The sequence below is a fragment of the Eublepharis macularius genome, chromosome 7 (assembly GCF_028583425.1).
Source record: "Eublepharis macularius isolate TG4126 chromosome 7, MPM_Emac_v1.0, whole genome shotgun sequence".
Lineage (NCBI taxonomy): Eukaryota > Metazoa > Chordata > Lepidosauria > Squamata > Eublepharidae > Eublepharis > Eublepharis macularius.
This window is the reverse complement of record NC_072796.1, coordinates 72743568-72887746: the sequence shown is the minus strand read 5'-3', so window position 1 is coordinate 72887746 and position 144179 is coordinate 72743568. Positions and strand designations below refer to the sequence as shown.

General features: G+C 43.5%; 4 protein-coding genes across 6 annotated transcripts in view; 2 read left to right on the top strand and 2 right to left on the bottom strand.

Moving 5' to 3' along the window:
• CLUL1 (clusterin like 1) overlaps positions 1-1461 on the top strand; it is a 22419-nt gene extending 20958 nt beyond the window's left edge. Inside the window, exons 7-8 of the mRNA XM_054985771.1 lie at positions 368-547; positions 1391-1461. Coding sequence (XP_054841746.1) covers positions 368-547 — 180 coding nt within the window. The 3' untranslated portion in view covers positions 1391-1461. The remainder of the gene's footprint in view (positions 1-367; positions 548-1390) is intronic.
• A 3009-nt stretch (positions 1462-4470) lies between these two features.
• Positions 4471-14977, top strand: TYMS (thymidylate synthetase). The gene is made up of 7 exons (XM_054985978.1): positions 4471-4695; positions 6013-6086; positions 7241-7415; positions 8571-8672; positions 9117-9292; positions 12423-12494; positions 13243-14977. Exons 1-7 carry the CDS (start codon positions 4497-4499, stop codon positions 13378-13380), a joined length of 936 nt encoding a protein of 311 aa, XP_054841953.1. The 5' UTR covers positions 4471-4496; the 3' UTR covers positions 13381-14977.
• A 1531-nt stretch (positions 14978-16508) lies between these two features.
• On the bottom strand, positions 16509-38495 carry ENOSF1 (enolase superfamily member 1). Of its 3 annotated transcripts, none has more exons than XM_054985976.1 (16): positions 38283-38494; positions 37742-37850; positions 31683-31762; positions 30482-30568; positions 29774-29800; positions 26296-26368; positions 25769-25807; positions 25130-25212; positions 24737-24771; positions 23257-23344; positions 22286-22420; positions 21527-21568; positions 20349-20478; positions 19966-20065; positions 18307-18388; positions 16509-17256 (listed from the first exon to the last, which is right to left on the bottom strand). In XM_054985976.1, exons 1-16 carry the CDS (start codon positions 38364-38366, stop codon positions 17146-17148), a joined length of 1305 nt encoding a protein of 434 aa, XP_054841951.1. In that variant the 5' UTR covers positions 38367-38494; the 3' UTR covers positions 16509-17145. The 3 variants fall into 3 exon arrangements, with proteins under 3 accessions (XP_054841951.1, XP_054841950.1, XP_054841952.1); XM_054985975.1 differs by having other exon boundaries at positions 31683-31798; positions 38283-38493; XM_054985977.1 differs by having other exon boundaries at positions 17101-17252; positions 31683-31798; positions 38283-38495.
• Positions 38496-67802: 29307 nt separating this feature from the next.
• On the bottom strand, positions 67803-137185 carry YES1 (YES proto-oncogene 1, Src family tyrosine kinase). The gene is made up of 12 exons (XM_054984674.1): positions 136701-137185; positions 96088-96363; positions 88328-88427; positions 87425-87523; positions 85716-85819; positions 85474-85623; positions 84896-85051; positions 84217-84396; positions 82857-82933; positions 82370-82523; positions 72117-72248; positions 67803-69897 (listed from the first exon to the last, which is right to left on the bottom strand). Exons 2-12 carry the CDS (start codon positions 96353-96355, stop codon positions 69689-69691), a joined length of 1629 nt encoding a protein of 542 aa, XP_054840649.1. The 5' UTR covers positions 96356-96363; positions 136701-137185; the 3' UTR covers positions 67803-69688.
• Positions 137186-144179: the final 6994 nt, after the last annotated feature.

Genomic DNA, 144179 nt, shown 5'->3' with positions numbered 1-144179 from the left:
TGATTAAGAATAGCATACTGCATACGGAGGGATTTTTTTAGTTCTGCTGGGAAAGACCAGCTGTTTCTCAATCCATAAATCTCTTCACTCATTTCAGTCTACAATCTTGTAAAGATACTTACTACCAGCATTGTTTACAGCTGACAAGGAATTTTGGAGCTCACATAGTAGACTGATTTGATGTAGTATCTTTTAATTATAGCTTTCTGCTGAAGTTAACTTAAGTAATAAAGTACAGTAACAAAACATCTGAGTTACCTGAAAACAGCGAATGTCATAGTGTTGTCTATTATTCCCCTTTTTTTACAACTGAGCATCAGTTATTCAAAATAATATCAAGATATCATATCAAGCTGTTCTCTTTCAGGTGGCTTCTGATGCCAAGGCAGGTGAAGCTTCTGGTCTGAATGAAACTGTAGTAGATGTTAATATTTTGACTTCACCTACTTTCACAATTAAAGTTCCACAAGAATTAGACACAAGGAGCACTGAATTCATTGAATATGTAGCTGAGAAAGCTTTACAGCTTTACAAGAAGAATTTCTAGGTATGGCAAGCTGGTTGTCTTTACATTAAAAATGTAACTCATGTTTTAATTTGTTCAACGTCCTAAACAAAGGCAGGTTAGTGTGTAAAAAAAAATCTAACAAGAGACAAGTCCTACTTTTAGGGAAATCAATGGAAATTTTACAGTGGGAATTTTGAGACAGAACAAGTATATGTTACAGTTTATTGGTACTTACAGCATTTCATCATGTATTTCATTACATACCTGCACTTGATGGCTGGACTCTAAACTGGAGAACTGAATCTGATTCCCCACGCCTTCAAATGAAGCCAGCTGAGTGACCTTGGGTCAGTCACAGCTCTTCCAGAGCTCTCTCAGCCCCACTCACCTCACAGGGTGATAGTTGTGGGGTAATAACAACATACTTTGTAAACCGCTCTGAATGGGCATTAAGTTGTCCTGAAGGGCAATATATAAATTGAATGTTATTATTATTCATTTATTTTTACTACTGGACAAATAGCTATGGAGGAGGGGGAAGGAGGGGAGTGTTTGAGTTTGATAAAAGACTAATCCCTGCTTTCCTGAGCCATTCGTATGTCTTTTAGCATTTCATCTGATTTCATCCTAAATATATTATAAAATTATTTACATAAGTAAAAAGAGAGAAGATCATATCAAGCCTGATATTGTAAAGGGGGGAAGGTTTTGTCCGTTCTTTATCCCGTCCAACATGTTTCACTAATGTAGTGCCATTCTATTGAGGGGAGGGAGGATTACATCAAAGTGGCACCCTGGAATTATGGATTGTTATCTTATATTTAGAATTAGTTTTAAAATGTTTGTGTAACTTTATTCATGTTGACTTTTTTTTCTTACTAGGCAGAAAGATCTGAAAATCTACTTTTAAATCTGGCATATTCTCTTTTAATGAAGTACACCAAAGTTCAATCTACAGAAGACATGGAAATGTTTAATAAAATATTGTTTTCATGTTAATAGAGTAACTCACTGATATTTATTTATATTAAAAGAAAACAAACAAGTTTAAAGAGCTAGTGCTAGACACTACACTTTCTTAGCATTGTTACTGTATGTCCAAAGGTGAGGAAAAATACATGCACAATTAAATTCAGATTTATTCTGCAGTATATAGTGATGTTTGGCACCAGTAGACTTATTTTCAATTGGGGACCTAAGCAGGGCTGTCAACTGTCTGGACAAAAAAATGTCCTGCCCCACTGTGTATGTGTGTGAAGTGCCATCGAGTCATAGCCAACTTATGGTGACCTCATAAGGTTTTCAAGGCAAGAAACAGAGATGATTTGCCATTGCCTGCCATGCCAACTCTGGACTTCTTTGGTGGTCTCCCATACAAGGGCCAACTCTGCTTAACTTTCAAGATCTGATAAGATTGGGCTAGCATGGGCCATCTACCCAGGCTTAGTGGGGTATATACCTCTATGCTATAAAAAGCTTCACCAGCCCATTTCCATACATTAAAGCTCTATTAAAGGGACAGAACATTTTTCTCCAGACCTTCTGGTAATCTTTATCCTAGATATAAGGCCTTTTAAAGCTGAATATGCAGCCCCAGTCAAAATGATTCAGGGATATTTTGACATATAACTCTAGTCAAGACATGTGCTTTCCTTTGTCTCTCTCACCACCATCATGGCATGCATCCAATCCATGCCACACTTCCACATTACAACATCAGTCATCGTGACCTTTGCATGATAATCATGATGAAGACAAAAATGAGCAGGTGCCACTGCCAAGTTTGAGTACCTATGCAAAGCTATTATTGGCCAAGTTTAAAAGTATATGTTACTGAACCTTTTATTTTATATTCGTTCTTTATACTTTTCAATAATTAAAGTTTTTAACTCTGTTGCAAAGTTTATTGTTTGTAATACTACATTAAACATGCGTTGGGGGGGACCTCTTTGACCTATCTTTATGTTTCCTTGGCAATTTCCTGAGCAATTACCCAGTGGAAATAAATACTATAAAAAAATGGACGAAAACATGACTTTGTAATAGGCTGGTTGTCACACATGAGCTTGACATGATGGGTGGGACAAAATTTTCACAGCTTCATTCAGCCATGTGCTTTACCCACCTGATTCATACACTGCAAGGGGAAGGTCAGCCACTACTTTACAACTGTTCCCTGTCTCACTTGAAGCACAAAAATAGTCACATTTCAGTGTTCTTCAGTTTAAACATGCATTCCCAAAGTAACATTGTTAATTTCAGAACATTCTCCTGATTGCCTCCCAAAACACAAAAGTGAAGTAGAGCCTTGGTCTTCTGCTCATGGGTGGAGCCTTTCAGATAGGCAGTGGAACTCCACCCAGTGGGTTACAAGCCCCTATAGAGTTGCCATTTCTGCTGCTCTCTTGAGGATCCCGCTACTATAGCATACAGATACAGAGCAGGGATACTGCACCCCCTGCCTCTCTTTCCATGCATTTTGACAGAAACAGAAGAATAGCAGGGTGAAGTGACTCAGCAGTGGCAAGGACTCCTTTTCAGCACAAACAGGTTTAAAAAAAACCCCTCCCACCTATAAAAGCTCTTCCTGCCCAACACAGCCACGACCCCTTACCAATTGGTTGTTTACCCTTGCACACAGTTGCAAAAATTCTCATTCACCTTCTTCCTCTTCTCTTGTGCCACCCTCACCACCAGTCAGTGCCCCAATGCTTCATTGGAAGGTACATAGGTAGGGTGATCAATTCAATATTGGGAAATTCATGGAGATTTGAGGAGGGTACTTGGGATCTGAAAAAGGGAAAGGACTCAGTGGGGCATAATACTGTAGAGATCATCAGAACTGTAATCTCCATTCCAGCTTCATACATCACCTGGCTGGGTCTCTGCACAAGACAGGCCACTCAAGAAACATCTAGTTTTTAAACCCTGAGCTTGCTACCCACTTCTTTAGCCCAGAAGGGGGGGGGACGGGACTGCAGACACTACAGACCAACTCCAAAAGGGGTTAAATTGCCACTTCCTGTTGCCCCCATTCGGACCCTAGATACTGGACCTACCTGCCTGTGATTTTGCCTCTCTGGCTCTTCATCTAACTCCCAAGAAAACCAATAATAACATTCTATTTACTTGCCTCTTTTCTCTTGGGATTGAGTTCTAATACTCTACTATTCACATGCACTTACAGAGTGCCACATGGATGCGGGTATAACATTGGCTCCCCCATCATGTAAATCTGATGACATTTGACTGTGGCATCAACTAATTGGCTTCCACATTTAATTGGGTCTCATTCTACTCTCTGGGGATTAACAGTAGGTTCCATGTCTGAAATGGTTGAAAACAAAATTAGAGAATGACTACTATATGGTAGTGTACATTAAAAGAGTAAAACTATTGTCGTTTACACACTAGGGAGCAGTAATTATGTTGAATTCATGACTTATAGCATCATGTAGACAAGAAGCCTGGGCTTTCAGGATTCTCTATTCCTGGGGCAAGTGGCTACAAACTGCCCTCATAATTAATGAACCTTCTGTGTAAGCAAGTTTAAGATGGGGGGTGTATGGCTTCTACTCCTTATCAACACTTATTAGGAAAACGTTCATACACGAAATACACTATCCTTAATAAAGTATTGCAGCGAGTTGTTTCCATGGGGTTTGGGTAGTATGCTCTACCCCTCCCCTCCCGGAGTCACATTTAGAGACAACTAAAGGAGCCCGCATTTACCATGTACAGCGAGAAAGCAGAGGCCGCCCGCGTCTAATTAGCTAAATATCAAGCTGGGGGAGCTTCTAGGGCGGGCCTTAACAACAGCCATGATAAGGCAGGACGTGGAAGGGGCAGGCGAGCCGGCCAGTAACAACAACGTTCCGGAAACGGAGCTCACTCCTCGGCTTCTCTGATTGGCTGTACCGAAAAATCGCGCCAAATCGAAAGTTGGCGGGTGAGAAGCCGTTTCTTGTTCGCTCTCCGCAGCTTCAACATGCCCGCCTGCTCAGAAGCCCGGCAATGCCCAGCGCTTCCTCAGGAGCAGCCTCTCGGAGCTGCCTCGCCTCCTCACGAGGAACTTCAGTACCTGAGGCAGGTCGAACATATCCTGCAATTCGGACACAGAAAGGAGGACCGGACCGGGACCGGCACCATCTCCGTCTTCGGGATGCAGACGCGGTATAATCTCCGAGGTGAGACTCTCTTCTCGGTACTCCGCTCCCACCCCGTCGGCTGCAGGGGTTCGTTTTGCAGGGCTGGAGGTCGTGCGAGGTCAGACGCTTCAACCCGCCCTTAAACTTAGGACGAGGGGTAGGGTAGACGCTGAGCCGCGGTGACCGGGAGGCGCTCTGTGCTTGGCCCGGGCAGGAAGCAAAAACTGAGGTGACTTCTTTCGTTCAGGAAAGCAAGCCTATACTCTGCGTTTGGCAGTTTATGAACTCATTGTAAGGGGGGGATTGAATATGCATTTATTTGATGTTCAGATTTCATTTTTAAACTTGATTATTGAGGCTTACTATACTGGCAATTTAAGAACTGATTTTTCAGTCCCACCCCACCCCCATCACTGATCTTAACCATCTTGGTTCTGGGGGCGTAAAGGGATCTTGATCACTACATTTATGGCTGTATATTTGCAGTCTCCTAGCTGCTGATGTTGGAGAGGAGTGTGGTATGAGGAAACGATATCAACCCTGCCCTTTTTTATTTAAGTCATTTATGGTTCTCCTTTTTCACTGAGACTCAAGATGGATTACACAGTGTGAGATTAGTACGTAAAACAAGTTATTTAAACCTTGTTATTAGACATCGGAGAGTTTCCAAAAACTAGGAGCCAATTGAAATCTAGTTCTGCTGTTCCAAGCCTAAAAGAAGCTCTGTCACCTTCTCAGAGTGGGATATTTTTTTGATATTTTCACTAACTTTGTGCTTCCATCGTCAGTCACTGTAAGTCAGTGGTGGTAGAAGAAGAAGCTGAATTTTTTTCTCATTGTAAGGTGATGTTTTAATAATAAAATTCTGCAGAGGGTTTTCCTTTTAAATTAAGTAGTAAGTAAGTAAATTTATGGTATTTAGCCATAGGCTACAAGTCACAAATAGCAGAGAGTATAAACAGAAACATGAATGATTAAACTTAATATAGCAAAGTCCGAACAATATAGATTCAAACTGATAAAACGGATGAACAGTTTTCAGTTAACAATTTCAGATAAAGTAATAAAAAGTGAAATGGGTACAAATATTAATTGGGTCCCTTAAGAACTACAGTAGCCTGTATTTTTTTTTTTTGCAGCCAGGGCAAATAAGGCCATTTTATGGGAAATATTGCCATCAGAATTGGCTAGTAAGGCAACAATCTTCTCAGTGTAAGTTAAGTAGTATTATTCATGAATATTGCCTTGAAAATTACAGATTAAATGGTTAGATTCCACAAACTAATTTCATACTGAGGAATGAGAGATTTTCATATAGCTTATGTTTTCCAGTCATCTTTAATATCTTGTTTTCAGATAACTTTCCCTTGTTAACAACAAAAAGAGTGTTCTGGAAGGGAGTACTTGAAGAACTACTTTGGTTTATTAAGGTATGATACATGGTGGATAATATTCTAGTACTTTAGACTATTACTGTTTATTACTTTGTGGCTCAGACTTGTGTACAGGTGGTGGGGGCAAAGGAAAATATATGAGGACATTTTCTTTTTATAGCACTGAATTGCTATTCCTTTGGGAGGATCAATTGTAATTGGAAGGAAAAATGTTTCCTGTATCCCCACCTACCTCACTTTAAGTTGTGAAGGGATAAGAAGTCCTAATACTTCAAAGAATCATGGAAGAAAAGGTGGACATTTCCATCTTCCCCTTTTAGACTGCAGGCTGAGAGGAAGCAAGTTGCTGGCTTCCCAAAAACCTAATGACCTGTTGTGTTTGTACTTCCCAAGAGTAATTTTATAATGTTGAAGGGAACCGTTACAATGTTTGTTTTAAAGGGGAACTATGGGTGGAACACCTGTTGCATGTAATCCAGTGATGTTTCTAATAGACTTTTTTCTTCTATGCCATGGAATTCCTCTGATGGATCTGGAAGTTCAAGTGGGGAAGACCAGCATGGGGCAGAGAGTCTTTTCCATCTCCCTGCCTCCTGCTGTTTTCCAGTTGCCTCCCTGAAGTGACAGTAAATATTGTTCAATTAATGCATAGTTTAAACACCAAAAAGTATAATTGAGACAAAAAGAAACCTGCTTTTGAATAAAAATGTTTGTGGCAGTATATTTTAATTTGGGACAGCAGGTTTGGAATCTGCATCTGCCATATTAAAACATCTGCACAATAATACACTTGTTTTAACTATTGACTTAAATTGTCAGCAGACACTCAGATTACAAATTGTGCGCATTTGTATGACTGGTTGGCAGGATATAGTGCTTGTAACAACCATAGTAAAAGATATTCTGACGAAGTGTAAGGTGCTGTTTGTATTGATCCTTTATTTTAGTATTGGGAAATGCTTTATTTTTGAGGCTTTAGATACAATATTTCATCTCTAGTATGTACTAGTGAGTTCCTTACAATAGAGTATTTCACTATTGTGCATGAAGTAGGGCCAGAAGTTCAACTTCTGAATAATAAGGAATTAAAGAATATATTAGACAGTTTAAAAAAAGTTGCTATTAGCATCAAATTCCTTTGTGATTATCATGCTGGAAACTTGTCATTCCTTCTTCCTTATCCTACACAGGGTTCTACAAATGCGAAGGAACTTTCTGCTAAAGGTGTCAAGATCTGGGATGCCAATGGTTCTCGTGAATTCTTAGACAAGCAGGGATTCTTTTCTAGAGAGGAAGGTGACTTGGGTCCAATTTATGGTTTCCAGTGGAGACATTTTGGAGCTGAATACAAAGATATGAAAACAGGTGAGGAAGATAAAGACTTCTTTTAGTGAGGTAGCTTCAGTTCTGAGGGTAGAGTTCATTTCTTAATCATCATTTGCAATCGTGTAAAGGAGTATAATGGAATGTGGATGGAGAAGTAAGGAGATTTAGAACAGTAAGGGAGTAGGGAGAGAGAGGAATTGCAGGAGGTTGCTACATCAGCAAAACAGCAAGATGTGTTCTGACACAAGCATAGTATAACCAATTTCTGGGTGAGAAAAGTGATCTGGAGAAGACATTGGACAATATGGGAGTGCTCCTTTCACGCTGTCCCCATAGCAATCTCAGCGTTGTTCTATGTTGCTTTTCTCCTAGCTTTTTCATCTGTCCAGTTGTTTTCTGTTCCAACACTGAAGTTAGGAACAGGAATCTTTTCTCAAGCCAGATCTTATGAACTATCTTTTTCTGCATTCATAGAACATGTTAGGCAATAGTTCTCTGCAAATAATCCTTTCCCCCACATCTCCTTACTTTCCTCTAGCTGATTCTGAACCTTTTCCCATATACACTATTTTAACATCCACCTGCTTTTTATAACACCTTGTTCCCTCACCACACCTTATCTGTCTATCAGTACATACCCTGTACCATTTAATGTTTCCTATCTATACGCTACAGTTACCCCCCCATCCAACAAACAGCATCTAAACACATGTATATGTTTACATAGAAAGGATCACATACAAATGCTTTAAATTCAAAAATAACACTTTAAATAAAGTTTGCTGCCACCGCTTTTCCAAACCAAATGTGAATCTTCCTTTCCCCACTATATATATCCCTGCAGTATCCTGGTATCTGGTTTCCATCTGTTTACCTAAATGTCTTGGAGATTTTTTAGTCAAATATAAATCACATATATGTCAACATTTCCCCTGAAGTTTAGCTATTTTTACCTGTTTATTTTTTTAAAGATTTAATAGGTTATTTTTGTCACCCAACTTGGGCCTTACTGTGTTGGGGGAATGGTGGAGTATATAATTTTTTTTAAAAAAAACTGTATACCTCCAGCACTTGTGTTCCCATTACCAATACAGTTACATGAGTTTCTTTCTAAAAGTGTTCACCGATCTTGGTTTGTCCGTTTTTTAGCTCTTAATAAATATGCTATTGTTTGTATTTCTGTATTTTTTCCAGATTACACAGGACAAGGAGTTGATCAGTTGCAGCAGGTAATTGATACAATCAGGAACAATCCAGACAACAGAAGAATTATCATGTGTGCATGGAATCCCAAAGGTATTAGCCTGACATTAATAATATAAAGGTTTCTGCTAATAGTTTTTCTTAAACACTAAAATAACTACAGTGTGTCGTAATCTGGCTCCATGTTGGTTCCTGTATGCCTTGTAGTCTGTAACAGATGTATACATAGCCTCTTTTAGAGCTTATTAGTAATCTCTGCGTTGATTCTGCAGACAGTCTTTACAAATTGCCACCACAAGTTCAAGCAAATGAGAAACTTTTTACAATATAGTTTAAGAACACTTGTTTTTTTTATTTACTGGAGTATTAATAGTCACATAATGTCTACAGTGAGAGGTTGTAATTATTAGGTTAGAAAACAATGGAAGATTGACAAGATTACAGTGTGGGTGAAATTTTTCCATTTGGTATATTTTTGAACTATTTCTTTATATTACGCGAACTTTTATAATGTTTCCTTCTGTTTCTGCTTGCTAGATGTCTCTACAATGGCCTTGCCTCCATGTCATGCTCTCTGCCAGTTTTATGTTTTAAATGGTGAGCTCTCCTGTCAGTTGTATCAACGTTCTGGAGACATGGGATTGGGAGTGCCTTTCAATATTGCCAGTTATTCACTCCTCACATTGATGATTGCTCACATCACAGGCTTGAAGGTACAAGACTTTATTTTTAATACAAATTATGAAATAGTCTACTAGCTATATGGGAGAACTGGAAAGTATATAAACCCAGAGTTCTGCTACCCTGCTCCTGATATGGCACGGCCCAGCAGGAGATCCTTCAGTTCAGAACAAATTATACTTATTTCTTCTTTGATGACTCTGGTCAGCTCTTTTCACCACTAACAACTATTCAAGAGAGAGTATTATATGGCTTATTTTAATGCAAGCATTTTCTAAATCTCAGTGGTCAGATACAATAAAATCAGTGGCTTGGATCTTGTTGAAGATTTTCATCAGTGTAGTGCAATTTCTTTGCCTCCCCAGAGAGGCTGAAGCCCCGTGTGTCCTGAAATGCTGCTCCTGCACAATTGGGGACCCAGTCTGCAATGAGAGCATAGAAACTAGTAAAAATCCTCCTCCCGTTAGTGGGAAACCTGCGCAATATCCAGCCAATTATGCTTTTCTCAAGTTATGTTAATTGGTGAAAGATGCAATTGGATATAAGGCTTGTTTTGTATATGTAACAAAAATCCTGAACCCAGGTTGTTGATGCTGAGGTAGCTGTTGCTTCAGAATCTATTTGTGTACATTAACCAAACGTGAAAGACTAGAGAAATGTTCATATAGTAAAGATGCATCCCAAATTATTGTAGGTATCATGGTAAAGCTTACAGAAACCTGATAAAGTTTTCTGTGTCGTACTACTATGACGTGTTTATGAAGCATATCATGTAGAAACTTTTCAGGCTCCTAGTACTTTCCCCAGACAGATGCTCGTGCGCATGCTGTCCTGTATTTTAAGGGCAATATCACAGCACTTCCCAGTTTCCTTGGATGTAGTTCTTTTCCAGCTTTGGGTAAAATGTGTTGCAATCTGTATATTTTGTAACAGCTTAAGGGAACAAATAGGCCTACATAAATCACTATAGGAACATAAGTTTGGAACAACTGTTTAATTCCCACCTTAGGAGGGGGGGAGGCATCTTCAACTCACCCTTTCACTGAGCACCCACAGATGTTAGGGAAATGTTACAAAGAATAGGGGGGAGAGCAATCTTAGTTGATATGAACCTGGTTGTTCCTGGCCCATCTCCCCTCACTACAGTCCTTCTTTAACTGTTTAGAATTCCCTTTTCCCTGCTTGGCCTCCACCATTGTGGGGCTAGGCTATCCTTTGCCTCCTTACCTCCTTCTCTTGTTCCTCTCTTTTCTAGGGAATCTTGCCTCCACTCTTGCCCTAGCTACATTTCCTGTTATCTGACCCTTATATTGGCCTTGATTTCAGCTCCATCCTTTGATTCTTCCTGTGCTGCTTTTTCTCTTCCTTCCAATCAGCTCCAGCATTTTCTTCCAACATGCCTCCCTCTCTCCATCCCAGGAGCAGGGGATGGCTTGTCTTTCTGCCCACAAGTTGGGCAGTGTTAGCTATACTTCTGATTCATCTTGGTGAGCTGATCATTGGATCTGCAGCTGGGATGATTGTAGATGATGTCTTGCCTCTTCAGGGGCACTGGGGAGCTGTGTGTGTTTCCTGGCCTCAAAGGATGGGATCCCTGCTAACACCATTCACTACACATGTATAAGTTACTGCACCAACATCCTTTAGAAAGTGGTCAGCTGTGGATTATCATGGTCTAAAGGAGCTGCAGTTTGTCATCAGTTTTCTGAGCAGTCCCACATTGGGACTGCGCATGTACAGGCCTGCTGACCAGAACAGATTCTCTAGCTCTTGAAGTCCACAAGGGGACTTTATGGAGTCTCCTGCTGGTTCTCTCTCTCAATTAACACCCTTTGGACTCATGCTTTCCTGCCCCTTCTTGTTACCTCAGAAGGTGGCATTTCTGGTTGCTGTAACGTCAGCCAGATGATGGGGGGAATTCACGACACTTCTGGCTGATTCCCCATTTACTCAATTCTTCCAGATGAAGTCTGGCACATCAACCTCAAATTCCACCCAGAGGTGGTATCAAAATTTTGCCTACAACAAAAAGGGTCATGCTGTCCCCCCCCCCCCATGCTGTTTCTGTAGCAGAACGTACCTTACACAGGTTGAATATGAAGGATTTTTGTATTAATTAAAAGAACCAAAGGGTTCACAAACCCAAACACCCTCTTGTGCATTATTCTGGACATTGTAAGGGTCTCTCAAATCCTTCCAAACCTTATTTGGATGGATAGTTACAGTTATTAAACTCTGCTCCAGTGAGGCAAAGATCACTTGAACCATGGTGATCAGAATATACTTGACTATGATACAAGCCTCGTTGGCAGCTTTCTCACGAAGGGTCCCTCTTTGGCACATCTGTCAGGCTGCCACGTGGTCTGCAGCTGATAACTTAGAGTAAACCACTATGCTGTTGACACAAATAGCAGATAGTGTTAGTGGGAACAGCTGTCCTGCATTCCTTGGTCGGCTGTTCCACTCACCCTCTTCCATTGGTGAGCAGCTTGCTAAACTCCCAATGTGGGGATTGCACAGAAGACTGACAATGATCTCTTGTCTGCTATGACAATAAATACACAATGCAATCATAAAACAGTGTTGCACTTACTTGTAACTGTTATTTGTCTAGTGTCTTCTGTGCAGGCACACATTGGGACTGCGCATGCGCAGGCCTACCAACTGGAAAAGATTTGCGAGCTCTCCAAGTCCACAAGGGGGTACTCCGCCCATACAGCACATGCTCAGCAGTTTCCTGCTGAAATGCAGGGAAGGGGCGGAACGCCGCTATTCCCTTCAGTTCTCCTGAGCTGCTGAATGTATAATACAGTAAAAACAAACACACTCACAGCAGGGCAGGAGCGTGGGAATATGTGCCTGCACCAAAGACACTAGACAAACAACAGTTACAGGTAAGTGCAACACTGTTTTATGATTGCATTGTGTATTTCTTGTCATAGCAGACCAGAGATCTCACTCATTTATTGCAATGTACTTATTACTTGTGTTTAGAATTTGTAATGTAGTTTAACTACTGGATGGATCCTTCTTTGGGCAAGACCCGTGTGTAGGGGAGAGGGAATTAGCAACACTTAAGTAAACTTGAGCTTACTAAAATCCAGTGGCAAATTCTTGCTTTTTCCCCACTTATGATATTAATGCTGTAATCCTTTTCTACAGCCTGGAGAGTTTGTACATACATTAGGCGACGCTCATATATACCTAAACCATATTGAACCTTTGAAAATTCAGGTAAGCATTTAGTCTGTTTGTTTGTATATCAATACCGCTGTAGGTGATTCCCTTTTATCTATAACTGTTAATATTTGCAAGTAAATTGCTGTCTGATTTAATTTAGTCTAAGGCTTTAATCGCACAGAATGTTTTTGTAGAATGCATCAGTGGACCAGTGGCCAATTCTTGTTACATAAAACTTAGTATTTAAAATTGTGTTAGTACCATCCATTCAGACGATCTCTCCAATAAGTAGGATTAAGAGACAGGTTTGAAGGAAACTTTGTTCTTCCTGCTGTACAATGTTGTGAAATGGTCAGGGTGTTGCAAAATAACATGGGAGGTTTCTATTAACTTTCTTGGAGTACTGTGGACCCTGCCTGACTTGGGAATTTGGGCACGTTAAATGCCTTATTGGCAAATAGGAAATTGTGAAGGTTTGTTTTTTCACTTTGATGCTATGGATGTTTCTAACAGCTACTGTCTACACAACAGATACCATTTGGTCAATAATTCTACCTTTATCACCATCTATTTCCAAAAGAACTTTGAATCAGGATGTAATACTTGTGGGCAGATAAACATGTAGTAAAACAATTATTGCAGGAGAGCATTTGATGGAATTATCTGTGCAAAGGACACTTGTCTTATGAACACATGCTTCTTAGCTAATTAGTTACAGCAAGTACTATAATCTATAATTATGATTTTACAGTTGCTTAATTATGATATGGAATGATCTTACTTCGTTTATCTTAAATTTCAGCTTCAGAGGGAACCAAGACCCTTCCCTAAGCTCAGAATTCTTCGCGAAGTTGAAAACATCAATGATTTCAAAGCGGAGGACTTCAAAATAGAAGGTTATGATCCTCACCCTGCTATTAAAATGGAAATGGCTGTTTAATGGACTTGCTTCAAGGAGTATTTATGTATCTTCTTTTCAATAGTATTTTTAAATGTTGTAAGTATTCAAAATATGGGCCATCATTTGTGATACATTACCTTGGCCTTCATTCACAAGGATTTTGATGATACAGTGTATATATTTTATTGTACATGTGATGCAGTCCCTGTGTGTGCAGGCTTTTCACCTCTTTGCTGCAAGGTAATTTTAGGCTGTATAGTTAAGTAATTTTCAAGGCTGACTGGCACCAGCTAATAAAATGCACAAATGTGTACAATAGTACTATGATTTCTCTGGACACAGTGATATATTTAGCACACGTTTGCAATCTTAAAAGGCTTCAAAATAACCTTAAAACAAGGAAAGGATGGAGGAAACTGAAGGTTCAACTATAAATTCAAAATCTGTGTATAATATATTTAGCCATTTTTCTATATTTAGCCACTTTTATATGAAAGCCAATCTCAATACTGTCTTGGTTTCCTTTGTGAGAAAGGTGGCCAATAAAATTTTACTATAAAATAAAAATCACTTTTTAAAATAGGATGTACTTTAAGAATGGTACAGAAGGCATAATTAGTGCTATGCAAGATTTATTTTGTTGGCTTTTAATTATTTAGCAACTGATAGTGCATTCTTTCTAAATCACTGTAAGTAAGGAAAATTCTACCGTGTAACTTAGAACCCTGTTGTGGCAAAAGAACCTATTAATATTTTTGAAGCTAATGTTGTTAGGAATTTCAAACAGATGACTTAGGTGCTTTTGCCACAGCAGGGGTAGAAGAAGTTAGACATGGTAGAATTTTGCTTCTGAAAGCATTGGGGCTTTCCCAGTGATTGGGCTTGTTCTAACCTGGGGAAGAACATCCTTCTTCCAGTTAGTGGGATGTTACCTCAACCCATGTAAACCTGTAAACGTATGTGTTTAGACTGACATGGGGAATTAACTTGCTTCAGTAACCTAATGAGGTGATGTGAGTTGCATGATTCAGTAGGAAATGGACAACAGAAGCAGATTTAAAGAGAAATATGGAGTTTGAGGATTTGGTATTAGGGAGCAGGGGAGAACTTATCCAAACCAAATACCAAATTAAACCAAACATAACATTTCCTAATACTCAATCAAGGCACTAGTAGATAGCACATTTGGATTAGGAGTTACTTCTAAGCTAAAGGTGTAAGCGTGGGGGAAACGGGGAACAAGACAGGAGAGAAGTGAGTGTCTAGTTGTAACTAGCAAACAGAAGGAAAATGCCAGCTGTGTGGAAAACAGAATATTGGAAAGTAATGGGAGAAAGATGGGTAGCAAAAAGCAGTCAGGAAAAAGGAGGGAATACCCACTATATTGGGAGCCTGTTGAATTCCACATGAGGCCCAGAGCAGAAGATAAAAAACTCCAAATATGAGTATGATATAAAAGTATGGAAAAGTCATCCAGGGGTGATTAGTTTACCTGAGAGGTGGACAGCTCAGGCCTTTTTGACAAAGGCTGTATAATGGCTTGATTGATTTACCTGAGTGGCAATCCTGATTAAAAAAGGCTAGAAGATGGCTGATGTCCTGACCTCGCTTATAATCAGGTTTTCAGGGAACTCTGTTTTGTAAGGCAGATTCCTGAATGGTCCTAGAAAGTTACTGACCAACAGACTATACCCTGTAAATATAACCTGAATCTTGATGACCCCCAGGAAGCCAAATAATAGAACTATTGTTAAGGGAGCGTCCAGGCTTCCAGGGGAGCCTGGCTATGTTCCTGTCAGTGAGTCAGTATTTCTGTTCCTGCAGCCTGCTTACACTTTCTCAATCATGGATTTTCTCATGCAGTCGCTGGAGAGATCACGGAGGTGACCAGAAACATGGCTCCTGCCTCAAGGCTATTTCCAGGATTACAACTGAGCACACTCTGGTTCGGTCAGGGGCGAGTACATTCAGGCTAATGAGGATTGCTTAGATCCTTGGCCTCTGAGAGTCATAATTAGCCCAAAGGGCTAATTTCTTAATACAATTTAAGATAACCCAATTCGCAGGGAAATAATCAGAGAGGGATGTATTACTGCTGTGAGGGAGAAGTGGCTTTTACTCCTGTTAGAGACAGCAGAGAGATACGGGTAAGAGCAGGCGATTACTCACCAAAGCTGGTTACCCCTCCGCTGGAATATACTAAAAACATTAAGAATCAATCAGGCATGCTTGCACAACCAAGTATAAATGGTACAAGTAATTATGATTAAAAATACATACTATAGAAAGTCACACACAAAATCTAAGCAAAAAGTCTGGTTGAGAATGCAAGTAAAACTGGCCAGAGTCATACAGCACTTAACATCCAGATTACATTAATGGTCAGTGATTGCATACCATATATAAGATAATAAAGGGAGAGGTTCTTAGTCTTCCAGTTGGTGGGGTTTGATTATATTAGTCCTGTATTGCACTACTTATCTTCCCAGTTTCTTCTTGAAAAAAGGCTTTTTCAAAAATTGTCACAGCCGCAAGATTATTGATGTTGCTGGCAGTGTCATTGATGCAAAGATCCACATGTTCTGTGCCTGCCTCTCAGGACTGAAGCTTGCTCAGTGCTCCACATGCAGTACATAAATTCAGGCTAGGAGTAGGGGTGTACAAGTAAAGGGGAGGGGCTGGCAACAGGAAGTTCTCAGGAAGTTTTGGAAAGTCAGGTGACTGCTGCATTTTTAAAACTACAAGAGATTTATCTAATCCCTTGGCATTATGAACTGAGATTGAGTACATAGAGATGTACAGTCTTTCCCCCTTTTTGAACTTTTAACTATATGACATGTTTACATTGTGCCAGTTTATCACCATAAACAGAAGCATATTGTCTCTTATCAGTGTACTAGGTGAACCCTGTCTCTTGCAAATAGGACAGCAAATGACAGGTGACAAATTTTTGTTTTTTTAAATCTCTTTTCAGGGTTTGATGTAAATCTCATTTGCGTCTGTTTTCTCCTAGTTACCTGAAATCCATGTTTCCTTATTGTAGCTAGACTTTTCAAACTACCCAGTGTCCACAGCTTCTATGCACTTCTGATTTTTAAGAATCCTGATGACCTCTTTTTGCAAGTGTAAACATCCTAGATAATGCTCTCAAATACATGACAATGAAGTACACAGCATTTGTATAGTTTATTTGAAACTTTCAAATGCATCAACCAGGCACAATAAAAAGAGATCCTTCATTATATAGTCCTGTATTTTTTGCAATAGCTTCAAGAAAGGTAAATCACAAACTTTTTTAAGCTTAAGTATTAAAAGATTTTTTTATTCTTGAGCCCCGTGGCAAGCTGTAGTACTGCAGCCCAAGCTCTGCTCATAACCTGAGTTCGATCCTGGCAGAAGCCAGGTTCAGATAGCCAGCTCAAGGTTGACTTAGCCTTCTATCCTTCTGGGGTAAGTAAAATGAGTACCCTGTTTCCTGGGGGTAAAGTGTAGATGACTGGAGAAGGCAATGGCAAACCACCTCGTAAAAAGTCTGCCAAGAAAACGTCATGATGCGACATCCCACCAGGGGTCAGTAATGACTCGGTGCTTGCACAGGGGACTACCTTTACCTTTTTACCTATTCTTGAACTAATCAAAAATTGTACCATTAGGAAGGCAATTTATTTTGGTTTCAGAAAGATTTCCCCAGCTTACGTAAAACGTATCTTTTGAATCTGAAATCCTCACATAGTTCAGCAAAAACAACGATTTGCGGTTGCAAAACAGCTCAGGGGCATTTGATCTTCTGCTTAAAAATTAAGTCTATTTCAGCTGTATGTTACGTTCAGACAGGAGCTTCTGCCATACTTCTCCTTGTGGAAACTGATACTTCCTTACTGAATCGTCTTTCATTTCAGTGGAATATCCAGCTGCCTTATATGAATGGAAAAACAATTTGAATTTAAACATATTATCACAGCTAGAACAAGAAATTTGTGCTTTCCCAGAAGAGTATTTTGTTCTGCAGTAGATCTTGGAGACTGCTCCTTCAAGAATTGTATGTGGTGAAACAGCAAAGGCAGCCAAAAAGTTTAATCAGCTGAATAGAAAATATTTCCACTAAATTTAATTTCCCCATTTACAAACCTTTGCATTCTATGTCATTTTGTTTTCAGAAAGCCAATTTCCTGAGCCTACAGAGACCAGATGAACCTCAAAATCCAAATTAGCAAACTAGCAATGATTAGAAGTCACACAAGCCTCCCCACAATGTATTGAAGCCAAGAGCAATGGCCCAGGAGGGTGATACTTCAAATGGAAAAAGTCACTTTAGTCCATATATTTTTTTTAACTCTTCCTCTTGAAACTCAGGTAGATAATTACCATATTACATTAATTCCAAAGAACAGAACACAAAGACCTCCACAACATAACCATGCAGTCCAATCCTAGTGCATACAATTACAGCCATGAGTACCTTAAATACCATATCTTCTGTCACTGTTCTGACCTAGGGCTTTAGGCAGATTTAAGCCAACTTAATTTAAGGTGAAAGAGATGCAAATGGACTTCCATTAATTTGCAGCAGTTTTTGCTAAATATAAGTACTGTGCCAACATTGCATTTTGGTTCATATTACTTAGCCTGGATGTATTGATTGATGCTAACGACAAAACAATTTAACACTACAGTAATTTTGAAAGAGAACCGCCACTTCAACTGTTTTGTCTATAAATACAACATGGCTAAACACTGTGGTTTTGGAAAATACCAGAAAACAGTGCTTAAAAGCAAAATCTAATCCAAAAACCTATAGAAACTTCTGAAGGACTGGAAGAAAATGGCGTGGAGTACCAATTTTAAAACAGACCCAAGAGAAAGACTTGTACATGCTGTGTGTTAAGTATCTGGCTCTCCTTTTTGCTCCTTCCTTACTAGGTGTTCATAGGGAAATCTTATGTTACAAGCCCATGCCAGCAATACCTGGGGTGGTATATAGGATGCATTCACGATTACAACAGGATTCTTGAAATGTTCATGTAGATGGTCCATGTATTCACACATCCTATAGGTGAAGACAAATAGTATGTTCACGGTTTGTATAGTTTCCCACCTTCATCACTGAATGCCTGCTATAAGCATCCAGAGTTTACAGCAGATGAAAACTTTTCCTCACCCTTTCTTCAACAACCTTGGTGCTGCATATGTAATTCTTCCCTTCACTACTTTATACTCACAACAAACTGGTGTGGTTGGTTTGACTAGGGTGAGAGAATTAAGAGGTGTGCACCAAAAAAACCTCACTGGTAAATCTGTTTTTTTACTAAATCTGAGGAAAAAATTCAGAATCCCCCAAATTCTGAATTGAGTCTCTAATTCGATTTGGGTATTTCTGAAAAACCCAGCCATTGTTTTCTATGGGACAATCACTCTGGGAAGCACAAGGGGAATGCCTTGTGCTTGTGTGCAGCTTAGTGTTCTGTGGTGTTTCCCCCACTGGCTGAACCCAGCGTCTGGCTACTGTGAATGGCACTGGTTCTGTTGGGCTAAATTGCAACAGTTTGGTTTGGGTGGAATGGATATGATTCTTTGATGTGATGTTGGTCTCTTTCCTTCACTTTGGTTCTGCAGGTTCCTGTGCTTCAGTTTGATTCTCTTGGGCTTTCTCTGGGATGAGATCAGCTTGCATCTGGGAGTGTGCCTTGACCATGGCAGTCTTGCCCCAGTGTGTTTCTGCGATGGGAGTCAGCTTTGACTTTTTTCCCCATAGGAACCAATGGAGTAACTGGGGGCACCTTTTCAGGGGCTCGTAGAATGGGCCCTCTGGGTCCAATCTTCTAAAAACTTGGGGGTCTTTAGAGGACAGTCAGGAGTAGGTCCCCTGACGATTTGGTGGAGTTTGCAGGGAAAATGTCACCCCCCAAATACTCCCCATAGGGAATAATGGAGAATGGATGAGGGCACCTTCTTTGGGTCCAGTCTTCATGAAACTTGGTGGGTTTAGAGAATAGTCAATAGTAGATTCCCACCAAATTTGGTGAAGTTTGGTTGAAAAATTACCCCTCTAGCCCACTACATAGTTCCAAGAGTGATTTTGCCATAGAAAACAATGGCCAAATTTTACTATTTTTTTTGAAAATCTGGCAATATTTCAAGATACCTGATTTTTTATTTGAAATACCCAGATTCCACCAAATCAGCCTAAATGTGGTATTTTAATATGAATTCCAAACTGAACTGCACACTCCTAGAGAAAATGACTAGCGCAAGGTAACTGACTGAGCGGAGATATGAATTGGAATCTTCCTCGTTTCAGTACAACATTAATAACTAAATAACACTGTTTCAGTTATGGCAGGGAACAGCAGAGCTTTATCCTGAATGCATTTAGTTACAGAAAAATTTGGTTTTCCTCAACAAAACCTTGGCTGATTCTGCACACATTGGATAGTGCACTTCCAATCCTCTTTAGAGATCATTTTTCGAGTGTGAAACAAAAAATCCACTTCCAAACGATAGCTAAAGTGCATTGAAAGTGCATTATCCAACGTGTGCAGAATCAGCCCTAGACTTGGATTCTAAATATCAAAACTTTTGATTGGGACTGTATTGCAATGTAGGAGAAATTGAGAAATTACAAACCTATTCTTAAGGCTACCAGATATTGAAATGTAGTCAAATATTATCAAGTGTTGCACCAACTCACAAAGTCCAACTCCTCCAGCATGAGGACAAACAGGGACTGAAATAAATAAATAAAACATGATACCAAGATCATAGTCACTGATGAAAAAAAAGACCAAACTATTAGGAATGTACAATTATATACTTGCATATATTCATGCATCACATTCCTGTCTTTTAAAAAAGAAGTTTGCTGAAAAAAACTTCAGCTCTCCAACTACAATGTACATTGGCCATAACAGGTCATATAAAATAAAGCAACTTATAAAAATCATGAACTAACATGACTGTCCTAGAAAAGAGAGGTTTTTAGTGGTACTGCAGTTTTTTCAGAGCCTTACTTTGAAACTTCTTGGCCATCAAAAACACAGACAGGTTTTCATTGACACTACCCAGCCTGCAGCTATCCACTTGGACAAAGCTTAGGGCCTGAGCCTGAAGGAGCTGCTTAAATATCACTCTGTTATGGCACTGCAGAAAAAGAAAACAAGCACTCAGTTTTCAAGATTTGCCAATTCTCATGTTCAATATAACATCAAAGATCAGAATGTATCATCATAGCATCATATCATAAGGAGATATGATGTACCTTGTGGATACGTGTAGCAAACTAGGGGAACATGATACAAAAGTGATATATATATTTACTTTGTGCATGCTGCAGAGAATATGAAGGCCTGAGATATGCTCCTATTGTATTTTGTACAGTGGGGTGGGGTGGGGTGGGGGTCAGAAGCAGGAAATATCACTTGAATAGACCATATGGACATTATACAAATCCTTCCAACTTTTTATGCAGCATACACACCATTAAAGAATCCTGTCAATGTCTCCTCTATACTATCACGTATGCAAGTACATGATTGCATGAGAGCAATCTGTATATATGGGGAGAAGGCACTTGAATTACAGTAGATGTACATTTTCCAGCAATGACCACAGAGGCAACTACTGGCTTCCCTGTGTATAGCCCAGTTCACACTAGCCTTTTTCCACATGGCTGTATTCAGAGTCACTGAAAAACATTCTGAAAAATCATCAATTCCAATTTAGCCATTGCATGGCAGCCATACATTTGTGTCTGTTTAGCAGCATATCTTCTTATGAGATGTAAAGATTATACCAATTGACTTTATAACTGAGAGATAGCAGGCAGAAGAGCAGAAGATCACTACCAATGAGCACTCTGCATGAAGAATTTTACCATGCCATGGGAAGGCATGCCTGGAACTACATGGCTGGATTCTTTTCTGGACTAACATGGCAGCACTAATATTAAAAATAAATGAATTTGAATTCACGTTTTCCTTTGATTTCGTGGAATCATGAAAGTAACAATGTCCTCTAATGGTCAGCACTCAACAAAACTTTGCTATATTGTCCAATTAAATGTGTGTGTGCAGAAGAGCTGAGATGAGCAGGTATGAAATGATTACTAATACCACATTCCCATGAACAGTCACTGTATTCTTCCAAAATATCATGCTATAATAAAGAATGGGTAAGTAAATCCACTTACTTGTTCTCCTGTTGCAACACCAATTCCTAATGGTGCCAAAGCCTACAATGAAAGAAAGTTCATGAAAGGGCACAATTTTCTGAGTTTTCCCCAGTGCAGTTATTCACTGTGGAAAGCCAAAACATTATGTTTCCATGACTATTATAAAATTAGCAGAAAACTGAAGGGAAACTATTTAAGGGTTAGGGTGGTGTGTTTTTTTTGTGCTTAATCAATTAAGTGTGAAGAGTTACATAAATGGGTGTGTGCTGCCATCAAGAACACACTTAAATCACAACTCAGAGCAGTTATTTATGCACATAGAAGTCCCACTGAAATCACTGGAGCTTAAGGACACCTAACTCCATGCTAGACTTTGGCTACAATATACATGTGGGCCCACTGGCGTGCTAATAAGTTTTGATCACAAATCCTTGGCTAGTACAATATTTCTAATATAATTTGAAGTTTAATCCAAACACGCTAAAAAGTGGATGAGTCACATACATTTTGGGATCATTGCTGGTTGGCTTGCACATGCCAATATTAGTCTTTCAGCTTTTATTAAAGGCTTCAAAAATATGTTACTCATTTAAATTTAATGGAATTCATACTGCGTATGTGACAGGATCCTGTGGCAAGCATGTTTTAATGACTTCTGACAACTTATTCAGCCTGAGTTTTGAGCTCTCTAAGGATTGCTCCCTCATCTATAAATCATCCTAGTTCTCTGGTACAGCAACTCTGCCATCATACTGAGACAAAAACAAGACCTCTAACCTTAGAAATGGTTGCGTGCCCAAGGATATCATCAGGGGAAGTTGGTTCCTCAATCCATAGTGGCTTGAATTCAGCTAGTTTAGCAACCCACTCTATGGCTTCTTCCACTTCCCATCGCTGGTTAGCATCCAGCATCTGAGAACAGTTACAGATTGAATTCATTCTGTAATGCTATTGAGTGCATTGCTATAACAACCATAATGTTGATTTGAGAAAGATGGAAAGCATCAAGAATATGAGCCAAGCTCTTCTTATGAGGCAATCTAGCATCTTTCCGCTGAGTTGCGAAACAATCTGACCTTGTAATATCTGCTAGCCAACATTTGCTAAAATCCAATAAAATAAGGAAAAGCAATGCAATCAACTATGAGAATGAACCATTTTAGTAAACCAAAGCTCTAATTAGTTGTGACATATAAAGGACTCTTGTTAACTTGTTATAAAAGCTGAAAAAATAATGGCTATCATATCACATATTTGTTATGTTCTTCCACAACATTTTAACCAGGAACCGCAAGTCTTACACTACCAATAAGAAAAGAGTTAAAGGTTCCATTTTGCTCTAACTGTTCGTTAATCCAAATGTTCACTTCTTGAAGTCAGGATGCTGAGTTTCCTTTAAGATATTATATATGCATTCCTAGAGTATGTTAAAAAGTGACTATCATACATAAGCAAATGGTATTTCCATGCAAGCCCCTGATAATTGTTAGTAATGCATTTACACTGCATCATAAGTACAGTAATCCTGGATTAACCAGCCATCAGAAGAACAAAGAAAAGCCCTTTGAATGAAAACAGAGGTTCATGAAATGGTCAGCAGACTTGATATGGCCACCAGGCTGCCCCAAGCCAGGCATGCATATTCTAAAGCAAAGCTAAATACAGGTCTCAACTCAGTAACTAATTAACACACAACATATATTTATATCAAAATGGAACCTTGGATTAATTTATGTATATGTATATACCAGTATATTTTCAGGCCCAATCATTTCTCTAACAAGTTTGCATCTCCGAATGTCATCCTGGAGATTTGCTCCAACTTTCACTTTGAACCTAGAGACACATTTGCAATGAAATGTACAAATTATTCAAAAATGTATAAAATGTTGACAACAATGGTTTACTCTCTATGATCAACTTCATGGGACTGGAGAGCATTACACATGATCATGTTTTTGTTTGATCATTAAGTCCTAACACTATCCCATTTTAAAAAGCATTTTAAAAAATACTGACGGGTGTGCTTTCCTAGGATTTGGAACGTGTTCACCTAAAACAAACTTGGACTCGGTTCAGATTGAGCATAGAGCTTTTTTCAAGATGAAGCCCATTCTGGACTACAGGATTTGAAAAATATTTCAAGTGAATATACCGGTATAGAAGTCCCATTGACTTCAGTGTGATTTCAGCTAAACCAAGATTCTCCCACCAGAAATTGATCAAGTTCTCAAATAACCTTAAAGAGTCTATTTAACAAGTGTTCAAAGTGTTAAGTGAATACAGTGTAATAAATACAACTATAAACAGTAATAATTCATACAATACATGACAATCCAATAGAGTACAAATGAACTCATCACCATTCAATGCTTCACATCACCATTTAAACTACAAATACAATTCTTAAAGGTACAGTCCGTGTGGGTTCTTATATCTATGCTTATTGTTCTTTTTTGCAGGCTCAAGGATGATGATCCACCCGAGGCTCCCAATGGATAGAGGTAAGTGGTAGTCTTTTAGCGATTTATCAGCTCTGTGTAATGAACTGCTTTTATATTTCAGATCACAGCTCTGCCTGTGGGACGCCGCTGGCTGTGGCACCACCCAACAGATCACTAGTCCCCCGTTTCATGCTTTATGCTTTCTCAAGGGTTGATATCAATGAACATGGCTTGTTGCATTTATTGCTCATTGGATGTACCCAATTTCAATGAGTGATGGATAAGGCTTTGACAGAAGCCTTATCCGGAGCTGTGATCTGAAATAACCCAAACCCTCCCCTCCAGGATAAGTGTGCACATGCACCTGAATGTATGTTCACACAGTAGCATTGGTACAACAGGCCAGTAGCACTAGTCCTGAGTGTACCCCCCCCCAGCACTTTTCCTTGCAAACCCAGCCTTTCCTGTCATACATTTCTTGCATATCTGCAGAAAAGCTGCTGTAGCACAGTGATTAAGTGGTTTGTCTGTGAATCAGCACTTTACTGGTTTGAATCCCACTACTACCATGAGCTCAGTAGGTGGCCTTGGGTAAGCCACTCCTCTCAGCCCCAGCTCCCCAGCTGTATTGTGGGGATAATAATAACACTAACTTGTTCACCGCTCTGGGTGAGGCACTAATCTGTCTAGAAGAGCGGTATATAAGCACAGTTGTTATTGTTATTGTTGTTATCATCATCATCATCTAAGAAGTGAAGCATTCAGTACAAGAACTGTTTTATACCTGGTCCAACCATCCTTCAGCGCTTCAGTACACAGCTGCGAAGAAAGTTACATCAGTTATATAGATATATACTAAGTGAAAACAGCCATTTGATCAAAACTTTCAGCTGTATTTGTTAAGCTGTTAAAAGGTATTTTATTTTATGTAGCACCAGTGCTGTAGGAAGAAATCTAATTCTGAGGCTTGGTCCCAGGCCCTATCCCTTACACAACTACCATGGTTATGTTTAAACTAGTTTACAGAATACTAACCAATATGCATACCAAATCAGGCAGTATCTGACAATGTCAGTTTAAAATTGAACTTGCTAGCAACTGAACCAGTTATATTTGCTAAGTGTTTCCACACTGAAATCAAAGGAGAGGTCTAAATGAGATGATGGAAGAGCCCAACCTGTTTAAGTTGCTGATCCGTATAGCCAAGCCAGGCACATGACGTGGTATAAGCTGGGTAGCCATGCTTTAGCATTTGCTCTTCTACAAAGATACAAAGTGTCACCAGAGGTCAGATGCAGTTTCCTTACAACTTTGGGAAAACACATCTGGATTCCCTGCAATAACGGCATTAAAACAAAAGCCAGGAAAGACCCTCAGGACAAATTACAACCTTGGAATTCCACAGGGTGATTTACCATTTCTTTCCCAGGATAGTGTACTGGTTAGAATCCGGATTACAAACATGGAGACCATGGTTCAAGTCTCCACCCACTCTGCCACTTGGTAACTTTGGGCTACTTACTCCCACTTAGCATGACCTACTTCACAAGATTGCTGAGAAGATGGCAGAAGAGACCTTTTACAGCATCCTAAGCTCCTTAGAAAATGGACAGGATAAAAATCAATCCAATTAATCAATAAAATAGCCAGATGGTTCATATGATTTCCAAAAGCCTTCAAGTATAGAATGTGTCCCACAATGCACCAAACGTCATAAGAGAAAATCAGCCACCAGTTTCTATACCCAGATTCTGAAGAGCTTCCTAGGGTGCAACTAAGAATTTAACACTCGGCACAGAAGTACTTTGTTGCTTACCTCTTTCTTTTTTCCCCACCAGACCATTTTGAAGTATTGCTAGTGGTAGGGAAAGAGAAATGATAACCTTAAACCAAAATATGACTTTAACCTATTGTTATTTTTATAAAGTAAAATTGTAGTACACAGCATATTCTAAGTGAATGGGACTGCAATAACCATACACATAACTGGAGAACAGATATTCTGGAGTTGTTGGAATGCTGAAGTTAAGAGCATGAACTATGAACTATGTATCCCTTTTCAAACTTCAGTTTAGTCATGAATTCACTGTACATCAGCAAGATATTCTCCTTCAAACTTTCAACCCCGTTCATCCTCTCTCCATTGTTATTTGCAATATGGAAATAGTAACAGTGTACTTTACAAAGTAGTTGTACAAAAATTACTAAAATATATCTAAAAATACATAAAGGAAATGTACCTTACAAAAATGGTCAACTACCACACTTCCAGACTTGCTTATTTGCAAAGCCCAAGAAGTCAGGCTGAAGGAAGCTAATGCAGGTTTCGTTTCTGTAACTTACTATAAGCTTCTTCTTCTGTCAGTGCATCAGTAATATATCTGAAATCTATGCACGATAATAATTGTTTAGGATCCTGGAAAAGGAAAAAATGAGCTAGCTGTTGCGTAACTTGACTTTACCAATTCCACAAATGACTTATTCACAACTCTTTCACCCAAATCCAGTGGTCCAATGCCTCTTTTACTATTGGTTTTTATGGTTTTATCCAAGTGGTTATTGGTCTTAATTTTTTAAATTTTGTATTATCATTTCATATAAGCACAGCACTTTTCCAGATGATCAGAGACCTGTTGGGATCTGGTCTGCAGGAGAAACTAGACTGCCTGGTGACCTGCTGGATCCACTTTGCAGATAAAATCTCTTGCATCTGTTCTGGCCTGGACTATATATTAGCAGCAATAAGGTGCTGACTTGTCTAGTTGTTTTTACTCAGTGGGACGATGTGGACAGGATCCATGGAGGTTTGAGGCCTAGCACCTGCTTGTAATACGCTTTCCCTTCCTGGCTTATTAAATCTGCCCAGGGTGGGGGGCTAGTTGACAGTGTATGAGAGGAAGTTAATGTCTTCATGAGGGAGGAGATGACTGCCCCAGCCTTGAAACAGGCTGCGGTGCACCCACTTCTAAAGAAGCCTACCCTGGACCCGAAGAGATCTTATTAACTATTGACCCATCTCAAATGTTCTATTCTTGAACAAGGTGATTGAAAGGGTGGTCGCTGGGCAACTTCAGGCTTTCCTAGATGAGGCAAACTGTTTAGATCCTTTCCAATCTTGTTTTAGGTTTGATTATGGGACTGAAATAGCCTTGGTCACCCTGGTGGATGACCTGCACTGGGATATGGACAGAGGGAGTGTGACTCTGTTGATTCTCCTGGACCTCTCAGCAGCTTTCAATAACATCAGTCATGGTGTCCTTCTGGACCACCTTTCCAGGATGGAATTGGGAGGCACTGTTCTGTGGTGGTTCTTGTCCTATCTAGAGGATAGGTTTCAGAAAGTGGTGCTGGAGGATTGTTGCTCAGTCCCTTGGCCTTTGGCCTGTGAGGTCTGGAAGCCTCCATCTTCCCCACATGCTTTTTAACATCTACATAAAACTACTGAGTTAGGTCATTTGGAGATTTGGACTGGAATGTTGTCACCAATATGCAGCTGACACTCAGCTCTATCTTGTACTTCCATCTAACCCCAGGGTGGTTGTAGAAACCATGAACCAGTGCCTGGAGACAGTTCTGACGTGGATGTAGGCTAATAAATCAAAGGTTAATCCCAACAAGATGGAAGTGCTACTGGTGAGCAAGTCTAACCCGGGATTTAAGGTATTACCCATTATCAATGGGACTGCGCTCCCCTTGAAGAAACAGGTGCATAGTTTGGGAGGTGCTCTTGGAACCCATCTTACTGCTAGATAAGCAGGTGGCAGCTATGGCTAGGGATGCCTTTTACCAGATTTGACTGGTTACTCAGCCACAGCCTTTCCTTGGAAGGAAAGATCTTGCTACTGTGGTACATTGACCTGGTTACATCTCGATTACATTGCTGCAATGCCTTCTACATAGTGCTGCCCTTGAGAACTGTTCAGAAAGCTCAACTGGTGCAGAATGCTGTAGTCAGGATAACTCAAGTGGGAACCTATCACTCCCGACATGGCTCATCTACATTGACTTCCAATCTGTTTCTGGGCACAATTCAAGGATGTTGACCATTAAAGCTCATATCAACATACTTGACAGACTGCCTACTCCCTTATGAACCTACCTTACTACTGCAGTCATTTTCAGAGGACCTGCTTTGGGCACTCCCACATTGCTAGACTAGGCAGGTGGTAACACAGGAGAGGGCCTTCTCAGTTGTGGCACCCAAACTCTGGAACTCTCTCCCCAGGGAGATTCATCTGTCCCCTTCTATAACCATCTTCTGCCAACAGTGAAAACTTTGTTTCACTTGGCATTCCCTCAGTGGTTCCTCCTCCCTCTCCAATGTCTTTAACTATTTTCATCTTTCGTATTTCTGGTTTTATATTGTTTTAATGATGCATTTATGGTTTTAATGGCTTTTAAGATTTTAATTTGTATGTTTTAAATCTGTTAGATGCCTTGGTGGCCCTGTGAGGGCAGAAAGACGAGGTGAAAATCCTGGAATGTTTAGTTTTCCATTATAATTTTCTCTAGATCTTCATTTTTAATATCATATTGCAATATGTTATTACAGAAAGGCAGGGTATAAATCTTCTAAATAAGTTGGTAAAATCTAGGAGATGAGATGTATCTGCAAAATCAGATTTCCATGTGTCAGTTCCTTGGTGAATTGGGAATGATATATGCAGCCAGGTAGACATGTAACCACAATACAGTTCTTCATCCAGATCCCATAGAACACAATGGCTGTGTCTTATGATGATGATGGGAGATGGGAATGCACACCCATCAAGGCCATTAGCCACATGTATCTTCATTACTGGGCATGGCTGGAGAAGGAGGCTGGACTATGTCTCACTCCGCAAATGATGATATATTATCGTAATGGAAATCAAATGGCTAGTTTGAAAATATTATTATTTGTGATACCGTTTCATAAATATTAAAATGTACAGGTGCTCTGTGGCATTTCCGTGCTAGTGGACTGGCAAAATGGAATTGTAATCATATGCCTAAACTCAGAGTGTCAACAAAGGATTGGTTGATTGCAACCTGGTTTCTGTGGGTCCTCCTGAGGCCCTTCCACATTGAAAAATGAATGCAGTGTATAGAAGCAGGTATATGATACAACTATAAACAGAATAATAGTTTTATGATACAAATAGCTTGCTCTACAAGCAAAATGTTTAGATAAATCAAAGAAACTAAATCAAAGAACTAAATCAAAAAATACAATCAATCTCAAAATGTCCATGTTATATATAGCAACCATCATGTATCCCCATCTGTATTTTTGAGGGACAAAACATCTGCCCCAAATTTAATGGCTTACTTACTTTTTTCTGCACATTTCATTATTAGTACAGTCCTATGCAGAATTACACCAGTCTTGTCCATTGAAATTAATGATCTGAGGCTGGAATACCTCTGGATAGGATAGTACTTAAATGTTTAAAGATCACAAATTACATACTAATTTAAGAACAGAAGCAGTTGCAATCAATCCTGACCTTTTTAATCTTGAAGTTCATGACATCTCTTTATTACTGCACTTTAAAGAAATGAATTTTTAATATCAGTAGGAAGATCAACTTGTATCTAAATCTGCAGACATGGCAGTACGTAGCTCAAGGTAGAAGCATTTCCTTATGACAATTCAGGAAGTGAAGACCACAAGAATTATACAGACCACTGCAATCTACAAAGCCCTTAAAGGTCTTCTATTTTTTGAAACACTACACAAACTATGTAATGCTGAATCATGGTTCCATACCTACTAAGACTGTTACTTTTAATGTAGCACACTAGAAATATAAATCAATAATAGAGTTTTTTTCCTTACCATGTCAACCAGCAATTTCCAAAGAGGCTTTAAAAAAGAAACAATTTACACTTATGTTATATTCCAGGATACCTAAACATGTACAACAGTAACTATGGTCATCAAACAAGTTACAGGTAGGTACTTATTTTCTCTCCTTTCTTTTAAGCTCGTGATAGGCCTCATCTACACCTGTAAGCTAGGAATTAGTTTGAAAGAGCCGGAAGGTTGCCTTTTACATACAAAACTAGTATTTGACAACCAGAGGACTCATGTTATTTCCTCAGACAGGAATAGGTTCAGTGAAAAGGACCAGGATGTTTTGGGCCAGGTTGGGGATTTCTTGCCTTCCTCTGCCAGGCTGGGCATCTTGGAAGAAGGCTTACTTATGCATCTCCTAGAAACTGGATCTCAGAATGCATGTATGACTGCCATTACTTGATTTCTAGTATTTCCAGGGATGCTCACAGCAACCCATGCTCACTCTCTGCATGCATTTGGCAGGGGTAGAATAATGCCAATTACTTGGAAATAAGTATATTTGTTTCATCGGGACAAAATGGATATAGGGAGGAAAGCACCAGGTATTGCATGAGATCTTGCACAAGTAGAACTGTGCTGAGTCGTTTGTTTCCACTTGTGCATCGCTGAATTCAAGCAACAGAAGAGTTGGGCAGCACAACAGAACATTGCAAATGGTGACATTTTTGCCTTGTTCAAAGCCATTACCTTCCCTTCTTGTTTAGCCCATAAATCCCAGACAGCATTCAGAATGGCAGCTGTAGCTAAATGCACAGCTCCTTTCTCTGGACCAATCTGTTGATGAAACAAACATGTAGGTAGCTATAAAAGAGAGGGACAGTTTCATTTGCGTGATCAGGCACTCATCACCCCTCATGTCTGCTTAATTTTCTCAAGTTTAGATTACTGTAATGACGCACCTGATGAAGAGAACTGTGATTCTTGAAAGCTTATGCTACAGTAAAGTTGGTTAGTCTTAAAGGTGCTACTGGACTCTTTTCAATTTTGCTACTACAGACTAAAACAGCTAACTCCTCTGGATCTGTAATGCCACTATGTGGGACTGCCCTTGAAGACAACCAGAGCACGTCAAGTTCAAAATGCAAATTGCTTGACTTTTACCTAGAATGAGCCTCATCCATCAAATGATGTCATTTTAAAACAGCTTCATTTGCTTCAAGGCTCAATTCAAGGTGCAGTTTCTTACTATTAAAGCTCTTCATGACTTGGGATCCACAGTTGGTCCCTGTGCACCAACTAAGTTCATCCAATTAAAATATGCCTTCCTTGAGACTGGCACAATTGGCCACTACCAGTTCATATGCTTTGTTTTTTTTATATTGCTGTGGAATGAGCTCCCTCTGGGCACCTCAAAAATCCTGTCACTGCTGGTCTTCAGAAGGACTACTGAGACCTTTAGTGTCAGAAGATTTTTTTGAAGATTCATTGACATATTTTTGTCTATATTAGCTGTTTTTGAATGTTGATGGTTTGATGAATTTTATGCGAGATGTTTTTCATGTAGAGACACTGTCAGCTGCCATGGGCTTTTAGCAGGTAAGGTAGGATACAAATGTTTTCAAGTAAATACATGAAAATATCTTGTGCCTACTGAGGTATTCATCTAGGAATATTCTTGGATTCTGTGGAATCTGCATTTACTGAATAAGAAAGAGTCAAATAGGAGGCCGAAAGAAGAGTAACACTTTCTTTCTGCAGGACTACAAGAAGTCAGAGAACATTAACATCTTTGGTTGCTGCAATGCACCCTGTGGCTTGTTGAACTTCTTGCTGTAGTCAGGGATATTTTGCAATGAGAGGACCATTAACCTAAGAAAATTAATTATACAGTGAAACCTTTTGCATTCATCCATTGCACTCTTTTCTACAATGCTGTCCAATATCTTACCCATCGGAGTTGCCCATCACTGGTTAGTTGCCTGTAGAATCCTCGAAAATTGCTGATGATTTCATCCAAGTCTTTATCAACTACATGGATGGAAAGTGCGTTGACTGCACAGACAACTGCAAAACATACCAGTGTGCTTCGTGAACTTGTTACTGCATTCTATGCATTCACCAGACTCTGTGTGGATGCTTTTGTACAAGTTCACAAAATCTACCTCTCTTATCAACTGAACATACAAGTTAGGACAATGGTTTAGCTTTTAAATAATAGGCAAAGTAGAGAGCAAGTATGATGTAATGGTTAGGGTGTTTGACTGAGAATGGAAAACCCAGGTTCAAACCCTCCTTCTAACATGAAGATCACTCTCTGGGTGACCTTGGATTAGCCATATTCTCTCCGCCTAGCCTTCTTCACAGGCTGGGTGTTAGGAGAGGAGAATGATATATGGCATCCTGAGCTCCTTGAGGGAGAGAACTAACATGTAATAAAGTAGATGATCAAATAAATATCACAGAGATATTTATTTGTCCTGCTTTTTTGCTCTGTTTCAAGCTCACTGCTTTAGATGGGTGTTAAAGAGTTTCTGCTTAATTTATTTCTAACATTTGTAAACCTGCCTTTCAAAAAGGGAACTGGGACCCAATTTAAGTTTGTTGAAACAAGGAAGTCTTCCTTTTCTCATCTGAAATATCTGACTTTCATGAAGCTGCCTTGTCCTGAGTTAGATGACTGGTCTATCTTGGTCTATTGTCTGGACTGACTACCAGCAGCAGTCCAGGGTCTCAGGCATAGGTCTCTCACATCACCTAATTCTATCCCATACAACAAGTAGAGTAACTATTTTTTTTACAAAAATGTATAAAGCTTCATTTCAAAACTGTAAATAATAAAAAACAATAAAACAATATGCAACAAATCACTCGTTAAACAATATAATTCTACAGTGGCAGTTAAAAAAATAAAAGACTAAACAAACAGAGCTTAAAAGAGGTATCCCAAATAAAAAGCTTTCAGCTCTTTTATGAAAAGGGCAAAGGAGAAAGGGTGTTCCACAGCTCAGAGGGGCACCACCAAAAAGGTCCTGTTATGCATTTAATTAATCAAATGGACTCAAGAAGTACAGAACAATTTCCATGCATCTTCAGTAGGGTTGGACTTTCTATTATTAGGTTCCACAAATCAATTACTTATTTTTGGCAAGAAAACAACAAAACTCTAATGTAATTTAATCTCCTTTACAATAGAACTGGGATAAAGAAAAGAAATAGGTATATTTAGAAGTTCATCTTCGTTCTTCTGTGCCTCCACACATGGGGACTGCGCAGGCGCAGGCCAGCCGCCGGAGAATTTTCTAGAGCTTCCATGGCTCCGAAGGGGCCGTTTGTCGCGCGCCTCAGCGACCGTTTTCCCGCCCAAACGGTCACGTGATCCTCCAGCGACCAACGGCCCCTTCCCTCAGTTCTCTTCTTGCCGCCGCTTGGAGAGAACGTGAGCTTCGTTGCTCTGTGCTTTGTGCTTTTTTCTGACTTCTGATTGATCTTTGTAAGGTGCTCCCCTTTGGCCTGTCCACTGCCCCACGAGTGTTCACGAAATGTGTGGCCCCTGTGGTTTCCTTCCTGCGGGAAGAGGGCTGTACCATCTTTCCGTACCTCGATGACTGGCTCATCGTGGCTGAATCGGAGTCTAGGCTGGTGCAGGACATTGGCTTGGTACTTAGCACTTGCCAACGCCTGGGGCTCCTGGTGAACTTGGAGAAATCCAAGCTGGTGCCCAGCTGCAAGGTGTCCTACATTGGCGCACTGTTAGACTCTGTGGAGGGTAAGGCCCTGCTCCCTTTGGAGAGGGCTCGGACCCTAAGGGGTCTAGTGTCCATGTTTAAAAGGAACCGGTTCCAGTCTGTGCGCGCTATCCAGTGCTTACTAGGGCATATGGCAGCAGCCACCTCTGTGGTGCCTTTCGCTAGGCTGCGTATGCGCCCTCTCCAGAACTGGTTTGTGCGGAGGTACGATGCTCTGCTGCACCCTCCGTCCCTCAAATTCTCTATCCCGAGGGTCATCCTCTCCTCCTTGGACTGGTGGCTGTCGGATGACAACTTGTTTAAGGGGACCCCTTTTGGGTATCAACACCATGACATCACGGTTACCACTGATGCCTCTCTGTTGGGATGGGGGGCTTACTGTGGTGATGTGTCTGTGCAAGATGTCTGGTCTGACAGGGAAAAGACCCTCCATATCAATGTGCTTGAACTAAGGGCCATTCGTTTCGCACTTGTGTCTCTTACAGCACTGCTGAGAAATCGTCAGGTGTTGGTGCAGACGGACAACACGACTGCCATGTACTACGTGAATCAGCAGGGGGGCACAGTGTCCATGGCCCTGTGCCGGGAAGCCACACTCACTTGGCAGTGGGCTATCAAGAACGGCGTGTCGCTCCGTGCTATACACGTGGCTGGGTCAGACAATGCCCGGGCAGATGCCCTCAGCAGGGTCCCTTTACTGGACCACGAGTGGGAGCTGAACGTAGAGTGCGTTGGGCCGATCTTCCGGATGTGGGGTCATCCAGTGATAGACGTGTTCGCCACTGCGGCAACCACCAAGGCCCACACGTTCTGTTCCAGGGCAGGGAGCGACCCCCTCTCTATTGGGGATGCCTTCCAGTTTACGTGGACGCAGGGCTTGCACTACATGTTTCCTCCATTCCCCTTGATTCCCAGGGTCCTGTGCAAGATAGAGGAGGACGGGACAGACTGCATCCTAGTGGCCCCCTTCTGGCCACGGCAGGTTTGGTTCCCGAAGCTCCTGCGGCTGTCCCAACGGACATATGTCAGTCTGCCCCCTCGGCAAGACCTTCTCCTAAACGGGAGCCTAGTCCACCACGATCCCAGGAAGCTGCACCTAACGGCTTGGCGGATCGTTCCTCCCCTGTAGGCTTTACTGACGAGGTACAGAGGGTCCTCCTGAATGCTCGTCGGCCATCCACTAGGCGCGCTTATGCGGCCAAGTGGCGCAGGTTTGAGCTCTGGGCACTTGCCAGAGGAGTGGTGCCCGAGAGCAGTCCCTTGGGGGTTGTGTTCGAGTATTTGTGCCACTTGCGTGGCCTGGGCTTGAAGGTGTCCTCCCTCAAGGTACACTTGGCAGCGATATCAGCTGCTCACACCCGAATTGAGGGTGCTACGGTGTTTTCTCACTCGCAATCCCGCCAGTTCCTTAAGGGCATGTACAATCTTTACCCACCTGTGTCTGCGCCAGTGCCTCGGTGGTCACTGTCCTTGGTGCTCTCACATCTCATGTTGCCTCCATTTGAACCTATGGCTACATGCCCCTTGGATATGCTATCCTACAAGGTAGCATTCTTGGTGGCCGTCACGTCGGCCAGAAGGGTCAGTGAGCTGTCTGCACTGCGGTCTGACCCTCCCTTTCTTGTGTTTCATCCCAACAAAGTGGTCCTGCGTCCCTGCCTTGAGTTCCTGCCCAAGGTGGTGTCCGCCTTCCACCTCTCGCAGGATATCTCACTGCCTGCATTCTTTCCTCAACCCTCCTCTAAGGGGGAAAAGGCCCTCCATACCCTAGACTTGAAGAGGGCCCTAGCCTATTACCTGGATAGGACGAAGGGATTCCGCGCCAGTCCTCACCTGTTTGTATGTTTTGGGGCCAAGGACAAGGGTAACAGGGCTTCCTCACAGACCCTGTCTAGGTGGATTGTGACGGCCATTAGCAAGGCCTATTCCCTGGCAGGGGTGGCTTGCCCGCTTCATGTCAGAGCCCACTCCACGCGGTCCCAAGCATCCTCTTCGGCACTCCTCAGGGGGGTGCCCCTGGTTAACATTTGTAAAGCAGCCACATGGTCCTCTGCAGACACCTTTGTCAGGCACTACGCCGTTGATGTCAATGCGGAGCAGGATGTATCTGTGGCCAAGGCTGTCTTACACTCCCTTTTTTCCTGAGGGAGTTTGGAATGACTTTCTTGGCGTACCTGCTGGGTACCCTTGAGTGAAAGTGTGTATATATGTACCTGGGGGTGTGTATATATGTAAATATTGAATATTTATGTGTCCTTACACAGTTTTTTACATAGATGTATATACGCATATCTATTTATTTTTGATCTTGTTTGTTCAATAAAATTGTGTTGGACTTCACCCCCGCCTTCCTTATTGTGTGAAGCTTGGTACACTCCCATGTGTGGAGGCACAGAAGAACGAAGATGAAAACAGGGTTAACATACCTGTAACTTATGTTCATCGAGTTCTTCTGTGCTGACACACAACCCTCCCTCCTACCCCGCTGTGAACTCCAATGCACAATACTGTGATGGCTGTAACGGATATTGGTGTTTTTAAGGTGTTACGGCTGAAGTGTGTTGGTCAAGCGGCGGCAAGGGAGAACTGAGGGAAGGGGCCGTTGGTCGCTGGAGGATCACGTGACCGTTTGGGCGGGAAAACGGTCGCTGAGGCGCGCGACAAACGGCCCCTTCGGAGCCATGGAAGCTCTAGAAAATTCTCCGGCGGCTGGCCTGCGCCTGCGCAGTCCCCATGTGTGTCAGCACAGAAGAACTCGATGAACATAAGTTACAGGTATGTTAACCCTGTTTTATTTGGGATGGTAAGAACCAATCTCTCCATGTCAAGTGAGAAGAGAAAAAGTTTGTCAAAAGAGAGTTTCAAGGTGCATCATTCAATTGGGGTTATCACTGTTGTTTGAGCAATATTACTGCTTGTAATGATAAACGGAGATATAGCAGCAGTATGGAACAGATGGTGGGTTGAATGCAACCAGCTTTTTCATTCTATCACACCAAATTTCTTTCTATACTACAGTCAGTGTACTACATGTTTTTTGTCCATGAAGATCCCTAGCATTACCTTTATGAGGGTTAAAGGGAATCCCCTTCTCTCTTTTTAACAGCAGAATAGCTGGCTGGATCTACCCTATATATGTTGTTATCAAAAGGAGCATCAGATTTTGAAAGCTTGCTATACTGAGCAGAAAATGCAACAGATGAGGCATCCATCAGATGGGGGGGAGGCATCCAAAACAGCACCAAGAAAAAGAGTAAAATGTTTATTATGCTTGTGAAAGTACCTGCAGCTGAATTCCTATTTGCATAATTTCATACCATCATTTTATACCCATATTGTTAGCAAACAAAATGAATCCTTATTCTGTTTGACAAAAATGCCAGCAGAAAATGTACAATTCCCAATTATTCCTTGAAATGTAAAACAGATTGCTGAATGAGCATAGCTCAATGTCATGCAAATCTACAATGAAATTAAATAAATTAAGCCCAGAGAAGAAGGGCTGATTTAAAAATTGCAGCCACCAGGTGGAGACAGCTAAGAAGCCATTTGCCTAGTAGTGGCACTCAGGAAACCAGCCACAAAAACAAACAAGTCAAACAAAAGTTACTCACATGCACAGCATTTTGCATTAGTGTTACACATTTTGGTGACTGCTAGCATCAGCATGTTTTTGGATGACGTACAAGAGAAAAGGCTTTTAAACACATATTACACACCTAATACGGCACCATTAATTATGGGTAAAACACTTTCCTAGCAGCCTGCCTGTACAGCAGGAGCTGAAATGTGCATCAATCCTGAGAATCTCTATGTAAGACAATGGAAAGTGACAGCAGCATATTAAGGGATCGATCAGCACATGAAGTGTTCTTATTCCTATTCAGATTATTGGTCGTATCTCTACTGACAGGCTCCCCGGTCTTCCAGGCCCTGCTCCCTGTAGCTGGAGGAGGAGTCTGAATCTGCATGCAAGGTTTCACTCTCACTGAGACACAGCTCCTCCCCTTCCGGCTGACGTTGTGTGGTCATACCGAAACTCAGCCCAGGACAGTAAAGATTAACATGCTTTCCCTTCTCCATGGTTTTGCAGAAATGCAGTTCCAATAGGTAACCTATTAGAACAAAGATCAAGAATGTGCCTTGATTTCCAGCCTGCTCTTATGGCAGCTCACCTTTGAGAGACCATTTCCAAACATCAGACTGATGTTCTCATGGTGATTCACATCTACTTTAAATTAGGGGCAGCAGAACTACTTACCCACTTCAGTGCCTTTACCCAACGTAAATGTTAATCCACAACCTTTGAGTCCATCAGGAGCATCGGTTTCTATGACAACATAGGCTGCTGAATAATCGGGGTCAGGATGCTAAACGAGAGCAGAAACACCCCCAAATAGTAGAAGTTAACACACAGAGGTCCAAATCTAACACAAACTAACACGGGATCATCCACATATCCACAGTTCAGTGGGTGAGATGGGTGGGTGTCTTTCTCTGTTTTGTCAAAATAACAGAGTGCAAAGCATGTAACATGTGAATTCACATGGTTCCCCAACCCAGTTTAGTGTTAGAGATGCTTCTCCACCGGCCTGTTTATCTTGGGGAGCGGGCAGGCTGTCTGAGAGGATCAGGTAACTTTTCAGCCGACCTCGATCCGCTTGGCCAACTCTAGCTTTTATCTCGGTGCAGAAAGGCCTGTTGCAGCCTGTCTCTGTCCCGCCGCACCGCAGACCAACTGCGAGGTCTCGTGGGCGTCGCTCACAAAGCGGCGGCCGAAGCAGCTTGACGGCATTGCTTACCATAGCGTCTGAGCCATGGCGGGCCAGAGAGGTGGGGAACCGGACGTCGCTGACTGTCAGCCCCGTGATCCGACCCCTACTCATGGCTACGGAGAAGCTCCAACGCACACTCCGCGAAGAAGCCGCAGCCGCAGCCCCTTCCTCCGGCCCCCACGAGCTGGGCTTGAAGCTGATTGGGGCGCGGGGCGCTCGTGGGCGTGTTTGGAGGAGAAAGGAAGCGGAGCGAGCAGATGCCGAAGGAGGAACCGGAGGAGGGGCGGTCGCTGCGGACCGAGAAAGGGCTCCGGTTTGGCAGCCAGCCTCATTGTAGCAAATAAGGCTTTCGTCAGCGTAAATGTGTTTAGGATTGCTGAGCAGTCTTCTGTACGACTGGAATTCACTTTCCAAGTCAGTTTGTATTTCACGAAGCTTTACGGGCCCCAACCCAGCTTACATTTCGTTTTCTTCATAATTTCGCTCACGTATATATAAGCATGTAGATTAAGTTTATGAAGACCAACTAACTACACGCGTCTGACGAAGTGAGCTCTAGTCCACGAGAGTTTGTGCTAGAATAAAAATATACATCTATTTACAATTACCGCAAGATTCCTGTTTATTTTTGCGGCAAAATTGGTACCAAAATTGGCGTACAGTTTCTGAAAGAGGTCTAGGAGCAGAGCTCATCTTGAGTGCGAATTGATATCCTATGGCTGAGGACCTGTTTAAATCCTTTCATTTCAGATCTAAAATAGACATTTCTTCCATGATGTGTGAGATTGTATGGATGAGCTGGGATTGTGAATGCAAATGATTTTTGGGTCCCGCCTCTGGTCTAGTTTCTCAGCAGCAAGATGAAGGAAAGGAACTCTTCACATGTATTTGAAGAGCTGTATTTTCTGCCTAGCAAACAATTTCATATCTGCATCACAAAATAGGCCTTGAATACCATTAAGGTGCTGCCTGAAGGAATAAGCTGCTTAAAAGTTTCCTTTTAGAGCTACAATCTAGTTAAAACCTCATGCTGGACCTCAAGCAGCATTTTTAAAAAAAAACAAACACTGGTACACTACTTAGAAAACTGTACAGAAAAACACAGGCAGGAAACATCAGCTTGGGTATTATCCCTTCTGTTATACAGTGGGGAACTCTTCAAAAGCAGGGATCCCTTGAACCTGTCTGCACTGTTGAAATTATTTTCTTTAGCCTGTGGGGCATCTTTAGAACTCTGGCACAGGGTGGTGGGCACAATCACAAAATGAGTGCAGCAAGAGGCAGAACCATACATATTTAACCTATTCAAGAAGCAATATCATTTTTTTATTTATTAAAGAACTGAAAGAGTTCACATCTATGACAGTGTGATCCCACCTTGTTTCACTTGCCTTTATGAAAACAACAATGCGCCAACTTGAAAGACATTCTATTTGGGACAATAATTAAGCATATGCAACAACCATCATGTAACAATTCAGGCCTGTTATATTCAAGCAACTAGGTTTCAGTCTTTCTGACTTCTGTCTAGCCAGTCCCTTGAAAATGCATCAACTTGCAGATGTGCTCTGTATTGGGATGTTCTTTACAGGAGTTTCTGGTATCCCTAAAATATTACTATAGCATATTCATAGAAAGGAGAGCGTCTTCTGAGGTGAGAGTGCTTCTCCCTGCAGCTTCAGGCCCTCCAGTCCCTCAGGGAAAATGTTGTCTTTATTCCTTACTTGGAATACCCCCAACTCTTTAACTCACTCTAGTGGACTAAGGCTTGCACATACACCCAGAAGAAGCTCAAGCCTTTTAGGATATGGTGGGTAACTTAAAAAATACACTGAGAAAGAAGTGTGTGAGTGATAATAAAACCAACACTAGTGACAGCTGCTGCTGAAGCACAGCCAATCAGATCTAATGGCCAGAAGCTGTACTGGGCACAAGCCCCACCTGGCCCCACCCAGTTCCTGTAAACACCATGCAATCCTAAACAAAGTTGCTCCAGTCTAAGCCCATTGCTTTAAATGGGCTTAGACTGGGGTAACTCTGCTTAGGATAGCACTGTTAGTGGGCACCAACCACTGGGAAAAGAGTCACTGTGTGCCATAACACCCATGGGCATCACACTGGAGCTCCCTGCCATATCAGGTCCCACTTCAAACATTGGCAGGTAAGTAATGAAGTGCCTATAGTAAATTTACTTCAGCTAAAATTCTTTATCTGAGAGAGAAATTGTCTAGAGACTATATAGTTGCCTCTAGAACTGTGGCTTTAATCCTATGCAAATGTAAGCAATAAAGGTTGCCCCGGAGTAAGTAAGAAAATAGGACTTACTTCTGAGTAAACCTGTTTAGGATCGCTTCCTAAATTACATAATCGAGATTTTAATCTTATATGAGCAATAGAAAGGAAGTCCCACAGAAGCAGGACTTACTTTGGTGTGAATATGGATAAAATAGGGCAAGAGAGAGTGTGAAATAGGATGTATTAATCTCTGGCTCTGCCACAACATATATGCATTAGGGTTTTTAAAAACAAAAATCCCACTACTCACTTCCAAAATCAAGTATGGAACATCCAGTCACTGTTATAATTTGACTTATATATTGTCTTGTATCTTGTAATCTTTTGGGTGGGATGGTGGCATATAAATATTTTGAATAAATATTTCACAGCCACTATTTACACTTAAAAATAAAACACACTTTATTATACCCTGGTTCATTGGCATTCTTTTAGACATAAGATAGACACCTTGGGATAACAACAACAAAAAATACAAAAAAGTTTATTCAAAAATTCCTAAATGTATATGAAAAATATTATTGCTTAACTGGACATTTATAATGCAAGTACACCTTGTTGATTTCCTTAAATGGTCCCAGGGAGGACCATCAAGGACCCCAGGGAGGCCCGCCTGGCCTCGACCACAGCCAGGGCCTTTTTGGTCCTGGCTTTGGCCTGGTGGTACTTTCTGTCTTCTGAAACCAGGATCTGGCAGGATTTATTGTCCTTTCACCGGGCCTGTAAGATGGAGATGTTCTGCCAGGCATGTGGTTGAGACTGGGCTAGGCCTCTGCTGGCCATGCTGGGGGAGGGGGTGGATGAATGTTTTAAATCCCTCCCACCAGAAGTTTTCATCACCACTGTATTTACTACCACTCTGCTATACCCAGAAAGTATAGTAGTACTGCCTACGGGGTTTTATCTGAGTGAAGATATGTAAAAGCTATATTGTGGTGGCTGCCCTCTTGATACTCTTTTGAATTATTTATTATGTAAAGATTGTACATATTTTTAGGGTTTTTTATGTTTATTGAATCATGTAACATTGCTATGATTATGTTTTAAATGATGTAATCTGCCCTGAGCCTGTTCGTGGGGAGGGTGGACTAGAAATATAATAAAATAAATAAAATAAAATAAATAAAAGCTATTGTAAGTAAGGGAGGAGGCAATTCCTGTATGCTCATTCCCATAATAAATTCAAATAGTTATTTTTCCATACTCTAGGCTACACCCCAAATTACCATTTACACTGCCCTGCTTGCTTTCCTCTGAAGTCTTCTGTCTGGTCAAACTCTTTCTTGGTTTTCTATGTACTGAACACACAACTTATTCTGAAGCTAGCGAATTCTCTCTAATCAGGATTTTTCTCTGAAGACACTGGGGTACTAATGCATTGCTTCTAAAAGAATTGCTTCGTCAGCTAACCTTCTTCATGTTCTTTTCCTTCCAGCATCTGTCTTCATCTCAATCACACTGCCAGATCACAGATTTCTTTTAATTAATCAGCACTTAATACTGCCTACAAACACCCACTCGCTTACTAACTGTAAACATGTAGTGTCTGATCGTTTATTCTATCTATCCAACCCCCTTCAGCAAATTATTAACTAGGAGGCCATCAGTTCATTGCTTCTTAGCTACAAACCAATGAGAGTGGCTGGTTGTCACAACTAACTAATAATTTGTAACCTGTTTGTACTTCCAGACCAAATATAAATATGAAGTGGCCTCCTGTAAATCCCCATAGAGAGCCATTACATAGGATAGAATGATTATGAAGCCACTCCTCTATTTTGCAGTGGAAAAGAGCAATAATCCAGTAGCACCTATAAAAGTAATAAAATTAGTGGTAGGGTATGAGCTTTCGTGAGCTGCAGCTCACTTCTTCAGATTCCATTTTGCAGGAAGACTACAGGCTGCATCTTTGTAGCACTGAAAATCAATCATAGAAGTAAAGTGGGGTTGCTAGCTCCCTGCTGTTGGTGGAAATCCCCCGACTACCCCACCCCCACTGCTTACGTAGCCAATGGTGGAAGCTGTGGGGATGCTGGCCAGAACATGCTGCGAAATGGCATGCTTGTGCTTTGCAGGGCTTCTGATAACATCATTTCTGGTTTAAACCAGAAGTAACAGGATCTCACTAGGACCAATTCTTCAGGAATCAGCCACTGAGATCCTGTTGCTTCTGGTTTAAACTGGAAGTGATGTCATTGGATGCCCTGTGAAGCATGTGCACCCGCAATGAAAACTGGCAACACACACACACACCTGTTTCAGGGTAGGAGGACCTGGCAAACCTGAAGTAAAGTCAAACCAGTTTTAACTCATAACTAGAGGTGGGCACGAACAGCAATACAAACTAAAAAAACACATGAACAGCACAATCGGCTGTTCATGAACAAGCTGTTCGTGAGGCACCATTGTAAACAAACAAGTGGTTGTCGTCGCAAGCCTTGTTCATTGCATTCGTCCACTGTTCGTGAAGCCAGACAGTCAGGCACCTTCAATCAATTCCCTTGGCAACGGAGGCAGGGACTACCTAAACGCTGTCTGCACTCCTTCTGTTGCGCTGGAAACCCCAAACAAAGCCCAACTTAGCCTGATAGGCAGGTATTCCTTCCAAGTGTGGAGCTCCAAATTGGTTACATGGGGAGCAGAGACCGGGGGGGGGGAGGGGGGGTTCTGTGGCCATGGGAACTCCAATCTCATCCCTGCAAACCCTGTTAGGCAGTTCTGACTGCAAACCACAGAACTCCTGTGTTGCTCTATGGGACCTCTGGTTATAAAAGGAAGCGTGCTCCAAGCTCTAGCTTTCCGTTTCAGCAGGCAGCGGAGTGGGAGAGAGCTGTTGCTAGCATTTTGGGAGAGGGACAGGGAGAGTGCATTGGAGTTGGGATTTTTTTGTGTGTGTGGTGGGATAGGGATCTATCTCCTCTGGTTCCAGGGCTGCTGCCTGGATCTGTGGCCAATCTCAGTGGGCATCTCAGCTGAGGGCTCACACTGATTATTATCAGTGCCTGATCTGGTCAGGTTTCTGGGAATGCTGGGCTAGGGCTCTACCTCCTCCCTCTAGTTCCAGGGTTGCTGCCAGGCCCTGGGGCCAAGCTCAGTGGGCACCTTGGCTGAGGGCTCACACTGATTACTATCAGTGCCTGATCTGGTCAGGTTTCTGGGAGTGCTGGGCTAGGGCTTTACCCCCTCCCTCTGGTTCCAGGGCTGCTGCCAGGCCCTGGGGCCAAGCTCAGTGGGCACTTCAGCTGAGGGCTCACAGTGTTCTCTCCTCATTCCTCCTTAATTCTCCTTTGTTGGCACAATGAGGCTTCAGGTGGGGGCCAAGGGTGGTCATGGGGGGAAGTGCAAAGATTGTCCCAGTTGCCAAGTGGGAAGCTGTACTGGGCAGGGCTTGGGGGCAGCAGAAACTCCTGCTCCCCAAGATTCAGCTGTGGGGGCTGTGGAGGGGGCCAAAGAGGACTTGCCGCTGGGAGAAGAGGATCTCTTTAAATTTTTTGAGGAGGGGGGGCGAGCGATCCATGGAGGAATGGTTGGGGTTCAATGAAACATCCATTCTGTCCCCATCCCAAACTCTCAGTGCTGTCCCTGCCAGCAGTCCACTCCTCACTCCATCTTCCGGTGCCAGCTCTGCAGTGTGGCCTGTCCTCCTTCTCCTGGAACAGGTAGTAGGCCATGTTTCAACCTCTCCATGTGGAGGGACTTTCGGACCCTTCTGAATGACCCCTGTGCTGTGCCGTGTCTGCAGTGGCCTGGTGCGCAGGGGCAATGACCTGAAGCACCTGTCATCGATGATCCTGAGCAGGCACCTGAAGACACACCACCTGAGCCTGTGGTCTCCATCCTCACCCAGCAAAACATCCGGCGGGGGGAGAAAGAGGGCTACCAGCTCTTCTGAGCAGGGATCAGTAGAAGGGTCACCAGAATCCACCCCAAGCAAGAAGCCTTGCCCCGACGAGGCTGCTGCTGTCGGGAGTGGAACAGTCAGGCAGGATGCCCTTGCAGAGGTTGTTCCCTCGGGGTCAGTGACAGTACCGCTGAAAAGGGTGAGGTCGAGGGCTCAGGAGGCGGGCATTCGCGTCGTGGCAGAGACGATTGCCCTACAAGGATTCCCCCTATCCATCATGGAGGGTGTGGGCTTCTGCAGGTTGCTTCAGCATTTCGCCCCATGGTTCTCCATGCTGTCACGGCACACTGTTGGCCATTGAGTCCTGCCTGCCCTTTACCAGTCTGTGCGAGACATGGTGCTCAGGGAGCTGTTGGCAGCCAAAGGCCATACTGTATACTTCACGGCAGCCCTCTGGAGCTGCTGCCATCATGGCTACCTTGGCCTCACCACCCACAGGTGGCAACGAGAGGACCTCTGCTGCCCCAGGCCAAGAACTGGCCCCCGAAAACAGGTGCCATGCTTGACACCAGGCTACAGGGTAGTTCTTCTCCAGGCCTGGGGGATGGACAATGTTCATACTGGGAAGAACATTGCCACCATGATACAGGTGGCTCTGAGTGGACGGCCAGGGGGGAACGGATTGTCCGTGGCTTCATGGTGACAGATGCGGAAAGCAACATGTTGGCAGCCCTGAAAGAGGCATCCCTCCCGGGCCTGGTGTGCATGGCGCACAAGCTGCACCTGGTGATGAGGGATGTTCTTGGGCTGGGGAGCAAGCCGAGGGACAGCTGGGGCCACGGAACTTCATGGATGTGCAACCTGCTGGACAGCTGCCAGCGCATCGCTTCCTACTTCTCCCGAAGCATCAACTCTTCCCACGAACTGCTCCAGAGGCAGGGGGAGAGGGGACCCCGAGAACCACCTCTATCAGAACCTGCTCACCCACTGGAACTCCACCTACAATATGATAAGTCATCTGGTGGAGCAGAAGGGCCTATTGCAGGACATCCTGTCATCGCCGGACATTCTGAGAAAGAGAGAGGAGCTCAGCCTCAGCTCCATGGAATGGAGAGTCCTTGGAAAGATGTCCCGATTGTTGAAACCCTTTAAGGAGGCCACTGAGCTCTTGTGCTCATATGAGGCCAGCCTGGGTCAGGTCATCCCCCTGATCCACGGGCTCAACCAGTTCCTGGCCAAGGAGCTCGAGCATGAGCGAGAGCTGCTCCCCAGAATCAGGGACTTTGTGAGGAGGATGAAGGCATGCGTGGCCAAGCGCTTGCATCCTCTGTGCCACGAGGTGCCATAACAAATGGTCTCCCTCTGTGACCCCCATATCAAGGGCAACATTGCCATGGCGGGGGGGGGGAGATGCAGCGCTGGAAAAAGGACCTCCGCAGAGCAGTGCTCCATTTCCAGTCAGAGAAGGCAGGACGGAGGCAACCAAGCAGGAGCAAGGGGCAGGCGGTGGAGGAGGAGGAGGAGGAGGGGGAAAGAGAGCCACGCCAGGAGAAACCCACTGAAACGGGACCACTCGATCTCTGGTCCTCGTTGGTGGGCTGTGTGGTTGGCTGCAGCACAGTGGGTGCTTCTCTCACAGTGGAGGACTCGGTGGGGGCCATGGTATGAGTGTACCTTGCAGAACCCACCGAGCCCTGCCATTCCAACCCATTGGAGTATTGGGCAAGTAAATCAGCCGCATGGCCGGACCTGTCCATCGTGGCAATCAACATCCTGTCCTGCCCTCCCACCAGCATGCAGAGTGAGTGGGTGTTCTCCCACCTGGGAGACTTCCTCAGTCCCCGCTGCGCTCATCTTCACCCGGACCTGGTGGACATGTTGACCTTCATTAAGGTCAACCTCAACCTGCTTGGATATCCCTCCGTGGACCTGGACCTAGCTGGGCTCTGAGCCACCCCGGTCTACTGTGGTTCTAGGCCAAACCCCTCTGCAGAGGGCTCAAGATCTCTGGCCCGCTGCCTGGCTCCAGGGCCAAAGTTACTTACTGATATCACCTGTCCTGCAGCTTCTCAGGTCATGTTTTTGTGAGTGGTGGTGTTGTGCTCTAGTCCCCCTCAGTTCTCGGGCCAGCTTCCAATGTCTGGAGCCAAGCTCAGTGGGTATCTCATATGAGGGCTCACACCAGTTTTTATTAGTGCCTGTCCTGCAAGATCTGGTCAGATGTCTCTGAGTGGTGTGGTACTGCTCTAGCCTCCCTCAGTTTTCGGAGCCACTTCCAAGGTCCGGTGCCAAGCTCTGTGGGTTTCTCAGCTCATGGCTCACCAATGAAGGGGTCTTCCTGGTCCTACTCCTCAAGGTGGCCCCTTCCTGGTCCTTCTTTCAACCTAACCCTCTCTGGAACCGCTCAGACGCCTCCCAATGACCTCTCCTGTCCATCCCATCCTTTCTGTGAAGGCAGGAAGGTGGGTGATGTCTGCTGCTGCCACTGTCCATCCCGTCCTTTCCGCAAAGGCAGGAAGGTGGGTCTTGTCGGCTGCCGCTGCTGCCCCACGACTTAGTGGGTTTCTCAGCTCATGGCTCTCCAATGAAGGGGTCTTCCCGGTCCTGCTCCGCAATGCGGATGGTAATCCTTTGTCCTCGTCTCCCTGACAAGTTCCCTGATGGTCCCTCTTTCAACCTCTCCCTCTCTGGATGTAACCACTCTGACCATTCCCAACCTCTCCTCTCCTGCTCATCCCGCCCTTTCCGTGAAGGTAGGAAGGTGGGTCATGTCTGCAGTCACCGCTTTTGGGCATAATAGACAGCTCAGGAGCTGTTGCACATATGGTTATACAGCACAGTGCCCCCTATCCATGGCACCTGCTGTCCCCTCTGAGCAGGGGGGAATGGGTCCCGCGACTCCCGTTCTTTCTGCAAAGGCAGGAAAGGTGGGTGATGCTAGCGGCAGCCTACACTACTTATTAGTAGTGCCTGTACTGCCTGCTCAGGTAAGGTCTCTGTGAGTAGTGTGGATTCTGTGGATAGGCTCTAGCCCCCCATAGTTCTCGGGGCTGCTGGTCCCTCTTTCAACCTCTCCCTGTCCAGAACCACTCCAACCCTTCCCAACGACCTCTCCTATCCTGTCCATCCCGTCCTTTCCGTGAAGGCAGGAAGGTGGGTCATGTCTGCAGCCGCTGCTTTTGGGCACGAGGGATACAGCTGCTGTTGCATATATGGTTGTACAGCACAGTGCCCCCTATCAATCAATCAATCAGATTTATTTACAGTTAATAACCAGTACAGACTTGTAAAAAACGTGAGTATCATACACAAAATACACCACCTTGTAAAAATAATTATATAAATATATAATTATATAAAAACTTGGCAATATAAATACAAACGTGTGGGCTTTCAGGGTTAGAAATAAAAGCAGATGTGACTCCTTTGCACATTCCCTGTGGATTCTACACGCTGCAGCTAAAAATCTGGCACGAGCCAATGTGATCTGGGGATTGGCACCTAACAGGAGCTTATTAGTTAGCTCTGTGTCAGGGAGGCTCGAAAGCTTGTTCAAAGCAGGTTGGATATATTTTTGTCAGTATACGTACATCCCAGCACTGAGGCTGCAGGCAAGCAAAGCAGAGTCACACACACCAGTAAAAGCAAGTGCAAAACTATTTACATTTATTTACAGAACATACAGTCCACAATCATCCAATAATTTGTTCAATCAAACAAAGTGCTGCGCCGGCCAGTCTGTTTTAAAGCAGAGTGAAACTATACAGAGCATATACATTTATATACATATCAGCACTGACGATTATCCAATCAGCAGTCATGCTGAGTCATCTAACCCCTCCTGTATTGCATTATCCAGGCAGAGGAGGAACCAGACCTAACTAGTTCAGTCAGGCACATGCTGCTATAGGAAGCCTCAGAGATCATGCTGTATTGCATCATCCACTAAGTGCCTGTTGTCTTATAGCAATGTAATGCTGACAGTTCTATACATATTTCGTGGTAGAACTTACAAGCAAGCATAATGTGCTCAATTGTTTCTACTTTCCCTGCCTTGCATGGACAAACTCGCTCAGCCATTGGGACCTTCTTATAATGGCCTTCAAGTACTGCAGATGGGAATGTATTACATCGGGCTAATGAGAAAGCCCTACGGTGGGACGGGATCTCCAGGCTTGATAGATAGGAGGCTGGAGAAACCACATATCTTGTTTGCGGGGGGGGGGCTAGGAAATTGGAGACCCTCGCAAGATCCCTCTGTCTTTCGACATCCAGTATACGCTGTCTGACCACAGCCCTTGCCTGGTCCAGGGCCATCATCTGTAGGGATTCAAATGAGAAGCCCAGCATTGTTAATTTCTGATGGGTGGTCCCGAGCCAGGCGGAACAGTACCTATCTTTAAGGATTAGGGAAGTAATATCCGATGGACAATGGCTGACCTTAAGCCAAATTTTGATTGAAGCCAGAATTACCCTGGCCTCTATTCTCAGCAGTCCGGTTTCCAAACGTAAAGTTGCGTTTGGGACGCTACATGGAAATCCAAATATAGCTCTTAAGAACTTAGATTGAGTTTTCTCCAAAGGAGCTAGACTTGAGGGTACCGGGCCTAGTAATGTCCCATATATGAGTTCTGGCACTGTCTTCGAGAGATACAATTTAAGAGCCACTGGAATGTACTGCCCTGCTTTGGTATGGAAGAACCTAATGATTCCTTGAGCAGGCTTGCGACTAGAATTTGCAGCATATTCACAATGGGCCTTTTTTGCTCCAGTAGATTGAATCATAACCCCAAAATACTTGTAAGTTGACACTTGTTGTAACTTATAGCCTTTTATGCTCCACTCCCTTGTCTTGGGTTTGGGGCCAAAAGCCATTACTTTTGTTTTTTGGTAGTTGATCTCTAGGTGGTTTAGATCACAATAAGTACCAAACTGCTTTAGTGCCCTTCTCAAACCTACTGGTGTCCTAGAAAGCAGAACCATGTCGTCTGCAAAAAGTAAAGCCACTATGTGGCGATCCGCCAAGGAAGGAGGATGAGTGTCAACTAAGCGAAGGTTGTTAACCAAATCATTGATATAAATAGCAAAAAGGGTAGGAGCCAGGACACAGCCTTGCTTTACTCCTTTTGTTGTTGGGATAGAGTTAGTCAGGAGTCCTTGTTTGTTACATCTTACCCTGACAGCAGTGTTGGTATATAAGGCCTGTATAAGGAGTAGGAGTCTTATGTCAATTGTAGTGGCACTTAGCTTCTTCCAGAGAATATCTCTGGAAATGGAGTCAAAGGCAGATTTTAAATCAATAAAGGCTGCATATAACGATACTGTATTATTGGTCGCATATTTGTCCACCAAGTGGGACAATATCAAATTGTGTCCAATGGTAGATCGCCCCTCCCTAAAACCAGCCTGCTCATCAGTTAATAGATTTCCCTGCACAAGCCAACTTTGTAATTTCTCCAAGAGATAGCTTGCATATAATTTACTCAAGATACTCAGGAGGCTTATTGGTTTGTAGTTGGCTGGATCATCTCTTTGACCTGCTTTAAATATAGGTATAATAATGGCTTCTCCCCAGATCTCCAGGATAGCCCTAGTTGAATTGATGTAAGTGAATAATGAGGCCAGAAGGGGAGCCCACCAATCTACATTGTCCCGTAGTAGCTCTAGAGGTATCATATCGGGACCTGGGGCTTTGCCTTTCTTGAGCTTGTTAATCAAGCTCTCAACCTCCTTGGCTGTCACTGGAGGCCAAGGGGGTAAACCCATTATGTCCCCTTGGATCGGGGAAAATGATGAAGAGTTAGTATCAGTATACAATTTTTGAAAGAATACCTCCCAGGTCTCATGAGAAATGAAAGAGTCAATAGGAGAGAAGTCCTTGTACGAGTGGTTTTTAACCAGATTCCAAAACTGGTTCGAGATATTTTCGCTTGTTGACTGTATTATCCTAGTCCGTAGCGCTTTCATTTCTTCACTTTTTTTCGTTGCCACGAGTTTCTTATATACCTTCTTTTGATGCAAAAGGCATTGTTGTGCAGACAGAGTATCGGAACTCGAAGAGTTCTTGTAGACTTGATAGGCAGTATTAAGGTCGCTTTTTGCTTTCCGACAATCTTTATCGAACCAACGCATGGAGAAGTTCTTATGCATCTTTCTTTGGGCAGAAGCATCCTTTATTAATAGTGGCTTGAAGAGCTGAAGAAGATGGTCAAAGGGAGTCCGGAGATCCCGATCATGAGAGGTATTCATAATTTCAACTCTCCGTTCCCTTGCCTCCCTGTCCACAAGAATCCCCTTTACTTTTTGTGCTAGGTGGTTAGACCACCTAGCACAGCAGCCCATCTGAGATGTTACTAAAAAGTGTGGGCCAAATTTAGGGGTAGGATAGGATTGAGGGGCCAAGGGAGCCAAGTCGAATAAGAGTGGAAGATGGTCACTTGCTAATTCTGGCACAACCTGTAGACTTACAGCCTTGGAAAGTAGTCCAGGGCTAACTAGAAAATAATCAATGGTGCTACATCTAGAACCTGCCATAAAGGTGATGCTGTTGCATATATGGTTGTACAGCACAGTGCCCCCTATCCATGGGCACCTGTTGTCCCCTCTGAGGGGGGGAGAATGGGTCCTGGCTGCGATTCTCGTCCTTTCCATGAAGGCAGGAAGGTGGGTCATGTCAGCGACAGCCTCCACTTCGACACAGGAGGGGCGGACAAGTCTCTCCAGCAGCAGTCTGTGCATTCCTTCAAGGTGGATCCCTCACCTGGGGTGCTTAGTTTGGGCTGACTGTCCTCCTGGCTCCACCGTGTTTGGCTGGAGGGACCCACAATGGCATCAGCCCTCACTGCAATGTCGTCTTCTGTAGGGTGCTGAATAGGCTGCCCTGTCCATGACGGCAGGCCAGTGGGTGATGCTGGGGGTAGCCCACAGCTCTCCATGTGGGCACCTACCTGTCTGCCCACAATCCCTTTTCCTATGGGAACCGATGCCTCCCCCATGACAGGGGGGAAGGCATCCTCCAATGCCTCAATGGCCAGCATGTGAGCCTCCACTTCTACATGTTAGGGGCAGGTCCCACCTCCCACCCTTGGTTCTTTCTAATGACAGGATAACCCAATATCCCTGTACACGGTATTTGTCTCTCCTGTCAATCCAATACAGGTATTCAATGTATCCATGCATCCCTCTATCCTATACACCTATCCCATACAGCTATGCACCTGTCTATTGAGAAACCTATCTAACTAACTGTCCAATGCTCCATGTCCAGCCAGTGTGTTGTCTCTCCTGTCAATCCAATACAGGTATTCAATGTATCCATGCATCCCTCTATCCTATACACCTATCCCATACAGCTATGCACCTGTCTATTGAGAAACCTATCTAACTAACTGTCCAATGCTCCATGTCCAGCCAGTGTGTTTGGGCGGCAACAGCCTCTGCACCACGCGAGGTGTGGACAACAGCATTGGCTCCGATACCATGATGTCCCCATCTGGTGGACGTATGTTGGTGTCTCTGATGCACCAGGGTGTGTGTTTGTGTGTGCAAGGCCTCCGTGTACACCACTGTGTCTTGCTGGAGGGTTTTCTTTGCAGACTGTTGCTGGGTCATTTGGTTATGCGGCGGCCACTGACATGACCCACCTTACTTCCACCCAGAAAGTAGCCTCTCTGAGGCCTGGCAGGTGGGCACATGGGGGTGCTGCCGGTGAGTGGCCACACCCCCACCCCTTAGAGTTGAGGTGGCCTGCCACCACCTCCCTGAGCCTGCCAGGCCCAGCAGCCGCCAACCTAACCCACCTTCCAGCCGGGTGGAAAGTAGCTTCTCTGAGGCCTGGCGGGCAGGCACATGGGTGCTGCTGGCGAGCAGCCAACCCCCCTGCCCCCTAGAGGGGAGGCAGCCTGCCACCACCTCCTCGAGCCCGCCAGGCCCAGCGGCCACCGATGTGACCCACCTTACTTCCATCCATCTGGAAAGTAGCCTCTGGGAGGCCTGGCGGTTGGGCACATACCCCACCCCCTAGAGGGGAGGCGGCTGGCCTTCGAGTCCAACACTTGTACACGGGGCCAAAGTCAACTGGCGGCTCCAATTGTATCGAATGGGAGTTTCCTGGGGGCATCAGATTTGGGAATGTATAACTCCAAGATCCATGTTGCAATCTTGACCAAACTTGGGTGATGGCTGGAGGAGAGCTTGCTGAACACTCCCTGTGAATATGGGCTCTCTAAGTCCCAAGGGGGGCGTTCTGGCCCCCACGAACAATGAATACCGAACATGTTCATTAATGGGTCATGTTCATTACTGTTCATTTGTTCATGTTCGTCGATGGCAGTGAACAACGAACAGCGTGTTTGTTTTCCCCCCGTTTGTCTACTCATAACTTGATTGAATCATATTATTAAACATCACCCTTCCATTCAGAACCAGTAAGTATTTATTTTATTTATTTACTTTATTTATAGCCTGATATTGTCACTGAGATTCAAGGCAGATTATATAGCAGAATACAATGCAATCAAATAGCTTGGAACAACTAATAAGCAGTGCAATAATAATTGGATTATAAAAATTAGAAATAATGCAAAATTTCAGGTATGATATGTCAAGCAATACAGAAAAAAGAATCACAAAAATAAAAATCAGTGCAATGACAGCAAGATAATATACACAATATATACCATACACTGTAGTGGAGACTACAGTTCTGTTCTAATTATAAAGGCATTTCCTGAACCATTCCATTATACTATAGCCCTAACTACCTTTATAAAAATGTCCTCCTGTACAATTTTGTTTTATACAGTTTGTGGAACAATAGAATTGTTGGACCCAGACCTCTTCAGGCAGGCCGTTCCACATGGTGGGGGCCACAACAGAGAATGCACATGTATGGACAGCTGTTTATGTTACCCATTTACAGGGAGGCACCTTCAGAAAGCTTTGCTCAGAATACCATAGTTGTCATGGAGGAACATCGCATGACAGATGGTCCTATAGATATGAGGATTCAAGGGTTTCCAGGTGCCTGCTAGCACTCCAGCAGCCAGTGTGAAAAAAAAATCTCAATTGGTGTTGGCATGACATCACTTCTGGGAAACATGGAAGTAATGTCATACCTCTTTAGGAAAAAACATAAGAGTTGCTGATTCCTAAAGTAGTGATGTCACTTCTGGGTTTCCCCAGAAATGATGCCACACCATTACTGATGGCCACCTTCCATGTTCCTGTGCCATCTGATTTCCCACTGGTTGCTAGGCAACTATAGCTTTGTATGTGATGATAACCAGTACCTTGAACTGAACCCAGTAACTGATCAGTAGCCAATGGAGAGACTGTGGAATACTCCACCTAGCTCCCAATAGTAACTGAGCTTGTGGCATTCTAAACCAACTGGAGTTTCTGAGTTGACTTCAAGAGCAGACCCACATGGAATGTATTACTATAGTCTAGACTTGAGGTCACATTGGCCAAATCAAGGTAGCTATTATATTATTTATTATTCTTTATATTATATAAATATGTACACATTTTATTTATACTTAGTAAACTTTATTCAGTTTTTTAAGTTGCTACTTCATGAATGTTGTGGGTTTAATCTCCAGTAGCAATTTTGCTGTGCTTACATTGGGAACAGAAGGGAAGTGAACCCCTGCCCTTTATGTTGTGATCTGGCAAAGATCCATAAATATATTTCGACACCTTTAAAAGTCCAAATAAATGTATTTCATATATGTATTTAAGAATATCCACTAGCAGATTTCCCAAGGTATTAATGGAGGTGAGATGAAGAGAGACAGAAAAAAAATAGCCAAGTGGACTTTCACCACAGAATTTATTAGGAGTGTGAAGAAAGAACTTGGCTCGGACATATTTCTTATCTTGTGCTGATTCTGGCCCCAGAACTATTCCTCCATCTACTATTACAGTAATTACTGTTGAAGATTGTTTATTTAGAAATTTGCATATTGCAATTCTCTCCATTAGTTCAAGTCAGTTTCATTTATTGTAACTATATTTCCTCCTTTCCCCTGGCATCCCAGGATTCACATTAAAAACAAAACTAAAAACAACATGCCCCAGCTGTAAGAGTGTTCCTCCTCTGCTCAGGCTCAACCTGCCCCCCAAATTCTCCGGAATAGCTGTTTTACAGCCTTGCTTGAAATCAGAAGGGTATGAGCTCCCCTGACCCGAGAGGCTGTTCCAGAGGCATGGGGCAACCCCTGGAAAAGCCTGAGCCTGGATGGTGGCAGCACATACTGTAGACAACAGGAGTTCTGTTACTAGACCTTGCTGGAAAGAATGGAGATGTCACATAGGAACATGCAAGAAGAGGTATTCCTAGGGATGCCAAGCAGCACCCCAGCCCCTGCTGCTGCTTGGTAGACTATCTGGGGGTAAATAAGAAGGAAACTGCCATAACATTGTGTGATATAATTTCCTGGTTGAACCAAGAAGTGACATCACACACTCTGATGCCCCATTTTACCCACCCCCAGTCTGTCACCTAGGGTTGCCAACACTGGGTTGGGAAACTGGAAATCTGGGTGTGGAGTCTGGGGATGATGTGGTTTGAGGAGGGGGTATAGAATTTGGCCTCCAAAGCAGCCATTTTTTCTGGAGAACTGAGACCTGCAATCTGGAGATCAGTTGTAATTCTGGTAGATCTCCAGGCCCCACCTGGTGAATGGCAACCTTAATACTGCCAGATACCAACCACTGGCTGGCAACCTTTGGTGGTACTTGAAGTATGCAACATCAATAACAAATACAATAATAAAAATTAATATAGTTTTAAAAATTAAAAACAGGGACAGTTAAACAGCTGATTTCATAGGAATGCAGACTGAAACAGCAAAAACAATGTAAGAACTCAAGGGAATGGCCTTCTGCCAATTAAGTGCCAAAACAGAGAAACTGCATCACTTATGGCCACCCACCTTCATCCAGAGGGACACAAAGCAGTGTCTCTGATGGATCAGGCGTGCTCATACAAACACAGGCAGCCTGTCTTAATTCCTCTGTAGCTTAACCCATGGATATTTAGAACTAATGTCTAAGGGCCAAGCTACACATGACGAATGACACTTGAACAGCAAGTGTATTTCTCCCTGTTCACTTGCCCTCCACTCAATCCACTTGCCATTCAAATGTCATTCGTCATGTGTAGCTTGGCCCTAAGGGGAGAGGCTCAGGTGTCCTGGAACACATTGTATTTCTGGCATAATGTGATTTTTTCTGACTGGAAATCTCCCACTCTTCTATGTGCGGAGTTACTGGCAAGGGAAATGCAGTTTTGCTTTCTTGGTACACTTTGATGTAGTGTTGAGCATTGAACAGAGTTGAGCATTGAACAGAGTTGCCATGGCATACAGTTTAGCTTTTAATTACATGAAGTAAAATAAGAGGATTCAATCCAGAAAGTATAACAACTTTTGAGTAAAATTTTTGAACTGGCCACTGTAGTTGAACCTCATAACAACTCTTTGATTAGCAAGTAGTAACATTTATCTTCATGTCCTGAAAAGCCAGCTGCATATAAAGTTGCTCTTGAAGTCATATAACCAGGCAAGGCCAGTTTTTGTTTCTGGCCAGTTAAAACTTCTTCTCTTGGATAACAGCCTGGTATCCCAAACATATTAGAGCATGAGAAAATATAAAATACTCTACTTCAACAGAAATTACTATTATCCTGAAAGGCCGGGAGCTTACTATAGGTCTAGACTTGTGTGGCTTTAGGAGCAGTTATAATGCATTCTTTGGATTTTAATCAACAGTCTCTTGTCACTGGACTAGCAAAGGTCTTCTTTGCTATCACTACTCTCTGATTTTACCAGCGGCACTGCTCTGGCTTTTCTCCAGCTCTAGTAGCCTCTTTCTGGATTTTGGCATGCTATTTTGACAGGCAAATCATGTCTACATGCCATTGTCTCGTCTGATTGGGCTGTACAGAAGTGCTGGGGCAATTTCAAGGCCTGCATGAGGTCATAACAAGGATTTCAAATAGAGGGCATCATGATACTTTAAATTTTTTTTCTGTAAGTGAAACTTCAGGTGATTTCAGCTGCAGGCCACTCATGTGGATCTGTTCTTGAAGCTGACTCCATCAACGATGGATGTTTACGGACACATTCTTGATACCTAACTTGCTGGATATTGAACTATTACCTCCTAGTGAATATCTAATGATGTTCGGATCCTTCTTCAATGCTATAACAAACTGTATCCCTGACTATACAGGGATACAGGAACAGTTAAACAACTGATTTCATAGGATGTCCTAAAAATAGAAGCAGAGGTGTAGTGTTGTGTAGAGGTATAGTGCAGAGGTACACTATACCTTGACACTAAATTCAATGAATCTATTCACTATACAGGTGTGAAAAGGATGACATTTTGGCAGGGGTGGGTACTAGTGAGTGAACTGCCCATGCCTTGAAGCACTTTGCTTTGAGTCAGCTAGGATTTTTAAAGCCTTTTATGTGGTGGCCAGTACTTGCTAAAAGTCATGCTGTGGTGTTCCCCCAACCTTTCCAGTTCTGCCAACCCGAGACTGCTTCTGTCTCAATAATTTCAAGATTACCATCATCCTTAAATGATCCTGAAAAAAGAAATCCAATTACATTATTATGACTCTGAGCACTACAGTGAGAAATGGTTTAAGGAGTGTACACTGTAAATTGGCAAAATATTCTGAACTGTTTTATTTAGTGTGTTTCTGAGGTTAACAATTCAGACACTTGGACTTAAGAAGGTTCTAGAAGTTTATTTATGAAGAAATCTTAAGTTTTTCATTCATTCCTTTGAACTTCCACTGCTGGAGAAAAGATGATTATGACATTATGTTCTGCTTTGATTACTGATAGGCTAAGATGGAGGGAGGAGTGAATGTTAGCTGAGGTCTGTTAAGCAAAAGTAATTTTTAAAATGACAATAAGGCTGCTAAACTAACAAATTGCTAAAACAACAGTAAAATGGGATTAATTTCACTATCAGATCACACAAGACAAAATAACTTCAGAAGTACCTTAGATGTTCTGGATAGACAAACAGATCAATAAGAAGACATAATTGGCATGCCAGAATGACCGATAAGAGCTGACGAGTAGAAGATGAATTAAGGTGTCAAAGGACCCCTTCACAAAATGACTAATGAGAGCAACTAATGAGAGCAACATACATAAACTGTTCATAAATTATAATAATACAGATGCATTATTCTTTGATAATAGAAATGGAAACTCTTTGTAAATACTATCCTATGATAATTACTTAGTCCTTTGGTGGTTTCTTTTGGATATTTTCATTTTTCAAACAGGCCTGTAGATAATTTCATATGCTGAAGGTGGCAAATGGATAACAGTTTGCTTAAAAAGGAGGACATCGTTCATGCCAAGGCAGTATTTTCTTTGCCAGGGTCAAGTCCTGTAATCTGTAGTAATTTTTTAAAGGATGGTATCTCTTTAAGAAGCCAGAAGGTAAGCAAATGATGATGCTCCTAGGGGTATACCTTGACTTTCATATCCTTTTTTCTGTGTATCAGGAAGGAGCTCAGCTACACCCCATTCTTTGAACTATGCAACTATACCTGTAAAATTAAGGGATAAGTATGGAGATATTCAGTATGACTTTCTTTACTTTGCTCTGTTCTGGTTTTGCTCATGTTACCGCCTAGGCCGAGTGGAGGGAGCAGGGGAACCCGCAACAGACCGAGACCACACGAAGATTTGGGTAAAACATGGCCACAACTTTATTAACAGCAGAACACAAGGAGTATTGGCGCTGCATGTGGGTCAGATCCGCCAAAAGCATCGGCTGCCCCGCCTGACAGCCGATGAGCCTCAACCCCCCCCAGACCCAGGCTGGGGGAGGGACCCCAAGGAGTGACATTTAAGGGGAGATCACCTGGGTGTACACCCCTGGGTGATTCCCCTGCCACCTGGGAGTGAGGATGCCGTGGCAGCCCCCGAGCTGGGCATGCATCCCCATGCCTCACCCCCAAGATTCCTTAAGGGAATCTCCTTAAGGGGGAGCCTGGGGCGGAGGCCCCCGGCTCCCCCCAAAAAGGGATCTGACCCAATGCCCACCGCCCAAAGTTGTGACGAAAGCAAAACATGAAGCAAAGGGAGTGGTGGGTGGGAGACCGCAGACCGAGGAGAAGTGAGGTGGGCGGGGACGGCAGCTGGGTAAATACCCCACTGCCGGACCAGAGAGAAAACCGCGGACCCAAGGTCCGCGGCCAATCCCCGCCCCCCCAGGGCTGGCCTGGGCCGCTGTGATTGGTCGGCCCCAGATTTGAATCCGATTGGGCGCCGGCCCGCCCGGGCGTCCCGGGCGAGCCGACGCCCAGCCGTTGCCTGCTCCCCGTCTCCCTCCCGGCCCGCCGGCGGCAACCGGGCGCCAGGTAAGTCTGGTCGCCCCTGTTTACCGCCTAGGCCGAGTGGAGGGAGCAGGGGAACCCGCAACAGACCGAGACCACACGAAGATTTGGGTAAAACATGGCCACAACTTTATTAACAGCAGAACACAAGGAGTATTGGCGCTGCATGTGGGTCAGATCCGCCAAAAGCATCGGCTGCCCCGCCTGACAGCCGATGAGCCTCAACCCCCCCCAGACCCAGGCTGGGGGAGGGACCCCAAGGAGTGACATTTAAGGGGAGATCACCTGGGTGTACACCCCTGGGTGATTCCCCTGCCACCTGGGAGTGAGGATGCCGTGGCAGCCCCCGAGCTGGGCATGCATCCCCATGCCTCACCCCCAAGATTCCTTAAGGGAATCTCCTTAAGGGGGAGCCTGGGGCGGAGGCCCCCGGCTCCCCCCAAAAAGGGATCTGACCCAATGCCCACCGCCACCAGAGCCGCCTGTGGCTCCCGCCAACACTCCTACTGCTGGCACCAGTCCAACAAGCCATCCCGGAGATCCTGGAGCCAAATGTCCTGCCCCCAACTGGCCAGATGGACGCCATCGGGGGCGAAAAGGGGGGCGATGCTGTGAGAAATGTCCCAGTGCGCGATGAAACGACCGCCGACTTCCTCAACATGGCGACGCATAGCCCGAGCGACCCTCTGCCTGATGCCATCAACTTTCTTGGGGCACCATGCCCCGCGCCAGACCCGCCTCTGGAGTAAGTCCGACCAGATCAGGGCCGTCCGAGGGAAAAGTCCTTGCAGGCGACCCAGGTCAGCGCACATGGCACGTTGAAGATCCGGCCCCTCGCGTTTGCCCAAGTCGTTCTCCCCCAGTTGAATGATGAACGCATCGGGGGGGCCGAGCCGGCGGGCCTGGCGAACCAGCATCGGGAGGAGGGAGTCCCACAGCATGCCCCGTACTCCCATCCAGTGGATCTGCAGGCGATCTTCCAAGCCCAGGTGGCATCCCCAGCCCGATGACGCCGCATACTTCCCGGCCCAATGGACAATGCTGTGCCCGCAGATCCAAACTGACCTTCTTGGCCCTGTGGAAAGACCAAATGAACAACCACCACGTCAGTGCCCAGTCGCCCACTGCGGGCGGATGTAAGAGTGAAAGGCCCGGGACCGCCAGCGCCCCACAGCCATGATGGCCCTGTCCGACAGCCCGAGGTTGGCTGCCTCTGTGGCGGCTCCAATGCGGAAGGAATGGGTGCCGAACTCGGAGGGGGGGAGCCCCGCCGACCCCAGGCAGGCCCGCAGGAGGGACGCGAACTGATAGCGGGTGAGGGGAGAGAGATCCCCGTGGATGAGGAAAGGGCCCTGCCGGGAAGGACGAACGCGCAAGTAGGCTCCCACCGCCCGCACTGGGCACAGCGGCCCTCGCCGGGAGGCCCGTAGGCAAATGGCGGCCCCTTTTCCGCGTTGATCTGTTTTGGAACGGCGGATAGTAATGAGCACCTGTCGGGGGGACCAGGCCACGTCTGTGAAAGACAGTGCCCTGCCGTTCGTGTCCGCCCGAGAACCCGCCACCAGCTCGCTCACTCTGAGGGCCCCGAAGAAGGCCAAGGAGAAAGCGGTGCGGAATAGCTGCACCTCGAAGGAGGACCAGCAAAGGTCAGGCAGCACCCTTAAGATGCGGCGCAGGATGGATAGGGAAATGGGCCGCCTCCTGTCTGGAAGGGGAGGGGCCAGCCTAGCCCAGCCCTCTATGGCCCTGCGAGGGATGAAACCGCAGCATGGGTCAGGGAAACCTAGCGCTTTGCAGAAGAAGGACACAGCCGCCAAGTCATGCCGCATGGAGCGGGGGGCCCGCCCCAGGGCCCGCAGATGAGCCAGGTACCGCAGCACCTCCTCCTGAGAGGGGGGCCGAAACGCCCCGGCCCCCGCCCCCCACGTGAAGCCCCGAAAACGCTCAACCGCTGCCGCGTAGGACTTGAGCGTGGTAGGGGCCACAGAACCGAGTACTCCCTGCATCACGATGTCTCTCCAGCCCGCCACAGCTCCTCCGGAAATGGGTCGGGGGTGCGTTGAGCCTCTGGAGCCAGCGCAAAGAACCTCTCCATCTGGAATCGAGACAATGCGTCTGCCAGGCCGTTGTCCACACCTGCTACGTGCCGGGCCGAGAAGGTAACGTTAGCTGCCAGACAAACCAGGACGAAACGGCGAACCAGCCGCATGACCCGCTCAGAGCGAGAGGACTGCTTATTGATGACCCGGACGGTGGCCTGGTTGTCGCACCAGAACACCACCCGCCTGTCCCGTAGGACCTCTCCCCAGATGGAGACCGCCACCAGGATGGGAAAAAACTCGAGGAATGTGAGATCCCGCAAGACCCCTGACCCCTCCCATGAGGATGGCCAGCGCTGGGCGCACCAGCGGCCCCTGAAGTATACCCCGAAACCCAGGCTGCCAGCAGCATCAGAGTGGACCTGGAGCGCGGTCCCCAGGTCGAGGGGATCCTGCCAAAGGGAAACCCCATTGAACGTGGACAAGAAACGCAGCCAGACCTCCAAGTCTGCCTTGATCCCCTTGGTGAGGCGAATGTGGTGGTGGGGGGCGACCACCCCCCGGCAAGCCCCGGAGAGCCGCGCACAGAAGGCCCGCCCCGGGGACACTACCCTGCAAGCAAAATTGAGGTGACCAATAATAGACTGAAGCTCCCTAAGGGTGCATTTCTCCCGGGCCAGCGTCCCCGCGATCAGATCCTGAAGGCGCCTGAGCTTGTCCGAAGGAAGCCGTGACAGCCCCGCCGCCGAGTCCAGCTCAATGCCCAAGTAGGTGAGGCGGGACGCCGGGCCTTCCGTCTTTTCCGGGGCGAGGGGGACCCCCAACTCTGCCGCCATCGCCTGAAAGGTACACAGCCGCTCGGCACATTCCGCGCTGTTAGGCGGAGCCACGATCATAAAGTCATCGAGATAATGCGTGATAAAGGGGGCCCCCATGCGCTCCTTGGCAGCCCATTCCAGGAATGTGCTGAAGGTCTCGAAGGCTGAGCAGGCTACGGAACATCCCATCGGCATGGCCTTGTCCACGTACCACATGCCCTGGAATTTAAACCCTAACAGGCACTGGTCGTCAGGGTGGACCGGTAGCAAGCGGAACGCTGACTGGACGTCGCATTTTGCCATAAGGGCACCCCGCCCGCAGGCCCTGACTAACCTGACCGCATGGTCGAAAGATGCATACCTGACTGAGCAGAGCTCTGGCGGGATGGCCTCGTTTACCGAGGAGCCCCGCGGGTAGGAGAGGTGGTGTATGAGGCGGTACTCACCCGGGGTTTTCTTGGGCACCACCCCCAGAGGGGAAACCCTGAGGTTAGGCAGGGGGGGGCTGGGAAAAGGACCTGCCACCCGGCCCGCCGCGACCTCTTTGGAAATTTTTTGCAGCCACCACGTGGGGCAGCTCCCTGGCCGATTTTAGATTGCCCGCAGAGGTAGCCACCCGGGGGCCCAAGGAGGGGATGCGGAACCCACGCGAAAAGCCCTCCCTCAGGAAATTGGCGGCCTGTCTATCGGGGTATCGCGCCAACAGGGGAATCAAGGCCCACAGCCTGATAGGTGTGCGGGCAAGGCCGAGGAGCTCGCAAGAGGGGCTAGTTCCCACCGCCGGCAGGTTGGGAGGCTGCGGAGCCGGACCCTCCCTCCCTGCGAGCGTTGCTCCCGGAGGGCCGGCCACCTCGAAAGGGCTGGGCCACAGCGGACCCACGGGGGCAGGCGGGGCGGGCGTGGGCGCCCCCACAGGCATCGCAGTTGTGCTCGAAACGGCACCTAGGCCGCTGGCATCTCCCTTGGTTGTATTCCCAGCATAGGCCCCTCCCCCTGTCCCTGCGAGGGGGCCAACGGCCGGGACGGGAGCCCTCCCCTTTGCCTTTCATGTGGGGGCCCACCAACCAGAGCCATAGCTTCTGGTTGATGAGGTCCCACCGCGTGCGGGGGTTATGGGAGGCGCGCTTCCTAAAGGCCTCGTCATAATCCAAGGCCGCCGAGTCCCCCGCCAAAGCCCGGGCCCGAAGCACGTTCCCCAAGTGATTGGTGAGGTGCCACCCCCTGTCAGGGTAGGCGGCCTGGACCACCCCTAAATAAACTGTGAAGCCCTCCAGCCAGTTGGAAAAGGTGCGCTCGGCGGCCTCCTTTTTTGCCCCTTTTTTCTCCCGCTTGGACGAGGGGGCAGACCTTCCGTCCTCTGCCTCCGGCCTTAGCAGGGTAAGGACGTCTAAATAAAAGCCGTCCAATATGCGCTCCCGGACCTTGCGGGGGAGGTGAATGCCGGGGGGGTCCTCGTTATCCGTGAAGGATGAGGTGGGTGGGGAGGAGTCATTGGCACCCCAGACCTCCCGGGGGTCCCCCTCCCCGTGACAGCCCCTGGCCCGCCGGCGCTGGGCCCAGTCGGGGAGACCAGGGACGCCAGAAGCCACTTCCCAATAGCTCCCGTCCTGTTCCCCCTCGTCCGAGGATGAAGACTCACCTGTCGTCCAGTCGCTGTCTGAGTCCTCCTGACGCCGCCGATGGCCTCCCTTCCCATGTGCCGTCCGCCTTCTCTTAGCCGACCGCTTCCGCCGTCTGCTGGTTGACCTCTCGGGGCTGGATGAAGGGGAGCGCGAGTCATACCCCCTGGGTCGTGCCGCACCTCTCTTTGACTTGTTGCTCCCCTTCCGCTGGGGGACCTCGACAGGCTGTGTGGCTGCAGCCACTGCCACGGGCCCGGAGTTCCCCAAGTTCTCCACCCTGGCTGTCAGGGCCTCCAACGCCAGGCTGATGCTTTGCAGAGCGGAGGGGTTGGGATCCCACTCAGGGCCCCTTTGCGGAGCATTGCCACCGTTCCTCCCCTTGCCCAATCTGCCGGGCCTGGCAGCCGAGGGGGCTGGCCCGCTGGTTGCCCTGTCCCCTTGCTTGGACCCTGGCTTACGACTAGGCTGCCCCATGCGCTGCCCCTTTGCTGTCCTGGGGGCTCGGGGCTGTGCGGGAGTATTGCCAACGGCCTTGCCCCGAGTGGGCTTTGCCTGGCTGGCCCTGCTGCTCTGGGGGGCTGCAGCTGGGGGCCGCCCCCCTCTAGTGCCCTTGCCGCCCCCCCGTGATCCCTTACTCCCCCCAGCTCTCCTCCCTGATGGGGCCATGCCTGCTGGAGGCGCGGCCAATACCCTGTGCCCGAGCGGGGGAAGGGAAGATAGGGGAAAGACCAAGGGACGCAATAAAATGTCCCCCCCCCCGGCAAAGGGATGAGAGGGGAGCGGAGGAGAATGCCAGCTGGTCCCTGCCGGGCTGCTGCCGCTTCACCAAGGCACGGGGGTAGAGGCTCAGCTAGACCTCTCCCCACGTGCTCGAGTCCTCCGTCTGGTCGCCGCTTCTGCCGCTCGCTGCTCCTTTGCCCCGACGAAGCACGGGGGCCGAGGCTCAGCTCAACCTCGCCCACGCGTCCTCTCTCCGCCGCTCTTCCTCCTCCGACGATGACTTCTCCGCCGCCCGGTCGCCGCCTCGCTCTCGCGTGTTCTCCCCGGCCGCTCCTCTTCCTCCGACGAGGCCTTCTCCGCCGCCTGGTTGCCGCCGCCTGTCGTCTCCTCTTCAGCTCGCTGCTGTTGCTCCGCCCGCAGACCGAGGAGAAGTGAGGTGGGCGGGGACGGCAGCTGGGTAAATACCCCACTGCCGGACCAGAGAGAAAACCGCGGACCCAAGGTCCGCGGCCAATCCCCGCCCCCCCAGGGCTGGCCTGGGCCGCCGTGATTGGTCGGCCCCGGATTTGAATCCGATTGGGCGCCGGCCCGCCCGGGCGTCCCGGGCGAGCCGACGCCCAGCCGTTGCCTGCTCCCCGTCTCCCTCCCGGCCCGCCGGCGGCAACCGGGCGCCAGGTAAGTCTGGTCGCCCCTGTTTTCCTCCAGTTGCCTGCATGCATCTTTCCTAGGATATGGTTACAGGACTAATATCCCAAGGTTTTCATAAATTTGTATCAAATTTATATACATTTATATCAAAAGCCAAACTCCTGTATACTGTCTATATTTTTGCTAATGACTAGTAACGAATTCAACCCAAACTTAAATATTTAGCTTTATAGCAAATCTTTAAGAGGAGAATTTTTCATACATATGGTGTTCACTCCATTGATTCTTTTCTCTGATGGAGCAATTTAGTGCAAGGAAGTCAATGAGACAGATCCTATAAAATGTGAATGCAAGGATGCTCAACATGGATCACCCCCACCTATGCTTTCCCAAGCAGCCCCTCAAGATCTCTAGAACAATGATGTTAGAGGTTGTGGGAGCTGTGCGGATGAAATGCCATACATGCCAGAGGGCTGCAGTGAGGGGACTATGCAAAAGTGCTGTTTCCTTTTCTGTCCGCCGTGCTTCCACTGGCACAAGTTCTAGTGGCAGCGTCTCCTCAGTGCAACCCAACCAAGGCTGCATGGCTTTTGTACCACACCAGTTCCACTTCATCTAGCATCTACTTTTTAACGATTGGAGGTCTTGTAGGGAATGAGAAGAATAAAATGGACCCACCACCAATCTCGCGGCAAATACCAGACAACGTCAAGTGATCTTAAGTATTAACAATGAACAAAAAGCATATTTTGTTTTACTATTTTTGTTTCACTGTGCTAACAAAATGTGTTATTTCTGAATCATGTCATCTGAACTGAACAATTTGGCAGCAAGGCTTGTGAGCATAATTTCAGCTGACAAAGTTACAAGCTAACAATGATTGTATTCGGTCTTACTGCTTTATAAGGATAACAAAAATACTTTGATCATTTCTGAATATTTTAAGGTAATAGCTGACACCAGTGTTCGTGAACTAAATGAAACAAACCGTACAACTTTTGCTTCACATTTCTAAGAAGCAGGCCACCTTAAAAGTGATTTCTTGGCTACTCTTGGAATTCTGCCACCAGATTATTGGAAAACAAAATTCAAATAGATACTATTATACCTTGGAATGTAAGAACATAGGGTTCAGTTTAAATTCTTACAAAACTTAACTTTTTTGGTAAACAGTAGCCATATACACAATAATTATATTTTTGAGAAGTTTAATTATGCAAAAGTAATAAAACATTAAAAATACTTAAGCTTGTGAACACAGGGTGATAGGAAAACTGAACAAAAAAGTGAAAGGTTACCACACAACACAGATTTGACAAAACTGATGGGCAAGGCTTGTGGTACAGTTTTGATCGGAAATATTACATAATTGTTTTGATTAAAATATCAAAAATGATAAACAAACATTGATTATGGTAAAGGATGTGCTCAAAATGTAGTTGAAAATATTTTAAAATGTTTAGAAAACAGTATTCTAGCAGATCTACAGTCTTAATATACAATGGCACTTATACATTGGAGATGCTGGGGCTAGCTGTACAATATTGACTGAAGAACTGAATTGTGGTAGAAGACATTAGACAAATTCACCAAGCAAACCATATTAGAGGGAGAATAGGACATGGAAGTAGAGGCTGACAGATAGTGCCATTGGGTATAAACTGAAATGAATGGAAGTTACAAAATAAAATGGTGTCATCCACTCTTTTTCCATTGGGCTTGGACAGAAATTTCTTCTTAACTATGCCTATAATTCCCAAACTGGAGAGGTGATCCATAGAAATACCCACGGCACATACAATTAACTGCTATGGAGATAATTCCAGAGGAGTTAGCCGTGTTAGTCTGTAGTAGCAAAATCAAAAAGAGTCCAGTAGCACCTTTAAGACTAACCAATTTTATTGTAGCATAAGCTTTCGAGAATCATAGTTCTCTTCGTCAGATGCATGGAGGGCAAAAAGAAACTGGTCAGATATAGAGGAGGAGAGGGGAGGGCGGAGTAGATGCAAAAAGCTTCTACTGATATGGTTATCTCATTATCAGAGGTAACTGATTTCCTCAACAGAAGCAAACTGATCTCCATATCAGAAGGAGCTGTTTGCATCTCCATATCAGAAGGAGCTGTTTGCATCTACTCCACCCTCCCCTCTCCTCCTCTATATCTGACCAGTTTCTTTTTGCCCTCCATGCATCTGACGAAGAGAACTGTGATTCTCGAAAGCTTATGCTACAATAAAATTGGTTAGTCTTAAAGGTGCTACTGGACTCTTTTTGATTTTGCTATGGAGAGCAACATTCTCCCAATCTAGTGAGACGGTTGACATATGTGGAGAGAAGGAGCAGGGGGAACCCTAAGATTTATATGCAGCAAGTTGTGTGGACACTGTTATATTCATAGATCCGCTGACTTTCCTCTCTGTTGGGGATTATAAATACTGTCCAGGCAGACCTCTCATTGATCTGTTTGGTGGGATAGGAACATCACATTATTTTTGGATATGTAAATGTGGGTGTAATAGTGTTTTACTGAAGTCTAGATAACCTCACATATCCCATGAATCAGGAAGTAAATAAGGGTTGTTGCCAATGTACACATTGAAATGTAGTAAAGTAGCTATTAATGTTATTTATTAATATGGGGTAGGGGGGAGGTATTTTAGAATTGGCCTTGTTGCAACTTAGTGGCTCATAGTTAGTGACAGGGATGACTAAATTTTCGTTGAAGAAATTCCTACAACTCCAGAAAAAAGTTTTGCATCCCCAAGCTGTACCCCGAACCCTACTCAAATCTACTGAAAACAACCTCAAACCAGAATATCAATATAACTGAAAACTCAACCCTCCAGTTCTGAGACATTACCATTGTGAATCTAAAAACAAAGCAGCTTGGAAGCCAATGAGGTTTTCTGTTTTTAAAACAAGGTTTTGTTATTAGGGTTAAATTTATTTTTAATTCAGTTCTGAAAAACAAATTTAAGACCATGATTTATACAAATAATTATACTTGAAAATGTACTGCTATTTATAGAAAAGTGTGTTTGTGCTGATGCTGAATTGATATTTGCCAGGGAAATCTTGAGATTAAACATTACAAAGACAAAAACAATGACTATGGATATTAATCATGCCGACCTTTTTAAAGGAACTTGTTTAGTTCTGTTTCTTTACTATACAAATGTCATTACAATAAATTGTTCAATTTATTAATTAAAATCCAATCAATATCAAATAATTATCTGGTGATTTTGTTTCAACTGTACTATTACATTACAATCACATAATACATTTTCTACATAAAGCCCTTTCAAAATTTCATAGGGATTTATAAGGAAAAATGGAATAAAATTGCATAATTTTACTTAAAAATATTCCGGGTATAGAAGTCAAAGCACCTGAACACTTATGTTTGTAGTACCAGAGCATGATCTGCATGATTTTTCTGATGTTGATGATTATTTTCATGGAAAGCTTTGCAATGCAAAACAAACAATATTTACAGTAAAATCTTAAGCAGAATTACTCCAGTCTTAAGCCCATTGATTTCAATGGGCTTAGACTGGAGTAACTCTACTTAGGATTTCACTGTTAAGAGTATAACTGGTAAATTATAATAATGCCAATAGAATTTTATTGCTTGTTATATCAAAGGTCATGGAACATACTTCTATATGCCCCAATATACCTGGAGACTGCATGTGGAAGGAAGTTTGCAATCACTAACTGAACGAGGAACCAAGAGCACAATTAGATCCACCAGCAAGGGATGTCCTTGTACGGCCCTTTTAAAAATAAAGCTAAAATACCCATCAACTGCTATTCAACAAGGGAGATGGAGTTTGCCCTTTGCTACCCAGCAATGTATAGGCAGGATTTCAAGATTTTTTTTTTAAGGGCCGTATGCATGTACAGGCCCTGCTGCTCCATTTTTCCGCTTTTTGGGTTGGAGCTTAAATGTAGTGTTTGAAAGCGGGACAGTTTACCCATCAAATAGTTTGCTACCATTTACTCAATTTACTGAATCACTCAGTGTTTCAAACTTTCTGCCCCATAAATACTTTGTTGTGGATATATATAGATAAGATAGATGAGCATCTCTGTAAGAAAAGCAGAAGTGCAATCATATGAATCCCTGAACTAATGACATTTTACCTTGGAAACACCTGTAATTATCAACCACATCCAACTTTCAACTATCACCTCCTCTTCCTTTTTTTAACACCACCCAACACAAAACTATAATATGATTCACCGGAAATTTCTCTTTGAAAAGAATACATCTTAAAAGATTACAGAGACTCACACTTTCTCTCTAATTGCATTTTGTGGTTTCAAGTCTGAACATTACACTCCATTAACATAACCATAGTTTTAGTTACTTCATCATTCTTAATTAAGCTATGCAGGAAAAAATAACGCCCATATGCTACTTTCCAGTTATATTAACATAAAGTATTAACACAGTGCATTATGCTCTTCAGTTTCACTACTGAGGTCTAGTATTTAATCAAGTTTACCATAAACTGCTTTTTTATTTTTAAAAAATCCCATTTCTGCTACCTTAATTAAATTAATGTAAAATAAACCCCATATCAGGATGTAATTTTTTTAAAATTCAATTTTATTTTGATCACAGGACATTTCTATAAAACCAGAATTGACTTGTTTGGTCCCATAACTTTGTTTTCCATTGATCACTTCCATTTAAAGGTTTCTGTAATTGCTGATTTTTTTAGCAATATGGATGAAATGTCAGAAGAGGAAAAACAGAAGATTAGCAGCTCTGCTCTTATAATCTGTCATAGTAATGCTAATTATACCACACAGTTTTTTCAGTATGCTTTCTTTGGACCCTGAAACAGTAAGTGAGAAAAATATCACATCATTTGGTATATTTAGGCATTAACACTGTAAAAAGTGGTTTTGTGCACCTGTATTATGGAATTCCAGTTTGTTAGCAACTGAGCATGCAAATGGCAGCTATTTGCTTTTTCTTTGAGTCCTTCAAATTAGCAAGAAATTTTCTGAAAACATTTTACATTTGGTAGATTTGTGCATTGTATGTAGGCAATGGGTTTATAAATTGTCTCCAGGCTGATACTGTGGTTCTGTAGCAGTAAAATAGTCTTCTAAGAAAGACTGAATATATTCAAATGTTGGTCTTTCATCAGGATCTTTCTTCCAACACAGTTTCATTAACTCATGAAGAGATTCTGGGCACCCTTGAGGACAAGGCATTCTGTAGCCACGTTCCACTTGTTCCAAAACTTCTCGGTTCACCATACCTACAATTTTTTAAAAAGAAAGAAATCCAATAACTTGGAAAACCTTTAAAGAAGTTAAGTGCTATTCTAAGAGTAAACAAGAGTAAACAAGAGTAAACAGTGCTGAACAATCTGCACTGGCTGTGCATCTGTTTCTGGGCATAGTTCAAAGTGCTTGTTTCTAGCTTTACGGCTCTAAATGGCTTGGGACCAGAGTACTTGAAGGTCTGCCTTCACCTCTATTGTCCAACTTTCCCAGTGAAGACGCTCTCCTAAAGCCCTGTTCTCTGTGCCCCCCCTTCAGAGGTGCGGCATATGGCTTTTTCAGTGGTGGCACCTTTAGAATGCCCCCCATGAGGCTTGCTTGGCACCTCCCTTGTTTTCCTGTAGACACCAGGCTAAAACATTCCTTTTTACCCAGGTTTTAAATTAAAGGGTTTTATTTCTTAAATGTTTTATGATCTGTATCTGTTCAAGGATCATTTTATCCACATCATTTTAGGATGATCAATGTGTATTTTATGCCGTTATGTCCTGGCTTGTTTGAATGGCTTTGGCTTGTTTGAATGATTTTGTATTATTTAGTTGTAAGTCACCTTGAGCAAGGGTCTGGAGAGGCAGAATATGCATTTTCTAAATCAATCAATAAATTGATGTCTGTTAACTTAATCCTTGAAAAATAGATCAGAAATCAGAGTCTATATGCATGTGCTTTTGAAACCACAATTATCATGGCTGGAGCCCAAACAAGCTTGCAAGCTTCATTGCATGCAAGCAGAGATACTGATCTTCTTTTCTGGTGGCAGCAATTCAAATGGTTTACAATTGGTCCACCACCTTTTGAAGTGGGCTCATCATTAGAGATATTATTAGAAAAGGAATGGAGCTGGAAAACCCCCATGTACATGCACCCCTCTGGATTCCAGCTAATATTAGCGCCAGATTGAATGAGTTTGTAAAACCAACCCATGCTTAAAAACCACCACTATTGTGGCATGAATCCCCTTTTGAGAATCCCCAGCTCCCCACAAGTGCTTTCCATGCAGAATGTAGCAGGTTTAATCCCTGGCATCTCCAGTTAAAAGGATTTCAGATAAGAGGGCTAGAAGAAGAGTCTTCTGGCTGTCATGACCCCCTCTGACCCACACAATGACTCAGACTCAGAATCCCCATAAGAAGAGCCTGAGGAGCCACGGTCAGTAACTGTGGTGGACCAGAGGAAGCAGGAAGGGACCGGCACTACAGGAGCACCTGCAGACGTCTCAATGGTGCCAGAGAACACCCTGTCAGAGCCTGTGAAGGAAACCTCGCCATCAGCCCAAGACTGTCACCAGGACCTCTGCAAGCCAGGACCTGAACTTGGGCTTGTAGTCCCCCAGGACCCTCTCCCAGTCTGCAGAAACTTTGGCAGTAGAAGGACTGGGCTGAGGTAGCACAGAGGAGGCAAAGTGCTAGACTGGTTGCATACAACCCCATGGTAGAGTTAGAGCAGTGCACTGAGGGTGGTTCCTTGCACGATCCCGGCCAGTGCATAAAACAGCTTCAGGGACTCCAGCACTCAGCAGCAGTGCCACTGGCCAATTCCCTCCCAACCTCCTTAAACCAAGACTTGGGAAGACAGCATGTGCTGGATCAACCAGTTTGCAAGGAGTGTGAGATCCAGTTCCAGTGTGAGACCTTGAGTGTGAGATCCAGTTCCAGACCTTGCCTGCTCGATCTGCCTGCTGTGTCCCAGACCCTGTTCAGTGGACATCTGCAAGGTAAGTCATGGCTCATGCTGAGACCTGTAGACCCAGTAGCCTGAGGCCAGAACACTGGCAAAGAACCTGGACAGCTACTGAAAGATTATTTTTCAGAGTTTTCTGGGGTTGAGGTTCAAAGGAATTTTCAGTGGAATCAGCAAAATAGAAGAATGTTCTTTTTGCTCTTTTTTCCTCACAAATGGCTTGCCTAGGACTGTTCCGCACATATTCCGTGGTTGATGCGGAAGTACTCTTTGGCATTTTTAGTTCAGTGATGAACTCTTTTTCACATGTAAAAATCAAGGCCCAATAAAGTCTAGATTTGAAAACATCTATTTAAAAAGGGCTACCTTGCAACTGCAGGAATTTAGTATTGACTTTTTTCCCAAGTTCAGCAACATAATGCCATGTGTACATAGCATGAACACGGGTGTTACTATATTAAGATAACCAATTATAGCAGCACATTAAAGAAGATATGTTACTTTATGTTTTTACCTGGGTATGGCACACGACCCTTTGTTACGAGCTCTGTTAATAAAATTCCAAATGACCAAACATCAGATTTAATTGTAAACCGACCATACAATGCAGCCTCAGGTGCTGTCCATTTAATTGGGAATTTGGCTCCTAAAAAAAAAGGCGGAAGAAAAACCTTTTAAAATGTTATATATTTACCTTTTAACATGGTGCTGTAAGAAAACTTGTGACTCTCATATTGGAAAGGAGGCTTTCAAGATCTCCTCCCCATCTGTTATAATGTCTTGTTTATATTAATGTAAGAAGAAACTGTTGTTTTTGATAATGGACTGAGTTAGGACAACAACAACAACAACAACAACAACAACATAACATTATATTTATATACCACCCTTCAGGATGACTTAACACCTACTCAGAGCGGTTTACAAAGTATGTTATTAATATCCCTACAACAAACACCCTGTGAGGTGGGTGGGGCTGAAAGAGCTCCTAGAAGCTGTGACTGATCCAAGGTCACCCAGCTGGCTTCAAGTGGAGGAGTGGGGAATCAAACCCGGCTCTCCAGATTAGAGTCCCATGCTCTTAACCACTACACCAAACTGGCTTATGTGTTTTGTTAAAGATATGTACACAATAGTTTCATATCTGATACCTAAATCTAAACAATAAATGTTAACATAGTTTGCTGTAACCAACTGTGAATTTTCTGAGCATATTTTGTAAAATTTATCTATGTTGTTAATGTGTTTCCAGGTCAACAAAAATATCTTTTCCCATTAGTAACCAAATAAATGTTTGTTAGTTTTAAAATTATATATACAGGGCTGGATCCAATGCTTCCAAGGATGGAGCCACTATATTAACTCCCTTTTCCCCAGCAGTCCTGAGAAACTCCTACTGAGGAATCTCTTTAAGAATATGCCATATGGTACATAGGCTATAGCAAGAGACATGACTGAGGAATTGTACTCTCTCACCCATGCACAGGTAGAGTGTGAGTTCACAGAACTTGGTTTGACTGCAAAGGAGGGAGGGTAATTCCTACTGATCCCCCTTCATACTGCAGCCTCCTGTGCCACATGAACGGTCTCCTGACTCTTAGTACCAGCTTTCTGGATGATGTGCAAGAAAGGAGAGTAGATAAAAACAACTCCTGTGAATTTGCTCTATTCACAAAACCTTTATCATCTATTTAGTGTGGCTGGCCCAAGGTCACCCAGCAAGCTTCACAGCAGAGTGGGAATTCGAACCTGGGTCTCCCCAATCCTAGTTCATCATTTTGACCAGTAGCCTTGGGTACAGCCTGATATTTTTGTCTGTGTGTTCTGCACACTGGGGCTCTTTCATGATCCCCAACAACATTTCCCCCCCCCTCCTTTTCTGATGAACATCTAGCCTGAGCAAGAGTACTTGTGAACTTGGAAGATGGTTCATTGGGGACTTCCGGTTTGGGATCCATGAAGGTCTAACGCAGCTCTAAGAGCTGAGCTGTCCGTGCCACTGTTTGGAAGGCTGGAGGGGCGCAAATTGCCCGCAGCCACCTGTTCTCAGGCGGAGAACAGGCGAGAACGCTCGAGAACCTGAGGGTGCATTGATCTCGGGTGAGGGGGGGGTTCTACACAACGAACTCCCACCCACCCTTGAGGTCCCACCCGAAGAAAGGTTGCCAAGATCTCTGCAGTGGCTCTGGAGTCAATTCTGGCATAAGACCTACATGCCCAAGCTTCAGTAAAACAGCAAAGGGGCTGGATTCGATCAGATAACAGAAGCAGCGATTACAACCCAAGAAAAACGCTAGAGGTAGAGATCGCTATCTCTCAGTACAGGACAGATTTTAAAAAGAAATAAGAGGCTAAAGTGGATTTAAGAACTGCAACAGACTAGTTATATAAGGGGGAAGATTCCGGCAAGAAAAAAATTGAAAAAGTAACTTTGCAAGGAGAAGTTAGCGCGGAAACTGGATTATTGTTTACATACCTGTGGCGGGGAAGAGATAGTGGACTGTGTGAAAGCTTAAAACTCGTGAGAACTGCTGTGTTACGAAGAGGAACAGGAAGTACGTCAGAACTATAAAGAGACGGGAGAGAAGGGCCCTTCTCTTGAGCGCCGGAAGTAGGGCGACGCCATTTTGAAAGAGGGCAACTGGCGACTTCAATGAAAACGGAAGTAGGCCATCTTTAAAGAAGGTAAGGGCAAGCGCTTCAGCACAAAACCATAGAGAAAAAACGCCCGACATTTTGGACAGTTTAAAATAGCGTCTGACAAAAACAAACTGTAATTGGACTTTTAAAGACAAAAGAAAGTATTAAAATAACGTCACGGAGTTAAGGAAAAGGGCAGACTCGTGGGAGCTAAGCAGAGCTAGCCCCACGATGTCGAAGAAAGAGTGGCAAACTACGATGGAAAATTTGGATAAAAAAGTTTCAGAGGGAAATAAAGAGCTTAAGGACATGATGCTAGAGATGGCGAAAGAATTAAAAGACTTTAAAGAGACGCTTAAATTGGAGATGGCAGAACTGACAAAAGGTATGGATAAAATACAAAATGACCTACAAGCTACACAGCAGAGAGTCAACGCAGTAGAGGAAACGGTGGAAACTTTAACAGACGTGCAAAAGACTGAAATGAGAGGAATGAGAGACAGAATGGCCGTTGCAGAATGTAAACAGATGGAAAAGCAACTTAGATTTCGTGCGATCCCAGAAGTAGAGGGAAAATCAGCCCAAGACCAGATTACAGAAATTCTGGCAGAATACCTGGGGAAAGAAGAGGAAGAGATTGCAGCTTTCTTGGACGTGGTGTATAGAATCAATTCCAGATTTGCAGCTCAGAGGAAGTTACCAAGAGATATGATTGTTCAATTTACGACTAGAAACACAAGAGAACTAATTGTGAGCAAGCAGTTTCAAGATCCATTAGAAGTCGATGGAAAAGTGGTGAGAGTCATGAAAGAGTTGCCCAGATCGGTGCTATTCGAGCGGAAGAAGTATAGAGAACTGGTTCAGATGTTAAAGGAGCTGAAAATTAGATATAGATGGGAAATACCAGAAGGACTGATATTTGAGTTTGGTGGAGTCAGAAAGAGCATCAGATCTGGCCATGAGATGGAGACTTTTATTAGGGAAAATGAAAAGGAATTACTAAAAACTATAAGAAAGTGATCATGGAGTGTAAAGTTATATCTTGGAATGTTAATGGACTAAATTCACCTTGTAAATGTAAAGCTACTTTCCACTGGCTATCAAAACAAAAATGCAATTGTCTGCAAGAGACACATATTAGAAAGCAAGACCAAAAATATTTGAAATTTGTTAAATTGGGAAAAGAATTCATTGCCGCCTCTAAAAAGAAAAAGAGGGGAGTTGTATTGTACATAAAAGATGAATTGCAGCCCAGACTAGTTTTAAAAGATGCAGAAGCCAGATACTTAGCAGTGGAAATTATTTGGAACTTTAAGAAAATACTGATGATTGGGATTTACGCACCCAATGGTGCAAAAGAAATTTTTTTCAAGGATTTAGAGAAACAACTTGACGAACTGACCTATGATCACATAATCTTGGCGGGTTACTTCAATGGAGTTACAAACCTGGAAGAGGATAAGCAGTCTAAAGCTGCTCACAAAAAAAGAGGACTATTACCAGAGGCATTCTTTCTGCTTAAGGAACAAGAAAGTTTAGAAGATGTGTGGAGGAGACAATACCCTAAAAATAGACAATACACATTTTACTCTGCAAGACATTTTACACTATCAAGAATATAGATATCTGGGCCTCTAAAGATATGGACCAGAGAGGCGGAGATAATGCCAAAGACAGGCTCAGATCATAATCTAATCATGTGGAGATTTGGGAAAATAATAAAAGAAAAGGATGGAGAATAAATGAGGACTTGCTACAAATAGAAGAAAATATTGCGTTGCTGCGAAGGGAGACCAAATTTTTCATACAATATAACCTGAACAAAGAAGTGCCGACCAATAAAGTATGGGATACTTATAAAGCGGTGATAAGAGGCATACTAATGGACTTGAATGCAAGAACTAGGAGGAAAAAGGAGGAAAAGAGATCTGAAATTTTGGATAAAATAAAAGCCAAAGAGATACAACTCAGGATATTAAAATTTTGCAGGAACAATTTTGCAGGAACAATTGACAGCAATGGACAACAAAGAATTAGAGTGGAATTTAAAGAGGATGAATCAGAGGTTGTTTGAAGGTGCAAATAAACCTGGGAAATATCTGGCGTGACAATTAAAAAAAAGGAAGGAGAAGAAAACTATAACCAAAATCTTAGAAGATGATAAGGTGTTAATGGACCAAGTGGCTATTAGTAGAGCCTTTTTCAAGTTTTATGCAAAACTGTATCAAAAAAAAGAAGTGAGTAAAGATTCAATAGCGGAATATCTAGAGAAGATGGGAATTCCGACAATTCCTGAAAAATGGAAAGAGAAATTAAACAAGGAAGTGACGGAAGAAGAAATAAAGGAAGCAATACAATCAACGAAAATAGGAAAGGCGCCAGGACCAGATGGATTAACGGCAAAGTTTTATAAAGTGATGGCTAATGAACTGGCGCCTTTCCTAAAAGAGGCAATGAATGGAGTGATGCAAGATCAAAGGATCCCAGATTCATGGAATGAAGCCAATATATCGCTGATTCCGAAGGAAGGTCAAGATTTGACCAATGTTAAAAATTACAGACCAATCTCATTGCTGAATAATGACTATAAAATATTTGCAAAGGTGTTGGCAGAGAGATTGAAAGGATGGATGTCGGAATTAATTGCTGAAGAACAGGCGGGATTTTTACCTAACAGACAAATTAAAGACAATTTGAGGACAGTGATAAACGCTATTGAATACTATGATAAGCACTGTGACAGAGAAGTTGGTTTTTTCTTTGTAGACGCGGAAAAAGCATTTTACAATTTGAACTAGGACTTTATGTTTGCTACCATGGAAAAGCTGCAAATGGGAGAAAAGTTCATCCAAGCGGTCAAGGAAATTTATAGAGACCAGAGTGCAGCAATCATAGTGAACGAGGACTTGACAAAAAAATGAAAATTAATAAAGGAACTAGACAGGGTTGCCCTTTGTCTCCATTGTTGTTCATTTTGATTTTGGAAATATTGATGATCCAAATACGTGAGGACGACACAATCCGAGGTATGAAAATAAAAGAGTTTTCCTACAAGGTCAGAGCTTTTGCGGATGATATAATGTTAATAGTAGAGGATCCAATTGAAAATATGCCAAAGGTAATAGAGAAAATAAAAGTGTTTGGAGATCTGGCTGGATTTTATGTGAACAAAAAGAAGTCAAAGATTTTATGCAAGAACATGACCAAACAGAAACAGCAAGAGTTAATGGAGATAACAGACTGTGAGGTGACTACTAAAGTAAAATATCTTGGCATAGAACTGACGGCGAAAAATATAGATTTGTTCAAAAATAACGATGAGAAATTGTGGATACAAATAGAGAGAGACTTAATAAAATGGAACAAACTGAATTTATCATGGCTGGGAAAAATTGCAGCAGTTAAAATGAATGTCTTACCACGTGTGATGTTCTTGTTGCAAACTATACCAATTATCCGAGACTCCAAACAATTTGATAAATGGCAAAGGAAAATCTCAGACTTTGTGTGGGCAGGCAAGAAACCATGAGTGAAAATGAAGGTTCTACAAGATGCTAAAGAAAGAGGAGGCTTGCAACTGCCCAACATAAGGCTGTACCATGAGGCAGTATGTCTTGTATGGCTGAAAGATTGGATAACGTTAAAAAATCGCAAGTTGCTGGCCCTGGAGGGACATAAAAAAATATTTGGATGGCATGCATATATGTGGTATGATAAAGTAAAAGCGGACTCCATGTTTTTGCATCACTATATTCGGAGAAGCCTCTTCACAGTCTGGAAGAAATATAAGGTGTATGTGGAAGATGGAATTCCTTCATGGGTGGTTCCATATGAAGTAATAGATCCGAGAACTGTTGATAACGAACAGCAATGCCTAACTTACAAGGAGACTACACAAATACAATATTCAAAGCTGAGAATAAAGACAGAAGAATTGTCTCCTTGTTATGGATGCTTTCAGTATAGACAGATCAGAGATCTTTACAAAGCGGACTGCTTGAGAGGAGGTATAAGACTGGAAAATTCGGAGTTAGAGGAAGTGATATTACAAGAGGGCAAGAAAGAAATATTTAAGATTTACAAATTACTCTTAAAATGGTTTACAGTGGACGAAACAGTAAAAGTCCAGATGGTGAAGTGCGCAATAAATTTTCATAAAGAAATAACAATGGAGGCATGGGAGTACCTATGGAAAAATACAGTGAAGATTTCAACTTGTACGAACATTAAAGAAAATGTGTACAAAATGATTTACAGATGGTATTTAACACCAAAGAAAATTGCGCTAGGCAATACCAATATGTCAGACAAATGCTGGAAATGTAAAAAGCATGAAGGATCATTATATCATATGTGGTGGACATGTGAAGTAGCCAAACAGTACTGGGGTGAAATAATTGATGCAATTAATGAGATTTTACAAATACAAATAAATAAGAACCCAGAACTGTTGTTACTGAATTTGGGAATGGAGGCAGTTCCAGTGCAGTATAGAACATTGTTATTTTATATGAATGCAGCGGCAAAACTTTTGTACGCGCAGAAATGGAAGACACAAGAAATATCAACTGTAGAAGACTGGATTTATAAATTGCTGTACATGGCGGAAATGGACAAATTGACAAGGAAACTTAAAGATCTTGACCTAGGACAATATATTGTTGACTGGGGGAAATTGAAACAATTTTTGGAAAAAAAATGGGATGTAAAAGGAGAACTGTGGCAGTTTGAAAAATTTTAAAAGAATAATGTTGTAAGGGGAAGAGAGAAGGGATCTTACCACTTAGGGGGAATGTAACTATAATCTAAGCAAATATAATATTTTAGGGAATTTTACATTGAACATATGGGACAACGAAAATGGTTAAATAGATATATTAATGAGGTATACAGTGTGCAGTATATAGTATAAAACAATAAGGTAGCGAATTGGACATTATATTACAATTTATTATGTGGTTGGGCTATATTGGGTTGTGTGCTGTGCTACATTGGTGGCATAGCATACAATCTAAGGCTTGTGATATATACTATACTGATAGTATATTTGATGGAATATATATTTAAGAGAAGAGAAATAGAAAATGCCTAAAGTAAGAGATACTGAGAACCTGGTTATACCATACTGTTGTGTTATATGGATATGATATATATTATACTGATAGTATGCTTGATAGAGTTTATGTAAAAAAAAATAAGAATGTGCTTAGAATAAGAGATATTATGATCTAGAGGCAGTCATAAAATATAAATGAATTAGATTTAAGCAATAAGAAGGGTTAAGGGTTAGAAAGCTGTTGGAAGTCAATAGGGAGGGGGGAGGAAAAGGGTGGGGGGATAGAGCAGGGGGAATAATGAGATTAGATGTGTTAAATTTGGGGGGAATTTTTTTTCTTTTGTTTATTGTCTCACCAATAAAATTTTATTTAAAAAAAAAGGAAGATGGTTCATTGTTTTATTTATTTTTATTGACTTCATACTCTGTCTTTCTCCCCAGTTGCAACCAAAAGCAATTTATATGATTATCCTCTTCTTCATTTTATTCTCTTTTTTTTAAGTTTTTTATTTTTCAATATCTAACATACAAAACTACAATAACAGTAACTACAAAAGACTACAATAGCACAAGGGAAGGAAAAGAAGGGAGAAAAAAGAGAAGGGGAAGGGGGGGGGGAAAGGGAAGGTAGCCTACAAACACTAAACACTACACTTCAATGCTTTCCCTTCATACTACCATAATAAGAAAATAGCTTAATAAAGTAGTGACGGAGTGGTTGATCATACAAATTACAAATTACAGTTCAAGTTAAATCTTTTTCCCTCCCCTGGGCCTCGGACGCAATTCTCTCTGAGCAGCTACCGCCGCAGCGCTCGTTGCCTCCCCCCTCCCTTCAGGCTTCGGATCCTCTTCTTTTTGCTTGGTGTCTGGTCCAAATTCTGGATTTTTTTCCACAAAATCCCTTAGCTGATCTTCCGAATTAATCTTGTAAGCTTGATCTTTATAACTAAATCCGATTCCTTCCGGGAGTAGCCATTTGTACTTTATGTCACGTTCCCTCAAAAGAGCTGCCAACTTCTTGTACTTAAATCTTCTCTTCCAAACTAAAAATGGAACGTCCTTCAATATCTTGACTTTATTTCCCAGAAAGTCCAACTCCACATTGTAAGAATTATATAGGATACTGTCCCGGACCCTCCTAGTTGAAAACTCAATAACAATCTCACGAGGCAGCTGCCGCTTCATTGCATATTTTGAAGATGCCCGACGGACTCCCAAAATGGCGCTTTTCACTTCTTCTTTAGTTGCCCTCGCGGGTGTCGCTAAAAGTTCCGAAGCGAGATCCCACAAATCCTCGTTTTCCTCCTCTTTAACGTTCTGGAGACGCAAAATGGTCTGTGTTCGCTCCACTTGCAGTCCAATCAGCTGGTTTTCCACCAGCTTCAGCTCCCTGTTCGTTGCTCTCATAAGTGACGCACTTTCCCGGGCAGACTTCTCTGCCCCCCCCCGCTGCTTCTTTAATGGCTTTCACATCGCTTTCAATTAAGCCCACCCTTTGATCTGTTTCATTCAGCTTGTCAACAAAGGGTTTTATGGCTTCCATAACCGCTTTTTTAACCAGTTCCTCAAGTGTCTCGCCCCTCTGCAAGGCTGCCGTAACTGACTTGCCAAGAGCAGGGCTCTGCTTTTTCGCTGCCATTTTAGGGGGGGGGGAAACCGCCAGTCTTCCGAGACTCTACGAGGGGGGAAAAATCCGAGTCTTCTAACCTTCAGTAACAGAAGGGATTCGCTTACTTGCAGGCTTTCGCCTAATCCTGTTCCTTGCCGTTTTCCATGGCCCGGCAGCACACTAGGTGCCGCGCTCGTCTGCCGGCCTCCATAGGGACAAACGGGCAATTTACCCCCTGCCTCGATCTGTCAGAGGGCTCTTCCCGCTGCGCCCCGTACTCAGACTCCTTGCCTGAGAGTCTGGGGGCTAACCTTTGCAGATCAGCCGCCTAGCCAGGCGGCTCGGCCGCTTCTTCCTGGACCTGCCAAGAAGAGCGTCCGACATGGCCGCAAAAACGAAACCGAATCTTCTTCATTTTATTCTCATAACAACCTTTCAAGGTAGGTTAGGCTGACGTTGTATGATGGCCCAGGGTCACCCAGCAAGCTTCCATGGCAGAGTGAGGATTTGAACCTGGGCCTCCCAGACCTTAGTCCATCACTCTACCCAGTATACCACACTGGCTCTCGATTAACACATAAATCTACATACATACATAAAACCTGTCATGATAGAATCCTTTCTGGCTATACTACTTCATACTGCAAGTAGAGAATTGCCTGTTTTGATGTTTCCCAAAGGGGGGAAAAATCAAGCCTAGGCTACAGCATTTCTACTACAAGGAAGTTTTTTTTCATATAAAGGAAATATTTACATCTAGGATAACACATTTAAAAAGCAGCAGCCCACCTATAGTCTGAACTAGCACACATCAGAAGCTTTATTTCAATGGCTGAAGATACAACTTGAATCTGAGATGCTATTTCTCTATCAGTAGGGTTGCCATTCCATTCGGCATGCTGCTTTATAAGGAAACGTTGAGTGCATGATAATGGTATACTGTAGCTTTTGAATTGTTATAGAAGACCTTTCAAATGACTTATCCAGGAACAATTTCATTTTTAAAGGAAAAAAGATTTACCCTTAGGAACATTTGTTAGATGATGTGTTAAGGGGAAATAAACAACAACAACCAAGAATTTATGAAATAATGAATGATTTAGGTGCTTCAATTCATACATAAATTATATATAGACACCAAGAACACAAAGTTGAAAATATAAGACTAGTAAACAGCTTGTGGGGAATCTATTTAAAAGTCTTAGAAATCTGACTCTTTAAAGACACATTACATATGTCATTTAAGTTCCAAAGCTTGATGAAGTAATGAACACTTTTACAAAATGAGTTTCAGTTTCTATTACTCAGAACTGTAGTAAATTAAATAATGACGGATAACACACACACATCCCTCTAAAGAAATTAAAATATCAGAAATAAAATTATTAACATTTTTAGGTTGATAAAGAATTCTGATGTGGTACTGAATATTAAAGTGCAATAAAGGTATCAGATTTACCTTGTCTGGCAGTATACTCATTGTCTTCTATTAACCTAGCTAAACCAAAGTCTGCAATTTTGCACACCAGGTTGTCTCCCACAAGGATGTTAGCAGCTCGAAGGTCCCTATGGATGTAGTTCATTCTTTCAATGTACGCCATGCCATCTGCAATCTGTTTTTAAAGAAAAAGAACGTATATTACCAAAAGAGTTCACCAAATACTTTACTAACTGTGCCATCATAAATCTGCTTAGAACAGCTTTGGTTCTGTTGCTTAGCTACATAACTTACACTTTGAAAACAAAAGTCTGATACTAGATATTTCACTTTGGATTTAATAGTATATATTCTGTTTAAACAGAGGCAGCAATTGCTATTTTTCAAACTTTAAAAAAAATCAGTAGAAGATGAAAAACTATACATTAGTTAGATGGTTATTTTCTGCTGTGCCTACATATTACCCAATTCTAGTACAGTATACACCAAGACTATTTTCAGCAAGTACCTGAGCAGCCATATCCACCAGCTGCGGAAGCTTTAAATATTTCCCTTCTCCTTCTTTAAGAAAGTCTAGTAAGCTACCTGCAAAAAGACATTAATGTCATGATTTAGGCTTAGCTTGAACTGTTTAACATCAAATATCATATCAAAAGGAATTTAACATAAAGGACTACATTCAGAAATGTTCTTTCTGCTTCAGAATCTCTTCCAATAAATAGTCTTTCAAAAACAAAATAATATCTCTATATTCAACCTGAATAATTAAACACAATTTTACATGGTTTTCCACTTCAAAATATTTTTTGTATTGCTGTTGCCACCAACACATTTCAAAAATGAAATTTTGATAGAATCAACATGAAAGACATAGACAAAGCAATACAACGCTATTTACTCTTTCACCTTAAGAATTTGCAACAACTATAATTTAACAGTTGAAGATGGGGTGCCAAAACGAGAGCTTCTACTGCTTCATGAAACAATTCTACATCAGATATGCATTATAAGTACAATGTATACATATGGTTGTACAATGTACATATGGTTGGGATGGATTACTAGGATTACTAGGATATGTACAAAAGCAGTTACTACATCTTTAATAAACAAGGAAATAAAGGGATTTAAAACAGTCCCAATTGCTACTACATGTCTGAATGCATAAGCTTTCAGTATCTTTTTCATATGCTCACTCTCTCGTGTGTACACTGTGGAGGCGGGCATGAACCGAAATACAAACCGAAGTTCATCACGAACCTGGCCGCTTCGTGGTTCACAAACCAGCGCTTTGTGGGAGCTCATTCCTCATGAACCATGATAAATTTTAGCTCACAGCATGAGAAGGGAGCACAAAAGCCTGAAGCGTGTTTCAGGTTTCTTCATACATACAACACGAAACATTGGCTCTCATTTCAAATACTATTATTACTTAATATTTATTTTATGTATAAATAGTATTTATTTAGGAGATTTTTATGCTGCCTCTCCAAAGTCCAGTGCTGCAATGTCACTGTCCTAAACACCTGCCAGCTGGTTCCTGGATGTTTTCACTAATGAATTCCAAGCAGAATTAGTAAAATTGTGGCAAGAATGAAAAATGGAATATGACTGCCTTATCAGCAAATTATCTGTGACAAAAAAAATCATACAGGTACTTTGAAGAATCTGTTCAGATAAGAAATTTACAGCTCAATTCTAAACAGTTACACCTTTCTACATACATTGATGTCAATGGATTTAGAATACTTGAGATTGCAGTTGCATAATCTATTATACCTAAATGAGCAATCACAAACTAAACAAATGTGACAAAAATATTAACTTTTCTACATATCTTTGATGGCCACACAATAAGGAACATGTACCTTTCGTCATGAATTCAGTGACTATGTAGATTGGCTCCTCAGATACAACTGCATAAAGTGGAACAAGTTTATCATGTCTTAATTTCTTCATGATTTGAGCTTCTTGTAGGAACGCTTCTGGCATCATTGTACCAGGCTTTAGTGTTTTGATTGCTACTTTTGTGGTTCCATTCCATGTTCCTTGAGAAACATAGTATTACATTATTAGTTACAGTATTTATTTACCTTATTTACAGTCCATCTTTCTTACTGAAATTCAGGGATATGAAACAGTGCAGTTAAATGGCATAAGACAGCCAATGAACAATGTAATAGGGCTAGGATTACAGAATTAGAGAAAAATGCAAACAACAAACTATCTAAGGCAAGGTATACTATAAACAATATAGGAAGTGGATTACAAGATACAACCTTAGTCAAAGGTCTACCAATTGCTATCTAAAATGCTCCTTTCCTCCTTTTAAAATTCGAAGAATTATAACAATACATTTTCCACATCATATGAGCCCATGAATGTATCTATTCTGATTGGCAGCAGGTCTCCCAGCCTCAAGCAAATGTTCTTCCCAGCCCTGCTCCTTTATTAACTGGAAATGCCAAGGATGGATACCAGGATCTCATGCACGTAAAATATGTTTTCTAATACTGAATTATGACCTCTCCAGTTGGGTACACTTACCCATCCATACTTCACCAAAGCATCCTTGGCCCAGCTTCACTTCAAGCCGTAAGGATTCTCTAGGAATTTCCCAGGCATCTTTTGCTAAACCCTGTGTCTGAGGTTTTACAGTGGGACACACAGTTGTTAACTTATGACACAGGCCATCAGCATGCTCTGGTAATTAGAAAAAATGTTTTTATTTATTTTAACATGTGTCATTGTGTATAAGGTGTGGTCAAGTCACAGTCAACTTATGCTGACCCAATGGGGTTTTCAAGGCATGAGACAATCAGAGGTTGTTTGTCATTACCTGCCTTTGCATAGCAGTCTCCCATCCAAGTACTAGCCAGGGCTGACCCTTCTTAGCTTCTGAGATATAGAGATCGGGACAGCCTGGGCCATCAAGGTAAGGGATTTTTTTTACAGTCACAAATTTTAAAACAAACAGAAATAATCCATTCAATTTCTTTTATCAACTAAAAGCATGCTTCATAATCTTTTTCATAATCTTTTTAAAACATATATACTTAGAGATACATTCTATTTTCATTTCCACAGCAACATACGAAATTGCAAATTAGAGACCTAAGACCTACCTGTATAGTGTTTGACCAGCTTTTGCAAAGATTCAAATTGTGCTCTCGTTGTTATGTAATATCCACCGTTGTCAAGTTTTCTAATTTTGTAGTGTTTCACATTATCACCTCTAACCTCATCCCAGTCACGTATAGAGAGGGAATAAGCACCTAGAAAAAGAAACAGTTTAAAGTTTTGCTTCTACCAACATATTCTAAATGACTTTTGTATTGTGATGTTTTTTAAAAAGGGACACACATACCTTTTGTGGTTTCACTTTCTCGAACTAAGAAAATACCACGTTGATTTCCAGGATTCAAAAGCAATCTTTCTGCATCTTTCCTCCCCATCTTACCAAAATACCATCTAGAATATTCAAATAAAAATATTCTGTTGCTATACTTTACTCAAAAGAGCAAAGGCAGTGTAATACAAAATAGACTCATATAATTTATGTATTTGTTTATTTAGTTATATTCCACCTTTCTGTTAAAAGAACACCCCAGGTGGCTAACGAACAAGACATCCTATCACAATATACACTAAACCCTATAATAATATAAATATGAAGTCTCATAACAATACATCAATAACTAGCTTGCTACATCACTGTGTCTAAAATCAGGTCCAATGGGGCTTTCACTGTGGCAGGGAATAAGCTTTTAAGACTCAAAGCTCCCTTCTTCAGGTCTGGAAAACTTGTTTGTCTTTTAACAGGTCACCGGACTCGAATCTAGCACTAAGGTACTAATATATACTAGAATGATATACATCCAAGCGCCCTAATAAATATGTTGCTGCAAAGTCATCTTTGACAAATTATATTTTTAACCCATCTGAAAACTGACCCAGTACATTCAGATGAATTTAATTTCCTTAAAATTCTGTGCAAAATAAAAACAAACCCAGTTGAAAGCACCTAACAGCAGGAAAAACAAGCTCAACATTCTGGACAGTGCCTAAATCACAAGATGCTTCCTATTGTCCTGGCTGCTCCTCTCCTGGCTACAGGCAATGAATCTAGAATTCCTGTGGACCATTCTGAAACACAGACAAAGGCATATGTAGCATGTTCGTGATGACTTAACCTCAAGTTACATTCTTACAACATCTAGTAGATGGTGCTCAATCATACATAAAGTTACAACTGTAGCATCAATCTGTTCCATCAGCTGGTTTAGACAGCCACTTAGAAGTTGGAGAGCTCCTTTTAGGGCTCTTCTTGCTTCCACGCTCCAGGGCAATGTGGAGGATATAGATATTAAAGTTAGAAATAACGAATCAGTGCAGGCATCTAGGATATCTGACCTATGGTATCCAAAAGAATATCCACTAAACACAATGTTTGACGATCTCTTAAGTATATTTCTAGCCCAGAGCATGGTGTATTGTAAGTGCTTAAATACCATTACCTCTGACTATATGCCAGTGATGGTATATTGAATTCTAAAGCTTCGAAGGGAACAGGAGTAATCATGTTGCCAGCTGTACAATTAGAAGGTATGAAAAACCCTTTGCTTGAAACTATAGCATTAGAATCACCAGTATTCCCACAGCTGGCCTTTGAGATTTAAATGCAATTCAAATAGATCAGTCAGCACCACTATACTTGGAACATAAGAACAATGCAAGCCTGTTTACCTCAAAATAGAACCCTGAAAGACAGTGAAAATGGCATAAATGAATGCTTTAGCTCTAAATATCTGAAGACTATGATTAGCTGATAAAGGCTGCAGCAGCAAACACCGGATTTGGAATAAGCTTCCTTTAATTACCATGTAAAATATTTCGAACACCCATATATATTACTGAAAACATGTTTAAATACAATCAATATATGTTAGGAGATTATATGAGTTCCATTTTTTTCTTACAGACGCTTATACTGGTGTCAACCTATAATTTTTTCTGCTTGTATCTATCAGAAAATTCTGGGTAAAACTGCTGATGAGGAATGCAATAATGCCTTACTCTTCTGCTTGAATAGAGTCTGCAGGAGCAACGTAATTGCTTGGGATGTAGCCACTCTTTCCTGTTGCTATAGATCTTGCTTCCCACCAATCTCCCTCCCTGGAAAACAAGAATAGTTAACATTGAATATGAGCAAACATAATTGCAAAGGCATCACATTGTAACTAGTAAAGAGACATTCACAAAAGAATGTCAGTGCTCTGTTCTGCTCTAGAAGGATATCATTTACATTTAGAAGAAGGAATGTTAAAAATTACTGTAATATTTTGAAGTTATTCTAATTCTCAATAAATACATAGGGCTCAACAAACGCGGCATAGAGGCCAAGGGCTTCCCCTGATGTTCTCTCTCCTATTAATCATCCCTTTTCTAAATTTAAGTCACAGACCTCAAAGGAAAAGTGCTCCAACCCCTTAATCATTTTGGTTGTCCTCTTCTATACTTTTCCAGCTCTGCAATATCCTTTTTTAGATACAGTGACCAGGCTGCACACAGTACTCTCAATGAGGACTCAGTATAGATCTATACAGGGCATTACATTATTGGCTGGTTAATTTTCAATTAGCACAGAGTTTGCCTTTTTCACTGCTGCCACACACTGTGCTGACATTTTCATTGAGTTCTCTACTAAACTCCAAGATCTCTTTCCCTCTTACTCTCAGCCAGTTCAAACCCCATCAACATATTGAAAGTTAGGATACAATTAACTTCATTTGCCATGCTATTTCCCACTCACTCAGTTTAAAGAAATCCTCATAGAGCTTATCATGGTATCATCTACCAACTTGGCCACTATATTGCTCACCCTCCCAATTCCATTCCACTATTGAAACTGCAGTGCAAACATAAAGCATGCAGAAGGATCTAGTTAGTTCAAGCCCACTCCTGGGCAAGAAGACTTACGTGTTGTTTATTATTTGGAACCGTTCACCCTTCTTGAATGAAAGATCATCTGTTGTTCTGGCTTCATAATCATATAAGGCCACAAAAACAGTAACACCACCTTAAGAAAAAGAAAGATCTGATAATTATTTTTAAGTATTCTCTTAAATATATTAGACACATGAATCAAATGTACATGAAATCCAAAAAAGCAGTTCATCAGGTTTTTTTCCAGAATTGATATGATCTTGTTTATGGATCTGAACTTTAAAATTTCATCAGACCTAGATTTTAGTGGTCTTGCTAAATGGTAAGAATTTTTGTAAATATTTCCAACTAAAATATTGCTTGGTTTTCCTCATCACTTTAAAGAACAAAATGCAGGCCTTCCATACAGGAAGTCCGTCACAGTATGTGAGAGCTGTTTTTCATACTATATACAAGTTTCTATCATGGGTTGACATCAACACCACATGGCTGAAAACACAAGGTATATATTGTTCCCAAAAGACATGAATTGTGAAGTGTCCTAGATGCATGTTTATTATGTGTGTTCAGAACCCACTGCACTTCAAACATTACAGAAAAAACCCATTTACTCTTAAAGAAAACCATTCTTTGTGTAGCATGAGACCAGCAATTAAAAACTGTTTGCTGCAAAAGAGTGGATCACAAAAATAGTAAAATGTCACATTTTAAAGACTTGGAGATCTATCTACTGAAATATGAATGGAGAGTCCTGCTCTATTATCCTTAATGCAGATATTTTTTAATGTTTCAAAGACAGATCCTACATTTATTTAAATAGTCATAAATGCAGGGATAATGTGATACTATAAACCCATATTGTCTTTGTCCAGAGTGTATGACATATATCCTGATTTTGTTCCCTATGTGTTGTGATACAGTGAGATTGCATCTTTCCACCCTACACATCAGCATACCTGTCCAGTCTCTTAGTTTAGCAGAGGTCTACATGTGGGTGTGACATTTAAACAGGTTGAATACATACATGCATCTAAACAGCGCAAGCAATTTGGCAGATTCAGTCTGGGAAGTTAATTCTACTGGTTAGGTTACTTCACAAAGCATTCTGTGTGTGTATATATACTTTATTCAAATCTTATGTGTATGCATGGATTTCTAGTGGTATCAGAGGTGGGACAGATGAGCTGGTTTTGGGGAGGAGTATAAATCTGGCAGAATTATCATCTGAATTTGGATCTTTCAGCAGATAATTATGAAGCATATATACTTCATATTACACCTGTGTGATCCTAATCCTTATAAATGAAAATAAATACAAATTAAGTTTGAAAATTTGAGTCTGTGTCTATATTTACACGGAATGAATCTTACTAAAGAAAACCTCTTTAGCTTCAGCAGATAGCTCAGTTTGGAAAGGTAAAGACTCCTAATTCAGCAGTAGGTAACCCTGGCATGAATGCTGACTACTTTGCTCAGCAGACATGGGTGATTCTATGCTCATGTGGCCAAGTACAATTCTTGTTTCTCTCCTCATCCTCTGTTTTATTTGTGGATGAGCCAGCATCTTCAAACTTTTTTGGCACCCAGACCCAAAAGGATGTCTTCTTTCATTCTAGCACATGCAAAGCCTGCTCTTCTATGATTCAGCCCAAACCCTATGCTTCCCCACATTCTTTATCAAGTTATTTTAACTGGGAAAACATGGCACCTGTGTTAGTAGATTACTACTAATCAGGGCTTTTTTTTCTGGGAAAAGAGTTGGTGGATCTCTCTATTATCACATGTGCACATGTGTGCCGCCAGAAACACACGATGGTATCACTTCTGGGAGCTTGTGGTGGCTCACGCTGCTGGGCTCTTCGCCTGGCTCCACCGGGGGTGGCAGTGGCAGTTGTCCCCCTGGTGCTCCTCCTCCTCCCCCTCGGCAGGTGCCTCCACCAGCAACACCGTGAAGTTGGTGGGCAGGACAGGGGCCCTTTCCCTGCAGAGCAGCTGAGGGGGAAGCACCCCGCTGAGTTGCTCCTTCGTTGCTGCCTCTCTCACCCCTTGCTTAGTGCAGTGGCGGCGGTGGGAAGAGCAACAGGAGGGCGGCTTTTACTTCCTTTCTTCTCCCCCCCAGCCTGCCTCTCAGCCAGCCAGGTGACAGTGGTGCCTCAGGAAGGAAGGTAAAGAAAGGGAAGAAAAAAAGACATGGACAGAGAAAGGGAGGGAGGAAAAGAAAGAAGGAAGCAAGGAAAGAAAGAGAAAGGGAGGGAGGGAGCGAGGGAGGAAGGGAAAGGCCGAGGAAGAGTATGGCTGTGTATACTGCTGCATGGGCACTAGGGGCAGGGTCACCAGTCACGTGATCTTTTTTTAAGAGGTGACAGATCTCAGATCCAGGGAGATCCTGCTGAAAAAAAGCCCTGCTGCTAATGAAAGAAAGCATAATAGCGTATGGTACTGTGAAGTTCTCTTTGTAACTATTTCCCCCCTAAATATTACTTACTTCATGGTTGTGTATACAGTTGCATCTCATACAGAAACTAGTGTTCAAGGCACCTCATTTATTCACAGGCCAGATTTTATACTGGGAATGCTGATAGTAACTTTTGAAAACTAAGCAAATCTATGAACAAAATTAACAAAACATAACAAAACCTTTATTTCTAAAAATCTGTGGCCTTAATATGTTACAATTTAGTATTCAGTATTGGTATTAGGTCATCTGTATACTTGCAACATCCAAACACAGTGATTTTAAATATCGCTGACATGTGATCTTATGATTATAAGCATTCATTCCTATTAGTTTGGAAAAATCGACCCATCAAAATAACATGAATCCAAAGCATCATATCATTATACCATGGAAGCCTTGGACTTGTGCTTGTCAAACAGCTGCCCCGAGGAGCATTTTGAAAGCAGTTTGTAATATGGCATAGAGATTCAAAGGGGGGAAAAAACCCCTCTCTGAGCGTGCTTTAGGCATGTCTATAGTAGCTCTTTGGATTCCAGTCATCATTATTTAGATTTTTTTTTATCACTTCTCATCCCAAGTTCTACAAAACAAAAACAAATCATGATCTGTATAAGAAGATGAAATCACACTAATGTTAGGATTAAACAGAAAACCAAATGGCAAATATTATAGGATAATTTACGAGTACATTTCATCAAGTCTCAGAAATAAACTCATAATGTGAATTATAACTTTCAGTAAAGGTGGACAAGAACAAAGATAAAAACCAATAGTGCCATGGTTGTTGTGGGTTTTCCGGGCTGTATTGCCGTGGTCTTGGCATTGTAGTTCCTGACGTTTCGCCAGCAGCTGTGGCTGGCATCTTCAGAGGTGTAGCACCAAAAGACAGAGATCTCTCAGTGTCACAGTGTGGAAAAGATGTTGGCAGATCATTAGTATCTACTCAGGAGGGGTGGGGTTGAGCCGAGTCATCCTGTAAGAGTTTCCCAGGGTGTGGAATGCTAATGGCGGGAGGCTTCACTGTATCCTGAGGAGGTTCTTTTGCATATGGATTGGGACTTGATGTGCTAATCTTCTCTGCAGGGCTATTGTTGAGTATAGAGTGTTTTGTTAGCCTGGTGTTTTTCAGAACTGGAAACCATGCTCTGTTCATTCTTAAGGTTTCTTCTTTCCTGTTGAAGTTTTGCTTATGCTTGTGAATTTCAATGGCTTCCCTGTGCAGTCTGACAAAGTAGTTGGAAGTGTTGTCCAGTATTTTGGTGTCCTGGAATAAGATACTGTGCCCTGTTTGAGTTAGGCTATGTTCAGCCACTGCTGGCGAAACGTCAGGAACTACAATGCCAAGACCACGGCAATACAGCCCGGAAAACCCACAACAACCATCGTTCTCCGGCCGTGAAAGCCTTCGACAATACATCAATAGTGCCATGTTTGTTAAAATGGATTGTAATGTGAAATTTAATTGATTTTTCTACAGATGGTTGCTCTATAGCTTCTCTTTAAAATTCACCACTTCAGCATAAAGTTGCCAAACAGACATATTTTAATATTGCAGATAACGCAGAAGGCTTATGTTTTGTTTTAAAATGCTACTCAATTCATTTCAAGAAAGAGTTCAAACCGCAAACATCATCTCAACAGAAGATGCTTGCTGTAAATTGTACCCAAACTGCCAAAAACACAAGATAAAAAACTTTCTATAGAAACAAGCCAACTCTTTTCCATTTTCGTTGTTTCCAAGGATATCAGCACACTTCTAAGCAGAGTTACACCTTTCAAAATCTACTGAAATGATTGGTCTTAGAATGATGTGATTCTGCTTAGGAAGGCACTATATGCATGTTAGTAACATTTCAAAGTTATATATATACTACAAATAATCATTTAATGCTGTAGCTATGCTAGGGCACATCGACCGAGCCTTCAAATGCTTGACATCAATTCAGCTTAAAAGAAAGCAAGTTTCTGTGCAATCCTGAGGGGTGGTGGTGGAAAGTTTCTGTGTAATCCTGAGGAGGGGGGAGTGGAAAGCGCACAGGAAGATAACTAAGGCTTATGCAGGCATAAATGGCACTTATGTGGACGTAGCCCCCTCTCCGCTGGTGGCCACCCGAGGTGCATTACTGCTGCCGGGGTGCTGCCGGTGGGCATGCTTGGTGGCCAGACAGAGGTGGAAGTGTGGCACAAGTTCCCGTGTTGGTGCCAGAGGGGTGGGGCAGGGGGTGGGCTGCAAGTTAGTTGGCTTCCCAAAATGCCCCAGGCCTGGGAACGTTCCCTGCAGTGGTGGCAAGTTATGCCAAGGAAAAAAGAGACATAGCCCATAGGCACCCATTGAATGGAAAAACTCGGGCCACCCGTCCGGTGCCTAGCTCTGCCCATGTGGTCCAACAGGGCACAGGATGGCAACTACCACAGGGACTAATCTGCGTGTGCTTCTGGGGTGGGCGAGCCCCCCTCCCCATGCCCAACTAACTGTCCAGGTACACTACATAACCTCCAGCTGTGTTGTTCATGAACTCAGGTAAGTGGGAAGGGGGCCAGAGGCTCTACCGGGCAGCCCTCTGCCATTGGGACTTTGCGCACAAGGTGGGAGGGTGGGTACTCACAGTGGTGGGTCATGAGTGCACTGGGGGGACTTACAAGGAAAATTGGGAACACTTTGCACTTGCTCAAGGGAAGAAGAGCCAAGTCCAGAATGTCTGACTAACACCAACCACCCATGTCCCCTTGCAGGTTATCTTGCTCTGGAGTCCTAGCTTGGGAAGGGGAAAGGGAGCACTGACAGGTAAGAAGGAGCCACCCTGGCTCGCTGATTTGTGCCAGCCCCCCCCCCACTTGAATCCTCCCGAACGCCAGCCTCTGCAGGGGTGGTGGTGGTGGCAGTGCCTGCTGGCCATGGAGGCAGTTGCCCAGGAAACAGTTCTTGACGCAGCCATGGGGGGGGACAGCTACCCATTTGGGGGCTCTGTTTAGACTCCGTCTGCTGGGGCCCCTTGTGGCAGAGGAGGAAGTGTGGCTGCAGGTCGGGTTGACTAGGTGTTCGTATCTCCCTGTTGCTGGAGAGTGCTCAGCCCCTTGACTTTCTCCCTTGCAGAATAAGACCATCCCAATGCAGAGCGCTTTCTCATCAGAGGGTCATGCAACATCTGGTTGTGAACTGCACCTGTGACACTGGAGCTGCCGTTGCTGCTACTCCCAACCATGGACACCCTCCCAGAACGTAGCAGACTGGGCTTGGCCTTGGCCCTGGACCAGGCTGGTTCACTTGCAACACGTGTGTCTGTTTCCCTTGCAGGCAGGTCTCAACCCATCTGGCAAATACCTTCATTTTCCCATATGTGGCTTGGCTTGCTCCATACTGCAATGGTGGTGTCATTATGAGGAAGTCTTCTCAGCTATGTGCAAAAATGTCCCATTTTCAGCTAACAAGTACACCTTGGTCCCCATATGTGCTAAACTTACGCTATCTAGGAGGATTGCACATCCATTAGCTATTCTGGGATCCACTAGAGCTTTTGTTTTCAGGAAGAAAGTTACAAATGATATCACCCCCTCTAGTAAAGGTGTCTTGAGTAGACATAGAAATTAGCTTTGCAGCTAACGTGGGAGCAGCACAAACATTCTGGAACACATGTTCACTCTTCCATTTTGACAGGAGTAGTTTCAGCATATTCTGAACTTCCCAGATATGTAGAAAAAATATTACTGCATTTTAATAGGGAAATAAAAGTCTTCCTGATGAAGGAACACCATACATGGGAACTGTCAGTTAAAACAGGTAAAAAAATCCCTGATGGTGCTTAAAGTAAGGGGGGTGGGGAGGAAAGATACTCTGTCAGACATAGCAGGAAAGAAGGAGGGGTAACTTCCCTTCCATCACTGTACTGCTCAAGTTGAGGGCTGAAAAAGTCTCGCTCTGCAGATCTAAAATACCACTTTTCTCAGGAATATTAGGACTGCATAGCGTGTTGCTCATTCTGTCCTAAATAAGGTGAAAAGGGCAGTATCACTTTCCTATGCTGTATAGCTCAGGCTGGAATCAGACTCCGTATCTCCCTCCCAACAGAACTCAGCATGCTGCACTCTGCAAGCTGAAGTCTGCCATCCATCCTGCCCCAATCCCCCCTCTCTATAATCCCTTCCCCCATAAACACTCCAGGGAAGAAGGGACAGAGCCCCATGTGAGTTCTTGTGGGCAACTGCATTTAAAATTTGCAATTGCATTTGAAATAATATGTTGTGTGGATGTAAAAGAAATTTTACAGACAGTTTAGTTTGGTATTTTCTAATACGTCTATCTTGGTATTGCTGACTAAGAATGATGACTGCTGACTCCTTAATGCTCTCTATTTCTATAAATAATAAAACTGCACTACTTTTAGAACTGTAAGTAAAAATATGTTGTTATCTGAAAAGCAGTATTAGATGTGGGGTCAGCTTAAGGAGTGAGGGTAAGGGCAGGGGCCACAAAGACATGGAGATCATTGGTAGAGATAAAAAGGCCACAACTGTATTGCTTACAGCTTACAGGAGTCTTGGTGCTGAATGGGGCATGGATCCAACGACTGGCTGACCCAACTGCCAGCCGATGACCCCCTCATCGGCTGAGGGGGGCACCGTGGGATGACAGCAAATGAGATTCCACCTGGGAGTATGCCTCTGTGTGGTTCCCTGTCACCTGGGAGTGAGCGTGCTCTGACAGCTCCTGAGCTGGACATGTCCCTGTCCTGCATCACCTCCAAGATCCCTTAAGCGGATCCTCAGCTACGAGGAAACAGTGGACGAAGGGCATGTTTACCTCTAGAAGGATCCATGCCCAATGCCAAAACCACCAAGTTTTGATGAAATATAAATAGTTACCAGAGATAACCGTTCCAAAAGAGATCCAAAGAGCACCTCCCTGCGAAGCACACACACCCTAATCTGAACGAAGGGTAGGCTGGGTGGGATGCTGGCTGCAAACAACTGCATGTGGAGGCCGGGCAGCTCCCTCTAATAAGCCAGCCCAGCGAATCTGACTGAAGACTCCTCAGCTCAGGTCTACTGGCCAGGCCTGCCCCCTGGGTCCAGCCAGCCCGTTTCCAATTGGCTGGCCAGGCAGTTTGAACCCATTGGCTCCTGTGCAGTCACACAGGGCCTCTAGGAGTTGCCCAGGCCTGGATGATGCCACAGCAGCCCTGGCCCTATGCTCTGCACCCAGCAGCCTGCAAATCAGCCCCAGGTGAGTCAGGAGGCCAAGGCTTTCAATAATTTTCCCATCATAACAAGATTTCAAGTACAAAGTCATGAAGTAATTAAATAATTAAGTAACATTTACATTTGAAATAAAGCTCACCTGTTAAACCACTAGGATATGGACATGGCACAGCTGGGAATGAGGATGATGCTCCTCCAAAAGGTGTCATACCAGATGGCCCACCAAAAGGAGTCACAGAATGGCTGTTCAAATTAACTGATGATGATCCCTTTATTGCAGGTGTCTGGTTTGCTTGAGTTGAATCTGATCCATAATGGCTGATGTGGGGGGCAAGGGGTTCTGGACTGTTCTCAGTTCTGTATTTCATAGTAGGACTTTTATCTTCTTTACTTTTAATGCACCCCATGATCTTTTCTGTTGGAAAAAGGCAGATATCACTGTGTGCTGGTATTAAAATAAGATATTATTGCTCCTGTAATTAAAGATACCTTTGAAATAAACTGGAAATCTAATTTTTTAAGTTAGATAAAACTAACTTTTAATGCCATAATTACAATAAAATTTCTGTCTACTGAATTATAATAGGTGCATTCAGCAGGTCAAACACATCATAACTTTTAAGTTGAGGGTGAAGGGGCTTGAGTATTAAAAATCCCCTCAGTCTCAACCTTAGTAATTATTAACCTCATCTTCAGCACACTATGAAATGGCCTTCACTGATGGCTTTGAGGACAACAGTACAAGTTTTGCTCAGAGGTAAATTAATTTTTTTTTTATCTTAATACACCAAAAATTAGACTATTTTTAATTACCATTCTAACCAATTGCATTTGTGATTCCATTTCTAGCTTGAAAACTCTGCAGTACAGAACAAAAAAAAATCCTCATGACTGAATTGATAAAGTCTTCATGATCTTTTCTTATTCATTAAGGTTATTCATAATTAATTCAAGGGTACCTCCAAGCAGCAAATCGGTGCTTGTGATCTAACAAATGTGCACACACATTGATCTCTCTACCTGTTCCAGGAGAGACATAAAGAAATATGATTTAATATACAGAGAATAAGCCTGTTTAGGAAGTAAATCTTTCAACTCAATTGATTTTTTAAAAAAGAATTGTGATATATGTGAGAACTGCTATCTTAAAGTTTCTGATTTCTACCTTCTTTATAAGTCATTTATGCTAAATATGAATATGAAATATTAAATTCCTCAGATAAATATATATAGAACACTTAAAATGTCATATAAACGTAGAATGTTTTTATTATACTAATCTCCCAGACAAGTTTTTTGCTGGAAGCCACACTCACTTCTGTATGAGCTAGCAATCACTTCAGTATTTAAGAAGTAACTGCAGGATGGATTCAGCCAGCTTTTCTGCTTATGAGAGAGGCTGTCCCCGTGGACCATCAGGAAAACAAGGCTGAGGATCATGGAGCCTGCATACAAAACGCATATCGGATGGAGGCAGTAGGAAGGAGGGGAACTAGGTTAGATAACATTTAAAAATGACAAGATCCAACCCTGTATCTTTGCTGCAAATTGTTAACAAGTAGTAACAAGGATACCTAAAAGATTGCCTTTTCCTTGACCAATAATACTTCTGGACAGCATCTTCTTTCTGTGCCTCTATCCACAAAAGTAAGGTAGACAGAAAGATTTCTCTATGGCAACATCTGCTTACAGAACTGGCAACAAAGGTTTGCCTGGTACCTTGTCTTGCTAGTTATAGATGCCAGGGTACTGCTTTCCTTGTCACCCAGGCTTTTAACTGAGAGGTTTCTTGGTGGATAGGGAGTTACTGTTATATTTTTAGATGTATATCTGTGTATCTTATTGGATTTTTGCCCATTTTTCTACGTCTGTGAGTCTGAAAGGGTTGAGTGTGTGCAATATAAGTATAAATGTTAATTATTAAATAGTTATATGGATACAATGACAATTTCTCTAGAACCTAACATCTGGAGAAAAATTTATATGAACACAAGTATTAAAGCAGTGAATGCATTTAAATCTGTATCTAAAATGTCATGTAGTACGTGGGTGTGTTCAGCTACAGAGGGTGGCTCCCATACAAATCATACCACACCTTGATGGAACAGGGAAGCATACTTCTGCAGAATTTCTCTTGAAGCCTCAACAAACTCCTCCAAAATAAAGTGGGTTTTATTTGCCAGAACATTTTGAGTATTTGGGGCAGAAGGAAAAATAACTGATTGCGAATTGGGCTGATACAGATTTTAAAAATTTATTGGCAAGAGTGAATGTTATGGCCCCACTCTACCCATGTCAAATTCCTATGCATCTTAGGGTGGAATACACGTTATTTTGCGTGTTCCTCCTCCAACTTCCCATGTACTCATGTGCACAGTCACACTTCAATTTGCTCCATGTGAATACATTCACACATTCAATATCAGTTCTTCAACTGCTAAAGGCATTCCAGTTGCCCCCACATCCATTCATTGAAATGCAGAGCTTGACACTTTCTCACTCCTTAAAGAAATGCGCATTGGCAAGTCAAAGAAGCCTACAATACTTGCTTTCGCAGTGAAGGACTCGCTTGCAAATGCGAGCATACAAAGGGAGCTCCCAGAAAAGCAGCATTCACGTGCGCCAAGCAAGAATAGCCTGCACATGTATTGAGTGCTAAACATACAATCCTGCACCTGAGTATCCCTACATACTTAGTAAAGTGTATTTCTACCCTTAGACATCCATCTAAGTAACTGGAAATTGGGTAGGTAGGAAACTGTGCGATGACAACGCATGATTTTTTTGTCTTGCTAATATTGCTGACATGGCAAGGGACTACTTTTATGTCTAAAAGTTATTGACAGTTAAATACTTTTGTAATATGTGAATACTGAACAATGTATTTATGTTCTTAAATTCTGTTAACCTTTTCCAGCCTTTCTCTGTCTGCCCATTACTTTGGCACATCTCTATGATGCCCCAGATTCTCACATAGCTAGGGTAGAGAATACATGTTCATTCTTGTCAACAGACTGGAGATGCAAAAAAAACTGTCCAAAAATTTATTTCTCAGTTACATAAGTATGTGGTAAAAATTAACTTCAACCCAAGAAGACTTGCAGATAGAAGCCTCTTAAGCCATCTTTCTATGTAAGAAAAATGTTTTGGAAAGCAGTGCTTAGAGACCGTTCTCTGAATGCCAGCTGACATTTTTCTGAAAAAGCAATCTACTTGCATGGGTTGAGACTGAGTACCCTTTATGGTGTGTGTGTGTGTGTGTGTGTGTGTGTGTGTGTAAGAAAATTAGGTAGTTTGAAAGTTTGCCAGTTTGAACACAGAACCATAAACTACATCAGTTGAAGCTAGTACTAGGGATGGGGATATAGGTGAAAGTAAGGCACCTCCTGCAAGTCCCTGCAGGTTCCCTGCCATGCAATTGGTCCTAGCAGCTGTCACTGCACCACTGGGCCATAGTTTTCTTGAGTACAGCCTGCAAGGAGGAGGGAAGAAGGGAAAGCTGAAGATGGGACACATAAAGGTTGGCTGCTAGGTGGGAAGGCAGCAGGAAAAGGGGAGAAGCTATAGGGCTTTCAGGGAAGAGAAAGAGGAAATAGTGGGGGGGGGTGTTAAATGAGATAATCCTCTCATGTCCTTAGAAGTCCCTTGCTTGTGAATAGCATTAAAGTGGTTCATACATAAACTAAATATATCATAGATACACTGAACATATATGCATGGAAGTCTGCATACATATGCAGATCACTTATTTCTCACACATACAGCAGTGGACAAAGCAGACCCACACTTTCAGTGGAACCATCCTGGGTTCTGCTAATACCTTGATTGCTACTGTATTTCAGGGAGGTAAACAGACAGTATAAAAGGATATATTTTATTGAACTGAAAAGGAAATCCAAGACAAAAGCAGAAAGGAGCAATACTCTTTGACAGCACAGCTACTGAAAAGTATGAATATAGTTTTAGATTTCTGGTGATAATTTCAAGGCATTTTCAATAGCACTCTAACCTTACATTTAAACTTCTGTGTAAGCACTTCTCTTCCAACCAATCTTTGGAAAGAACAAGCAATGAGTAAGAAGTCAATGAGGTAGGTCATTAATATTCTTATTTTACAGATGAATAGATAATGGCATGTAATGACCTGCTCAAGGCCACCCAGGGAATTGTAGTAGAGAATGGATTTTAAATCAAGGTCCAAGAGTAGTGCTGTTCAGAATTTTAGTGGCAGTGTCAGAGTTGGCAAGTAATATTTTGGCTAGTCCTTAAGACAAAGGCATATTCATTGGATCATTTTAGTAAGCAGAGTTAAGTTCTCAAGGATTACAATTTTGGCCTATTAAAAAGCCACTATTTACAGAAAAAGCTTCAGAACTCAGCTAATGCTGGGAACAAGGAAGGAGACAGGTAATAACAATACTTGTGCATTTATTTAACTTTGCTTTCCCTTTCCATTACTATTTAAGACGCTGTCAAATGAATTATTGTAGTACAAATTGCTTTGACTCCAATAAATCTTCAAGACTGCATTTGCCTTTCTGAGCCCTAAGGGGTCTGCAGTGCCTGTGGGCACTGGTTTGTCTTCTCTGGGTTTTATATGTTCATCAGAAAGCAGAGCCTCTGTGGTGGACTGCACTTAACAGCACATTTCCAAAGTTCAGCAAAATCAAAGAGCTGGGAGAGGAAGGATTAACTATCCCCTAGAATGGAGAGCTTCAGTGGCAGACTGTTCCCTCTCCTCTAGCTGTTGGTATGCCCCTACGTATTTGGTGTGGAGAGACACTGTAATTCTGAACGGTGATGGAATCAATAAAACAGTCAAGTTAACACTTAATCTTGGTTGCTGCCAGGCTGCTTTCAAACCAGACCAACATTAGGTGTTTGCAGCCGTTTGAGCATCCAGCCATATTGCTGATTTCTAGCTCCTTCTCAGTGCTATGTAATATATTACTGTCCATAAATATGTTTATAAATAGACAATAGCAGGGGTCATTTTGTAGAAAAAGAGCTGGAGGAACTCATTAGCATATCTCATTAGCATATGCCATGCCCCTTGACACCGCCAGAAGTGTGTCATTAGCATAACTGATTTGCATATGCCACACCCTCTGACATCACCTATCCTGGCTGTTTTGGACCCAATCTTGGCCATTCAGGGCTGAAAAAGGGGCTGAAATGGCCGAAAAGGGGCCCAAAATGGTCAAGATTGGGCCGCTGCTGAGAGGAAGAGTGATCTACTACCTGTTAGATGCCCGATCCGGGCTGTTTCAGCCCCAATCCAGGCTGAAACGGGTCCCAAATGGCCGAGAGTCAGGTGGTCAGGGCCACCTGACATGTGACCTCTTTGGGGAACTGCCGGAACTGCGTTCCTGTGTGTTCCCCCTTGAAATGAGCCCTGGACAATAGCATTTCTTTTTCACTAACACAATCTTATTGTATTAGACAACAGGTACAATATAAAGATAAAAACATCTCTCCTCCAACAACTGAAAGATAAATAAGAACCTAAGAGTAGCCATGTAGGATCGTGAGTCTATCTAGCCCACTGTGCTATCTATACAGTGGCCAACCAGATGTGGAAGGCCTACAAGCAGGTCAAAGAAACCAAATCTCTCCCTGTTATCCCCCAGTATTCAGGTGCTTGAGTATAGACATTTCATTTAGTCATTGAGGTGACAGCCACAGATGGACAAATCCTCCACACATTTACCTAACATTTTTTTAAAGCCAACTAAAATATTGGTTCATTATATCCTGTGGCAATGAATTCCACAAGTTAATTACTCTTTAAATAAATACCTCTTTTTGTCTATCCCTCAACTTTACTGAACACATAAGTTCTAATATTATGGGAGGCAGAGAATGCTTTCTCTATTTTTTCTACTCCATGAATAACTTTATAAACTCTACTATGCCCCTTCCTAGTTATCTTTAGTCTAAACTAAAAGCAAATATCTTAGCTTTTCTTTATAGTGAAGATGCCCTAACCCCTTAATCAATTAGTTGTATTTTTCTGAACCCTTACAAGTGTACCATAATATACTTTTGTACAAATAATTACAAATGCAGCTGCACCACAGATATAAACAAAAGTCATACACAAGAACTCTTAATTTTAAACTTGTATGCTTAAGCTGTTTCTAAAGCATGCCAGTTTACTGGGAACATGCAGAACACAGGCAATACCTAACTATAAATTAAGAAGCTTTTTAAAAAAAACCTACTAAAGGTTTCTAACTTTTAAAACGATCAAAAGCAGTCTATCATTAGGGGACAGCCTGATAATGTGCTCCAGAAAGGATGGAATCTTAAGAAGAAAGAGGGTGCTTATGGAAATCAGCCTGCTCAAGCCCTCAAGAAACTTGGAGGAAGACATGGGGGAAGGCATGTTTCTAAATAGTTCTCCCTTTGGATTCCTCATGGATCTCCAACCTCTCATAATATCTAATATAAAGGGGCTGGCTCTCATTAAGGTAATGAAAGAGGAATAAGGGGGACACCTGGAGACAAAATAGGTGTTGCTATGCACTCTGGGGACTTCTCATGCATGCAGAAAAAACAAACAAATGAAAAGATGGCCCAACGAGTACAAAATATACTTCATGAGCAGGGAATGTTTAAACTCAGTTAAAAGAAAAAGAGGGGGCAGGCTGTTGGGAAACTAGCTTGCTCAAGCCTCTAAAAGCCAAACTACAAGTGACGCCTTACACAGGTTGGACACTTGTCAGCTTCCCTCAAGTTTTGATGGGAAATGTAGGTGTCCTGGTTTTACAGCTTGGCTCTCCATTACAGCTGCAAGACCAGGATGCCTACATTTCCCATCAAAACTTGAGGGAAGCCGACTAGTGTCCAACCTGTGTAAGACGTCACTTGTAGTTTGGCTCTAAGAGAGTACTGAATCCTGGGGCAAGTTTTCCAAATCATTACCTACTACCACAATTCCTCACAGGTTATAGCTTGTTTTCTGATTTATATGCAAAGCCTGAATTCCAGACGTAGCTTCCAAATAAAGTATATATAGAGTAAAAAGACAGCGAAAATTTACAAAGTCATATTTTTCTGAATACATAATCTGAATACAACATATATCAAATCATATTATCCTGTACAACTTGGATGCAGCAGGGAGTTGACTTTCTTTCTGCTGCTGAAATTCAGGTATGGTGGTAAGCATAGCATGAAATTACCACCTGTTGATTCAATGAAGATGACGGTATGGTCACAAGTTATGTGAGGCGACACAGTGATTTACATATTCAGATTACCAGGTTCCAGACTAGGATTCAAAACGAGGCAGAACAGAGAAGAAAAGGCATCTTGCCCAATAAGAATTAGAAATAATTTCAAGAATTGTTATTTGGCAAATTTTCAAACTTCTGTTTTAAATGGCAAAATAAGTAAAACTGCAAATTCATGTGGTTTGTTCAGGAAAAGGAAAAAGAAAATAGTTACAAATGTGTAATTAAACAGTTTCCAAAGGCTTGCCTTTGGATTCTTCTATAGCTTTATAAGATCTAGAACAAAATTGCTACATATATGAATTTGGAACTTTTATAAAACACTACTGTGTAATGTTTTGCACAGGAATTCTAAGCTCTGCCTTTGGGGAAGAAAAAGACTGGGCGGTAACGTTTTTCTTTGACCATTTCTTCAACTATTGGTTATTGTCTTTTCAATTGGATGGCTTTCCCTTTTTCCCTCTTGTTCTCAGTAAGCCAAGGATGTAACCTGATACTAGCCACACCTTGTGCTCACTGAAGTCATTCTACAAAGGATGTTGGTGAAGAGCCCTTAAGATCATAGCACAAGAGAACTCCTCCTCCTGTTTTTAAAGACCTAGTTTAAGTAAGAGTTCTATAGGACTTGAAAGTTTGGTACACTGTTTTTTGTTATTAGCTGTTACATGCTATTGAGTAATGTGACTGCCTCTTTTTTGTTTTCTCTTTCCTAGGATTCACAGGAAGTGCAGATACTCCAGATGTGCTGGCAGACAAACTGGTATTACAGTTTAAAAGGGGCTTTATACATCCCCACAGCTCAGAACTCATACTTTATTTGAGAAACTCTTCCTTTTCACCTCTGAACATGAGAAGAGGCAGGTAAATGTACCTCCTTCATATACGTTCCTGATCAGCAGTTAGTTACCACTTCTGCTGTCCTACTCCCATATCTAAACAACTGTTCTCTATACATGATCCATCCCATTTCTTCTTTTCCTTTGTTCTCCATGGTTCGTTCATCTATGTTGTTTCCATCAGGAACCCTTCAAAGTACATGGACACACCCATATGATTCAAAACTATTACCTGCTGTGTCATCTGATATAAGATATGCAGATGACATTACATTACTGACAGAAAATAGCGAAGACTTGAAACACCTACTGATGAAAAAAGAGAAAGCGCCAAAGAAGGATTACAGCTGAACATCAAGAAGTTAAAAGTAATGACTACTGAGGAATTACACAATTTTTAAGTTGACGATGGATAAGCTGAAATAGTTCAAGATTTTCTATATCTCAGCTCAATCATCAACCAAAAGGGAGACTGCAACCAAGAAATCAGAAGAAGACTGAGACTTGGAAGAGCAGCCATGAGGGAAAACTCCTTAAAGATAAAGATGTCTCTCTGGGAACCAAAATCAAGATAATCCAAACTATTCCCTATTACTATGTATGGATGTGAAAGCTGGACAATGAAGAAAGCTGACAGGAAGAAAATGGATTCATTTGAAATGTGGTGCTGGAGGAGAGTTTTACAGATACCATGGACAACAAAAAGACCAATAAATGGGTTCTAGATCAAATCGAGCCTGAATTCTCCCGAGAAGCTAAAATGCTAAATCTGAGGCTACTGTACTTTGGTCACATCATGAAAAGACAAGACTTTCTGGAAAAGTCAATAATGCTAGGAAAAATTGAAGGCAGTAGGAAAAGAGGAAGACCCAAAATGAGATGGCTTGAATCACTAAAAGAAGCCATGTGCTCCAGTTTGCAAGATCTCAGCAAGTCTGTTAATGATAGGACATTTTGAAGATCTTTCTTTCATAGGGCTTTTGTTTATAGGGTCACCATAGGTCGCACACGCATTCATAGGGTTGCCATGCTGTCTGTCTGTCTGTCTGTCTGTCTCTCTCACACACACATCTGTCATGAGTCCTTGGATTACAAAGAAGTAATAATATTAAGCAGCCCCCATGCATGGTTCAGTTATGTCTTCCATTCCTTGGCTAGTAAATAAAAGATGATACACTTCTACACTTGCTTTGATAAAGGACATTTTCTGCTCTACAACAGCTGTTAAAATAATAGGACATAATCCAGTCTAACAGTGCAATCCTCAACAGAGTTACTCCAGTCTAAGCCCACTGATTTCAATGGGCTTAGACTGGAGTAACTCTGTTTAGGATTGCACTGTAAATCACACAATTTTAAACCCCAATAATTTCAATACTTAACTCTGCCCCTGATTTTCAGTGAAATATGCTGCTTGATCTTATGCATTTTTACTCATAAATAAATTCCAGTGATTTGAATGAGTAAATGTTCATATACTTGTAGTGAAGTGGTGCATCTTTGGATATATTATGACCATAATATTCCATGAAAAGCAAAATCACTTTCCCATTAAAAGCAATTGTTATCAAACTTGGAGAGCTTTTATCAAACTTCGAGGGCTTAATATTGAATAAATTGCTGTCAATACTGATGTTCTAAAGTGTTTTTTAAAGTAAGAAAGCCAGTGGAGACCTGTTAAGCAGCAGTGCAGAGAGAAGGGAAAGGAGATAAAAAGCCCCCTTTCTATCCTTACTTGTTTCCCCAGTATAGAATTCATTCCCACATCCTCCACTCACCCAAGAGCAACCCCATGGCACACCTCCATCCGAATCCCCCTTTCCCCCTCCCTCTTCTCTATATCTCCTATGCTTGGACCTTGAGGAATTATGTGACTGGTGGATTCGTTTTTGTTTTCCCGGCCATGTCGGACGCTCCTCTCCGCAGGTCCGGGAGGAAACGTCCGAGCAGCCTGACCGGGCGGTTGACCCGCGAGGGTTAACCCCCAGGACTCCCAGTGAGGGAGTCAGGGTCCGGGGTGCCGCAGGAAGAACCCTCTGGAAGCAATGCAGGGGGTAAATTGCCCGTTTGCTCCAACGGAGGCCGGCAGACTTGCGCAGCGCCTCGCATGCTGCCGGGCCATGGAGAATGGCAATAAGCAGATTTAAGGTGGAAACCTGTAAGTAAGCGAATCCCTTCTGACTTCTAAGCGTATGCAAAGGATTTGTGGGAGTTGAAGCTAAGAAGGAGCGGATTTCTTCCCCTTCACGGAGTTTCGGAACTTAGTTGGGGCCCCCCCTAAGATGGCGACGAGAAAGCAGAGCCCAGCAATAAGTAAATCGGTGATGGCGACGTTACAGGGGAAGGGGGAAACCCTGGAAGAGATGGTGAGGAGAGCAGTCTTTGATGCTGTGCAGCCCTTTGTGGCGAAACTAAATGAAATGGGGCAAAAGGTTGATTCAGTGGAAAGCGAAGTGAAAACCATTAAAGAAACAGCGACCGGAGCAGAGCAGTCTGCGCACGAGAATGCAGTACTCATGAAAGCAGCAAGTAAGGAAGTGAAGCTTTTGGAGAATTATATAATAGGATTGCAAGTGGACCGTGCCCAAACGGTACTGCGTCTTCAGAATGTAAAAGAGGAACAAGGTGAAAATCTGAAAGATCTGGTGTCTGGACTTTTGGCGTCATTCGCAAAGGCAACTAAAGAAGAGTTAAAAAGCGATATTTTGGAAGTCCAGCGGACATCTTCAAAGTATATAATGAAGCGTCAGCTGCCTCGCGAGATTATTATTGACTTTTCATCTAAGAAGACTCGGGACACCATTTTATATAATTCGTACAACGTGAACTTGGATTATTTGGGCAACAAGGTTAAAATATTGAAAGATGTTCCATTTTTGGCTTGTAAAAGAAGATTCAAGTATAAAGGACTTGTGGCTTCCTTGAGGAAATGTGATGTAAAATATAAATGGTTGTTTCCAGAAGGTGTTCGGTTTGGATATAAGGATCAAACTTACAAGATTACATCAGAAGCACAGCTGACAGACTTTTTCTGCAACCATCAGGAGTTTCAGCAGGAAGAAAGTTCAAAATCTGAAGGGGAAAGTGGGGGGGAAGAGAGAGCGGGCGCAGCTGCTCCAGCCGCGCAGAGACAGCTGAGACCGAGATGCAGGGGGGGGGGGGAAGAAAGTCTGATCCTGAATATAGTTTGTATTGTATAAAATCTACCAATCTGATAGCATATTAGAAAGTTAACTTTTAAGAAAAATTACAGCATGAAGGGAATACAAGACATGTAGTATAGTGTTTGTTGTTTATGTGTTGCCCTTTCCCTTTTCCCACTCCCCCCTTCCTTTTTTTCCCTCTCTTCCCCTTTATATTTTTGTAGTTCTTTGTAGTTTTTTATGTTAGATATTAAAAAAAAAAGGAATTATGTGACCGGTCACTGAAAGACACAGTGATGTTTCTTATGTCTTCAGAAAGTCTGGGTGGCATCTTTCCACAACCCATCACCTCTATTCTGTAGCTCAGAGGACCAACATCACTGAACCTATTGCAGAATTTGGCAGCCTGTAAGAAGTGTACAGGCTGAAATGTAATTTCTACCACCACAGTGCCCTGGTTAGCATTACTGTCTCCTTGCAGCTTAAGGGACATGCATGACCTGAGACAATTTGGAGATGATGGGAACTCAGAGTTGTTTCAGTCTTGCTTGTTTTTATGCAAAGATAGGTCTTTCTATCCTGCCTGACACCTCCACCACCACTTATTTTTTCACCTTTCACATCTACATATGGTAAACTGTGACAACAAAAGCTATATAAGTTTTCAGTACCGGGACAGTTCATGAAGGAAGACATATAAAATTAATTACAAAAACTGCAACAAAATGATATACTGTAAATGATTACATGCACATTTTGTTTTAAAAAGTGCATTGGTCAATTTACAGCTGGAATTTTATGCGAACCTTAGCCAACAGAGAGGTTTGGGTTTTTTTTCTGCAAATTCTTTCAACTTGTGCAAAGTTAAAACAATTTGGCACTTGCTCTGCTAGTAGCGGTCTTCTTAAAACATGAATCCTATTCACTGTGTTGAATTGCTCCATTAAGGGACAGTTGACTGGAATGGAGAAGACTGGGTTGACTGACAATGAGCTTCAGTCACAAAGAGGTTTCAAAAAGGTTTTATAAAAATCACAGTGGCTCTCTCAACAGACAACGCTAGCTGAAGAGGACCAAAACAAAGAATGTTTCCAGAAGAGGTTGAAGGCTCCAGGCCCTTTTGACATAAGCTACAGCTTAAAAACAAAACATATTTCTGTTTTTCTGAGAATGTAATCACCAATTAAACATTTTTAGCAATATCCCTCTTATTCTTCCATCAAATATGTTACCCTATCAAATTACAGCTGATTTGTGGGATAATAAAAGATACAGATGCTTAACTAAGAAATTATTTTTGTACATTGATAGAAATATACAAAATCAGGTGATGCACTTTTGCATTTGTAAGCATGTATTTGTAGCTCTATATTACTCTCATGTTATAATTCCTCCTAGTTTATCATAGTGGTTTCAATTTCATGGGCAGATGGGCTATTTAACCAGTGCTAGAGGTAAAGTCTACATATATAGCAACTTTAGGCTACCTTTCCAGCAAATATGTGAAGCTAGGAATTTGGAGTCAGATAGTAAACTCAAGAACTAGAAACTGCTGATGAAACTGTAAATTCACCCCACTATAGCTAAAGAACAACACATTAATGAACAAATCATTACAGTGTTCACTGAAACAAGCAACTTCTATTTCTGAAGTTAAATTACTGACAACACAATCCTGGGGGGAAGCAGGCAGGGGCGGGACACTCTCTAAGCTGCCCCAGGCATGGGAATGCCCCCAGCAGTGGCAGAAAGTTATGCCATGAAAAATGATGGCATAGCCGAAGAGGCAGTCGATCCTCCCTGTGCATGGCCTTGCCTGAGCGGCACGGCATAGGATGCCAACTACCACGGGGACCAATCTGCTTGCACCTCTGTGGCAGCCCAGCCCCTTCCCCACACCCAATCAGCTCCCCAGACACCCTACATAACCTCTGGCCAGGTTGCCCATAACACCAGGTAAGTGGGGAGGTGGCTGGAGGTTCTGCCCGAGAGCCTCCTGCTGTAGGGATTTAGACCAAGAAGTGGGAGAGGATGCTCGTGGTGGCAGGGCAAGAGTGAGCAGGGGGGACTTAGCAAAATTCAGGGCGTGCCTCGCTCTCACATATGGGAGGAGAGTCATGTCCAGAATGTCTGACTAACAACTACTACCCAAGTTCCCTTGCAAGTTGCCTGCGTCCTAAGTCCTGGCATGGGGAGTGGTGATGAGGCACTGACAGGTAAGAGGGAGCCGGGGAGGCTTGTTCATTCACACCAGCCTCTCCTCTCACTTGCGCTCCCCCCCCCAAAAACACTGATCTCTGGAGTTGAGACTCACCAGTGGGGTGGGGGTGGTGCATGGCCCATACCTGCCAAAGAGGTAGTTGCCCAGGGAGCCAAAGAGGCAGTTGCCCAGGTAGCTATGCTTGACACAGCTGTTTTGGAGGGAAGGGCTCCAAGCAGCCCATGCCAAGACTCTGCTCAGACCTTCTTGGTTCCCCCCCCCTTGGGCAGAGGAGAGGGTTCAGGACTCTGCTCAGACCTTCTTGGTTGTCCCCCCCACCCTTGGGCAAAGGAGAGGGTGCAGCCGTAGGCTGGGTGACTGGGTACTCGTTCTGGGAACTCCCTTGCAATGGCTTGCGCACAATCCCTTGACTATCTCCCACACAGGATCAGAACTCTAAGCAGCCATGGGAGTAGAACAGCAAGATACAGACGAGGAGCACTTTCGTGCTGGAGGGCACCCATCATCTGGTTACCAGCAGCAGCTGTGACACCCTCCCAGGATGTGGCAGACCTGGCTGTGACTTGCTCAAGGCCTGGCCCCTTGCCACACATGTATCTGTTTCACTTTCAGGTTGGTCATGATCCATCAGGGAGGCCAAGGAGCATTGCTGTTTCAGCCCCTGGTGATCCTTCCTGGATGCCATCTGAGCCCAGCCCATGGAGCCATTCCTCAGGCAGCCAGTGACTCAACCCTGCTCCTGAGAAGGCAGCAGGAGGCTCTTGTGGCTCTGACTGCAGTGCAAACAGGCACAGCTCCCATCCTTGCCAAGGGGAGTTGGCAACATGTGGCCAGACATCCTTTTCACTTTGGGCAGTTTAATAAATTCTGTGTCAAACAACTCGCTCCCACCTCTTTGTTCACCTGCAGCTGACAGTAGCTCTCCATTACCACCCACTCCTCCCTGGGGCAGCCCCACAGGACATTCCTGGGGATGGTTCCTGGCCCTGGGCCACCAGGGAAGCAGCAGTCCCAGGGATCCACCAGGTGCCACTGCTGTGTGGGATGGCTCAGCCCCCAAACAGAGGGAGGGTGCATTGATCCCATGGGGGCTGCCACACACCACCTCTGTTCCACCTAGCCCCTCCTCACGCGGCAGCATAACAAGCGGAGTGGTACATGAAGTCTCTCCTATGTGTGGGGAAGGGCTATCAGCCCCCCTCTGCACCACTGGGGCCTGAGACGCCAGGCAGATGGCTGCTGCATCCAGGGGGTGAGGATGATCTGGGAGGGGTGGCTGGTTCCCATGCTGTGCACACACACACACACACACACACGCCAGGGGAACCTCTCTATCCCCAGAAGACCCTCACAGGAGGGCAGCCATCATGGAGTTCTTCTCTTCACCAGTGAAAGTGGGGGTCTGGACTGGTGGCTGTCTGCTAGTCCACCATTCTGACTGGGACCATTAACCCAGGGACCAGCAGAGAAAAAGAAGTGATGGAGGAGGAACCACAGATGCCCAGATCAGTGCTTCGGCACACATGTATGTGGTGGTTCAAGCGTGCGTCAGTTCTCAAAAGATCTTGAAAGATTAAAAAATTAAAATTGTGCTGGATAAGAAGAATTTCTACAATCAAAATGAATATTTTACAAAAAATTATTTTTTTATTTCAAATGTTACCAATCAGTATAAAAGATAAGACACTGAAAAGCTAGCAAAGACAGATAAAGCAATTCATTTGGAATGGCAAAAAAAACAAGAATAAGGTTTAAGGTTCTACAAGATGAAAAAAGAAGAGGAGGTTTGGTGGCACCAAACATTGTTATACTATTAAGCAGCTGGTTTGGTTTGGATTACAGAATGGATCAAAACCCTAAAGGATAGATTAATAGGATTAGAAGCAGCTGATTTGACTAAGTGGCTGCATAATAGAAGAGAGTATTATTTCCTCTCCAAAATTTTGCATCCATTTTAGCATATAGTGTCAGCTTCTGCCAAGGGCACTGCCCGGTGAGACGCCGGCCTGCCTGACTTCCACCTTAAAGGACCTTCAGGGAATATGTGGGATCCCGCTCTGTGGAAGGAGGGAGGGTATACCTCACCCTCACACCCTCTGTCCACTCGCAGGTCCCCTCAACCTGACCTTGTCCTGGCAGCCTTCCATGACAGCTGCCCCCATCCAGCTGTTGGCCTTACTCCTCCTCCTCCTCCTCCTCCTCCTCCTCCCCACTGCCCACTGCCCACTGCCCACTGCCCACTGCCCACTGCCCACTGCCCACTGCCCACTGCCCACTGCCCACTGCCCACTGCCCACTCTCTTTCCTCCACTCCATCACACTCCTACACAACCCACCCTGCCCTGTGGGTGGACTTCCCTTTTATCCTGTCCCTCATTCCAGGCTCCATCTGCCAGGCCACACCTCTCTTTTGCCTCCTAGCATTGGCCTGGGCTGCCTCAAGCAGTTGTGCCTAGTTTGGCTGCGTTGGACAGCAACAGCTGTGCTTTCTTGACTGGTTATCAAGCTTCCTCTGCTCTGAGCTTCCAGCAGCCTCAGCTGGTCTCTATTACTCCCTGCCTCCCTGGTTGTAGCTTGGGGCGTGGCCCTGTGCTGCTTCTGCTGTCCTGCCGGTAAGGTAGCGGTCTGGCTGGCTGAGGGCCGGCTGTCCCTATTTCTTGTGTCTTCTCCCTCTGCCCTGGTCCCCTCCTGGCTGTCCTTACTTCCCATGGCAGGGCTCTTAGCCTCCCACTGGAGCGTGGGGCTGGCTGGCTTCCACCTGCTCCTTCTGACCCTCTGGGGCTTGGGTGCTTCTTTCTCTCCCTGGGGTGCTGGCAGGTTCTGGCCCTGGGAGTCTGTTGGGGTGGCTGGGCAGCTGCCCCCTGGCTGTCTCCTGTCCCCTTCTCCTGGCAAGTCTGGGGACTGAGCCACAGACTCCGGACAACAGGTTTTAACTTCTGTTTCTGTATCATTTTGGAGTAAAGGTTTGTCAATTGGGCCTAAGATATGGTTCTTTCTCTGCATGATTATCTTCTCAAAATCAGTCAAATCTCACAATTGACTTTTGTGATCCTTAAGAGCTCCCTTTAATCTGGAGACCCCTTGAAGATATATCAGCCATTGTATTTCCTTTCCTTCATCACTAATTTCTTGCCATGATTTTATGTTCCCTTGAGAGTTTCTCTTATCTTGATAAGTTATAAAGTCATTGATTTTTTCTCAGGCTCTTATCACAAAAGGCATCAACTGGTGACAATATTGGTGATATTGAAGGACTTATCCTCATTCTTACCATGTCCCAAATTTGTATCAAACCGTCTCTTATCACATGGCTTTTATGTTGCGTCCTTGTTCTTCCAACAGTGGGAAAACTTATGAATTAAGGGGATAAAATTTACATCAAGACAAACACTGAGAGAAAATTGGTATAAAATGTTTTTTCCATGGTACATCATCCCAAAGATATTGAAAAAATGGATAAGTAGTATATAGGGACCTGTTGGAAATGTAAGGAAGCAGACAGTTCCTTTTTTCATATGTGGTGGACATGTAAAAAAACCAAAAGTTTTGAAAGATATACCCGCTGAGATTCAGAAGATCTTAAAAACTGATTTTGCTATGAAACCTCAGACTATGTTGTTGAGAATATGAAGAGAAATGGAGAAATTTTGCTTACAACAGATAAAATGAGGAGTTGAAATAGGTTTGAATCCTGCACGTGTTTATTTGAAAATATATATCTTAAATAAGCCTAATAATATTCTAACATTTTTAAAAGTTGTGATAATTAGTTGCATTAAGATAACTGGTAGAATAGAATGTATGATAGATAACACTGAAATATTGATAAGAAGTCAACATTGTTATGAAATATATAAGTAAAAGGTAATGATAAGATGGGGTAATACTGAGTTTTTCATTTTTTAAAGATGAGTAGAAATAAATTTGAATTCTGCACGTGTTGTTTATTTGAAAATGCATGCCTTAAATAATCTCAAATAGTATTCTAACACTTTTAAAGGTTATGATTTTTCCACTCTGTACTTTGATAATCCTTGTAGCACACAGCTTAGTATTCCTTTTTCTTGTCCCCTTCCTTTGTCCCTCTTTTTTTCTGTATCCTTTTCTGTTTTAATAATTTTTTTTAAAAAAACATGCATCAGTTCTCTTGCTGTACTCAGTTAACAGTTCCAGTCAGACTGTCCCAAACAACCTGAGGGCTACCCGAGCTGGATGAGCCTCCCCGCCTGCCATCTCTGGAAAATCCTTTTGGCTCTTCCTCACCGGTGTGGGGACATCAGCCAGCAGCTGTGGGGGGAACTGGGGTGGTCGTTGCAGGGGGTTTCTGATGACCACCTCCCTGGCAGGGCACAACCAAGACTAATTCTCACCAGGATGGCCTCCTCAACTGCACAGAGAGATCCTTGGCAGTGGCAGAGGGTCATGGTGCAGACCACCCCCTCGCACCCATGTGTGTGTGGCTGAATGGGGAAGGCCAGCCACCCATCAAGGCTCTTCCAAGTGGCTTCCAAGGTTAGTGGTGAGGTTGCTGCTGCAGGCAAAAACATTCTTCCTTCCTCAACTAGAGCTAGTCCCTCTGACTTTTTGCCTTGCTTCCCCCCCCCGACTTTGGCTAGGAGCCTTCTCATGTATCTGTGATTACAGAAGCCGGTGAGTGTCCCCTTGGGTTGAGCAGGAAGGAGTACACCCTTAGTAGGGAAGCTTATGGGATCACCCTTCCCACATCTTCCTCTAGGCAAGTTTCCCTCTGCCCGGCTGCCACTTTGCCTCTCATGATGGAGATTTTGCTGGCAGGCAGTGATGTATACGTGCACCCCACATATCATTTGAAGCCAACTTAATGGAATATCTTCTGCTCCAGGTGGGAGGCTGCCCTTTCATTAGCTCTTTCTCTCTATTTGCCCTTTTTGGGAGGACCCCCCCCCCCAAGTATTAGCATGTGCAGATTTAAAGTTCAAAGCAGTGTGTTTATTAAGAATGTACTTAGGACTGCAACTCTGCCATCTGGTAGGTCAGATTCATAATCCATTTTTTTAAAAATTCCTAGCCTGTGCATATGGCCCAATGCTTCTAAGAACTGTAGAGGCAAGAGTCTCTTCTCTTCTTTACCATGGTCAAAATAAAAACTCCCAGCTAATAGCAGCTACAGAGGGATGAGTTTGATGGGAAAGGGAAGAGTTAGATCCCTAAAACCATACTTTTCATATTTTTATTTATCCAAGGATAATATTGAAACTCTGCAACTGCTGTTCTGCTAAAAATTCTGTAAGATGTCTGCAAAAGAAAGTGCTTCGAAAGAAATGAAAAATTGCAGATGAGCACCGTGTCTTTAATGACAAATGGACTACTGAGTACTTCTTTGTTTTAAACAAAGATAAAGCAGTTTGCCTGATATATCTTGAAACTGTCTCAGTATTAAAGGCGCACAATGTTAAGAGGATACTTTGAATCCTGTCACAACAGCTACTCAATATATCAAGGAGAGGTGACAGTGAAAAAGATAAATTCTCTTAAAATCAATGGTTTGGGACCAAAAGCACGTTGAGGAGAACCTATCTACTGTGAGGGCCAGCTATCATGTTACTAAATGTATTGCTGAGAGTGGTAGGCCATTCATTTATGGTGAATTTGTTTAAAAATGCATGGTTAAAGTAATGGAGGAAATGTGCCATGTTAAGGTATCTTGTGTTAGTTGTGTCAGTTTATCTGCATCTACAATCACCAGGCATGTTGAAGAACTAAGAGAACAGCTGCATATGTCACTGATTGCCAAGGCAAAAAGTTTTGATTTTTATTTTTTGGCATTAGATGAGAGCAATGACATTACAGACACTGCTCAAATACTAATCAGGGAGATCGATTCCAGCTTCAGAATTACAGAATAGTTGTGTGCGCTGCAGAGTTTGAAAGGCACAACAACTGCAGAAAACATATTTTTGAAGGTTTGTGAATCAGTAGAAAATCTTGGTCTGAATGGGGATAAATTGAAAAACATCACAACTGATGGTGCAAGAAATATGGTGGGAAGTAAAATTGGTGTAGTTGCAAGCAGGGCTTTTTTTCAGGGGGAACGCAGGGGAACGGAGTTCCGGAACCTCTTGAAAATGGTCACATATCTGGTGGCCCTGCCCCGTGATCTCCAGACAGAGGGAGTTTAGATTGCCCTCCACGCCACTCGGCGGTGCAGAGGGCAATCTAAACTCCCCTCTGTCTGGAGATCAGGGGGCGGGGCCACCAGACGTGTGACCATTTTCTCTGAGGGCAACCCACTGAGTTCCACCACCTCTTTTCCCAGAAAAAAAGCCCTGGTTGTAAGAATCAATGAGATACTGAAATTAAATGGTATACTTCCCATGAATTTCACTGCATCAGCCATCAGTAAGATTCTTCAGTGGGCAAGTGTGATGCATATTGTTGTATCCAGCATTAATTACATCAGGCATGCCTTTACTCATTGTCAGTTTCAAAATTTTCGTTCAGTGATAAATGCAGAACATGGAGACATATTGTACTATGCAGAAGTCAGGCAGCTTAGCAGAGGCAAAGTCCTCAAATGTTTTTTCAGTCTTCGTCATGAAGCTGTTATCTTTCTCAAGGAGAAAAGGTCAAGAAGTACTTTCTGACTCTGGATGGATTTTTGATTTGGCTTTCTTAACTGCTATCACAGAGCATCTTAGAATCATTGAATCTAAGTGTTCAGGGAAAAGGAAAGCATGTGTGCGACATGTATTTTCAACTTAAAGCTTTTGAAGCAAAACTAAACATTTTTGTGAAGCAAGTTAGTGAAAGTAACTTTTCAAACTTCTCATACAATGAACTAAAATTTGAGAAGAGCAGGAATTTATAATTCCATGTTGTAGTACATGTCAAAGTACTGAAACTATTGTAGGTGTAATTCCAAAACAGATTCAATGATTGCCATAAGCACAGAAAGGAAATAAGAATGTTTCAAAATCCATTGAAGTAGCACCAGAAGATGCAAGTAATTTTTTCAGATGGAACTGATTTGCAAGCCAGTGATCATATCAGAGACATTTACAAAGAAAATAGTCTGTTCATTTTCTATTGTGGTCTACTTGATACATTTATCAACCTACAAAAATTTGCATCATGTATGTTCACAATCTTTGGCACCGCATACATCTGTGAACAAACTTTTTCCAAGATGAAAATTTTGAAATCCAAGTGTAGGTCAAGAGATTAACATTTACATGATATTTTAAGGGTGCCTGTCACAAACCTTGACTTGGACATTAATGCCTCGGTTAACATAAAACAGCCTCAAAAATTACACTAACTAGGTAAGCATGTGTAGCTAGATAAAAGGATTCGACAGTAAAATATTGTTCCAAAATGGATTGCATTCAAATTAACATTTCTTCATTGACCTCTGAATGTTAGGGAGGTTAATAATTTTGTTACATTTTGATTTAAGCTGTGGCCCACTTTAGGCATTGGGCACTCTAATGTGGCCCCCATGTTCCATGTGTTGAATAAATCTAAAAAGAAAAAGGATTAAGTTCCTCAGCCAAGCATGAACAGCTCTGAAATAACAAACAACTTATTTGTCAGGTAAACCACTTCCCATATTTCTGACAAATGAAGGAAACTCAATTAAATACAGATTTGCATGAATAATTGTAAGGTGTATTGTTCAGTTTAAGCCTACAAGAGATCAGCAGTACTGGCAGATAAAGGTTGTTTAGGAATGAATTTTGGAAAAGGGGACAAGTTATTAAATTATTTAATTCATAGAATACTGAATTAGATCTACAGAATGTTTTATTTTGAAAAGCCAACTTCTAGTAGCTTAACAAAAAAATGGGTGTCAAGGGATGTGCACTGCACTGGTTAAAATAGTTTCTCATGGAACGGTCTCAAACAGCTGCTATTGGAAACCAGCTATCTTCAGAGTGGGAATGATCTTGTGGGGTTTCACAGAGCAAAATCTTATTCTTCACACCATTCAACCTCTATATAAAGCCTTTAAGAGAAATCATTCATGGCACTGGAATTAGATGTCATTAATAGGTGGCTGACACCCAGCTTTACATCTCATTATCCAAACCATTGAGTGATGCAGTAGACATCCTGGGTTGCTGCCTGACAGCTGTAGTCAAATAGCTGCAAGTGAACAAATTGAAACTGACCCAGACAAGATGGAAGTGATGGCATCCTGCAAACGGGCACAATCAATAGCTGCCCATACATGCACTTTCTCTATACTGGCCCCTACCTTATGGAATGGCTTGTCTGAAGAGGTCAGGAAAGCTCTTACATGGAAATCAATGAGCTTAAACTGGAGTAAACTGCTTAGGATTTCACTGTCACTCTCCTAGCTTTCTGCAAAATTTGCAAAACTGAATTATTCAGGAGGGCTTTCTTACACAGGGTTGTGCTGGAAGGAAATAGCTCAGAGAGATGCACTGGTGACTGTAGACTAAACTACTGGGTACTGCCTGTTGCTATAAATACGCTCCTACTGGATAGTTCTGTGCTGTTTCAAGTTTTGTTTCAACATTATTTTTTTGTTTTCATTCCTCTTCAGCTGTGTTTGATATCTGCTTGTTGTCACATTTAGAATCATAGAATCACAGGGTTGGAAGGGACCTCTAGTCCACCCCTCTTGCATAATACAGGAAATTCCCAACTACCCCTGTTCCATGCCCAAAAGATGGGGAAAAATCTCCAGGATCCCTAGCCAAAGTGGCCTGTGGAAAATTACTACCTGACCCCAAGGTGGCGATTGGCATTACCCTGGGCATGTAAGAAGGGCCACGAGAACTAAGCACTGATGTAACCCATTCTGCCCTCCCCCTCATGATCTGCCCAGGTTCAAAGAATCAGCATTGCTGTCAGATGGGCATCTAACCTCTGCTTAAAAACCTCCAAAGAAGGAGAGACCACCACCTCCCAAAGAAACCTGTTCCACTGAGGGACTGCTCTGTCAGGAAGTTTTTCCTAATGTTTAGCTGAAAGTTCTTTTGGTTCTGGGCTGACCTTCTGGGGCATCCTTTATATGGCAGCCCTTCAAATACTTGAAGATGGTTATCGTATCACCTCTCAGTTGTCTCCTCTCCAGGCTAAACATTCCGAGATCCTTCAACCTTTTCTCATAGGATTTGGTCTCCAGACCCCTCACCATCTTCACTGTCCTCCTCTAGATATGTTCCAGCTTGTCTATATCCTTCTTAAATTGTGGTGTGCCAAACTGAACACAATACTCTAGGTGAGGTCTAACCAGACCAGAGTAGAGTGATACCATTACTTCTCATGATCTGGACACTATGCTTCTGTTGATACAGCCCAAAACTGCATTTGCCTTTTTAGCTACCATATACACTGCTACTCATGTTCAGTGTGTGGTCTACTAAGACCCCTAGATCCTTTTTGCACATACTACTGCCAAGACAAATCTCTCCCATCCTATAATTATGCATTTAATTCTTCCTGCCTAAATGCAGAACTTTGCATTGATCTCTGTTGAAATTCATTTTTGCTTTAGCCGAGTTTTCCAGCCTGTAAAGATCATCCTGTATCCTTACTCTGTCTTTGACAGTATTTGCTACCCCTCCCAATTTAGTATCATCTGCAAATTTAATAAGCATTCCCTCTATTCCTTCATCCATATAATTTATAAAAATGTTGAACAGAACAGGTCCCAGGACTGATCCCTGAAGAACTCCACTTGTCACTCTTTTCCAAGAGGAAGAGGAACCATTAACTAGCACTCTTTGGGTGCTATCTGTCAACCAGTTACAGATCCACCTAATAGTAATAGGATCCAAACCACATTTTACCAACTTGTTGACAAGGATATTATGGGGAACCTTATCAAAAGCATTACTGTCAGTCCCTGGCAGGTATAATCTCCAAGTTCTCCACAGCAAACAAGCAGGTGTATTGGTTGAAGGAACTTTATTAGAGATCCATCAAGTTCAAAGTGCTCAGACAAGTGAATTGGCAGAAGTGACGTAAATGGGGTCGGTGATGTTAGTTATGTTCCCGCCATTAGAATAAGGACCGTCAAAGTTTTGGGCGCGAAAGAGCTGGGGCGGGGGGGTGAAAGGGAGAAGCTAGGTTTAGGCTATACAGAACAAAGAATGAAATCATCTCAGTTCCCAAGAAAGATACATTTCGAGCTGGCTGCAGCCAGTCTTCAAGGACACTTCTGGAGGCAGCGGGGAAAGATAAAGTAAATACTTGTGAGATAACCTACTGCCTTAACATCAATAAGAAATTTCTTATGCCCTTAGAGGACCTGTAGATAACACAGAATACATTCATGGCAGATATGCAGACAGGCATATATGACATACTGCCCTCCCCAAGAAGGTCTCCCCCCCTCATATTGTCCCCGGTTTGTTAGGGTAAGCCTTGTGAAATTTGTTTACAAGCTTTGGGGCATTTATGAGGGGGGAGACCTACTTGGGGGGGGAGCTCTATGAGGGGGAAGTTCATTGGCTTCCTTCTCATCAAATACTTGGTTCAGGTCCTAATAATCAGGGGGGATTTGTTCTAGCTCTTCCCGAGTTAATAGGGCAGCCTCGGGGAGATGGGGTGCGCTCAGGCCCCACTCTGGGTTCCATACGTGATTTTAGCATTCCCCCCATCAAAATATAGCACTCTCATTTTCCATTTTACATATGGATCATGGTCCCATAACCACCATATTCCCAACACCAAAGGGAATTTGGTGGCATCACTCACAGCAAAAGTCCTGGCTTCCCAGTGATTCCCCATCCCCACCGGGACAAGTTCAGTTTCCACATTAGCTGGGGCCCCTTTCATTCGAGATCCATCCAACTGCTCAAATACAATAGGATGGTCCAATTTACATACGTTCAGCCCCAACCTGGTGACTAGTGCTGGAGCAATCAAGTCTCAAGTGCATTCAGAGTCAATTAACACATGCACTCAAATGTGACTCCCCCTCCAGGGGTTGACTAAAGTCACTGGCATGTACAGCAAGGCCCCTTTTGGTTTCACCTCTTGAGGTACTGATTACTTCGGGACCTGCCGATGGGGCCTCCTTACAACAGGTTGTTGGCATTTCCCGCCGGCTGGGTAGGAGTCTCCTCCTCCTCTGAAGAGTCTCTGCTCTATCCTGCTGAACTCTCCACCGCCTGGAGCTCCGTTGCCACCTCACTTCTTTTCTTGGGGTCCTTTTTAGGCGGTTTGCCCATCGTGGCTGCGGCTTTCTTCATCACTCAGCTCCTCTCCACAGGATCTCTTCACCCTCCTGGGCATTCGGCGGCAAAATGCTCCACTCCCCCACACTGTAATCATAGGCCCTTCTTCATTCTGATGGCCTGCTCCGTGTCCGGGGAGCAGAGGCTGAGGGCTCTCCTCTCTTTCCCTCCTGCTCTGGAGGGGGGTTTCTTGGCTGTTCCCTGCTGCTGCATCTTCAATAGCTTTACTACTTGCTCCCGGTTTTCCACCTTGCAGGCGAGCTGGATCCATCCTACTAGGGTTCTGGGGTCATCTTGTACCAAGGCCTTGGCCACTAAATTGGGGTTGAGCCCAGCTCAGAAAAATTCAGTCTTGATCTCCTCTGTCCAGTCTTGCACCTTTGCTGCGTACTGCCTGAATTCTGCGGCATATTAACACATGGGCCAATTTCCCTGCCGTATCCTTTTCAGTTTGGTTCTTGCCCGCTCGAATTGAGTCCATAGCGCTTATATGAAGGTATCGAGATTCCGTCGTTATGGGGCCCAGGCCTCATATAGGGTGACATAACATTTAGCCACCGAGCCACCCAGCCTGGAACCCAGGTGGCTTACTTGGCTGTGCTCATTCAGGAAGGTATGGCCCCACTCTTGGAAGAACTCCATTGCTTGCACGATGAAGAAACCTAACTCTTCGGGGTCCCCTTCAAAACAGCATCCAATATGTGCCATCTAGGATCAGGGGGGAGCCCCGCGAGGAACCTCCTCCTGGGCAGCCGGCGCTTCTTGCTGCGACAGGGCAGCCTGGGGCGGCCTAGCAGGTTGGCAGGTGCGACTCTCGGTGGTAGGACAGGCAGGTAAGGCGCTGGGGGGGGGTTGTCCAGTCTCCTCGGGGGGACCCACAGTGGTATGGCTGCTGACTGCAGTGCTGGTACTGCATCCAATCCCCTTGGTGAATCCATGGATGGTTCTCCTTGCCCATAGTCAGCAGGTATTTCCCCCGGCAGCCAGTAATGCTGGAGGTTTCTCTTGAAACCTTCCCATTACCTGGGCCATTTCTCCTTTAAGAGCATCCAGTTCCCTTTGCACGACCTGTAACTGGCCCTGGACAGGCCGCTGCTCATCCACGGAGTCAGGGACTTCAGAAACATTTCCATCCATCCCCAGCTCATCCTCTTCCAGGGGGTTAGCCCAAGCTCTGGATTCTCACTGGTTCGACTGCCTCTGGAGAAGGGGCCCATCTAAGGCTGCTCTCATCCACCACTGGGTGAGTCCTGACAGAGCCAATATCTCATCATATCCAATTCCTGATGGAGGGTTGACACTGGGCTGATTTCATTTTGTCTCAATCCTGCATTCGCTGCCTCGTCCGGTGAGTCTCTTGCGAGGAACAAACTTCCATGACAGATATTCTTCCAATGCCTCCTTTCCTCGCCCCTCTCAGCTCCCAACGTTTGTAGGGCTGGGGGGTGGGTGACAGTTCCCCATGGTAGGTAGCTGTCTCAGCAGAAAATTGAGCTAATATGGTGCTCCACCCATGTAGCCCACTCAGTCATCGCTTCCTCCATCGACACAGCAGCCGCTGTGCCAAGCCCACGCAGCTCTGTGGGGTCTTTGGGTTGATCTGAAGTTTCATCTGGGTTCTTGGGAATGTCCGCTGCAGGGTGCCCTGCCATCATGCAGGTGGCCTCAGTTGCGGTCCCGGTTCCAGAACAAGACAGAACAAAGAATGAAATAATCTCAATTCCCAAGAAGGATACATTTCAAGCTGGCCGTAGCCAGTCTTCAAGGACACTTCTGGAGGCAGCGGGGAAAAAGTAAATACTTGTGAGATAACCTACCGCCTTAACATCAGTAAGAAATTTCTCATGCCCTCAGAAGATCAGTACATAACACAGAATACATTCATAGCAGATATGCAGACAGGTGTATATGACACTTACTGAAATTGAGATAAACTATGTCTACAGCATTCCCCTGATCCAGCGAGGCAGTAACTTTCTCAAAAAAAGAACATAAGGTTAGTCTGACATGATTTCTTCTTGAGAAACCCATGCTGGCTCTTAGTAATCACAGCCATCCTTTCTAAATGCTCAAGAACTGACTGTTTGATTATTTGTTCTAAGACTTTTCCAGGTATAGATGTTAAACTGATGGGTCGATAGTTACCTGGATCCTCCTTTTCCCCCTTCTTGAAGATGGGGACATTTTCCCATCTCCAATCTTCCGGCACCTCGCCTGATCTCCAAGAATTCTCAAAAATAATGAACAGAGGCTCAGAAATTGCATCTGCGAGTTCTTTTAGTACCCTTGGGTACAATTCATCTGGCCCCGAGGACTTAGTTCCATTGAAAGAAACTAGGTGTTTACGTACTACCTCTATGCTTATCCTAGGCTGTAACTACCTTCCCCCATCATGTGTTCTGTTATTGCTATGTTGAGCACCATTTCCCTTGCAGAAGACTGAGGAAAAGTAGGAATTGAGCAGTTCTGCCCTCTTTTCATCACCTGTTACAATTTCACTTCCCTGTCCTTGCAATGGGCCTACCATGTCCTTGCTTTTTCTTACTTTGAATATAAGCGAAGAACCCCCCCCCCTTTTTTTAGCATCTCTTGCTAGCTTAAGCTCATACTGAACTTTAGCTTTTCTAACACTCTCCCTACAAGCATTGGTTATTTGTTTATATTCATCCTTGGTTATAAGGCCCTCCTTTAATTTCCTAAATGAGTCTTTTTTATTTCTCAATTCATTAGAAAGCTTCCCCAAGACTGTAAGTCACTGCTACTCAAGGTGCTCACTACTTGCACCTCGTCAACCAGTTCTTCCCTGTTGGTGAGTATCAAGTCCAAGATAGCAGAGCCCTTTGTTTCTCTCTTTACTTTCTGAAAAATGAAGTTGTCAGCAAGAGAAGTCAGGAATTTATTTGACTTTTCATTTTTAGCAGTTAGACTTCCAACACATATCCAAGTAATTGAAATTTCCCATGATCAGTGTCTCATCTCTTTGTGAACTTTATAATTTGTTCTAGGAGTTTCTCATCCAAGTCTTCTGCTTGGTGGTCTATAGCAGACCCCCACCATAGTATCACAATTATTTCTTATTCCTTTTATTTTTACCCAGAGACCCTCAACTGAATTTCCATGCTAAGATACATGTATTTTCTCACAAGTATATACCTCCTTTATCAAGTTGTATCCCTCAATTCTAGTATTCCAATTGTGAGTGTCATTCCACCAAGTTTCAGTAATACCTATTATGTCATAGTATCCTTCCTGTATTAGAACTTCAAGTTTCTCCTACTTGTTTCCCATACTCTGTGCATTAATATAGGGACATTGGAAGCCATGAGTTATATGCCCTGAGGTTTTTGTATCTGTGCTTACCTGTAAGTTAATGTTTCCTAGCATATGTTCCACTCCCTGCAGGTCTTCAGTGTTCCCTTCTCCAGTTATAGGCTTTGAATTTTTCTCTCTCTCCCCCATAGGATTTCGTTTAAAGCCATCCTTATCAGGTTTGCAAGGATCTTACCAAAAACATTTTCCCAACCCTTGTGAGGTGCAAACCATCTCTAGATAGAAGAGCTTCATCTTGAAAGTGTAAGCCATGGTCCAAAAAACCAATCCGCTCCTGATGACACCATCTATGTAGCCAGTCATTTATTTGCAGCATTCTTCTTTCCCTTCCTAAACCACGGCCTATCACAGGAAGAACTGACGAAAACACAACCTGTGCTCCCAGGTCCATAACTTTTTTACCCACAGCCGTAGTCTCTTTTAATGCATTCTGCACTGTACCAGGCAATATCATTAGTTCCTAATTGTATCAGGAGGAAGGGGTAATAATCTGTGGGTTTGATAAGTCTTCCTACACTTTTTATCACATCCTGGATGTGTGCACCTGGTAGACAGCATACCTCTTGAGACAACAAGTCTAGTCGGCACACTTTACCCTCTACCTCTCTCAGTAGAGAGTCCCCAATTACCAGCACACACTTTTTCCTATATTGAGGAATGGAAGCTCGAGTCTTCTCATCCACAGGATCCTGAGAAATTTCTTTCAAGGTTAGAGGAGTCTGGGGGAGTAGCTATTGATCTAGTAGTCAGAATCAATATATATGGGGAGATCCTGGAACCGATTGCTTAGCATCAGAGGTTCAGAATATCTCCTGATTATCCTGCTCCATATGGGTTACTTCCTTCCATGTGCCATGTTCCATTTCAGAGGTAGTTCAGGTGCTGTGATACTTCCCTAATAATTCTCCTGCCAAACTGCCTCAGAAGACAACTTGTGAAAGGCTGGTAGAAGGGGAGGAAAAAAGCCTAACACCTGTAAGATGTAAGAGATACAGGCTGACTGTGGGTCAGACCCACAGGCTTAGAGCCATATTTCTGCTATCCTACTCTATTATATTGTTTATTGAATGTCCCAACCAATGTTTGCATTGACTTATACAATGTAGTCCACCTTGAGTCTCAGCAAAAAGGAGAATTATAAACAAACAAACAAAGTGTGCTTATCTATTGGTTATGAGTCTACTGAAACAAAAATTGCGTTTAGTCCTGACTTTTGAAACAAGCAGAAAGCAGCTCATAACACAGTGATATAAAAAAATAAAACCTGAGCAAAATGCCCCAGGGAGTGACAGAAAGAAGACCATTGTCCACAAAGAGATGCATTATCTAATTTCCTTTGCCTCATACTACAGAAACAAAAATGTAAAGCCAGATTCTATTCTGAGGTTTTTGTGGTTAGTGTAACTTCTCTGTTCTCCAACCATATCCTTTAATAAAAGAAACCTTTTCCCCAGCAGTCTGTGCTTTGACAAGTCTGAATAGTAGAGGCCAGAACTACTAAAGAAAATAGGACGTAATCTTGAAAAACACTTCTTTTGTGGCCCAAGAGAGCTCTGCTGACCCCTTCAGGGTATGCTGTAAAACCTATTCAGTCAGTCATTTGCTTGAAGTGGTTCCTGTGAAAAGGATGTTATTATTAGTTCATTGCTTCCAAGCATGGTTTTAAGGGTTCTCTCACAATCATAAAGGTTTGGATCCAAAAACTGTAAGTGAAACTCTGTGCACCAAATAAAATTTTCCCACCTCCCACTTCTTACTGTGGTGCCATGTTCTCCCAAAGCTTCTATTAAGAGCTGGAGAATTCTTAAGAATGATATGGGATCATATAGAAGACTACAGCTCTGGGGAAAATCCATGAAAACTTCAAAATCCCTCCTGCACAAACAAAAATGCCTTCTGCTCATGCAAGGGCACCTTTGGATCCAAGCCACTGGCTTGATTCAGATATCATGGGAAAGTATGGTTTAATTAAACTAGGGTTAGTTAGGGCCTGTTAAGCCAGAGCCATCATGCATCTTTTGAAGAGAACTGTGATTCTCGAAAGCTTATGCTACAGTAAAGTTGGTTAGTCTTAAAGGTGCTACTGGACTCTTTTTGACTGTGATTGCAAACACTGACCAGCCTTTACCAAAACTACCCAGGCAACAGGCTCATGCTTTGTGCCAAACACTGCCCCATCATCTAATTGATAGTTGGACCTATCCCTACGGGTGGGAGGAATCTGAGCTGTCCCCTAAGCAAGCAGCGCAGCTCCTAAGAAAAAGGAAGTGACTGAGGCTCATGAGACTACCACAATATCTGATAATTACTTTACGGACCAGTTTGAAGAGCTGCTCTGTATCGCCTCTGGTCACCTCTGCTGTATCCCAGAAGACATATTTTTTGACAGATATCAATCCCAGGAGGTTGCCTCTCTAGGCCAAAGTGGAGGGAGAACTACCCCAGTACACTATGGTAGCCCAAGTGAAGGAGAGTTCAAAATATTAACCATTATTTTATGTATTCCTTTTCTGCTGTCCCCAGTCCATACATGGAATGTGCCATGGGCCTCATCTCCACTAGGACAGGGATGGAAATAGCGTTGGGTGCAAGGAAAGGGGAAGACAGTTCTGAACATCTTACCAACCACGGCTGCTCCTGACTGAAAACAAAACAAACAACAAAATGGTTTGGCTATCAAGCTTGCTCCCATTTTCCTGACTCCATTCCTCCCTTAATTATGTTTGTTACCTACAGAAACCCCAAACTGGGTTTAAAACTATGCAAAATGCTAAAACACCATTTTTCCCATGGAGAGGTGAAATGCAGCAGGCTTCTAAAGAACAAAAATGTGGGCTTTCTTCTTGTCCACAAATTGAGGCACAAGGGACTGGCTTCAGCTGAGGGAAGGGAGAGCACCTCTGGGAGGTGAAGGGGATGATGCAGCAGAGAAACAGTAAACATTTTGCTGGCAGAAGATCCCCCAATAATGGAAATGCCATGGAGGTTATCATAAGGAGGCATGGTTCCACATGCAAGTCTATGAAATTCCATGTCTAACGCTTAAAATGTTGAATAAAATCAAATGTGTAATCATTGGATGGCAACTGGTTACAGTTAGCAAAAGTATGAGGCAGCATGCATGAAAAACAGAGCATGTGACTATGATGGACTATGAGATCTTCTGAATCTCAAAGACTGTGACACATCTCCAAACTCATGTCTCTGACCATGTCTACAGCTGTAGTGGTTTTTATGTACTTCCTATATGCATCAATGAGAAAGTCCAATGCAAGTTTTCATTAGTGATAAGCTACTCAAAACAGCCCAGCTAGATAGAGCACATTGATAATATGATGTATGATTGCAGCCACAGAAACCTGCTCCTCTCACCCCACTAGCATATGCAGCACACTCCCTTTATCCTAGTGCCCCTGCCATGTCCCCATGCAGCTCCAAACACTTCTCAGTGCTCAAGGCTCTACTTTTCCTGCAACAGCAGCTTGTAAAGCCAAGGCTGCACCTGCAACAGCACACAACCTGTGTGACATCAAAATATCCTGTGCAACAACTTGCTATTCAGCCTAGCTTAAGATGACCAACATTTCCTATCAGTCAGAGAGTCTAGAATGGATCACAAACAGAATATTTGTTTTTCCTGATCAGCACAAGAAAAAGTTGTATCAGTTACTGTTAATTCCCCTTATGGTTCCCTATTTCAATGCTCAATGTTTGTATTCCCAAACATTTAAATTCTTCTATTCAAGGCTGTTCCGGTTGATATTAAAATATTTTTAAGGTGATTTATTTAAACTGGTAGAGTGAGTTCTATACTTTCACACACATACAGCTTTGGGCAACAGAGGCATAATAATGATGCTAAGGCTCTGTCCTGATGGCACTACTCTTCAGCAGGCATCCACAAAACCTGGAACACTGTGCAGGTCAGAAGGGTATGCATGCATGCTGCAAACCAGATGGTGCAGTATGTTCGCCACAGAGATACGGAAAGAAACACTATTTTTCTGCAATGCTATTCCAATATGGCTTATGTTCCAAGCACCAGTACTGATGTTTTCTTTTTAAAAAAAAGCTGATGTCAATGGACAACTTCAAAATTTCATGGAATCTCTCTCTCTCTCTCTCTCTCTCTCTCACACACACACACACACACACACACACACACACACACACCACACCACACCACACCACACCACTACCACCACTTCAAATACCACCTTGGCCAAGGAATTGCTCTTACACTTCCTCCAAACATTAATAGCATAGAGAAGCATACAGGTGCAAATGATTAGATTATGGATTAGTTTGAAGGGAAGCCAGCATTTTGCTGCTTGTTCATGTCACTCTGCAACATAAAGAGAATTCAGTTCAAATATCTAATATACACCCCAAGGCACACATTCTCTAAGTTCATTTGTTCAAACAAAAAATTTGTTAAACTGTGAGAAGAATACCTCCTTCACCATTTCATAGCTTGAGTGAGGAGAGGGAAACAGTGACCTCCCCAAAACCAATCTCCCTCCCACAATGTGTTAAACTGCAAAGGAGAAAGTACTGAGACTAGTAACAGAAAGATACATCTTTCATACTTCGTTGATTTTAATTTCTCCCAACATTATAATTATCCCAAATGTAGTAGCTTCTATACATAAATTGTGAAGTTGCTTACATTCAATATAAGTTAGTTCTAATACAAACAGCTCTTTGAAAATGGATAGTCAACTTCTAGTATCCCAGAAGAAAGGAAGAAAGAAAATTGGATCTATTCAGCCATCTACTTGGGAGAACAGATGAGTGTGCCTGGCGACCCACTGCTTCGGAAGGAAACACTGAAGCTGCTTTTTGCATCAGTAACTAGAAAGCAGATATACAGCAGGATGTGCTGCTGGAACTGCAGAGGAACTGTAGCACGAGGTGGCAAATGTGCAGAACATCTCCTTATCCCCCAAACCTTAAAATAATAGAAGTCACATGAAGCTGTGATGGTAGAAATCCTTCCTTCAAGCCCATACAAACATCAACAGGAAGGAAGAATAATAATCCAACAGCAATGTACTGGATAGCAATTTTTTCTATGGTTTTAATGAGAAGTATGGCTTCATTCTGAGAAAAGAATTTGTCACATTTTTGAGAATGAAGAATGGCTGACCATTTTATGTGTGGCTGTTTTAAAAAGAAATACAATGGAAAATAATTAGTTACCACTAAACCTCCAAGAAGATCCGTATAAATATCATTGGTATTCTCAGAGCTAAACCACAAGAGATGCCTGATGCATGGAGGACACGCGTCAGTTTCCCACAAGTTTCCACATGAAATATAGTGAGAAGGAATCTCTGTCAGGGAGAAGAGGGAAAATCCCCCCCTCTCCCTGGCAGAAGTTCCTTCTCTAGGCGTCTCATCTAGTCTGTTCGGCTCCTTCTCGCTGCTTCCAGCCCGCTCAGCTCCCAAGTGCATTTAGGGGAGCGTGGGGAGCGCACTGGCAGCAGAGAGGGAGAGTAAGCCCCACCAACTGGCTTCACTTCAGAGCCGCTGTCCTTGCTGGGCAGCCCGGAGGGGGAACGAGACCACTGCTGACTGTCCCTGGAGCTTCCCCCGCAGCAAACTGGCTCTGAGTGGCCCACAAGACTCCACCCCGGCATTCAAGAGATGCCCCCAGAGCCAGCCTCCCCCTTGGCCAGCCAGCTGCGGTGGTGAGGCAGCCTCCTCTTTCCCCGCCCTCTAGTCGGTGGCCGGCTGCGCTGCTGCTGTGACAGGTGGTGGAGGCCCGGGCCAGGATGTGGCATTGCAGCGAGGCCAGGGTGATCGGTGCCCGCCAGGCTCTTCTTCTGTGAGGGCTGGTGGCTGCTTGGGCTGCTTCTGCCTGGGCAGCATGAAGGGCAAGGAGCAGAAGGAGGCCACTGCTGGCGGTGTGGGGCTGCCAAGGAGCAGTGCTAGAGGTTGGAGGTGAGCCCAGCCTGGGCAGAGGCCTGGTGGGAGGAAGCCCAGAGAAGAGCTGCAGTGTCCAGGAGTACAAGGAGCAAGGCAACCGGTGAGAGGGAGAGGGTGTTGTTGGTAAGATCTCCTTGTCCCTCTCACCACCACCAGTGCACTTTGTTCCCAACTGCAAGGGAGCAAGGGGAATGCACTTCCTCTTGCTGCTGCCAGCGCGTTCCCCTTGCTCCCCTAAATGCACTTGGGAGCTGAGCAGGCTGACAGCGGCAAGAGGGAGCCGAGCAGACTAGATGAGATGCCTAGAGAAAGAACCTCTGCCAGGGAGAGGGGGGGGGAATTCTCCCTCTTCTCTCTGACAGAGATTCCTTCTTACTACATCTCCCATGCAAACTTGTGAGAAACTGATGCATGTCCTCCACGTGTCAGGTGTCTCTTGTAGTTTGGCTCTCTAAGACAATGAGTAATAAGTAGATACTGTGTATACCTGGCAACAACATATTAGCAACGAATTGTTTCTAACTGGAAGCATTTATGTTAGTGCTAAATGTGTTTCACTGATAAACAAAATGCCTCTAGAACCACTATTTCACAAAACCTACACATATAATATGTGCTAAGTAAATGGAAATATATCATGAATGTGGGGTATACTGCATGACAATTCTTGTACTAGAGTCCTTGTATTGTTTCAGTGGTTTCTAAGCAGTTGCACTAGAGTGCAATCGAGCACACTTGGCATATTTCCTAATAAACATGGGTTTGATTAGTATAAAAAGGCCTTTAAAAATTGTTTCGGAAAACATGTGTCATGGTAGTCCAACATGAATAACCTAGAAGTTAGACAAGAATCAAATATGACTACTAAAGAATATTTCTTTTTCATAATCTTAGGAAAACCCAGTTGAAATTCTAAAGTTTATTATTTACAAATCATTAGCCTTTGTAAGCTATTACCCACTTCATCAGACATTAGTAAGACAGATAGCTGCAAGTTAGGGGAATCAGTTGGTGGAATATTTTATACAAACTATCTTCTTAAAGGAACATTCACTTATAAAAATTATGCATGGGGAATTCAAGGGTACAAATCCAATGTTAATCTCAACTCTTAAAGTATGATAAGAAACTGTAATCCTTGTTTTCAAGTTAAAATTTTGAATAAATTCCTGTTCTATCTGCCAGCATTCAGTCAGAGGATGTTTATTCTGAAGTGTCCGATGGAATGGAAGTTAACAGCTTTTTCAGGATTTTGTTCTTTATATTAACAGGTTTTTTTTTTAGTTATCTTCTCAAACATAGCCCTGCCTGCCAAATGCATGACTTTTCACAAGGTGATGGTTTCTTGTGGTTTCCTCATTGTCACTACTGCCATCATTCCATCACAGTGGCAACACAGCTTCCACATGGCAGGTAGCTCCACATTTTTCCTGCCCCAGGCCCCACAGTGGCCACAGTACTGGGGAGGGTGCTTTTCAAGGTTTTTTTTTTTAATCAGTAACTGACATATCACTATACTGGCATATCAATATGCTGACTACTGATTTAAGAACCTCAAAAAAGACCTCCAGTGACATAGGGAAATAGCTACTGCTACTGCTATGAAAAATAGTGCCAATGTTGCTGGGACCAGGACAACCTGGACTTTCCCATGCTCATGGCAGCCATCTTGATCTTTCCCAAAACATCGCAGCAAATCAGGCCTGAGAAAGATCATATGAAAGATAGGGAACACCCAGGAGGTGTATAGAAGCACAATGGTGATGTGTGGAAGCGGGAAAATGCCACTTCAACAGAATCCATGCTGGAGCAAATAACCCATATGTAAATGACACAAATTACCAATGGTTTTTTTCTGCAAAATATTACACACACAACACTGGTAGGAACTCAAACATCACCATGTGGCATTAGGCCCTCTGACTTCTCTCTTATATAATATATATAATATGTAATATTATATCAGTCACACATAGTTGTTGAAAAACGGCAGGTCGATTTTACTAGGGCGAGATGGATGGTATTTTTCATAGCACATTATTTTACATATATGTGGTTGAAGGGTAGTGTAAGCTCTAGTAAAATCCAGACATTCGTAAGTTACAGAGATGACAATGAAAACACTGTATTCATTACGGATGGGTCTGTTGCTCAATTTTTTGAGCTAGCTCCTAGATATTTTGTCAAGACTTGTGCTAAATTAATTCAGAAGTCTTTGAAGGAAAAGTAAAGGGTTTTGGAAGTTCAATTATATGTTGTATGTATTACATGTTTATTGCCACTCTCAAATGTCAAAAGGCTGTTGAAATTCCCTTCACAGAAGCCATGCTGATTCTTCATCAGCAAGTCTTGTTCTTCCATGCATTTAATAATTCTACCTTTAATAAAGATTTCTTCCAAGTTACCTAACACATATGTAAGCTCACAAGCCTGTACTTTTCTGGCTTCTCCCAAGTCACCTTTTAAAAAATTGACATAACTTGGCTAACTTCCAGTCCTGTAACAAGGCAATTTTAGTAACACTGCATATTTTTGCTAGATCAACAAATTCATTTCTGAGTTCCTTCAGAATTCTCAGGTGAATGCCATCCAGACTCAGCAGCTTGCATAATGCAAACATCTCACAAAAATCCAAAATACAACATCCCAAGGACCCCACTCCACCAAGACTTTTGCGTTTACAAATGTGTGGCCTTCACTGAATCAGAAAATTAACTTGGATGGCTCACTTTTGCTTTATTACTAACTATTCCTGACTTTTTCTTTGCAAGGATGTTCTGAAGATAAAGAACATAGGTACATGATCAAGAGGGGTGCAGAAGAGAGCGATGAGGATGATCAGGGGCCTGGAGACTGAGCCCTACAAGGAAAGGCTGAGGGCCTTGGGAATGTTTAGTTTGGAGAAGAGGAGATTGAGGGGGGGCATGATTGCTCTCTTTAAATATTTGAAAGGCTGTCATTTGGAGGAGGACAAGGAGCTGTTCCAGTTGGCAGCAGAGAACAGGACTCGAAGCAATGGGCTTAAATTACATGCAGAATGATACCGGCTGGATATTAGGAAAAACTTTTTCACAGTCAGAGTAGTTCAAAGGTGGAATCAGCTGCCAAAGGAGGTGGTGAGCTCCCCTTCACTGGCAGTTTTCAAGAAAAGGCTGGATGAATATTTGTCAGGGATGCTTTAAGCTCATCCTGCATTGGGCAGGGGGTTGGACTAGATGGTCTGTATGGCTCCTTCCAACTCTGTGATTCTGTGATCCCTTTGTTTGTTCTGCCAAACTGCAATGTCCTCAACAGTCAGACATACAAGAACTTCTACATGCACTACAGGCTTTGCCCCGCCCACAGGTCCTAGCACTGCACATCTGTTTGTTTTCAAAGCTGAAATCTTCCTAAATTTATAGAATGGACAAGAAGTTTATTGGGAAGCACCCTGGCCACTATTTAAAAGGAAAAGCTTTGAAAGTTTCAGTTCAATCTTCTAGATCATAGCCTGCAATATCCATATTTAACTATAAAACCTATTTTGAACTACTGTAACAATTCAGCAGTCCAATGCTGCGAGTTGACACATTTACTTGGGAGTAAATCCCATGAAACTCATTAGGGCATACTTCTGAATAAAATATGCATTGGAGCAGGCTCTAGATACTGAGTTATAGTGTTTCAAAAGTAAACTGTTAATATAAAACAAAAATGTATTTTCAACCATTTCAAAACAGATTTGACTCTGGAAGTGGCTGTGGTTGTAGCAGTATCTACATCTGCTTTGTAAACAGACAGTTCTGGGTTCAATTCCTAGCATCTCTGCTTCAAAGGATCAGTCAGTAGGCGATATAAAAGGCCGCTATGATGTTGCCTTGTCCTAAACCACAGAAATGGCATCTAGATCACTGAGGTAACATTCAGAGCATGCACAGACTTCAGTTTTTAGGCTCTTCACTGTTGGTTGTTGTGGGTTTTCCGGGCTGTATTGCCGTGGTCTTGGCATTGTAGTTCCTGACGTTTCGCCAGCGGCTGTGGCTGGCATCTTCAGAGGTGTAGCACCAAAAGACAGAGATCTCTCAGTGTCTCTCAGTGGACACTGAGAGATCTCTGTCTTTTGGTGCTACACCTCTGAAGATGCCAGCCACAGCCGCTGGCGAAACGTCAGGAACTACAATGCCAAGACCACGGCAATACAGCCCGGAAAACCCACGACAACCATCGTTCTCCGGCCGTGAAAGCCTTCGACAATACTCTTCACTGTTATTTAACACTTCTGTTGTTAGGCATTCTTTCCCTTGTTTCTTCCCCCAAGCACTCGAGTATATTTTCTTTTTAGTATTCTCCTTCGCTTCTGGGGTTAGAAAGGCTAGTACTCTCTTTTAGTACCCCAAGCCCCCTTTTTGCACAAACCAGTGCTTTCTTTCAGTCCTCAACTGAATCTAGAAGTCTCCTTAGGTAGTTATCCACCATGCCCAACTAGGGATTTCTCTCTTTTGAGAGCTGTCTCCCTGATTCAACTGGGAAGGGACAATCTTCTCTCCTTTAGAAGATCTACCTCTTTCTTTTTGGTCCATTTGAAGGTCCACACTTATTACCCAACCTCCTGCCAACTTTCCCCATTCTCCTGCTGGTGATGAAAACTGCTTTCCCTGAGGACTCCGTCTCTCAACTCCCTTCACTGGATTTTAACCTCTGCTACACTGGGGAAAAACCCTCCTCTCTCTGCTCAGGCTACCCAATCAGATGGCTTTGGACTCTGAGAGAGGTTAACTCTTAACAGTCCTGCAAAGAAGCCCTTCAGGCTTCTTTAAAACACAGTTTGTCACAATTGCAGCGCTGCTGACTGTCACAGCAGATAATATTGACCTTGATATATCACTGGTCTGAATCAGTATAAAACAGCTTTATGTGTTTCAAAGTTAATAATAAACATACACAACATTCATTATCATATGTATTTGTAAATTTAACTTCAACGTACAATTGCTGCTTGAAAACTCAATGGATTCTCTAATCTCTACTATCCTTTGCATGATAAATATGTTCTTAATCAGCATGTACTTTATTTTACAGAATATATAGATCTGCTTAATACTATGCACAGGAATTCAAGGCACTGTCATGTTGCAGGCACAGTGCCTATAAGCAAATTAAGTTTACCCATGGTAAATGCAGAACTGAGGCCCACAGAGGTTAAGGGTCTCATTACTCCACAAAGAAATTCACTCAATTAGCGCAATGTTTAGAACCATGTTCAAATTATGGCAATGCATTAATACTGACATGACCAAAGAATGTCTTCATTAGTTTTCAATAAAATTTTAAAACCATGTTGCAGGATTGTTTCCCCAAGAAACTCCAGTAAATATTTAAACTTGTCACGGCAATGCCCTCAACACTACAACAGTCAGACTCATACAAGACTTCTATATGCACTTCAGGTTTTGCCCAGTCCTCAGGTCCTAGCACTGTACAGCAGTTTGCTTTCAAAGCTGAAGTCCTCCTAAAGTTGGAGAACGGGCAAGAACTTTTTTAAAGGAAAGTTTTTTTAAAAGAAAAGTTTTGAAAGTTTCAGGACATTTGTTAATGCCTCTTCATGTAGTATAACTTTACAAGAAATCACTAAAGTTCCTGTTTTTATTAGACATTTATTTATTTAACATTTGTATGCCCCCTTTTCATCCAAATAGGGTCCCTGATATTCCTTAACGTCCATGATTTAACCTATATGATTTACAATGCCATCCTAAGCAGAGTCAGATCTTTCTAAGCCTTTTACAGTCTTACCATGCAATCCTAAAAACAGTTTCCTAGGAGTAAGCCCTACAAGAAAAGCCTTAACAGGATTCTAAGCAGAATTCTACTCTGCTCTATCAAATGAGGCTTACTCCCTGAAAAGTGACGGTTGCAGTAAGTTATCAGAACCTTGTTCAAAGTCTCTAGTACAGTGTGTTGGCAAATAATGTACATATGTATCAAGACCAAAGGACAGACTAAGAATCAACTTTCAATTTCCTTGTTTACATGAATTTGATCTTCTAGTCACAGTGGTAACTTTTGTTGCAGATATCTTGTTTGTGTTGTGAGAAATCATATAAAACTAAGTTAACGTTAAAGTAAAATAAAATAATCTTCCTTAAATAACTTAAGCACATTATGCTTAAACAAAGGGTGGGGGGGAAGATCCTCATAAACTAATGCCAGGCACAAGCAGCGAGTTATAAAGTTGAGAACACTGAAACGAGAATGAAAATGAATACTGGCTGCTTGAGCCGCCTTCCCTCGTCCTACCGTCCCTTTCCCAAATCAAAGTCTAACAATGGAACTTGTTGGGGTAGTCAATCAAACTCAGGGAGCAGAGGACCTTCTGTTCAGAACAGTTGTTACTGGGCTTCAAGTAGCAAACAGTCGGAAGACGCGCCGCCTGCCAGGCTGCTGCTTCTGCTCTGGGGAGGAGAAGGGGGGAGCATGGGAGGAGACCAACAGCCCCCTTCTGAAAACGTCTTGCGGGCGATGGAACACGGGAGGAAATCCCGGGAAGTATTTCCCACACTGTGCAGGACGGATCTCACTCAAACTGGCTTTAGACAGAAAAAAAAAACTAATGTGTGGAAGGGAGGAGGGGGCCACCGTCAAACTTTCTGCGAGTGCGAAAGGAGGGCGATGGGGAGGCCCCGCCGGCACCGGGACTTGCCAGCCACAAGCACAGGCAAGAGGCAGCCCTCGGCGTTCCCCAAGCCCAAGGAAAAGGCAGGAACTTGAGGAGGCGTGCGGGGCCTAGCGCTCGCCAGGCGCCGCCGCTTCTCCGCTCCTCACACTGGGAAGGGGCGGACGGGAGGGGAACGGAGGGCGCGGGGAAGCGCTCGGGACTCCCACCTGCTTTCCGCAGACCGCTGACTCCGGGGGAAGCGCCGAGCCCCTCGCCTGCTGCTGCTACTCCCTCTCCTCCCGGAGAGCGGGCGGAGGGCGCTCTCGCTTCCGCCTCGCACCCGACGGAGCCGGCCCGGCTGCGACTGCCGCTGCCTGCTCGCAAGAGGGGCTGGCCAGGGACCACGTCGCCACTCCCCGACCTCCCGGCGCACTCAGCCGCGCCGCGCCCGCTCCATGAGCCCCAGCCGGGGTTCCAGGGACGCCGAGCTGGCTTCGCCGCTGCTTCCAGAGGCTCCGCCACAGCCCCAGGCCGAGGGGAGGGGGAGGAGTCGGGGAGCAGGGGTGCCTGCGCTTCCACGCGCGCCAGGGGGCGGAGGGGGAGGCGGCGGCCGGCGGGGCCCCTCGGCCCAGCCCGAGTTCACCATCCCGACCCTAACATGGCGGCTGCCGGAGACCCGGAGAGGAGCAGGAAAGGGGCTGCGGGCGGCAGCTGTGGCGGAGGAGGCGCGGGCTTGGGGCGGGGGGGGGGGGACGGGACTTGGCGCGCTCTCTCGGCTTCCACACCAGCCTGCGGGCGCCAACCGCGCCGTCCTCCTAGCAGTTGGGAGGCCTGGTCTGCCCGCGGAGGAGGATCCCAAATCGGGAACCCGGGAGAAGGCGACAGACCGGTGCTTCGCGTTGGGGGAACGGGCTGGCTCTCGTTTAGAAAAGCGCAGCTGGGCGAGAAACGTTGTTGTGAGGGGAAAGAGGACGCAGAACAAGGGCCCTAGAGGGCTTTTGTCTGGGATGGCAACCTGCACAGCAGTTAATTCGTGTGAACTTTGAATGTACAGAATTTATTTTCTCTGACACACACAGTGTGTGGCAAGTCCGTCCCCTCTTTTATGACTACTAGAAACGGAAGCGGGGGAGATAACACTATCCCATCAAATATAGCTCCTGAGTCTTAGATTTGATTCCCTCGGCAGGAAGTCCCGTTTCTTTCAGAAAGGTTTGCTTCTACTTAAAAGGCTGAGGATCCTAGTGTGGGTCAGGCAACGAGTTCATGGAGTTTGAGTCCCCAATACCGAAAAGGTTTTACATTCTATCAAACTGGATTAAAATGTTTATGGAATTGGATACATTTTTTTAAAGAATTAAACGATACCCGTAATAACACTATCAACCACTTAAATTCTGTAAATTATCATTGCACATTCTGGAATGCTAACCTTCTCTTTTATGTTGTGAGAATTAGTGAGTAATAATGGTTCAAAATAATGGCACCCAATATATCACAACACAAAAGATAAGGTAGTATAAAATGTATGTAGTGAATGCTGTTTATCCAACAATACAAAATGTGAATACACAAATGATCACTAATACATCCCCCCCCAATGCAGTCTGGTGTCATTTTAGTGCTGCTGCAACAAGTGACACTGGAATAACGCACAAATTGATTGAAATTATATGCGTAACTATGGTTCCACTTGCAGCTATCAGCATCACAAATTTGTATTACTTCAAGGTGATAGGCTCCATTGGTAGCCCGAAAAGGTACTGATGGAAGAATATGTTAAGCACACTTTGGAATAATTTAAACTATTGTAATGGCTTACTTTAATTGTTGCTAGTTATAAATTTTAAGTATAATTTTTTTAAAATGTAGTAGTAAATCTAAAAATAGTCTCAGTCATACTAAAATAGCTAAAAAGAGTAAATCCATAAAGTTTGTGAGAGACATCTCCACTTTGTTTAACTTAGTGTTGAAATTGTGGGCTGTTGAGTTAAAATGATGAGTCTTAGAACAGTATCGACTTAAGTGCAAGTCAGCCATTACTGGGCATACTGTCAGAACTGTGGCTAGATAATGTCCTTACTCCAGACTACCTTCTGCAATCAGACAACAGTCCATTGTTTCCAAAAGGCTTTTACTGGAAGAATAGTTCATTATAGTCCACTAGCCTGAATGCAATATTCAGGATGGTACATATGCATTGTTACCAATGACTAGCAAAGCATGAGGTACAAAGTAACAGATCACAGTCGGCCCAACCTCCCCCCATAGTTCTCAAGACAACCCCTTTGAAGTCAGGACAGCGAAAGTTCCCAAGGCCGGTTCTTGGTGGAACGTCGGTAGCCAAAACAATCCTCTTCTGTGAGATAGCTGCCTGGGAACCTTGGCACCTGTGGAGAGAGCACTTAAACACTGAAAGGATTAAAAATGGAGTCGGTTAAGCGAAGCAGTACAATACAGCATTCTGAACCTGACATTCTGCCCCCTCTAAGATGCCCCCCCAGGTTTATGTGGATAACGAGAGTGAAATGCTTTAACTAGTCTAGGAGCGTGTACATGTACAGAATTCACCCACTCATCGAACCCAGAGTCAAAGTCCTTCCATCTGATGAGATAAAACAACTGATTACGTTTTACTTTAGAGTCCAATATTTGTTGAACTTCATAGTGGGTTTGATCATCAATTAACGTAGGGATGGGAGGAGCATGGGTGTGCCACTGGTCTGCAGAAGGGGCTTTTTTCAATAAACTGACATGGAAGGTATCATGTACGTGGCGTAAATTCTTTGGTAAATCCAAGGCAACAGTCACTTTGTTGATTACTTTGCGAACTGGAAAAGGTCCCAGGTACTTTAATGCGAGTTTGTGGCTGGTTTGGGTTACTTTCAGATTCTTTGTCGAAAGGTACACGAGATCACCAGGTTGTAATTCGCATTCCGCCACACGGTGGCGGTCAGCGTATTTTTTGTAATCCTGTTTGGCTTTGATGAGGTGTTTTCTAATTTGAGTCCATTGGTGGGCTGCTTCTCCCCACCACTCGGAGACGTCTTTGGAAACAGCAATAGGAGGAGGAAGCGCTTCAAACGGGAATGGCTTGAAGTGGAAGCCATAGACGACTTTGAAGGGAGTTTCCCCCGTGGAAGCGCGTACGCTGTTATTATATGAAAACTCTGCCAAGGGGAGCAAGTCAAACCAATTATCCTGTTGGAAGTTAATGTAACAGCGTAGAAATTGCTCTAATATCTGATTAGTTTTTTCTGACTGTCCGTCTGTTTCCGGGTGATGGCTTGAACTCAAACCTTGCTCAATGCCCAGCAGTTGCAAAAGCTCCCGCCAGAAGTTGGCAACGAATTGTCCGCCGCGATCCGAGATCACCTTGGATGGAAAAGAATGTATTTTTACAATGTTTCTTAGGAAGATGTCAGCTAGTTTTCTAGCAGAGGGGATTGTGGTACAAGGTATAAAATGAGCTTGCTTGGAGAACAAATCAACTACGACCAAAATACAGTTGTGCCCCTTTGAGGGGGGTAAGTCAGTGATAAAGTCCATAGAGATTATTTCCCACGGTCTACTTGGCGTTTCTAACGGCTGCAAGAGTCCTGGAGGTTTGCCTTTTCGGGATTTGGCACTGAGACAAATGGGGCAAGACGCTACATATTGGGAGATGTCTTTGCGCATGCCCGGCCACCAAAATTGGCGTTGGACTAGGTGGAGCGTCTTTAAATACCCATAGTGCCCCGCAGTGGGAGCATCATGACAGCGTTGCAAAACTTCTTTTCTTAAACTCTTGGGTACATAGAAGCGATCTCCCCAAAGCTATTCCCCTTGGTCGGAACATTGCAGTTTGTCTTTGGGCACATCCCCCCCTTCTTTCTCAACTTCAGCTTTTAGTTTTAGTCTCCACCCTTGATCGGGTTGATGGGATAGGGTTGTGCGGCTGCGCGTGGTCACCACGCCCCCTAGTTGCGTAGGCGAAAAGACTGTATCAATTGTCTCCTCCCTTTTGCTTTTGTGTTGGGGCATGCGTGATAGAGCGTCTGCCAAGAAGTTGGTTTTACCTGGGAGAAAATTCAAAGTAAAATCGAACTTGGAGAAGTATTCTGCCCATCGCAATTGCTTGGCATTTAACCTGCGAGGGCTGCGTAGGGCCTCTAAATTTTTATGGTCCGTCCAGACCTCGAATGGATGACGGGCCCCTTCTAGCCAATGTCTCCAGGTAGTGAGAGCCGCTTTTACAGCAAAGGCCTCTTTTTCCCAAACATTTCAATTTCTTTCCGTTTCTGAAAATTTCCTGGAGAGGAATGCGCAGGGTCTGAGTTTATCGTCCGCCCCCCCGTTGTAGCAACACCCCCCCAATGGCAGCGTCGCTGGCGTCGACCTGCACTATGAAGGGACGATTCTCATCGGGGTGCTGCAGGACGGGCTCTGAAACAAACTGCGTTTTGAGGTGATGGAATGCTGTTTGGCATTCAGGCGTCCAGGACAATTTTGCACTTGGTTTTTTGGCTTGGTCCCCCTTGTCTTTGGTTTTTAACAGTTCGGTTAGGGGGAGTGTGATTTGAGCGAAGTTCGCTATGAACTCTCTATAGAAGTTGGCAAAGCCCAAGAATGATTGTAATTCTTTGCGGGTTGCGGGGGTTTGCCAATTTAATATTGCTTGTATTTTGCCTGGGTCCATTTTCAAGCCCTCTTGGGAGATACAGTAGCCTAAATAAGTGACTTCTGTTTTGTGGAACTCACACTTGGAGAGCTTTATGGGCAGTTTGTTATTAATGAGAGTGATCAAGACCCTTTTTACAAGGTCCACGTGTTCCTCTTCAGTTTCCGAATAGATCAACACATCATCTAGGTAAACTACAACGCCTTTGTATAGAAATTCATGCAGCACTTCATTGATCATGGACATGAAAACCGAGGGTGCCCCGGCCAGCCCAAATGGCATAACCAAATATTCATATTGGCCGAGGGGCATGTTAAAAGCGGTTTTCCATTCATCCCCCTCTCGGATACGGACATGGAAGTAAGCGTCTTTTAAATCTAATTTCATAAAGACCTTACCTTGCGCCATGACGTTGAGTAGATCTCTGATGAGCGGGATGGGGTAGGCGTTGCTGGAGGAGACCGCGTTGAGTCCTCGAAAGTCCGTGCACAGTCTTAGGCCCCCATCCTTCTTTTTAACGAAAAGCACTGGCGCTGCGTGGGGGCTATTAGCCGGGCGAATGAATCCTCTTTGAAGATTCAGGTCTATGAACTTGCGGAGTTCTTCTCTTTCGTTAGGACTCATGGGATATAGACGGCCCTTGGGCAGCGAGGCGCCCAGTAAAATTTCCACAGCACAGTCCGTCCTCCTGTGGGGAGGTAAGGTATTAGCTTCTTCCTCTGTGAAGGCTTGAGTGTCGCTCTGTATTGCTTGGGTATTTGGTTGATTTCTTCTTGGGTGAGAAGAGCAGGCTCAGTTACAGTAGGGTTATTACCCCAATTTTGATTCCATCGATGGTCCTTGCATGATTCATGAGTGAACGTGATGCTTCCCTCTGCCCAGTTGATATAAGGGTTATGATCGCATAACCACCGGCTTCCCAAGATCAAGGGGTATTTCGCTGTGGCACTAATGACGAATGATCTTAGTTCCCAATGTTGTCCCATGCCTGTTATGATTGGAGTGGTTTCGGTAGTGACTGGATTCATGTTAGTGCCATCCATTTGCTCGAAAATTACCGGTATTTCCAAATCCTTTACAGGAAGGACTAGTCCATTTACTAGAGCTGGTGCGATAATGTCTCTGGAGCAGCCCGAGTCAATCAGGGCTTGTATGCGAATGTGCATTTTCTTGTCAGGATTCACCAACGTTACTGGTATGAAGAGAATGGACCCACGGGGTCGGTTCGGAACCGGAACCGGCGAATGTTTGATCTGCCGTTTGGGTCCTTTTACGACAGATCCATTTCTTTTCCTGAGGCGGGGCTCTCTGGATTCTCTCCCCCCGTTAGGGCTGTTGGATCGTATTCCATGACTTCTTCCAATTCTAGTCCTCTTTCGGGGAGGTTCCTCCTCGACGCCCCCCTACCTCTTGGAGCGGTTCTTGGAGCTGGAGTAGGGCGCGGTGGCGCCGGGTAGGCTGCAGGGGCTGGGTGTCTTAGTTGGAGCAGAGGTCTTTGCACAGGCCGATATGGGCATTGCACCGCAAAATGACCACTTTGGCCACATTGCAAACATAGCCCTTGTTGCCATCTAGCATCTCTTGCTCCACGAGTGGCATATCCAGCCCCCCGGCTCCCCCGGAGGGGAGTGGAGGAGCGTCTTTGGCTCGGAGGTTGTTGATGTTGTTCCACTAAACGAACTTCTAGTAGGCGGTTTTCAACTTCGCAGGTCAATTGTATCCACCCTAACAGCGTAGGAGGGTTATCCTGCATGAGAGCTCGGTCTAACAATTTAGGATTTAAACCTTGTTTGTACAAAATAATCTTGGTGGACTCTTCGCACCTTGGGCATTTGGCAGCGAGTTGTCGGAATTTGGTGGCATAGTCTCTAGCCGACATGCTGCCTTGCCTAATAGCCTGCAATTCCGTTCGGGCCCTAGTTTCTTCTAGGGGATCTTCATATTGGGCTCGGATCGCATCCACTAGCCCTTGGAACGTATCTAACTCAGGGGCCCCCACGTTATAAAGTCCCACATACCAGTCGGCAGCTTTACCTTGGAGACGTGATCCCAGATGCTCTATTTGACTGGCCTCACTCCCAAAGAGATGTCCCCATCGATTGAAAAATTGCACTACTTGTACGAGGAAGAATCCCAATTTGGAAGGGTCTCCATCAAACGTAGCGTCCAGTTTGACCCATCCCATGGGAAGATCTTGTCTAGGGGCTGGTGCTGGCATTGGGTAGGCATCAAGCGGAGCGAGTTGTAAAGGAGGCTGTTGCGGCATTGGCGGTAGCTGTGGCGGAGGATGCTGAGGGTAGGGTTGAGGTTGGTGTGGCAAAGGCGCTCCCGGAATCGGCTGGGAAATCCTCGGCGCCCCCGGAATCGGCTGGGGGATTGGCTGGGGTCCTCTTGGTGCCGGATGCACTGGTGCTGGCCGAGAAGGTGCCGGACGCCCCCTCGGTAGGCCCCCAGGTACTGGTTGAAGGGGAGTGGGTGCTGGCCGCAATGGAGGCGGGTGTGGAGAGATGGATTGGAGAGGAACCGTGTCCCCTCGTGGCCCCGGTGTCGGAAGAGGCCTGTCAGCTCCTGGGATGACCGGGGGTGTGGTTCCTCCCGGAAGGCTCGGGGGCTGGCTCGCTTGAGTCGTGGGTGGTGGGACTATTGGGGAAGCTGGCTCTAGCGGTCGTCCCGGTTCTCCCCCTCCTCCTCCAGTCCCACTACCAGCGGGAGTTATAGGGCGATCGGGACGAGGGTCTTCCGGACACGGTTCTCCACCTCCCCCATCAGCACCGACGTCTCCTGGTGTGATCGGTTGCTCGGGACGGGGTTCATCTGGACAAGGATCTTCTGGGCAGGGTCTTTCCCCGGTGATAGAGTCCTCGTCTCCCGTCTCTGGTGGCTGTTGCGGCCACAGTTGATTTTGCAGGTTAGCCAAACTTTGGCTGATGTCTGGTAGACCAGCTGGCGGAACACGGCCTCTGTCCCCCGCCACTAGCACTTAAAGCAGGTGGATGGCATTGGCCAAACTTTCTTCCATATTTAGGAGTCTGTTCTCCAACAGCTG

What these genes read in the sequence shown, in the direction of transcription:
- TYMS (XM_054985978.1), top strand. Translation starts at nt 4,497, where the DNA reads ATGCCCGCCTGCTCAGAAGCCCGGCAATGCCCAGCGCTTCCTCAGGAG. An exon ending in AACTACTTTGGTTTATTAAG is followed by an intron (nt 6,087 to 7,240) that starts GTATGATACATG and finishes TATCCTACACAG; the next exon opens with GGTTCTACAAATGCGAAGGA. An exon ending in GTGTGCATGGAATCCCAAAG is followed by an intron (nt 8,673 to 9,116) that starts GTATTAGCCTGA and finishes TCTGCTTGCTAG; the next exon opens with ATGTCTCTACAATGGCCTTG.
- ENOSF1 (XM_054985975.1), bottom strand. Translation starts at nt 38,366, where the DNA reads ATGAGTAGGGGTCGGATCACGGGGCTGACAGTCAGCGACGTCCGGTTC. An exon ending in CGGATCAGCAACTTAAACAG is followed by an intron (nt 24,772 to 25,129) that starts GTTGGGCTCTTC and finishes CTTTCTTCGCAG; the next exon opens with CTGTGTACTGAAGCGCTGAA. An exon ending in GGCACGCAACCATTTCTAAG is followed by an intron (nt 21,569 to 22,285) that starts GTTAGAGGTCTT and finishes CTTTCATTGTAG; the next exon opens with GCTTTGGCACCATTAGGAAT.
- YES1 (XM_054984674.1), bottom strand. Translation starts at nt 96,355, where the DNA reads ATGGGGTGCATTAAAAGTAAAGAAGATAAAAGTCCTACTATGAAATAC. An exon ending in ATATCCTAGTGGTTTAACAG is followed by an intron (nt 88,428 to 96,087) that starts GTGAGCTTTATT and finishes CTTTTTCTTAAG; the next exon opens with GTGGTGTTACTGTTTTTGTG. An exon ending in AGAAAGTGAAACCACAAAAG is followed by an intron (nt 85,624 to 85,715) that starts GTATGTGTGTCC and finishes TTCTTTTTCTAG; the next exon opens with GTGCTTATTCCCTCTCTATA.